The sequence below is a fragment of the Haemaphysalis longicornis genome, unplaced genomic scaffold (assembly GCF_048455015.1).
Source record: "Haemaphysalis longicornis isolate Haplotype H1 unplaced genomic scaffold, Haemaphysalis longicornis Haplotype H1 scaffold_6, whole genome shotgun sequence".
Taxonomy (NCBI): Eukaryota; Metazoa; Arthropoda; class Arachnida; order Ixodida; family Ixodidae; genus Haemaphysalis; species Haemaphysalis longicornis.
In genome coordinates this window covers 170,794,161-170,910,459 of record NW_027526407.1, presented here as the reverse complement: position 1 = coordinate 170,910,459, position 116,299 = coordinate 170,794,161, and the positions used below count along the sequence as shown (strand labels likewise).

Below are 116,299 nucleotides of genomic sequence, written 5' to 3'. Positions count from 1 at the left end.
TCAACATGGGTGGCAATCGTTCTCATCTTGGATTATCTAGATGATACCATGAGCGTTGATGCGGTAACCGAACGAACGCGGCCAAGGAACACGCCTAGGCCACGCACACTGCCGGACAGTGAAAGTGAGATTGCATTGTCAGCGAAGCTGACTGCGTGCATAAAATATACTAGTTTAGCGCACGCAAAACTTCCTGTAAATGCAGGACAGACCGCGCAGGCGCAGACAAACGATCAACGTGCCCAGCTTCTGAACCACACGTCAAAGCCGCATGCGAACGTATTTAAAACGCTTTTACAACCTTGAAGTGAAAGCTTGCACATGTTATTCACATCAGAAATTCAGATGTCTTCAGAACATAGTCACCTTTGGGAGGCAGTAAGAGAGGAATGGAAAACTATTCGAGAGTTGCCCGGATACGTTGATACTCTGTATGAGTCGTTGCCTCGGCGCATTGCAGAAGTGATCAATGTGTGTGGCAACTTCACCCGTTATTGAACTCTTGTGTAGGTCGAAGTCTGTTTTAACTATTTGTTTCATTGTCAGTAACTTTGAATAATTTTTTCGTGAGCGCAAGATATTGCCGCACAGCCCGCGCTAAGTTGACTATATTCCCATTTCTTGTAGTTTATTTAATTTCATGCAATAAAGCCGATTTGTTTTGAAGCAACTGGCCTCCACTCTCTCAATTCTCTTGAGCACTGATTGGAACCATCAAAGCAATGCAGCCAATACGCGCATGAATTTTTCTTGCTCGTTTTTTTTTTGCGTTAGCTTGAGCCAAGCATTGTCCTTGTCACGCGATTCAAAATCAAGCGGATCGCGAGGCACGGCAGGCACCCATAGTGTCATTGGTGTCATTCATGACGAAGCAGAAAGCGGACCCCGCTCAAGACGAAGCTTTCTTCGCTGGCTCTGCGTAAACAGGCCTTTGTGAAGCTCCGAAAGCGCCCCTGTCGAGCAGGGGTGGCAGCAGCGCGGCTTCGCTTGAGCCGGCGATAAGACGAGCGTAAGAACATCGAGAGGGGCCAGCCGGATGTGCCCACGCACTCTCGCTATCTGCGGCGCATCTACGCATAGATAGCGCTGGCATGCAGTTTTGCGCGCTCCGGCCACCGCTCCCGTGCTCCGTATTATTTTTGGGGCACCTGTACTTCTGCTGCCACGCGACAATGTCGTCCCGCTCGATCAGCAGCGAGTTCCGGCCCCTCTTCTCATACCTGAACCCGATGTCATTCAGCAGGCGGCGCACAGTCCATGGCTTGAGAGGAGTAACATCGCCGCTAGCGTTGAAATCCGCAGCAATTGCCTTCACTGTCGGAATCTCATTGCTGCGAAAAAAACGATGCACGGACGACCGCAATGCGCACTTCGTGAAGTCGTCGTACACTTATGTGCGTCGTCTCTTTCCGGCGCTTCGCGGGCGCTTTCGGGAGGGCGTCGCAACATTTCCGTCGTTATTTTTCATCTCCTTCTTCACGTCCATCACCAAGCTCACGCTGACTCCAAGAAGATCGCTCACGGTCGCGGCCGTTTCTTCAACGCTGCGCTCTGGGTGAAGATGCCGCAAACGAACGTACGCGTTCCGGATCATCTCCCGTCCGCAGCTGCAGATGACACGGCCGCTTTTGTTTTTCTTGTAACATCGGCGTGGCGTAGATGGCAACGCACCACAATTCTCAGTCGAGAACGATGAAGCACATTCAGATGCGACTTCTTCGGGATCCATGGCAGGAAATGGGGCCGGCAATGCATAAAACCAGAAGCTGCCAGAAGCAAGCGGCTGAGGGAAAACCCGGAAGAGCAGAAATTCACCATCAGGAATATAATTGAAACTCGCTACTGCAGCTGACGATAAATTCTTTCACGCATTGCATTAAAACGGGCAGATAAAGAATTTTAGCTAAGGTTTTTATCTCCGCTCAAAGTGAAGGCGCCCTTACGAACTACTTTTCGGCACGGACGCATTAAGGAAAGCGTGGCTCCGAGCGCTGCCTGCAGGTGCAATGCGGTCGGCCACGACGTCACCTTGATAGAGCGACACTATTGGCTGGAAGGGGGTGGTGGAAGTGGGGGATTAGGCGACGCCCCTTTTTTCTTGACTTGTATCGGAGTATACTTACAGCTGGACTTTTATTTCAAATATTTCCCAGGTTAAAACAGAAATTCATATGCCCCCTCCTGCAGCTTTAATCCTGAGCTCTCAATTTAATAAAACAATTCACAGGCTCCAGCGACACCTTTAATTAAATGGAGGTCCAACAATATCGTCTCAAAATTAAATGGGGGAGCAAATTACGCAGGCAATCTTGTTCCCACGAAGACATCTGAACCTTTTAAACTCAACTGCATGCCCCAGCGAATATTTGAATCGGCCAAATACTGAAGCAAATAGAAATACCACAGTTGATACAGTTGCAAATAGCACTGTTAAAGAAGTGAAAATACAGATACTTCTTTTCATGAACTGTCAAACAAGGAATTGGGCCTTCCTATAAAATGAAGAAGTGCCTTTCTAAAAACTCGTGCAAAGCATATCTTGTGCCACAGGTTAGGCGTCAGAGATGTAGCACTTTGAGCACTTGCAACAAGCGCACCAAACTGCGCCAGCTTTGTCTGGCAGGAGTGACCTGCCAAGATAAGGGATCCTTAGAAGCTCCTCTTATCTCCACTGCGTTCAGACATCAGTCTTTTTTTTTTTTTATTTCCACACCCTGATAATTCAGGACCTGCAAATAGGCCCAGTCGACACCCTCAACAAGATAGTCTATCTGCGCACTGCTCTAAGGTGCCCATGTTTCTGATCAAGTGAAGGACATCGTTGGTGACCCTGTTCTAATACCTGCCACGTTCCTTTTTATAATATCTAAGACACCAAGTTTTCTTCCTAGAACATTAAATAAACATTTATGAAACTGCCCATCTTGTCAGAATTGCCAGGATTACCAGTGTGCAAGAATGGATGTACCCTGATTTTCACTTGTACTAATAATGCACTTGCAGTCAGGTTTTGGCAAATGAGATTGAAGTTACCTCTGCTGAAAATATAATCATCGAAATACTATTTTTTTCACTGCAAAATGAGCCCCAAACAAAAAAAAATGCAGATAATTGCGCAGCTTCACAAGGCCTGGGGTTCAAGAAGCTTAAAAGCAGCACTTTTGTTGTGTCACTTCATTATTTCCAATCACCATGATGGTTAAATTTGCTCAGTGGCTAAGGCGTTGCGCTGCTGAGCACGAGGTCGCGGGTTCGATTCCCGGCCGCGGCGGCCGCTTTTCTGATGGAGGCGAAAAGCAAAAACGCCCGTGTGTGCGAGATTTCGGCGCACGTTAAAGATCCCCAGGTGGTCGAAATTAATCCGGAGCCCTCCACTACAGCGCGCCTCATCGCCTGCGTTGCGTCGGCGCGTTAAACCCTACAATCAATCAATCAATCAATGATGCTTAAATTTAATAGCAGCAAGAGGTGTTCTTCAAAAAAGGAAATGTTGTTGTGTGGCACTCAACGTTGTCATGTTATGTGCAGCCTCTAAATGTGCCCAGTGTCTTAATACATGTTCTCAGTATGTACTACACAAGACTGCAGCCAAGACCCAAGCAAGAAGGCAGCCACAAGACGCCGTGTCAGTCTCGAGAAAAAACTTTCATTCGTAGCAATATTTACTCCATAACAGTACAGCAGAAAACGCTTCTGTCGCTACAATCTTAACCTGCATAGTAGAACATCGCACATAGTAGTAGCGCCTACAACGTTCCTTCAACATAAATAACTGCATGCTGCGCTCTGACTACACAACCCTGCAATGACTTGTCTAGGACGTTACAATTACTCTCTCCCTTAAATATGTACAATAAGGTGTCGCCAACCCTAAGAGCAACATCAAAAGTCTAGCGACCGTGTACATCCTCAGCGATGCATGCTATCATCAGCCTGGCACCAACTCGTATCTTCTGCCACAAAAGTTGAGACAAACCATGCCTGGCAGCTGGTCGATGCGCTCTCCATCGTTACCGGTCCTGTTGAATAAACATGGTGGCTCATCCTCCTTCCGTCGACAAGACCGGCATCTAGTCGTCAGACACCACCCTCGTAACCCTTGATGGTCCTATGAGAACACTACTGAGCACTTGAAGACGGTCCCCAGAGATGAAACCTCAGCACGACAACCACCTTGAACAATGCAACAAAACTGGGACCCATGAAACAAACCCTGCGACTGTCTTCGAACAGCCTGTTTGAGAGTTCCCAACGCTTGACAGCTGAGGACAGCTCTGGTCCAATCTTGGCATTGTTGGGCGAGCCGCGAACACTACGAGATCAGTCCCAGCAGAGTTGGTGTGAAGATTGTGCGTTCCGTTATCACAGGACTTGTCACTTCCCCCGTCCCCTCATATCGGGTGATCCCTGGCTAGGAAGGGGTGGGCACGGACTCCAAGACGTCGAGCAGAGACAGTGCCAGCCGGTACTCCTGGTGGTCCTCGGGAAGCATGCCCTGGAGGTACTGGAGGAGATTCACCGTCTGTGCCGCTGGCGAGTTGCAGCACCGCAGGTTGCTCGGGTCCTGGACGGAAAGAATGGAACCATTATCATCATCATCATCCTCTGCAAGTACACCCTTTGTCAAAATTTTTCAGGCCAATAATTGTAACACTTCTCAAACACAAAGAACTCAAAGAATAAGCCTTACCTTTAAATGTGACAAAAATGTTTTAAACTTAATTTTTTGCGGCCTGCGCGTTTCCGGCTTGGCCTAGAAAATTTTGACAGAGACTGTACATTGTAGGACAAAGGCCTCCCCCATTGATACATTGACACCCAACTGCTCCTACCCATTATAGTCAATCCTGCTAAAATGAAACAGAACGTGCAAAAAAATTTTGTTGAAGCGAAAATTTGTAGTGAAGTCTATGAAAAATTGATTAAAAAGTGCTGTTCTCCTTTCAGCACCGTCCTTGTCAGTTTCCTAGGACGTTTCCTCTGACGCAAATTCTGTCTCGTCCTCTTGTGAGCTAAATAATACTGTTACGGTCGAAAGCGACGAGAGAGATTTATTTACCATGAGGAGTGCCGATAGGACCAATCTGGTCAGACTGGCGATGAGCAGGCCCAAACTGCTGTATTTATTCGAATATAAGGCAAGTTTTCCAAAATCCGTACTCCCAAAGTCATACCCCGCCTTTTATTCGAAACTCAGTACATGTATATGCGATTTTTTTTACTCTCCAAACTGCACCCTCGCTTTATAATCATGACCGCCTTATAATTGAATAAATACGGCAGCTAATCGCCACTGACTCAGCATGTTCGCCTCGTCTTCCTCCCGCCGCCAGTCACTTTGGATATTGCCCACGGAGATCCTGTCCGTGGAAATGCACCATGGAACTAGCACCGTATGGCAGCAAGCGCACCATTCAACATCGTCCTCGAAACAGTTCGCCAGTGTCACAGCCATAACTACCAACTATCCCACGCTGACAATCTGACAAGACATCAAAGGCTACTTCTTTCAAATCAAACACGGCGGTTGCGTTCAGTCTCTGTGGCCCTTTCAAAGCTGGCACAAGTGCTCAAGGGGAACGAACAGGTAAGCAGGGCCTCATCATCTGCCACAACAACAAACACTCCTGCTCCTCCTCTTCCTCCTCATTACCAGTGCCAGGAGCCAGGTGCTGATGTGTGGGGGCAGCAGGGCCATCTGGCTGGGCCGGTGGCCGTCGTTCATGAACAGCAGGTGGTGCACGCGCTGGCCCGCAATCACCAGCAGGCACGAGGCCAGCTGCGCCTTGTCCTTCACCGCCAGGCTCACCTGCGTTGCGTGGGGGGGCACAGTGTGAGCGCCGGTACCACGGTTCTAAAAAATGCCAACTTACGCGGTTTTTCTATACTTTCTTGCGTTGCCGCAAGTAACGCAGACGCATTTTTCGATAACTTCTGGTTAGAATTTCTGTTTGAATATTTGGACAGGCACACCTGAACATTCAACGATGATAATACAACCAGAAACACAAAAGTGAGAATTTTCAAGAAAAAGTAAATTTTTTGACCTGCTTCTTCCCTAAACATGTTTGTGACGCTGCCTATTCCCATCGATAGTATGTTATTGATGAATACAAATTAAAATTTTGGTGCTCGCCGAGCACTTTTAGACAGCTAGCACTAGCGAATGGGTAAAAGAGGAAGTATTCTATCAGTTTCACTTTCGAGCTCTAAAACTCCTTCGCAGTCGGGCGCATGTGATTTCAGTTATGGTGTTGATGCCATTTGCCAATGGTACACGGGAACAGCGAATTTTGATGGATTCCGATAAGTCTCAGGATGATGGCAGCAAAACAGACACACAAGATGACTTCGATTCACCAGACTTCAGTACGGATGGCGAAAGTGCGTCAGACTGCCCTGGAACATCAGCAGGTATCCGCATGTATGTTTCTATTTCTCCTCAGGCTCTTTTATCGGTCGATTGATTGTAGGGTTTAACGCACCGACGCAACGCAGGCGATGAGGCGTGCCGTAGTGGAGGGCTCCACATTAATTTTGACCACCTGGGGAACTTTCACGTGCGCCGAAATCTCGTACACACGGGCGTTTCTGCTTTTCGCCTCCATCAGAAAAGCAGCCGCTGCGGCTGGGAATTGAACCCGCGTCCTTGTGCTCAGCAGCGCAATGCCTTAGCCACTGAGCCACCGCGGCGGGTCAGGCCATTTTATTGCTGCCACACGTTGATGTAAACATACCCGGCCTGTTCTAAAGGTCACAACTCTTACTGGCAGGGTGTCGATTTTGTTCTAGCGGGACCACTTTGTGCCGGCTGCACAGAGTGGCGCCAACCTTTGTTTCACTGCGTCGAGAAACTGCTTCACACAGTGGCATGATAGGCACTAGTGCTTATATTTTTGTATGTATATAAATAAGTTCTGTACTTACAGAGTTCATATTTGCAGTATTATTCTATAAGGACCTTATACTCAAAGTGCATATTTCAGAAATCTTTTGTTTACCCTGTGCAAAACAGCATTGATGTTTTCATCAATTATTTCTCTTTTTGTTACTTTTTCTGTTTTGATAATTTCTTAAAAATATTTGCAATAACTCTGTTGTTTGAAATTAATACTGTAATAGATGAAAGACGTATCCTTCGTCTATCATCTCATACCTTTCACTTTAGCATAAATGATTTTCTGCGGCAGGGAAAAAATATTTCCTGGACTACCCGAAAACAACCAATTTTTCCATGGTCACTTAAGTTTTAAAAGGCATGTTTCCAGTGTTTTACACACTGTAAGTTCAACTTTATTTTACTTTGCAGATAAATAAGCGAAAACAGACACAAAAGGGGTCCCAAAGTAGAGAACTGTTGGCCGGACCTCGTTAGAGAACGTAATTTTAATTGAAAAGAAAAAAACAAACGCAGCAAGCAGTTGATCCGGTTTCCCGACATCTTAAAACATAATGAAAACAAGCAGTAACAAAACATAGAGCCAGAACCAAGCAATGGCACTTGATTGAGTAGAGACAAACAAAAAAGCTTTGTATGTACATGTGTTTGTCACCATTTCAAGCCTCTAGTTCTAGAATTCACACAAGCCCGACAAAACAATTTCCCCGAGGCTTTAGTTCACGCAATAGGCGGCTTTAGTATGCCGCTCAACAAGGCAGGCCATAATCCAAGAACACCACACCTCTCGGCCCAGGATGTCGTGGCCGGCCGAGTAGAGCTCGCAGACGCAGTGTCGCCGCACCAGGTCCCGATCCTCGCCCCAGCTGCAGGCCAGGTCCAGAAGCCGGTTCATCCAGCCGAAAGTCGAGCCAAGCACGCTGGAAGACGGGTTGTCCGGCAGCGACTGCATCACGGCCGACGCGGCACGCAGCAAGAAGTTCTGCTGCGGCGACGACCGCAGGGATGATGATGGGGCCGTGACCGGCGCTTGGAGGGGGGAGTGCAGGTCTTGGAAGAACGCCTTGCGTACCTGTTACCCAAAGTTACTGCCATTTTAGCACCCACCTGAAGCTGTCCTTCACTCCAAAACAAAACTAGTTGATCATTTTTTGTTAAGTGGTTGTGCCACTAAAGTATGAGGCAAGCAGCCCTTGCTTAATTTCTTGTTTTTTTAATGAGTTACGGTTTACGATTCAATAATATTATACTCATGCGCAAAAAATAGCACTCAGACAAGGGCGACATGACACTAAACTACCATTCTCTCTTGAGGGAGAGTGCAAAACAATTTTGAAAACAGGTTCTTCATTGCTTGGAAATTCAGTTGAACAATTCCTGGGCACAGAAGTCTTAATTTTTCCCCTGCATTGCCGCTAACTTTGAGTAGACAAAAAACCACAGATATAACCAAAACCGGATTAAATGCACTGACTCCCAATTCTCGATTTGTCTCCTTTCAAAAAAACACGTTGGGTGCTTTTCAATTCACGAATCCCATATATATCCCACAACATCAATGAGAACTGTTCTGTGACACTAGAAGCCATAACAACAAGCAGGAAAAAAAATAAACAGAAATAAGAGGACACAAAGCAATGCCACACTGTTCTGAGGGAGCTATTTCAAACACACACATCTCTTAGCCAAGCCATAAAAAATTGTAAGACGACCAGAAAAAAAAAAAAAAAAACACCTGTTAGTGGTTGGGTGGCAATGAAGAGCAACGTTGGCCACAAACCAACATTTCTCCATGACGATTGATGCCCCACCACAGACCGACATGACGGGACTCAAGGGGCGTTTCTAAAGCAAAGCTTTCGATCAACATAACGCACTGCGTGCGTTAATAACGTGCGATCAACATAACGCACTGCAGGGAAGCCAACCTTACGCAATGGGAGGGCACAAGCTGATGATGATGAAACAAGAAAAGAACGCCTCTCACGGTGGGAATCAGTTATGAAGCCGATGCCCATCCGATTGCACCATTTTAACAAGGTCGAAGCAGTTTGGATTTTGAGTGAAGCTTTCTTGGTGTCAATGATGGCGGCCACCCCGACACCAAAACCCTGTGCACCCCTACAACTCCACCGACACCAAACGAATCTCTCAGAAAAAACCTGATCGTTTCAGCCGTCGTTGTCGTTAGATGAAGTGGTGTTAGTTTTCAAGCGAAAGCTTTCATAGTGGGATTGATGACATGCTGTTAAAAGAACTAAAACATTTTTTCATACAGTGTTTGATTGACCGAAAATCCCCAATATGTGTGAAACCGGTCTTCCATTGTGTGAAACCATCTTAGGTGTGTGGTGGTGGTTTTGACATTGGGTAGTATCTTGGCAGCCGGGGCTCCAGTGTACCCTCTGCTGTAGTGGGTGATGGCTGAGCGAGAATCGCTGAGTATTGTGGTTACTTCCGGTCGGCATCTGAGAGCCAAGGCGATGGCGGCTTCCTCCGCCTGCTCCGCCGACGTGGCACGTATGGTGCACGCGTTGATCGTCTGGCCGCCACACGGGGACCGTCTCTGGACGCTTCGCCAACCGTAACGAGAAAGCGGACGCCGTCGCGCGTGAGCTCGCGTGCCGCACGACGCCCCCCCCGCCCCTCGGAAGCGGAAGAAACGACCACAGCTAACTTCGAACCACTCATGGAATTCGGAGAGATACTCGGCTGGTACCGGGAGACCCGCCGACAACTACGCACGCCTCATCCAGGTTTAAGCAGAAGAGAAGGTGTCCTTCTACGACAACTACAAACCAGGACTGTCCTCACACCGGCACTCGCTCGACATGTGAACCCCGGATTGTTTGCGAGTGTAATGTGCAGTGCGTGCGGGGACGGACCGGCTACCTTAGCCCACTTGATGTGGGGGTGTGGTGTTCCCGTGCAGGGGAATACCTGGGACTCATTTCCACCGGACATTGAACAGTGCGTCACGTCACCCCATCAGGCGATGCAACTCCAAGCTATCCAGCGGCTCGATGCTGCGCTGGCCCGGCAGAGGTGAATGGAGACTCCTCCTAGTAGCCAATGATGAGTCAGGCAACATAGAGGTCTAGCCAGACAGAGGGGTGGCGAAGCCCTGCGCGGCATGACCCACTCCCTCACACGCCGGATAGTGATAATAAAGTCTTGTTCCCTCTCTCCATTGTGTGAAAACGGTTACTTGAAAATTGCGAAAAAGGAATGGTAATCCAGATAAGACAGTACACGCATCTATCATGAAGGAGGAGTGAAAGAGTATACCTTTATCCCATAAATCACGTATCAGTGTGCATTTAGATTGTTCATAGAAGCACTTAGTGTGTGAAAAATTGTCGCATGGGTTTGTTCTTCGATTGTGATTCTCGTCTTGGAAGGTTTGATGATCAATTGGACGCATAGGCAGAGAGTTTTCATTTTGCCAGGGGGGCTCCGACTGGCAGCCCGTGATGATGATGATGATAAAATGTACCCATCATCATGTATATATACATACATGCATACATACATATCTAGTGCACTTTTAGTGTGCTTGTCCGCCTATAGTAAGGATTGAAAGACATAAATGGAAAGTATGAAAGTAAGCAGCCATCCACACCTGCACCAATTCACTGATGCAGTAAGCTTTTAGCCCCAATAAAATGTTAAGTGCAAAGGCAGAGGCAACTCTAAAGAAGTTTCAACTGGTAATGGCAGTGGTGATGGCACTTCGGGGAGTAGGATGGGCAGGGATCAGCACCACCTGGGGGGCTCTGACACCCGGGAGGGGAAGGGGGGAGGGGGCCTGCACCCCCTCCCCCATAGTCTCCGCCTATTACTGAACACACTGTCAGCGAAGGTTTTGACGCACTGTTGATGTAATTTTGATGCTAAAGAGCCTTCACACTTCTCTCAACTTTCTTTAGGAAGGGATAGCTGTCCCCCCGTGATTGTAGCTCGCAATCCCCCCTTGCCCCCTCGCCAATCCCGAACCTCACCGTAGGGGTGAAGAGGGAGAGCGGGCGGACGGAGCGCATGCCAAACAGCACGACCACGTGCACCACGGTGGCCAGCAGCTGGTGGTGGCGGACGGAGGCCAGGTTGGGCGGCCGCTGGCCCAGGGCGTGCCCCACCAGGGACTGGGGACGCAGGGGCGAGCAGGCGTGGCCCTCCTGGGGGACCACCCCGTCCTCCCACAGGGGCTCGTGGGGGAGCACGGGCAGGCTCTCCGCCTCGGGGCCCAGCGATGCCTGCATGGAAGGGGTAAAGGGGTGGGAGCACGTGCGTAGTTTAGGGGGGCACACGGGTCTTTGGGACCAAAACATTGCCCTAAAAAGCATTTTTTAACACGAAAGTGTTTTATTCCGGGATACATGAAGATTTCTATGACGTTATGTCTGTCACGGAAATGACGCCACTACAACGAAGCAAGTGGCCTGTAAAGGGTGCACCCCTGCAGACAGCGTCTTCTTCCGGGGAAGCATCCTTTACTACTAGAGAGTACATTATACCAAGGGTTGTTGGTTTTTGGGTTTTATATTTTAATACCCGTGCCACACGTACACAAAAAATGGCATTAAGTGCTGAAGGCCTTAAGATGCCAAATGACATTAACTGGTCGGGCCGTTCTACACGCGAAACCGCAAAGGCATTAAATGGGTTAGGCATGATGGTGATCATGACCAAAAAGAGAAATTCACTCATATTTTAGAAGTCTTTAACGTAGAGAAAAACATCTTACAAGGGTTACAAATGTTTAAAAAAAAAAAAAAAACGTTATGAGAAACAGTGTTTTCTTAAAAATGGTGTGAGCCATTTCTAAAAGTGGCTTCATGAGCTGCCATCGCCTGCCAGTGGTAGCCAAATCCGAAAAATTTAGCACGACGAGTGACGCGATGTTTTGCCTTTTGCTGCTGTTTTTGTGAACTTCGTCTTCTTCAAAACTTCGGCCCCAAGGGTGCACAAAAATCCGCCTTATTTCGAAGTTAAGCTACGTTTCCACGTCAACACTCTGGTGCTGAGAGTTTCGTTGGTTTCATTTGGTGCTCATCGCGTTCGGGGGTAGGCAGATTTAAGGTGTTTGTGAAGGTAAATGAGTTGTGCGGAACTCCTTAAACCAAAATGACATTAGAGCGAATGGCATTAGATTTTTGCGAGTAGCAGCGAATTAATGGCATTGAAAGTTGAGGCATTAAAGGGACACTGAAGTGAATTTGTCAAGCTCCCGTTTTTGCTTGCACTGTGTAGACTGGCTCAAATTAACACACTATTCATCGTTTATCCGGTTGACAAATCGGTAATTATTTTACAAAGCGCGAAAGAAGAAAAACTACTATGCGCGGTTTGCGGCGGCCGCACCAACTAAAGGCTGTGACGTCAGGAGGGGGGGGCACCGTGATTGGACAATGCCCAAGGTTAGCAATCAAAAGTTTCGGTTTCGGTTTCGGTTCTGTAAAACAACATGCTTGACATCTGATGGCATTGTTGGATGGGCATTCTCGATTTCTCAATTATCGCAGTACCGCGCTTCTGCCATGTTGTCGGCTGTCAAATGTCTAAGATAAACCTCCCAGGGCGGCTTGGAATCGTAGAAATCACTAGACGAGGCCTACGCAGTGGATGAACGCCCTCCGCGTCACCGCAGACTCTCAAATGCCATGCGCTTTTCCCGCATATTCGGAGCTTGCCTCACTCATGTCTGTTCGTAAAAAGCTAGTTCACACCAGGCCAAGGGTGTGCTGATTCAGGCTTGGGCCCACTGCCCGCAAGCAGTCGGTGCTTGTGGCAACAGCATGCCAGCGAGAACTCGCTAGCGCGTCATTGTCAGTATGCGCGCGTTCTGCGATCTCGCTCGTGGAGCAGTGAACGTTACGGCCCAAAAATGGTGAACTCAGTTCAGAAAACATCGGCCGCATACGAAAAAATCAACTTACAAAAAAGAATACATGTACCCTCGGGGATTCGAACTTGCGACTTTCAAAACAAATTCCAGCGCCTCAGACCGCTAGGCCACGAGCCGGCGCTGGCCGGGTAGGATATATAAGGTTTATAATGTATGACTAGTTTACACTTTTATTTATTTTAAGCATTTTAAGTACTTTATGTGACTATTTGTTGTATATCACTCCTGCAGTAAGTGTCCCCCAAACTTCCACAATATCTCACGTCTAGCAATTGCATTTCTTTGACGGAAAAGCGTTCGCAGATGTGCGGTCGTACTGCTGACCGCTGTTCTTGTTTACCCAGCGCAAAAAGTGCTTCCTGATCCCTAGTTTTGCGCTGTACGGTAAAAGTTTCAGGTGATTTTATTTTCTTAGTACCTATATTGACTTCGCTGACTCTTCTCCCGCCTTCAATTGGCCTTAGAGTTTCCTACTAGCGTAAAGTCAGCGAAGCGTCGCATGTGCACTTCTGCAGCGCTTGTGTGGAGCGACCCTGACTCTGAGTTTGACACAGTGTACAAACTAACAAAGTAAGGAAAGGCACATTCTTTCATTCACAAAGGTCTTGTGGATTAGTTTCAATTGATCGAGCTAATAGCGACGACCCGTCGGCGGCCGGCGGACAAACGCTGGGCCGACTGACTCGATCGGTAGGTCGGCTGGTCGGCGAACCGTGCAGTAGCGCAGCCATTTTCCAGCTCATCTCCTGCTGACGTCACACGAAAACGCCACAGAAAATGGGCGAGCGTAAAGAGAGGAGGACAGCATTTTCGAATTGATTTTTCTACTAAATAAATTCGCGTAAACGCGGCCAGAGTGGTCGGAACAATGCCTACGGACTCCGAACTACAATTTGCGCTAGTAATCCCGCAATGTTTACAAATCACTTCAGTGTCCCTTTAAGCACTTAATGTCATTTTTCGTGTACGTGTGGCACGGGTACAACATAGAAGTGTTTAATGCCATGATACCCCTTCACTGAGGTCATATCCGTCACAGAAATGACGCCAGTACACCTTTGCCGAAGAGACCCGCCAGCAAGACGCCGTTCGCCAAGCACATCCACAAGACAGCCGCCGACCCGCAGATCATGCGCAGCTGCAGACTTCGCTGCACATTTCACTTTCATGTTTTATACCGATTCCTGTGATAGAGGAATCAACCACAGTTTTTTAGGTATCTCTTTTCTCCTATTTTTCACAAATTTTCTTGCGAAAAGTTGGTACTTGAACAGTACCAGGTACTTAAAAAGCTGTACAGGCCTGATTTCGATGAAAAAAATAATTTTTCCACAGTTTTCTTTTTTTTCATTATGTGCACTATTGCAGCAATATGAAATTATCGAGAGGTAAATCCCAGCATGTGGAGCAGCTAGAAAGACAATTTCTTCTGCAGCGTAAAGCTCAATGTATAAAGTATTCCATAAGAGAAGCAGATTTTGCATTTTGTGTTTCAGTAGTAGTTTAATTAGCTATATTTTTAACTGGCTAGCAGGAGTACTTGAAACCTTGTAAACTTGTATGTGATAGCAAAACAAAAAAGATTGCTTCCCATATTTCATTCTCCACAACTTCCAGTATCTCTCATGCCTTCCTGGTAATTCTTTGTTGATTAGTTTTTTTTTCGTTGCTCTCAAGAACCAAAAAAGATTTTCTATTCACTCAGAAAGTAGTTACCTCATGTTAAAACTAATTGCATATTTAAAATCGGCTAAAAAAACTGAATAGCTAAGCCCATAAAGTTTCATCAAGATTGGTTGGAAAGAAAAAAAAAGTCTCTAAGACCAGTGTGCCCCGTTAGATGCTGACAAAGTTTGTCCTGCAGAGAGCCTTGCATGCTACGTCAGGTGAGAAATAAGACGTGTGAAGGAAAAAAAAAATGGAGGATTGAATAGAGTTCAGGTCTGGAGGGTTCTGCAGTTCGGCCTGAAGAAATGGTGCTTTCAAGTCTGCTTTCAAGTTGAGCAGAGTTCTGAATACAGCGGGACCATAGAGCTTCATATACTAAAGAGATCCCTGTCTCTGCAATCGCACACCATTCTGGGTGCCACCACAGCAGCTGGAACCGTTCCTCTCCTACTTGGCTTGGCTGGCCACATGATTCTTTACACTCTTGAAACCAAAATGAACACAAAAAGGTAGCATTGTTTTCTTCATCTTGCATAATTTAGCCACAGCTACTCAGTATACAGCAGCTGTGAAACTCCCTGAAGGCCTCATGCATCAAAAGCTGCTATGCAGTTGGCACCCCTGCGCTGGGCGCAAGTTGACTAGCCTGCCATCTGTCGGCAGAGAGTTGAAGTAGTACTCAAGTGCTTGCACCAGGCTGCTGCTACTAGCTATAAAGGAAAAACCACGAAACACTTTACTGAACCACTCATAAAATGTTTCCTAATTAAAAAAGCAAACTTCATTTTAGTAAGGTGTGTTAATAAAACTGAATGTCCATAGTTAAAAAACCCGTGGTCGGTGAACAGAGGTTTACTAAAAAAGGTAAAAAAGATATTTCGGCTTCATATGGAAGCCGAAACGTCCAACTTTGGATTGGACGTTTCTCCTTACGTTTTGTACTTCTCGACTTACTCGCCAGGCTCTCAGCATTCTCAATACAGTCGGAACCCGCAACAACGAAACAGCCGGAGAAAGCCAAAAAATTCGCTTTTGCGGGAATTTCGTGGCTGTGAGAACGAAACATAAACAGCAGAAAAATCGCCCACAAACCGAAAATTTATTTCCGAAAGTCGCTTATATTACTTTGCGAGCCTTACACCTTGCAGCAACTTCACAGCTCAGCTCTCACACCACAAGAAGGTATTAATTGCTAGTTGTGCGCACCTAAGAATGACCGAATCAAGTCTAGCACATCCAAAACATCCCGCAGATTCGCCTTCTCTGCACACTTTTCTCCTTGGTCCTCGGCACAGAGTATGTCCGAGCATGCAAGCGAAGTGCAGCTTCTTCTGTTGGCGTACTTTGCCAGACAGTGGCACCTCGTCGTTTCCAATTCTGTTCACAAAACTATGAGAGCACTGCTTTGTTGACGTCCGGTAAAAGGCCACAGCCACAGCCCGCAGCTGCAGGCGGTTCCAAAGTTTTCGGCGCTATTCTCCCTCCACTTGTGCCACTGACTTGGGCAATGATGGCTGCCATATCTTGTAGCGATAAAAACTTCCGCTTTTGGGCTGGTGAAGGCATATTATTAAGAGGAAACGTGCCGATCACCACACACAACATATGAACGCGGGCTCTTCAACAGCAGCCAGCTAGGGTAGCCCAAGCTAAAGCCACGCCATAGGTCACCATGTGTCGCCCCCTGGTGGTGTCGCTGTGAGGCTGCCTCCACAGCCACCTGCTGCATGGTCTTTTTTGTAAACAAATATGGTGGCGGCCTTGCAAGCGTGATGTGGCAGCGTAGGCACTTGAAGTGCGCAAAAAATGCACTTTAACACTTTTTGGACACTGTTAGCATCAAATGGGTAGATAAAATGCCGACCGGACTTGCAGAAAATTTCGGTAATGCGGGATCGCTTTTGCCACGAGATATGAAACACGGGCTTCTACGGATGCTCCCCAGGGATCTGAAAATATTTTGTTGCCGCAGGAATTTCGCACTCGTGGGATTTTGTTATCACAGGGTTTGACTGTAATCAGCAACTTGGACAACCACAATAAGACTAAAACTAATGTCATGTGCAAGTTTTTTTCGGCCCAGGTATGCCACAATGAAAGACTCACATTACGCGTAGCGTGGGATCTGGGATATTTTCGTGTGTGAATGCCCGGACTGGATGCACTTGCAGTAATCAAAATAAAAATTCACCATGGCGAACCACATCTACAATTGTGCTTGTATTCAAAGCAATGATCATAAACACTGTGCACGTAGTTCTACAGCTCATCTGCCAGCACAAGTGCCGGAGGCTCTTAAACGCTCTGCTAGACACAACTAAACTGACCGACAGCAAATGCCCTGTGCAAAGGCACAATGTCAGTTAAACAACCCAAAATATGACAAAATGGGCTTTCAGCATCAAGGCTGTAACAACCATGGCATTCCACACACTGTTCTGTCTTTCTATTTATTTCAGAAGAACATACTACTACAGTGCCACATCACTCCTTCAGTAACGCTTCACATTAGAAAATATTGAAGTGAACTTACATCGACAATGGACTCCAGCACCTCTGTGCAGAAACGCACAAATGGCTCCAGGTGGATGTCACTGATCTCGACGTCCTGTCAAGACATGAGAGGCCATCACGTCACTGTGTCACTATGAAAACCGTTTGTGGCACATCCAAGTCAAAACTCGCTTTACATAAAGAAATAGCAGCTTGGTACAACCCATTTGCTTTTCAAAGAAACATTTTCTTCTTGTTTTGGTCACATATATCTCCATAAAAGTTGTAATCTTATACTACATCCAGGATTCTACGCATGCTGCAATACGGTGCAGGTAAATATAGTATTGTACATATTGTATCACCCCCTCAAAACTGCTATTGTTCAAATTTGCCATCTTCAAGCAGTCTTTACGAGAAGTGTGCGTTTTTTATTTCAAGTCCATCTGCATGTTCACCCCAAAGGCAATACTTTCTTGCAAAAGCTTTACACTTCGAGTCAAACTAATTTTTCTATTCATTGAAAGTCTGTGAAAAGCGCACTGTGAGCTACGCACCGAAACTCTGACGTACCACAAGCCTGAGCAATAGCTGACTCATGAGGTCCACTACGGTAGAAACATCCAAGTGCATTTACAATTTACACCCTTTTAAGCTGCTGTGTGCAGCTGCTACTTACTAGGGGTGTGTGCAAATATTCAAGACATCCAAATATAAAAGTAAATTAACACTATATTCGACTGAACTTCAAATCAAGTGGAACTGTTTAAAAATTGTAATGCTTTCAAACTGTCTCCAATGCTAAAAAAACTTTTTTTTTTAATGCATAGACATGAAATAATTAAAAACAAAGATGTGCCTCACAAACAGGCAAAAAACGAATGTACGAAGTATACCCCTCACAAACAGTTAGACTAGTCAGGCACCAGTTACACATAATACACTTTGAGTGCTTACAATTGACTTCTTTACACATGCACCCGCTTCCTGCACTAGTGGCAACAGGCATTCCCGCAATGCGCCGGTGACATGCGGCTAAGCGGCAAGAGAAAGCTGCCCTTAGAGGGCAATTCTTATTTCCCAGGCAGTGGGCCAACTCCACCCTTGTGCTTCTTATTCTATTTTATTTTGCATTCTGATATCATGTTGAGGTCCCACTGGCCCTCATCAACGCCCTCTAGATAAAAAAAAGCCTTGCCATGTGCTGCCGTAGACCCCAGTTTGTCCCATCAAATGATGTTGATTCTTTCTCTAAACTTGTATGTTATTTTTTTTTTACACTACCCAGGAAGGAATAACAAACTTCTTTAATTTTGATCTATGACACCTCGATAAGCTTTCCAGATGAGAAAGTGTTGAAACTGCTTCAACTGGCATAGTTTATCTATGCTGGCAAAAAAAGCGGCATAGCTGCACCAAAAAGCACAAACTCAATGCTTTTTGTGTATTTATATTAGGTGTACAATGTTGATAATGGCACCACACTCAAGATTTATGAACCAGCAGGAACATTTGCCAGTGCAGGAGTCAAAAATCAAATCCTGGATTTGTTAACAGTACTGAGACAGAGAAGCATGAGCAGAGGGTTGCAACTAGAGACATGCAGCAGCGCAAAAACTAGACGAAGACTTGGAAGAGAAACAGGACAGAAAAAGCAACTGTCGTGTCTCGTTTCTCTTCCAAGTATTTGTCCAGCTTCCACACTGTCATGTCCGCTGTAGCTGACTTGTACCAACTAGCCCAATCACATATTCTTCTTTTAAGTAGTTTTTCAAGCCTTGTATTGCTTACTGTCTTTCACCAAATATTCATATGGCAACCATTGATGCATGTCCTTTATTTTTTAAAAGAGAGTGGTGACAAACATATTTCGTCAAGATAGTTGTACCCTGATTACACCAGTACTGATGTCAGTTCTGGTTGCAGGCGACCACAGAAGATGAAAACGAGATGAAATTTTCTCCACATAAAAACTCACACTATCAATAAGGCTAAAAGCAGCAGAATACTTTCTTTATGTTCGCCTCATCTCACAAGGAAGATCTACAAGGGCTAGTGAACACGCTTCATTTTTTTTCCTAGTACTAGCTAGTAACTGAAGTGTCAGCAAGAAATTGTAAGTTTCAGTTATCACATAGAAAATGACCAAGCAGTTGGTTTGATTTGAATATATTTGGTTCAATATGAAACTATTCAAATAAAGTCATTATCTGCTTAACTAATATTTGCTCAAGTAGCAAAAAAAAAAATGTCCACTTCCGTACAGGCACCACTAATACGTACCCTTCTGCAAATGCGGTCCTTGGGCGTTTTCCCCATCTGAAACAAGAGGGAAAATCGAGCAACCTTAGGCCACGTTCCTCCGCTGAAACCCTCACTGTTGTAGATCAAGTGAAAAAGAAAGTTAGAAGGGCCCAAAATACTGTCAGCCTAAGGCTACCTTGTTCCACGCACAATTGCACCTAGCACAGTTGGTGGGAAGTTGCTTTTGGTCACATAGCGTCACATTAATATTGGCATTTACTTTTTCCGCTGCCAATGTGTGGGACAACGTTTCAGCCTTTATGTGTGGCGTGCGAACGGCTATGACAGAAAGGAGCCTGTGACCGACATCCCTTCCCTTCTTTACAAAGGGGGTCCTCTGCACTTCTGAGATGAGCTTAGACATGCCTACTACGCAGGAACTCTGCCCAGTGAAACCATCGTACGATCCCGAAGCCTTGATGGCGAAGTAACTTGATTTTTTAGCAAAGCATGTCATCTTTTCTGTGAGTAATTCATACATTAGTACGTTATGCGCACCTCCTTGAATAACAACACTACTATTTGTTTTTTGATCATCGGATACTTTCTGCTATGTGCGATTACCTGAACCTTTTGCACAAACCCCCTGATCATGCCGTGTAGCGAAGATAGCACAATACTTCTCACTCTAACCTAACTGGTCCTGCTGTACTGTATGCAAGCCACCTGCTGTTGTTACTGGACTACTTTTTGTTTTGGCACTAAGTAAGCGAAATAGTAGTGGTAACACATTTGAGACACTGTGACTTCCACCCACATGCTCTTGCATCCATTACATTATAGTGGATTCAACTTACGCTCATTAGACGTTGCACCAAAGGGAAGCTCGAGCGGTTCTGATAATTCTGCATAAACACTGCACGGCTGTAGTGCAGTTAGTGCTCCTACGTTATTAAACATTTTATCCACCAAACCTAAGCCCACCACGTGTGAACCCAATGATCCACGTTTTTTTTTTTTTGAAAGCCAGAAGAAATGAAGACATTTAAATCCGTTTTTTAACTGTATTCAAGCAGCTAGCCATGAATAGCTTAACCACCAGCTAAAGGCATGAACACTGACAGAAATTACATTAAAACAGGTCACGTGGTACGCAGCAATGGAGCTAGCATTCCCGGGAAATTTGAGCAACTCCCAATGATTCCTGCCTAGTGCAAACTTCTCATGCAAACAGCTCAGCTCTTTTATCGCGGACTAAATCACGCAACAAAATATCAAAGGTGAGCACTTATGTGGTACAGTAGAATCTCGATGATACGATTCTGGGTGATACGAATTTCGGGATGATACGGATTTCTGAAAAGTCCCGGCAAAATTGCATTGTTTGCAATGGAAAAAATTTCGGCTGTTACGAACAGACCTACGCGGCCCGGCGGATGATAGGAACGAGCCGACGAGGCGCCCGACTGCCGAACAAGCAAGTGACTGCTCTCTCTCCCCATTTGTCACTCTTTTTTCTCCAGAAACGGCCGGGCTGTTGTTTTCTGCTCGCGAAAACGCGCCACGCACGCCCCACGCGCGCCGCGAAACCTCTCACACGCTGCGCGCGCCGCGGCCGGCGGCGGCAACATGGCGGCGGCTTCGCCCGCGAAGTGGCACGGCCGCTTGAGCGACTGCTTCAAGCCGCTCTTTATGCCGCTCAAGGCAGACACGAAGTTTCTTGTGCAGTAAAGGAGCTGATAACGTTGGCGAAAACGGTACTATAAAACACCATCCGCGCCGCTAGTGAAAGCGCCCATAAAATATCTGCCGGAGTGCTAAGCCTAAACATCTCGGGCGGAACCAGCGGTCTGTCTCGAGCGTTTCGCAAGTCGTCAGCGTCTTTTTCTGACCGAGGTAGGAGATACCGCGGGCGTGAAATCGTCAATGTGGCCGTGAAAATACAGCGCGCGCAAAGCCGAGGCGTGCGAATCGCGTGCAAATTCACGCTTGAGAGAGAGAGAGAGAAAAGACTTTATAGAAAACATCCGGCGTGCGGGAGGTCCCCGGCCACGCAGGGCGCGGATACACCCTATCTATAGACTATGGTAATGGTCCATCAGTCTTAGGCCTAGATCTCGAAGATTCGTGCCCCGGCTAGGCTGCTGATACTCGGATCCCTCCGCTCCCATCACTGCCTCTGGCATCTCTGCCGTTGGCGGTCGGGGCATCGGGTCCCTTTCTCCGCTGCTTCGCCAGGGCTTCTTCGAGCCGCTGGATGGCCTTCCGTTGATGTTTGAGTTCACTAGAATCACACACGCACTTCCTCGGGATACGTGTCTCTCGAGCACTGCACATCCCCAGCGCGCACCACACTTTCGCACCCCCCCCCCACATGATGTGCTGGAGGGTGGCCGGTTCTCGCTTGCACACACTACACGTAGTGTCCTCGTAAAGGTCCGGGCATATGTGCCGGGCCAGGGTCGCCGTCAGCACACACTCCACCTGCAGTTGTCGAAGCCTCACCGCCTCCGCTCGAGACAGTTCTTGGTGCGGAGGCGGGAAGGTTCTTCTGGCTTCGCGGTGCCAGGCCAGGATCTCACCGTAGTCGGTGAGGGGCTCCGCGAAGTCTTGATCTTCCCCACATGCCCCGAGGTGGCGATCGGCCGCGACCCGGAACGTGGTGAGACCACGGGCCGCAGCGTCTGCCTCCTCGTTGCGGTTCACGATGTTCGGTGTTAGCTCCCTGCCCGCGTGGGCCGGGAACCACTTGAGAGTGATGAGTCTGGGTACGGTCTCCCGAGCAGCCCGCGAGACCTCAGAGGATCTTACTAGCCGCTCGGTGCCCCGCCAGACTATTCCTCGGGCGAAGTTTCTGATCGCCGACTTGGAGTCGCTTAGCACCGTGCGCGTGCCCGGTAGGCTCATGGCCGAGGCGATCGCCATCTCCTCCGCCTGGCCGGCCGTTCGGGCACGCACGGTGACTGTTGCGGCGTGTAGCGAGCTTGGACACCGGGAGTGAGGAGACAAGCGCGAAGCTAGGCGAAGCGTTACGCGCGCCAGAAAGGACTGCTTTGTGACGTGGGGGTTTAAAAAAAGCAGAAAAAATCACGGATTTGTTCACGCGAAAGTAAGAAAAGAAATAAACTAAAACTTTTTTCAGCGCTCAATTTTTTGGTCTGTGTTGGTTCATACGAATTTTGGATGATACGAATATTTTTCGCGGTCCCGCGAAATTCGTATCATCGAGATTCTACTGTAGTACTAAAAAAATTACGGCGGCTTATACGCACCTTTTCCATGAGCAGAACGAGCGCCTCAAACCGTTTCTGCAAGAAGGTCTTCCAAATGATGAGCCCCACACCTGTGCCAATAGAATGAACAAAACAATGAAGCACTCTTCCCAGTGGCACACCCCACAAGCGCAGGCGATGCACCAGTGTCAACTACACAGCTCGAGGGCATCACTCTACAACGAGCCGAAACTATGGCAACGTGCCAGTACATAATGATTAGCTGGAACAATATCCCACCCATAACAGTGGATGACACCACAAAAGCCGACAGACACTGTCGCGAACACCGTAATTCCTGCCGCTTTATGACAACCAACATTAATATTCTCTGGTCCATAGCACTGAGATAAAAAAAAAATTACCTAAACATTTTCTTGCTATTTCAAACTATGCAATTCGATTACAGAGCACATTCAACTATTAGTGCAGCACCCCATTTTTCCTCACTAGAGGAACTTGAGGCTACGTAAAATCATGCATCTCTGCAAATGATGCCTGTGGCAGTACTAATCAGATTTCCATGAGGCAGTTGCAGCTTTCCCAATGCAAGCAAGTACTTGCACTCTGCAAAAAGAAAAAAGAAAGTGTACAAACACGTTGAAACTTTACTGCTTTACAGCCTGCTCCGTCACAGTCACAATTCAATGCATAAAAAAGAAGACGGTAGGCAAAGAGACAAGGCAAAGGTTTTATTCCAACACCACTACTCCCGGTGTTGAGCATTTGCGCCTGTTATAATACACATCCATGCTCTCTTTAATTTGTCCTTTTGGACTGTCCAGAGCTGCTTCAGAGAAGCTCCAGATTCGTTTCTCCCATGTAAATCCTATTGTTAGAAGTGTCCCCAAGTTCCCATGAATTGCTCCCCCAAAAAAGTCAGTGCCCTTCCCCTCGGTGAAGAAAGATGACCAGAAAGCTGTGGTGCCGAGCCTCAACGTGAGCGACGATATGCTTTCACCGCGTCATAGTCCGAAGGGTGCATGAAGCAAAACATGTTTGCTTGTAATCTGCGATTCAGCATACTTCCTTATTAGTTAATTGAATGAAACTCTGACGTACTAGACATTTATCCCAGCGGACAAACATGGAGGTGTCCGTTTCCCTTTCGTAAAAGCACATGCATTGACAGTAGACAAGAATTCCACAATATTTACAACTGCACTGTGACCCACGTAATAATGAAAAGTAAATGAAACTCGGCCTAATGTTTGAGTTGTCGCAGTGGCTAATTGTCATATAATTTGTTAATTAAGGGATACTTTTGATAACGCTAGTGTTAGAGCCGTTTTCTGTAACCATACTCCCTGCAAAGGTGGACGTGCTTCTCTGCGCAACACGCTATGTAAGAAAGCCGTCTTTCAAAAACGAAGCTTACAATGATCTCCTTATAGTTGGCTTCACCTCCAAGCGCAAGTGCATTGCTGGGATGACACCTTTCCAGGGGCAATATAAGCCAACACATGCCGTATTTTCGCGCGTATAACCCGCCCCTGCATATCATTTGGACGACCCCCACTTGCAGCCCGCCAGAAAAGAAAAAATAATCCTCGCGTATTGCCCGCACATGTGATACAGGAAAGGCTGCACAAAAGCTACTGCTCAAGCAACACATCACATTCTATGTAGACTGAAAAAGCGTGTGTTTCGCAACTATAATACACTGACTGCAAGACGAAGGTCACAATTCACCAATAAAATTCAGTTGTTAGACTGCGCTCGTCCTAGTTTTCTCTTCCTTGTCCTTGTACGTTTCTCGTGCAATCGCTGCCATGGAAGGCTCAGTCAGTGTTACCGCATAGGAGCTTCACGGCGCAACGTGCATTGCCGTGAAGATGCACTAAAGGAAAAACCCCACGTATTATCCGCACCCCTGCTTTGGCCCTGAAATTTTTGCATTTTTGGTGCGGGTTATATGTGCGGAAATATGGCAATAAAATATGAACGCTGTAGAACTTCTTAAAAAATCTGATTTCTTTTTTCCATGCGCTGAGGTGTGGCACGCAGTTTTACGATCTCAGAAATTTGAGGGGGTGGCGCTACAATCCCGACGGTCTGCTGGATCCTAGCCATAGACAGCTTTACTGTATTAAAAGAGGCCCTAAATTAACTCGACCCTTCCGACTTCTCTAGCTGACACTCCTTCTGCGCTAAAGTGCATGACTGCTACAAAGTGACCGACCATTCTTGAGTATGCTGCTGGAGACTGCGGCGAGGAAGCCGGAAGCCCGTGCCAGCCGGTCGATCTGGTCCCGGTCTCGGTCCCACCGCACCAGCTGCTCCGAGGCACAGTTCACCAGCAGGGAGTCCAGCTCCAGCGACCGTGCAAAGCGGCGCCGCACTCGCACAAAGTGCACTGCGCAGCACACACACACACACCACACAGAACAAATGGTATTACAAACTGCATAAAGCTACCACACGTGTCACGTGAGAAATTTAGCGCCACTTTAAAAGGGCGCACTAAGTCAAATACAACTTTGTTCAATTTGAAAGGGCTAGGATCCTGTATAACTCAGCTAGCTAAATATAATGTCTTTAAATAAAACGACACTTTTACTTAAACAAAAAAAAAATCGGGAAACATTGAAAAACTTACAGCACTAGCAAAAGTTGAAAAACACAAACATGACTGAGCCAAGTCCTTGTAGTTGGGTTGGACCTCCTCTATAAACCACAATATATGCTACTCAGGCTGAGCAGAAAAAAGCTGATGAAAACGTATTACGGTAAAGGCGACCAGACACACGTCATTTTATTTACTTTCCGTCCTTGTCTGTCGTCGGCAATCACGTCTGCTCAAGCCACTTATTGCAGCTGCCAAAACTTTCCTCAAAGGGCTAGATCCTTGTGCTTCATACAACGGTACACCCAAGACCTTCAGCTATATTGAACCTTTAACCCTTTGAGGGTCGAATTTTTTCGCCACATGCGACCTCCCAGGGTCGATTTATTTTATTGTTGATTTAAATTCTTCGGATGAATTAATTTCGAGAAAAAATTATCGTAATTGTTTTAGGGTGACCATAAAGTGACAAAAAAATGGTTTGTGTTGTTACATATATGTGGTTTATTCATGAGTAACACAAGAAAAATTCTAAATAAAAACGAGAGAGTAACAAGCCGGCACCCTTTGAGTGAATCGAAATTACATAGACATCAGTTTTGCGGACGCAAAAAGCGGGAACCGCCCGGAGGAGGAAACCAAAACCAGCCGCTGCGCGCGCGCTCGTGCGTGCGGCTGGATGCGGGAGCGATAGACGGCGCACCGCTCATAAAATACAAATAAAACGAGAAAAGAGCCTCATTAGTTTTGCAGGAGACCTTGGTCTGTAGCAGGGGCAAGAAGCGAGAGGCGCCCGGGCGCCCGGTGGGCGATACCCAGCGCGCCCCCTCGTTAGCGAATGCGCAAGCGATAGCCGGCGCGCCGCTGAAGTAAATCACAAAAAATGTCATCGGCACTAGAAAAAAATTTGACGTATTTCTGAAGTGTGGCAGCACATGCCAAGCAAGAGAAGTTGGCGAAAACAGCGCACTTTTTAAAGATACAAGCAATGCCGTACATGCACGTTATTGACCATTTTCAAAGCGTTTGCCAATGACATACTTGTACGGCAGTGACCCTCAAAGGGTTAAGACCCAGAGGCTTCACATTCTCTTCAGAGTCTGTGGTATGCAAGCTAAATTGCTTTGCTACGACAGTGCCCCGATGTAACCAGTAGCAAGAGTGCACGACATTTGAGAATGAAGTTTGCCACCTTGTTCTCTAACTCAGGGTGTCCCTTGAGCCATACACAAAATGATTGTTAATTAGTTTAATGATAATTCTGCCAATATTGAACACTTTTCTCAGACACGCCGCATTGTTGCTGGGGCTACTATACTTCCCTTCACTCTAGGGAACACTCATCGCTGACATCTTGAAGGTAGCAGGGCACTGCACCCTGTTCCAGCACTTGCAAGGTTGAAACAGTGCAAAACACACACAAAAAAAACAAGAACCAAATACAAAAACAAGAATTCAAGGGTAGTACTATATTTAACTAGTTATTTAGCCAGGGCTGGTTACTATAGCACATTCTCGCATAATTTCCTCAAGGTATTGTGTGAAGTACTTTGATGTATTTGATGTACCTCCTGCATTGTTTGTGACGATGCTAGACTTGTTTTGCTTAGTCATTTTTGTATTGTTACCACTGCTGCCTGGGCCTAAATATTGGCCTGCAGTACCAATAAATAAATAAATAAATAAATAAATAAATAAATAAAAATTTGCAAATTCCTAACTGAAATCCGAAGTTTCTGCGGGAAAAAAAAAAGAAATGCCTATTTTGTGCCTCCCTTCCCTCCCGTGGTGTCTGCGCTAGCCCGCCAGTTTTTTTTTCCATTGCACATCAAGCAGAGTCAAATGGGGGTTAAATAAAAGTCAGGACAAGGCAGCAAAAAAGGAGGGAAGAACGCCTGTTTATCTCCGCCAGTGTCCGTCGTGTACAGTGGACAAAGTGCAACGAAGCATTGTATAGCAGGGTTTTTAGTGCACTGTTTCCATAGGGAGACTGCCGGGACAGCGGGAATCTGTCATAACAAGTGGCTCGTTGTACAACTGGAGGACGCATAATCGGCGGTCCACCGTACTACAGTTAAACCTGGATATAACAAAGCTGACAAATTCTCGGAAAATTTCACTATAAGGAGGTTTTCGTTATATGCAGTTTCGGTATAAAATTTCGGGGGAAAATGCACAAATGAAACAAAAGTATAACTGGAGGTCGACATCACCTAGAACATTTATTTGGCGGAAAAAAACGGAGTTATGGTCGACAGGCTACTGGCCGGGATGCCAAATCTTGCGGCGACGTCCTTCTTTTTTTCACCTGCGGCAACGGCGTCCAAAACGGCTACCTTGTCTTCAAGAGTCAATGTCTTTCGTTTCTTTATCGAGGCACTCATCTTTACAACCGCACACTTCCTAGATGCGAGGACGCAAGAGCCGACTCGCACGCGCGAATAAAAAAATGCCGGAGGAGTACTGATGCGCAGAAGGGAGCAAAGAACGGAAAGCGCGGAAAGTGAGTGCGGCGTGTGTTTTCTCCAGTACGCAGCCACAGAACAGAGAGAGCGCGGGACGATCGTGAAGAATGGAGAAAGCGGTGCCAGAGGAGGTTCGCTTGCGAAAGCTGGCCGCCTGACGCCATGCTCCCCCCCCTCCTTTTTTTTTTTTTCTCCGTGGAGCTTTTCTTTTAGTGTCACGTGGTGCGGGGATAGCGGATTGAAGAGGACTCCGGTAGCCGGCGCGAAAGCCTTTGAAAACCCGCGAGCACGGGTAGCACCGGTCAGGGAGCAACGGAAGGCAGTTTGAAAAAAGAGGGGAGAGCGCGGCAGACGCGTTCTGCAGCCCTCTCCTCTTTCTCCGCAACCCACACCCTCTCTACTGAAAGGGTGTTGGTTGCGCCGGCGCCGGTGGCACTGCGGCACCCCGCGGGAGCTCAGCAGCGAGACCGTTGCCGCGGCTTGTGCGCGCCGTGCGCGATCACATCGTTTCGCGCTGTCGGCGCCGGGGCAGCCGCGCAGCAGATGAATGCGGCTGTCCATCACGCTAAAAAAAAAAACAATGGTGCAAAATGGCGAGGTATTTGGCGGAAAAAGTCGTTATTTCCAGGGTGCCCGCCGCTGCTAGTTTGTTACATAGAGGTCAGAAATACACATGCTTTTATGCAGTAGCGCCGGGGAATATCAAAACTTCGTAATAAAGAGGAATTCGTTGTATGGAGGTTCGTTATACGCAGGTTTAACTGTACTGATCTACCACAAGAAAGGCAACTTTTGTAGACGTTTTTTGGTTGGAAAAGCTCGACCATTACTACAGCTTACACAATAATTCTGTCTTACCAACTCATTCAAGTACGAGTGTGCTTTCTTTTTGCGCCAAGAATTCAAGAAGTGACCTTAATGCAGGGCTATTCCCATCATGCGCCCATCAACTGGGCCGAACTAGCACATCAGTGCACTGCAAACCATGACGCAAAAGAATGAAGGAAGAGCCAGGAACAGGAAATGAAGGAACAGGAAACATGCAGCCAGAGCATTGTTGGTGTTTCCCACCTCATTTGCTCATCTTCACATTTCAATTTACCGATGAACCCACATTTACTTGTCCAACCCGCAGTAGTAAGAAGGAAAGCAAAAATACTTTACCAACCCATTCTGAAGAAAGTTAAGAGAAGCGCGAAAGCTTTCTCAAGTAAAAACTGCGCAAAAAGTGCATCAAAACCTTCGCTGAAAGTGCGTCCAATCGATTCTCAAACGTTCAAAGACCCAAATCGCAAACGAAGGATGAACCCATGCGACGGTTTTTCACACACTAAGTGAATGCATCTATGTGCACGAGATTTCGGCGCACATTAAAGATCCGCTGGTGGTCAAAATTAATCCGGCGCCCTCCACTACGGCGCGCCTCATCGCCTGCGTTGCGTCGGCACGTTAAACCCTACAATCAATCAATCAAATGCATCTAGGAACAATCTAAATGTATGCGTACCGATTTGTGGTTTATGAGATAAGGTTATTTATTTATTTATTGTACTCAGGGTAAAAATACATTGTAGAGGGGAGGGGAAATAAAAATCAAGAAAGAAACTATACAAGCACAAAAGTACTTCGAAAAGAACATTAGTGAAGAACATCAAGTTTGTATGGGCTTTGTTGACTAGGTTACAACTCAGTGCAGAGTTAAAACATAAACAAAGCAAAACATAAAAGCCTTGGCAGTCAAATAGAATCAACGTAAACACTTCCAAATAACGAGAACACTGTACTCCTTCCTCCTACTGTCTCCTTCCTTCTCCATGATCGATGCTTGCATTGTCTTATCTAGAACTGATCCTTTTTCGTGATTTTTCCAGTAACCTTTTTGACACAGTGGAAGCCCGGATCCATGCACAAGCCATGTGTCCAGAGACCTTATCAAAGCTTTTCGATCGACCAGCCGGACTAAGGGAAATGCATTAGTTTTTTTACAGGATGGCATCGATCCTACCAGGAAAGCTCTTTCGTTTTAAAACTCACAATCGATGCCGTCTTCCTGCGATTCCAGGCCCTTGGGGAAAGTGAGCTTGGTGAGCCGCCGAAGGTCCTCAGGGGTCATCTGAAGGTCACACGCCCACGCTGACACCAGTTCCGTGATGATGCCTGCACAGAGTGGCACAACGCTGTCACCAACACCGAGACAAAGTCAAACAGGGACAGACTACGCTCATCGGATGTTGTTCCAGTTCCTCATGTACCGTATAAACCGGAATATAGGTCGAGTTTTTTCCCCAAAAAATCCGCACAAAAGTCACCCCTTGTCTTATATAGCGGTCATTGGCAAAATGTAAATCGTTGTCTGGCAACAATGTGCAAGTGTAGTCTGTCGCCAATCGCCATTCGTGTCGGACTGCTCTCTCGCTCTATCAGGCCTTTATTTGATTTCGCTTTTCTCTAGTTTTTCGTCTTTTACTCGTCTATTACGCGTGCGTGCGTACATTTCTGTACGTCTCTGTTCCAAGATGAGTGGCGGCAGTCGACGCCAGTTCGCCGCGGCATTTAAGCTGACGGCGCTTGAGTCACCGAGCAGAATGTGAATATGGCGGCGCAACGCCAGTTAAGGGGAGACGTGGGTCTTGAAATGAACTTTTTTATTAATTGGTCTGTGATAATGAAAATCACTGTGCATATGTGTTTTGTCTTCCTCATTTCAAATATGTAATTAGTTTTCAAGTGGTAGAATTATTTTTTGAGTTATAAAGAAAACACTGGAGCCTAATTAAGTAATTTCTTACGGGCCTTTAAGGAACTTTTTATTCATTTTTTTTTTAAATAAATGGTATGGATGTGTAGCTTAAGACCTGCCATGCATGCTGAAGCTATTTATATTCCTGTAAAGATAGTTGATTGGATAGAATTAATCTAATTATGCCAAGTACAGTTTTCTGAAGACTTAATGACCTCTAATTATTACTCATAACATTTATTTGAGGCAAAATGAGCCAATTAAAATAGCTTCAGCATGCAGTTCATTTTATCCCGAATTCAACGGTATAACACTTGTAGAAATCCTTTGAAAAAAACTACCTCAAAACCCCTGTAAGGCTAGGCACATATGCAAAAAAAGGGAAGCTGAGAAAATCGCAGTTGAAGTTTTACTACAAGTGACAGTTTTATCTATTGAGCATATGAAAAAAAGAAAGGTTCTAGAATGTAGCTCGCGTTTCGCTCAACACGAGCATACCAAGTTTGCTGGAATCAGTTGGTGGGAAAATTATGAAATCCTCTGTCTACAGATGGCACCTGGCAGAAAAACTGAATAAAAGCAAAGCCAGAACGTTGCTTCAATTTTTATGCTGTTGGCATCGCGCCGTCTCTCTTTGGCGACTAGGGCTGAGGTGCCGAGCGTGCACCACAGTTGTAAACGCTATTTTGTTATGTTACTGCTTCATTTGTAGCAATCAAATCGGATTTGCATCGCGTGAAGTGAGTTGCAGCGAAGGGGCTGGTAACGGAATGCCCGCCACTGTTCTGCAACGTGCATGCGCTTGGCTAGGTGGGATAACCACGTTTTCGGTTTAATCTACTCGTATATCACGTCACCAACGCACATTGTGCACAGTGCGAACATTTATAATTCTCAAATCGCTCATCTATATGGTAACCTGCCGACGATGAAGCGCGCGCCGGAGTGCGGGCCGAACCGCCGCAGCATCGTTGATAACAGAATGAACACACTTCCCTTGCGACGTCGGCATGCGGCATCCTCCACTTTATCATTTCTTTTCTTTCTATTTGCTGCTGATCGAAAGATAGACGCACCTTAGTGCCCCCGCAGGCGTAATCATATCGCTACGCTATCGTCTCGGCAGCCCGCGCGGGCGCTAAGCCTACCTCCGTCTCGGCGCCGTTCTCGCGATAAGTCGTCGTCACAGGAGCAGAAAATCGTATTTCAGGCACTTATAATAATGCCTGTTCTTCCTTTCGGTTATCGATAGACATCTTTACTTTATTTTTACGCCATGCGGGGCGTTTGCCGGCCCTCGCATAGACGAATACATGAGCCGTTGCCCCGTGATGAGAGTGCTGAGCAGACGACCCACGGCGCCCAGCCAATGAGGTTGCGCCCTGCGGTCACGTGCAGTCAGTAACCAATTAGGCGGCGCGATCCGTCTCTTTTCTACCCCGGTTTTACTCGCAACCAACGGACGAAACGGAGTGGTTCTGGCGGGGAATTGAAAACGAAAAGACGCGCTTTCGAATGAGACCAGGATGGACGCCGTGGCGCATGTAGAACCCGAGGGGCGAGTCGTCGAAAAAATGCTATTTTCGCGTCGAATCTTGGCCGATTTTAGCGGGCGTCGGTGCTATAAATTGATATTATGGCTCAAATACGTACTCCTGGGTCTGGATATTTTGCTAACCGGTAGAAAAATAGCTCTACTTTCCGAAAATGGCCATTTCTAAAAATCGATTTTTTGGCCAAATTTCGGGATTCCAAGACCCGCGTCTCCCCTTAAGCTTTTCGGAGAAAAGTGTGCGGTACTGGCGGAGCCAGAAAGTTAAGCTGTGCGCGTGCAACCCCCGAAACCGATCGTTCCGTGGACGTCAAGCGGTGCACCCCGAGTTGGAGAACAAAGTGGCGGACTTCGTCCGGGAACTTCGTCCGGGAACTTCGCTCACGACCGCTCCGGAGGCCATGCGCGGATGGGCTCCGTGAACTGTACAATGAGTAGATAGCCAGCGACAACAAAAAGACCTATACGGGCCGGTTGCGACCGTGTCAAGCTGGGTGTCCTTCTATGGGCAGTCGCTGCCCGACGACATGGTTACATGAGCGTTCAGGAAGTGCTCCATCAGCAACGCACCTGATGGCATGGAAGATGACAGTGCGAAACAGTCATCCTTGGACGACTCTGAGAGCTCGAACGAGTGACTTTGGCTGGCATAGTGAGTGGCAGTGACGGACTGGCGTCGAAAATAAATATAGACATTCTGAGTGCGCTTCTGTGCCGAATTATTTTTTTTTGTGAACTTTTCCTACCTCAAGGTAGGGGGTCGACCTATATACCGGGTTGACCTATAATCCGGTTTATACGGTAGTACACTTGTATTGGTGAAGACGCATGCAGCGTGCGATTCTGCATTTTGCAAGAAGAGCTCAAACGGGTTTGCAAGGGAAGTACCTAAAGACAGAAACAGAGCTGAAAGAAGTGCAACAACGTTACAAAACAGTGACACTTTGCCCCAGGGATCACTTGGCTTCACTGTGCACTGCACTACTTGTCACTCGTACGTGCTTCTCCCCTCTACTGCCACTAGTTGGCTCCTCAATCCTTATAGCAAAGGTCTCGGCAAAAGTAAGAGCTTGTCTCCGTTTTAAAGATTGCAGGGGTGGAAGCAGGATGGAGCCTTTTGGAGCATCTTATGCAGCAGAAATAATGCTGTTTTGGAGCAGTTTTGGAGCAATAAAAGAGAAGTTCTGGAAGAGTTTTGGAGCATTAAAAGGAGAGTTTTGGAGCAGTGAAAGTCTGTTTGGGAGCAGACTTTCAGGGTCAAACATCATTTATTTGCATTTTTAAATTTCTGGTAAACACACACACACACACGCACACACAAATTTATGTGGCTCTTACAGAACACTTAAACTGAACCAGCTACATTTTCGGCAAGCTAAATATATGGCCCCCATAATTAAAACATTACAGCTGACACGTGCATAAACTAAAATAAAAGTAGAAATAACTAAATGCTTTGGATAGCTACACCTGACCCAATTTCCGACGAATAAAAAACAACGTTCATGTCCCTGCCCCAGCTGTCCGCTTTTACTGGTACGTGCCGTGAAGTGGATGCCATCTTTCTGCAACTCGCCACTATCACGGGTTGAAATTTCACGCTCAGCGCTGCCTCCACACGCCAAATGCCAACAAAAGACAATACATAAAATCAAAAAAGGAGTTGCCCATTAATACGCCAGACGGCATTAGTTGTCCACAATGCGCGGTTTCTAGCTTTCACAGGACGTTTGTAATCATCGGAACTCCGTGTCCGACAACCTATGGCGCCCCTAAGGCCTCAAGCTAAGGCCTCAAGGTATATAAATAAATAAACAAACAAATAAATGAATAAATTAATAACCTTCAAACGTCCCGGTACTACACTCACCCTGCCCCCGAGCAAAGAGGGCGCTGAGGGAGACCTCCCGGGTCTCCGGTAGCAACCGGGTCTCGGCCGAGTGTGCCTCGGGCGAGCGCTTCTCGGAGGCTGAGGGTGGCAGGGGGCGCCTGAGGAGGGAAGCGAGCACGAGGACGTCCTTGAGCTTGCCCAGCAGGGCCTCCCAGTGGTCCAGCTCGATCACCACCGGCTCCCACGAGTCCTCCTCCACCTCGCCGTCGTCGTCGATCACCACTGGGTCGTCGCGATCGCCCCTCACGGGCGGTGGCTGTGATGAGGGCTTGTCTCCCTCTTCTGCCTTCTGCAGCGGAGGTTACACCATCGGTCGGTCGGTCCATTTTGTTTGAACAGTGTATGCTAGGGGTGCAAGCAGGAGGTGGGTGAAATTGCGAGTAACGAAGACAGAAACGGCTTTGGGAATCGAGAACTGAAAGTGGAACAAAAAAAGAACAATGCTGGCCACCAGGATCACACCGACAGTGGGTTTAATGCATTCAAAATACTCCCTTAATGATATGTTGGAAAAAATAAATTCTGAACAGGCAGTCAAAAGCAATGTATGACGTTACGGGGAAAAGGTGGGAATGATCAGTTTGGTGAGTAGAAAGATTTGTTGTCATGAACGAGCTTGAATATAACTACCACTTACAATGGCAAAGACATGGGGCAAATAATGAGCTGTGCAACTTTGCTCATGTTTTTGTTTGAAAACGTGTGTCACATACGGAACGGGCTAATGACAGCCTGCCTCTCCCAAATCTCCGAAGACTGAGGTGCGACTTGAGAATACGATCAGGCTCAATCCTTGCAACCAATAATGTAATGTACTGGATAATAATGGGAATTACAATAGTATTAAGCAGCTTACTATACCATTCAACACACACAAAGTACGCAAACTCAATGCTTCCGTGACTGTTCCCCTAGCAGGGCTGGAAGATATGAAAAAGAAAAATTGGGCCCATCTCCCCGCGAGGGGGACTCGAGTAAATGCGTCGCATAGGGGGTGGGTGTATTGCGTTAACGTTTAGTGTTTGCGGAGTTGGTGGTAGTGAATGCGTTGTATCAGCAGCTTCTTGACGTAGTTTGAATGAGTCACGGATATAAGGCGCGTTCGTAGCCTCCCATTCTGTATCAGCTTTGTGGCGCAGTGGGTAGAGTACCATGTACATTGCGTTCCGCCCGCAGGGTCGAGGGATAGAAACCAGGCGTTGGATAGTATTTTTTTTATATAGTGTAGGGGGAGGGGTGCAGACAACGACAGTGCGGACTACGACGGACGTCAACGCGGGTGACATCGTGAGTTACTGAAATGCTCTGCATTTAAAAGAAGTTCCAGTAGACACAGTGTATCCCGACAGGGTGGGTAAGGAAGCTGAATCCCGGTTTGTTAAAATGTCTACAAATGTGTAAATACTTGCATTACCAACTGTATTACTTTTCAGTAGGCTCAGCTGTTTAGACAAAAAGAAAAAAATGTGTTTTTCCCAGTAAGAAATTTTTATTTCCCTAATGACCTATCTATATTGCCATCCCTGCAAATTAATAAATAATTGCACTATCAGTGCAAGTTTTCACTTCTAGGCTTCTGAGGTCGAAAACACTGCAAAAATATGGGGTAAAAAAAATCTTGCTTGAAACAAAAATTCCAGGGCTGAAAGAGAAAAGCAGTGAAAAGCAGTAAGCAGTGACGCGCACCGATAAGCATCTGCAAAAACAAATGCCACGGCATTTCCTTGGCTTGCATTCATACACTGCTCTCGTTACTGGAAACATTGATTTTGATCGAGAACACTTTTGACGAAACAAGAACAGTCTGGGAAAGCAATCGCAACGCAACAATTTTTCCTTTTCAAATCAGATTGCCTGTGGAGCATACAAAACAAGGAGAAGGAACCGTTTCGCTTCAACCGCAGATAAGATGCCCAGCCATGGCCAGGCGCTAGTAACAAAGCATGCGGAGTAAAAATGACCAAGGCATGGTTAGGGCCCCTCAGTTTTTGCGGTGAAACATTTCAAATTCTGTGATTCTAGATAGGGAAATCTGCAAAATTCCACGACAACATTGAAACGGCATAAGGTACATGTAACAGTTCATTTATTAGGCACTTCAGACTCCTAACATGCTAGATTTTATTTACAACTGAAGGAAGCTGTTGTGGGTGAGCATCTGGTGATGCTTTGTGCTTTCTTCACCAAGAGAATGGTGCTTGTGAGGCACGATGTCACTATAGCGACTGAATGACTTTTCTGCGTCAACAGAGTTGATTGGCACCGACAGGTATTTAAGGGCAATGGAAGAAAGTGTTGGAGTCAGGTGTTCCATCCCAGCCCAGAAAGCCAGGACATCAAAATCTTCACCTGGCTTTTCTCGTTTAGAAATTGTGCCAAATCCCTGTCACTAGACTTGAGCTCTTGGGCAGACTTCAGGTACACTTGCCATTCAGCAGCTAGGGCTATAAATCCAGGTACAGCCCCAATCTCTGATCTCTTCTCTGAGAGACACCCAACTTGCTGGGGATCCAAGCACCTCACACTCTTGAAGAACTTCCAAGTGTCAGAGTTCTCCAAGTATACTAGCGCCTTGCTAGCCGCTTTACTCATTGCATCCTTCATTTGTTTGCAATCTGACCGGCCTTGTCGTGTGCAATGTTCTCTTTCTGTGGCTATGGCTATGCCCCTTGATTAAGGTGGAGGCTGCACCACCTAGCCACTTTTATTATTTGATAAGGTAGGAACACGCGGATACAAATTTAAATTTTCAACAGTAAAAACGTTGCAGACAATTATTAGAAACTATTTTGCTATTGCTAATAGAAAATACCACTTTACCGCCACATTTCACCAAATATATCGTTTTGGAGACGTAGCGCCACACTTTTAACAGTTTTTTTGGAATTCCGCAAAAACACTTCAATTCCGCGATTTTTTGCGGAATTGCGGAATCGCAGAAAGCTAGGGGCTCTAGGCATGGTCTATGGCAACACCCACACACTTCCAAAAGCCCACACCTCTCCACTTGTCCAAGATATCAAAATGCAACCTCATGGAGTGGTGCTTGCCAGAGGAACAGTGGTGCTCACCGCTCCGTCCTTCTCCTCCTCCCCCTCCTCCATCTTCTTGGGACTCGGGTACTGGAGGAAGTCCCTGGCCACGGAGCTGACCACGGCAGCGCCCAAGTAGGCAGCTGGGAGGTTGGGGGAGGCAGCCAGCACCGTGCGCACCCCCCTCCACCAGGGGGACATGGTCAGGGACGCCGTGAAGTGGGCCTCCGCTCCTGAAAGGAGGGCAATGACCCGGAAGCGTTTCTTGAAAGCAACACCAACAGCAGCAACCACAGAGTTTGATACCAATGAAACTACCAGAGGTAAATCTGCAAGCCGTGCTTCAGCAGGGAAGCTTTCCATCATTACTTGGCACGGCTTACCAGCAGGCTTAAAAGTTGCCTGTAGCTGCAAAAAGAAAGAACAATGTTATTGTGAAGGACTAGTTAAGGTTGTCTAATCGATAGAAAAGTGCAGCTCCAAAAGATTCATTTCTCAAAGATTGTATAAAAGCTCAATGCAAGACAGACAAGAAAAAAAAAAAAGTAACCCTCTTTTGTTGATTTTGGTTTCAGGGGTGGAAAGACATGTGGAAAGCTAAGCCAAGTCCGAGAGGAACAATTCTACTTGCTATGGCAGTGCCCATGACGGCTTGTGGTGGCAGTGCGAGGTTTCTCACTCTATGACAGTAGCAATAAAAATGGTGTTGATGGTGATGACAATGTCCTTACTACCACCAACAAAACTTTATCTTGTGCGGTGAAACTGCTAAGCACAGTGCTTTTACCAAAGGTCCACAGTTCTAAAGCACTCCCACAAACATAATTAATTTGCCGAAATCTCTTCACAAAACCTTTAACAAACAGCCAGACCCTCACAACTAATGGCGAATTCCATTGGGCGAACAGGAGCAAGTGGAGCGAGCAGCCAGAGCAGCACACGGGAGTAACGGGGACGTGTGCTTTCGTTGCGCGAATGAAACATTCGCGCTGCTCCGGGAGCAGTGAAAAGAGGGGGAGGGCGTGATGTCAAGAATCATGTGACCGAACTTTTCCTGCTCTCGCTTCCCGGAGCATTTCGCGCGCTCGTGTTTTCCGCACGCTGTTCCTCGCCAGTTTTGCCAGATACGTGCCGGTGGTTTTGTGTCTGCCTTCCGCATGACGACGAATGAAGAAGCCGAGCGTATGTCCATGTCCATGATAAAGGGGTCACCATCGTGTCTCCCAAAAATTAGCTGCGAACGATAACAGCATCCGCCGTCTTTTCCAGATACGACTCTACCTTCGGTCGCTGCTCCGGCGGGGTGAACAGGTGCTCGAACATAAACTCATGCAATGTCAAATCGTTGTCGTCGTCGCTGCTGCTGCTGCTCTCCGATGATGATTTTGCGCTTGAATCTGTGGTGCTTTCACCTACTAAAAGTAGCAGCATCGTCCAGACGGCCGCGCTTAGCTGCTGCCGTACTCACTGAGCGACTATCGCGGCTGCTGGATTCCGCCATTTTTCCTCCGCCACCCGGGGATAAAACCAGAAATGACGTAAAAGAGGTCATGTGACTTCCTCGGCGTTGCCTGTTACTCCGCTGCTGGCGACGGAGCACCGAGAACTGCTCTCGGCTGCTCTCGGCGACAAAAAAGTGCTCCTCCTCGACCAATGAAACACAACGCCCCTCTGCTCCTGCCCGACCACTGGAAGACGCCAGAACTCGCGAGAGCACTTTGGGTGCAGTTAGAAGTGCTCCTGTTCGCCCAATGGAAAGCGCTATAAGAAACTTACTTCTGCGCTCCTTAGAAAAATGAAATTTGTACTCCTTGTAGTTATTAAACTAGTGTAGCAGGAAATCAGTTATAATGGCAATACAATTTTCCACCCCAATCAAGGCAACACATAGGCCGGTAAGGCAGAAACTTGACATGAAAAAAAAAAAGCCACTTTGAAAAATCTTTAAAAATTGCATACTGACAAAGCTCCCAATTGTGTTGTACTTGTCTCCCTTCATAGATTTCTTCTCACCAAAAAAACCATAGCAGCCTCCCACACCCACACTTACCCGCCATTTCCACCAGCGACTTGAGCAGCGAGCCAAAGAGGCACCAGGCACGCTTGTTGCCCACGGCCCAAGTCGACGACAGCCACTCATGCAGCAGGCATTGCTGCGCAGGGCATCAGACACATTTCCTACTGACCGCGTCGTTCAAGGGGTGCTTTGACAGGTTCCCACAGAGCTACACTGCACAGGCTTTGGTGCTCGAATCAAATCGCTCGAAATTTGACAGCTTCCTATCACGTATGTAAATTTTTATACCTTTGCAAACAAAGAACACAAAAAGGGCACTATAATCTTTTATCAACTCGGAACAATTACAGTAGCTCAACACCTCATAGTTCCCTCATGTCACCAATGGTTTATACTTAGGATACAAGTAAATGCAGTGCCAGCTCTTAAACCTTTTCTTATTTAAGCATGTTTGGTCAAGACCTGCTTATAAGAAACCTGGCAAAACTATGGTTTATGACAGGTGCTCACTCATGAATTACAGTGTAGACCGCTTATAACGTATGTCGCGGAATCCACAAAAATCTACATTATAAACGATACCACACTACAAAAAAAACGAGCGAGACTCCAACCATATCACAAGCTACCTTTCAATCAATCTTTGTTTATTATCATTCAAACGAACGCCATTGGTACGGTATTAGATGCGATGCATCTCATTCACTCGCCTTGTCCCTGCATCCATCCGGCGTTGTCGGCGTCCACACCCCTCCCCCATTCTCCTCGCCGCGCCACCTGCGCTCTCCGCCGCTCACCCCCTCTCCTCTCCGATAGTGAACACTCTCTCGCGAGGGGCATTGGATTGGATTTGATTGGCTTGGCTTGACTTGGCATGAATTGGATTGGATTGGATTGGATTGGAACTCTGCGATGCTTCGCATTACCTCAGGGTTCCCCTCGGGAAGATGGTGTAATTTTTTTATTATAGATTTTCTTTTTTTTCTCGCATCTGATGCTACTGCCACATGGTCTTACAAACAGCGAGCGCGGCTTCAACTTGTACTTTGTGTTTATGTTTTCAAGGATCTGCGTTTCTTAGTGTCTAGAAGAACAAATGCCACAGGGAGGGAAGTGACCTGGCTTATGCCACCAAGACAACACGATCAAAACACCAGCCAGAATTTTTTTTTTCATCCGCCCTTGCGCTTGCAATGCCAAAGGTGATTGCTCATCAGCACGAGGTAAAGTATAGTGGAAACCTCCGCTGTCGTGGTTCAGCTCATTACCTCTAGACGTCCGAAAAGGAAAATCGTGGTTGCTTATCTGCGCAAGGTCCTAATCGCAACTTACCGTGGGGGGCTGCTCGCTATTTAAGAGGTGTGCCCAGATCAAGGGCGGCTGAAGTTTTCACGTGAGTGCAAAAGGAACACGCGAACTCAAAGGTGCCTAATTTATTTTTCTGTGTCTGAGTTAGAGGAGAGAAGGGAGTGCACGCTGCATCGTCAGGCCGAATCCATCTTTTTTTCTTGCTGTTATGCCACCCTAAAATGCTAAAACCATGCCCCAGCTGCAACGGTCAATCAGCGGACCCGCCAAAAAACTGCACAATAAACGGTATGGTACTTCGGGCAGCTGCATTATAAGCGGTACGCTTATGCATGAAGTCCTATGGGAGGCCTACCGGTGGCCAGGAGAACTTGCGTTATATCTGATCCCGCACTATAAGCGGTTGCGTTATAAATGGTCTACACTGTCCATAGTCTGGTGCAGTTGGAAAGTGAGTGTAATAGTGAAACAATTCACTCCCACTGAGCTCATTCTGCAAGTGGGCTTTACCAATGATCAATGACCTATGAAAACCCCGGTGCAAAACTTTCGCTAAGCCACATTTCTTGATGACGAGTTGAGAAAATTTAAGAAATGTGCATTCTCGTTTGAACTTTTGTTAGCTGAAACAGTGCAGTCACTCCCAGCAAGCCAGCCCTTCTCACCACGAGAGAGGACGGTGTGATGCCAGACTTCTTCAGGGCTGACAGCAGCGACGAGTGGTGACCGGTGGTTGCGAGCGCTCTTGAAAACAAAAAGTTCCCTGGAAGTCAAAGAAATCAGATTTTTAAAGAATTCGGAAAATGAGTGAGAACACAAGATGGGAAAAAAAGGGCATAAAAAAACCCACGTGTAATATACGCAGGGTACCCGGTTTGTGTCAAAAAAAGATTTTAAACAGCAAGGTCAGAATCAAGTGCCCGAATCCGACTAGAATAGGACATTTACAACCGAAGGTGCACTATGTACAATTTATCACTGCGAAAGCAAGAAAAAGTTTTACTGCACATGACCATTGGGCACTGCATTTCCAAACTTGCCAGGCGGTTTTGTTGGGTTGCACAATGTTAGAAGTGGGTTGTTTGGCTGAGAGACACTTAAGCAGCACTCCCAAGTGTTTTCACGATGCCTCGAAGAAAGAGGTGACCATGGCTCGTCAGAGTGTGAACTGCCATAACATACAACTCATCACTTTGGCCAGTAAAACAAAAAGGGCTAAGTTCTCGCTCTTCCGTACTACTTGGGAAGGACTTTTGAAGGGTTAAAATATACACACATACAGTCAGTCCAGGGCACATCAAACCCCGACATACTGAACCATTGCGTGTATCGTACAATCTATGCATCTTTTTTCAAATTTCATTCAAAAGTGCGCCACTGTTGCGTGAGTGTCCAAACTCCTCTTCCCTGACACATTATTGTTGAAATTTAAAAATTTCCGGTGTTTAAGGGCACAGGGTAAGGCGAAATTTTGAAAAAATTGCTTTTTGTTTTTCTTCGCAATTAGGTAAGTTCAGTTCCTTCTGCACATTTTCCATATTCACACTTGCCTTAAAAAGTCATATTTCTCGCTAAAAAACAGTTTTCCCGTAAGCAAGTAGTAAGTGCCCACATCCTCTTAAAGGCCAACTGCACTCAAATTTCACCTCGGCCAAATTTGTTTTTAATGCGTAGTAAGTACCCCCAAATAAGCTGAGACACAAGTGGTAGCCCCGTGAAACGCCTCGTTAATCAGTCAGAAGCGTTTAAAAAGGCTCCGCCGCAGACCACTCTGCACCTGCCGGCGGATCACGTAAACAGCCATGACGCGCCTGTGACGTTCCAGCCGACGGTGGCTTTTTCCTCTGGCCAGCCACGCAGCGGGAGAACCGGTCGAGCTCTGCTGCCCCGTGCGCGCATAGAGCTTGCGCGCAGACATTCTCCCGAACTGGTGACCGTCCGGCCGCTCGCTGGACGGCTGCAACGTCACTGCAATGGCCGCGCTCTCCTCGGTTTCGGTTTCAAAATCGCCGATTTTTGCTGGCCGCTTGCGGCGTCCACGTGCGTATTTTAGCTGTTGTATTTTGCATGTTGCTTTCTTTTTAAGCAGACTATACGGAAATAGGGTTTTCAAGAAGTCGAAATTTTGAGTGCAGTTGGCCTTTAAGAATGTTCTCAGTGTTTATTGTCATTTTTTTCATCAAATAACTTCCAGTACCAGATCAAAACGCTTTTCCAGAACCAGCTGTATTAATAAATTGCTTAGCAACCATTGCATAGCTGATTTTTCAGCGAGGGCAATCCAAAGACCCTGCTGCACGTTTTTTACACATTTGCCCTTCGAAGCCGCGCATGAAAAAACATCTTTTCTGGGATTCACACTCTCTTGATTGCAACATTGGATGCTGTTCTTTCATTAAATGATGATAGCAACGCATGAGCCAGCTTTTGAAATCATTCAGACCAAAACCAGGGCGCAACACCACCATCAAGTGGCTTAAAGAGGTTGACCACAAGCGAAATACTTTGTGAACAGATCTGTACGATGGTGCACAATAATAGTCAAGGGAGGACAGACGACCAGCTGAAAAGCAAAAAAAATGACTTCGACGGTGATTACGAAGCTGGCGCTTTCTAAATAACTTCCTATAGTGGTGTTTTTGGCAAAAAAAGTAGTGTTTTTCACCTCTTTTTTCACTTTAAACTCCATTATCTCAAAACAATGTTTTTTATTACATAGGTACCATTATTTTTTACATCTTCCACGGCAACGAGCTGATCCACGGCAACGAGCTGATTTTTTTCCCCTGTCATCTACATAACTTGGCCCACCTGCTGTACTAGAATTGAAAATATGCACGCAACAGTATTTTTGTTACACAACTTTTAGTACTAAAATAATGCCAAAATTTTGGTACTAACGGACAAAAAATTATACAAAACAGAATGTTTTAAGGATGTCCATATTTCTAGTACAGTTAAAAGAGCACAAAATTTGAAAGAAAATGATATATACGTTATGTAGATACCTTTATTAGATGCCGAGCAAAATGTACCTCAAAATGGTCAAAAATGCATGGTATATGGCCTACCCTGTGCCCTTAATAAGCTGACGCTACGCTGAGACTATGAGACGCGCCATAGTGGGAGGCTCCAGACTTAAATCAACCTCCTCTCGATATTTATTAACATGGGACGAAATATCAACATGCAGCCGTTTTTGTTTTTCGCTTCCATCTGAACTCGTGCCCTTCGGCTCAGCAGCAAAATGGCTTAGCCACTGAGCCACTGTGGTAGGTAAAGGACTTGTGACCTGTAAACAATTAACATACACCCCCGCACAGCCAATACCGGGCACATCAAACCCAGATATACCAAATTACTGCATGCATCAAACAGTCTACACATCTCCTTCAAAACTCCATGCAAAAGTATGGCACAGTTGCACGCGCGGACCGCACTTCTGTTCAATGGTGCTTTTAGTAAATTGATGAGAATAGAAGGCCAACACGCTGACTGCCAAGTCAATAAAGAGTTTGATAAATCGAATGCCATGCCACAGTGCAAGTTCACTTCTTCTAATGGGAAATTATGTCTGACGTGTGTAAATTTGGTACACTGCAGCGATCTGCGCGTGCAACTCAGAAGACCACAAGCAGAACAAAGAACGGAAAAATTTGGTGCCCAAGGAATGCATGAAACAAAGCACGTTTGTTTGCAATTTGCGATGGAGATTCTCACCTAGCCAATCAGCTGAATGAAACTTTAAAGGGCTACACTTCTGCACAAGGGGACAGACATGGAGATGTCCGCTTCCCTCCCGCATCATAGCCATCTTACTGCCTGTAACACACCGACCCAATCGGCTCAACCAGGGAAGACAGCAGACAGGTCACATCGCCCGCGGGACGTCCATGTTTAAGTCTCCCACGAGTGCAACATGGACATGTCATCAGTGAGCAAGCCTGGCTGTGCAAGCAAGCCCTCCCCCATGCACACATAACCAGCAACTGGTGATGCCCGTGTGCTTAGATGTGAAAAACACCGGCCAAAACGTCGCTCCAGGAGCCCTCCTAGACAGGAAAAAATTCACAGCATATCCACGGGGTGAATGATGATGAGTGGGCGAAGCTCCTGAGGGGAAATCATCGGTAAAACCGTGACTCTTCAGTGAAAGTTCGCCCACTACATCTGTGTCCGAACGTAACGTCTAGAAAGTCTCGCTTAAACCGCGCGTCGGCACCTTGGGGCTGAGCTCGCCTGATGCGTTTTGCAGACGCCTCACGAGCTCTCACATCATCGGGGTCTGCCTGCCGATACGCGCGCTTTCTCGCCGCTTCCCGTTCTCTGACGTTTTGGAGATCCTCTTCGCGCCGCAGCCGTGCCGCTTCGCGTACAGCAGGGTCCTCGCGCCGTTGCCGTGACGCTTGGGCCTCTCGTTCTCGAACGCTGGGATCTTGGCGGCGTCGTCGCACAGCCAGACGACACGCTTCGGCCTCCCGCTCTCGTACAGCAGGATCTTGGCGGCGGTGTCGCGCAGCTTCACGGAGCGCTTCTGCCTCGCGGGCTCGCACATCTGCAGCCTTATCCATCGGGCGACTCCGAGCGCGCGCCAACAGCGAACAGATTTTATTACAACGCTCCCCGCCATCTAGTAAACAATCCAAGAACTAAACTAGAGGTAGCCACGCCATCTAGTAAACAATCCAAGTGCATCTTTTCATCATATACAAGTACCGCCATCTAGTAAACAATCCAAGAACTAAACTTGAGGTAGCCACGCCATCTAGTAAACAATCCAAGAACTAAACTAGAGGTGGCTACATACATACGTCGAGGATGGACAGACCCACGCCTTAAGGAGCTTCGCCCCTAAAAACACCAGTCAGAATGTAGCACCCCGCGCGCTTGAAGAAGGCAACAGAATAAACGAATCCCTGGAGGCACGAAATTTCCATTCTACACGATTTTGCTGACAAAGACAGTATGTGGAAATAGAGACATTGACAGCGTCCCTGTGAGAAAGCGTACCGAGCTGCCTGCAGTCGGCGCTGGCCTTGAGGGTGACCGGCAGGGGACCGTCGTCGAAGGAGCGGTCCCTTGTGAGGTGACCCTCACCCACCACATCGAAGCAGCCAAGGAAGGCAGGCAGTGCCACAGGGTTCTCATCGCCAAAGGTCACCCGCTTGCTAGAGGCGGACGTCCAGAGGGGCAGGTAGCGGTCCACATTCGTCACCACCCGCGACACCTTCTTCAGGGGCATGGACAGCTCGTCTGACACCTCCTGCAGATATCACAACGATATACGTGTGTGTGTGTGTGTGTGTGCGTGTGTGTGTGTGTGTGTGTGTGTGTGTGTGGGTGAGTGTGCATTTGTATGTATAATCTAAGAAAAAAAGAAGTCACAAAGAGTGCACAGAGATGGACACACAAAAAGAACAATACCGTATTTGCACAAATATAACACGAATCCCCCCACCCCCTTTGTGCCTCCAAAACGCACCTTGTGTTATAGTATTCGGGCTCAAACAAAACGGGAGCTTTTTGCTTGCCTTTTTTTCTTCAAATATCTTTGTGCCTGGTGAGGATCACACAACACCAGACCTCTTGAAGGATGGCGGGCAAATTGTACTTGAAAAACTGGCAAACCTGTTTACGCATTGCATAATGACCGCAAGTGTACTGGAATCTTGGAAAAACGCGAACATCATTCTAATCCATAAGAAAGGGAACACGAAGGAATCAGCATGTGTTTCGTTTGCCCAAAAAAGGCAAGTTTCCTGGTGTGGAAAAAGAAGTTTTCGAGTGCCTTGACGGCACAAAAGATGATGCGCTTTGGGCCGCCAACGGCTGGGAAGCCACAAGCGACCTCACTGGGGAGGACAGCTCAATAGCTAGTAAGGGGACACTAGCATTATGATCCATACTACCATGTTGTGAATAAAAAAGAATTTTTTTTATATAATTATCCACGTTTTTACTAGAAAAGTAAGATTTGACAGCGCTTCACTGAGCATTTTTATTTTAAAAAATTTTAGCCTCTTAAAAAATTTGTTGCAACTTTTTCCCGTGTAATGAACCCCCCCCCCCCCCCCCCAAATTCACACCAAATTATTAGAATAAAAAAGTGGGTTTATTACGCAAGTAAATACGGTACATACACAGTGTCATGAAATAAATGAGCATCTTTTTGTCTTTGACAAATGATTTTGGCGAAACAATTGGTTTGGTTGCACCGAAACTTAGCACAAGTACATTTGTGGTCTATTTTTTATGCAAAAATACAGGCAACTGTAGTGTTAGTTCAAACTCTTCCAAACAGTTAGCTCCCTGCATGCTCTGCTCTTAGACAAAAAAAGCATAAAAATAAAACTGCTCACCTCAGGTGAGATGTCAATCGAAGACGGCTCGTAGATGTCGTCCACTTGCGACTTGTCCACGGCCTTGTGAAGCTGGCAGAGCTGCCTCAACCTCCGGCAGGTCTCGCTCAACAGCTCCGCGTCATAGTCGCAGCTCATTTCTTCGTCGCCTTCCGGGGCTAGCCAGAGTTCGAAAGCACCCCATCAGCTTAGCTTCAGCTATAAGCGTTGCATGCAGTGAACATAATCAGGCCTAACAACACTGGAATTGAAGCTACATGGCAAAACAAGTGCCTTCTGGTTGGCACAGAGCTTCAATGTGTTCCTAAACACAGCAGGTGTAAACAGAATTCATAAAAGATAGCCCTCCTCGAGGCTGGTGGAATGACACAAAGAGGTATTAGTTCAATCACATAAAGTTGAACAGCCATGAGCACCTGTTCATTTGCCTTGCACTATATCAGTCCATGTGGTGCAACCCTGACAAGAGATTGCCAGTGTGGTTCACAGTTCATTTCTAACATGGCAAGCTTGATAGAGTTACCCGTGCCAGCAGAGTACGTCTGATGCCAAACCATGATGCAATATGTTGGGGTGCGGGTTATGGCTACTGCATTATGTTATGGCTACTGCAATTGTGTGCACCAATACATTTATATATCACCTTGTGTGCATTAAAACATGGTGGTCTTTGAAACGGAATGTGTACTTTTAGGCAAGCACACCTCAGCTTACCTCTACTATGCACTAATGCTCTTGCTTTAAAGTGAAATACCTGTTTTTTGAAACCAATATTTTTGTTTGCGACGAATGTTTACTTAAAAAACGTCCTAGTTAACTCCCAATCAAACGTGACAATCCTCACCTGATGATCCATTCAAAACCCAGTGTTTGCGTGCTTCTAATACAAATTTGCGGAATATCGCCCCCATTTCTGACAACAGGTGGATAAAGAACAAGATGCTGTGTGGGAAACTAAACCTCAGGAGGTGTACAGAATGAGGGCTTTAAAAGGGAGAATCTCTCAACTAACTTGTACAAACACTTGGTTTGGTGCCAGTTAAAATACCTTTCAAAAATGTTACCATCCCTTCCTCAAGAAACTTGAGAGAAGTGCGAAAGCTTTCTCTCATCAAAACAGCGTCAAAAGCGTGTCAAAACCTTCGCTAACAGCGCGTCCATTTGATTGCCAGACGTTCAAAGACCCAAAGTGCAAAACGAAGCTGAACCCATGCATTTTCTTCACACACTAACTAAACGCATCCACGAGGGATCTGAATGTTTACTGATACATGGTTTATGAGATCAAGGTATACTATTGTGCCCTGCATTTGTTATCAATGCGTTTATTGTCTTATCTTGAACCGTTTTTTACAGCACTTTTCAAGTAACTGTTTGGACACAATGGAAGCCCGGATTCACACATGAGCCGCGTGTCCAGAGATCTTATCAGAGCTTTCCGGTTGACCAACTTATCTATGGGAAAATGCGTTAGTTTTCTGACAAAATGCCAGTGGTCCCACAAAGCAAGCTTTCTCTTCAAAATTATGAAGGGCAAGTCGGTAAATCATATTTGCAGTCCACATACCTGGCTGCGGTTCTTGAGACTTTGGCTCCAGCGCTCCCAGTACACTGGACACGACAAAGTGTGATGCCTTGCTGCTGTACACAATTTTCTCCAGGGCCTGAGAGGGGGAGAGTGAAAAGGACGGATCTTGTGCAGAGCTGCTTGCTTCAACGAAGTTCAGATGTCAAACATCTGTTTGTGACCAAAGCTAACAATGTCGAACTAGTAAGAAACTGTGACGTGTGTGGGATTCGAGCAGAAACTGAAAACACCATAATTACTACTAAAAGGAAATATAAAAGTTAACCCTGTTTAAACTGAGCGAGATATCTGTGTTTCTTTCCCCCAGCACAGTGAATGTCTAGTGACTTCCCTGTTTTCCATGCTTCAGGCCTGGTTAGCTGGCCTGTAAAATTTGTGCTCCTTTTCCTCGGGTGTGTATCAAGCACCTTTTTTAAATGAACTGTGCAATATTTCCGTTAAACGCTTTCACTCTTTTCTTCATGTCTGGAAGCACTGCATTCGTTGCTGCAACAGAAAGGAACCATCAATAGCCGCTACATTGCTGTAATGACCAAATTCGAGCCGTAAAGGAATGCCAAGACTCGAGGAAGAGAGAAAAATCTTTTGGGCAGATTTCCAAGTTATCTGATGGGCATAGCACAGTAATGTTTGGCAGAGGTACTTCGAGACCCCCTACTCTAAATACTGGATGTGTTCATTGAAAACGTTGTGAAAGCATTTAGGGTTTAGAAAAAAGTTGAGAAAGTGTTGCAGGGTCCCTTTAAAGTAGCCCGTGCCCATGCAGGTGTCACACTTGAACACTGCAGCCAACCAACTGCAATCATTAAAGCTTCTTTGCAGAACTTCCTACTGACCCCTAAGGTGCTGAACAATGCTGTGCAGGCCATTGCTCTGTACCATAGTAAAGCTTCTAGCCAACCAGCAAAGAGGCACCATCCGCCAACTGGAGATTTCTGGAATTACACCGCCTTCGCTCGTGATGACAATAGAAGGTAGAAGGCAGATAGATAGCATGCACTTGACTGGAATAAGGCTTTCACTAAAGGCAGTTCATTTTTACAAGGGCCCCACAGCCAATCTCGGAATGCGTTAGAAGACAAAACCAGCTTTTCTGGTTCCCACCTTCACGCCCAAACTTTAAACGGCCGTAACTTCTTCTGCGGACCAGATAAAGTGATGACAATAGTCTTTTTGCGCTCCTTGATTTGTGCACCGTTCAATGGTACCTTGTCCAGCTGCATCACTCCAGCAGTTCTTTTACAAAAGCTGTCACAAAATCAAATGTAAAATTCTGAATAAATTTGCATGTGGTCATTTTACACAAAAACAAATTTTATATCAAAAATCAGAATGAAAAACTACATGTGTCCCCCAATTTTCATCCTCACAACTGTAAAAATAAAGTTTTTTGGTTCAAGACCAGTGTGTCCACAGGACTTTCATCCAAGAGTGTTCATAAGAATCAAGAACAGGCTTTGCACACAGAATGTTTCACAGACAGGGTCAAAGCAGCTGCAGAGCATTTTTCACCTATAGGACTGAGAATGCTCCAAACGTCCCACACTACAAACCCACCTGCTGCTGCACGCTGGGCGCCTTCATGTCACGCAACAGTCGTCCCAGCCGGGCAACCAGCTGGGCTGGAAGGAAGAGACGGAGACAGCGACAGAAAGAGGGCGTCAGTGGCGAGCCGACATTTGTGCCATCTTTTAAAGTGAGCTGTAAACATAATGTAATTAGCTTACAAGATGAACCTCTAGGATGTGCAGGCCATGTTCTGTCTTTCCTGGCTAACCAACGTGCACTTTTTTTTCAACACACAAAAAACATGTTCACAACTGCCACTCTGCTCACACCACTGTACTAACCAAAGTGGCACTTTCATTAAAGGGACCCTGAAACAATTTTTTTCAACTCTTTTTGTCAAATCCTAAGCACTTTCAGACCGTAGTCAAGAAACACACCAGCACTCAGGTAGATTAGGGGGTTGCAAAGTGCCTCAGCAAGAAATTACTGCTCTTATGCCCATCAGATAACTTGGAAACTTGCTCAAAAGATTCTTTGGCTCTTTCCTGGTCTTGGTGTTCTTTGATTGCGGGAATTATGTCATTACAGCGGTGTAGCGATTATTGGCTGACTTTCCTTCAGTTGCCGCAATGAAGGCATTCAATACCCACTTTAAAAAGAAAGCCACAAAAGCAAAACTTAAACGGAGGAGGGTGTATTTGCTGGATGTGGGTTTGATTTGCAGCCGCAGCGGCCACTTTTCTGATGGAGGCGAAAAGCAAAAATACCCCTGTGTTCGAGATTTCGGCGCACGTTAAAGATCGCCAGGTGGTCGAAATTAATCTGGAGCCCTCCACTACGGTGCGCCTCAACGCCTGCATTGCGTCCGCGCATTAAACCCTACAATCAATCAATCAATCAAGACGTATTTGCTGCAACGAGCAAATCATGCAGTGCCGCTTCAGCGCCGTTTCGTGCTGGCAATAACTATAGCTTTTGCAGTGCTTCCGAATGCGGAGAAAAGAGTGAAAGCGTTTATCAGGAGTGTTTCAGAGACCCTTTAACCTTAATGTAAGTTCCAGGTAGGCAAGTTGGTGTATGGAGCAATGCACATTGCACGCCTAACATACAAATGTAGGCATCGAGACGGCGCAATTGACACAGGTCTGCAACAAGCAATGAGCACGGCCAATAGACTAGCTTCTCCAGTCTGGCAATGTTATGGCCTTCTTGCCAAATCAAGCTTTATCTGGGTGCCTGGGAGTACAAAGCTAGGCAAGTTCATCCTTCTTTCTGATGTCCTGCCCATATTTAAAGCGAAAATACTACAGGTTTAAGGAAGTATCAACCATTTTCAACAACACATAATTTCATGCATCAGGGTTCAATGAAACATCTATCTAATCACGTTCGTGAACTTCTAAACAGTACTCCAAAAGTATTCAAAACTTTCAAAAAGAACTTTTAAATAGTACACTAAAATCATTCAAAAATTTGCAAAAGTGCAATTTAATCCAAAGCCAGATCAAACATTCCATTGTTCCCTCCTCTATTTAAATATCTACCTTCACCTTCAAATATCTTTACACACCTCTACTATTTAACTAGCATGCTCAAGTTTCGACAAAGTCCTTGGAGTGCTCATTTGCACCCCCATGGTCTGACGCAGGAGACAAAGCATGCCACGGACAAACAAATGCACACACACAAAACAAACAAATTAACAAATAAGCGAAGCCGCATTCCAAAGAATGAAAAATGCAAAAGCAAAAGTCCTTTTAGGTTTAGAGGCCTGTATTTGAAGTGTCTCAATATTATAAGGTCTAAGAATATAATAAAAAGTCAGAGACAAGCTAGATGGCCTTAGATAATTCTTGCACGCCCTGGCTAAAACATTGCCACAATCTCTCACATCGGGTAAATTTACTCTGAGACTTTGTGGTAAATTCACTCCAAATCTTCACGGTAATTTTGCTCTTAAATTTTATGGTAAATTTACTCAAGAACTTCATGTTAAATTTACTCCAACACTTCATAATAAATTTACTCCAAGACTTTACGGTAAATTTCCTCCAAAACTTCAGGGTAAACTTTTTCCTAAATTTTATGGTGAAGTTACTCAACAACTTCATGTTAAATTTACTCCAGCACTTCATAATAAATTTACTCTGAGACTTTGTGGTCAATTTACTCCAATACTATAAGAAATTCCCTCTGACTGTGGTAAATTTGCTCCAGAACTTTATGTTAAATTTACACCAAGACTTAGTAATAAGTTTAGTCTAAGACTTGTTTACCCGCAGACTTGTTTACCCGCAGACTTCATGGTAAATTTAGTCCAAAACCCTCATGCTTGTATTCACTGAAAAAATAACTGAAGGGAGAAAAATTTAAGCGCAGGACCAGGTGAGTGACTATTGCTTTCACAAATTTGGCTACACTCTTGCTGGAAAGCAACCACGCCTGCAAATAACTGGCAGCCACCCCTAAGACTAGCTAGCCAATGTCGCCACATCAAACAGCCACATAATCACTCACTAACCCCGCATCGTTAACAGCCTTGCAAATCATCGAGCAACCATCGATAAATTATCAACTAAGCCAAGTTTCAGCTGAAAACTTGCAACAGGTGAAGGTGAAAAGAGAGACAAAAAGCAAACACAAACAGCATTCCATAAAAAGTACGGTCGACTCCCGTTAATACGAAGCCCATGGGGACTGCAAATAACTTTGAATTAACTGAACTTCAGACTAAACAAAGAGCACAATGACAGCGTTGTCATTATTCTGCAACACACCTTCCCTTCTTGATTTGGTTCAGAATATCGACTTCCGTCACCCAAGTCAAGCGTACGACACCAGGTTGCCACGATGGTTGAGACTTATCCCTAAAATGGAAGCCTGAAGCGTCCACAACACAGACTGCTCACACAACCATGTGCGCAATAACAAAAAAACGGCTGAGGACCTCAAAAGAGACGGATGCACATGCTGGCGCAAGGCTCAACTGGCCTGCCCATTTTATCAAGTACGTGTTGCTTCGGTTGCGATGGCGCTGATGTCAGTACAGAACAGGGCGCTATTCTTGCGCTTGAAAATTTTGAATCTTATCGAGAAAGGACGGCCACCTCGATGCTTCTTATTCGAAATAACTTCTAATTACCTGATGTAATGGGTGTTAGCTTCGAATTATCGAGCGATGTCTTCCATTGGATTGCGTGTAAAATTGCCGGGACAAGCACATAACTTCTAATTAACTGAAAATTCCGATTAAGCGACTTCGAGTTATCGAGAGCCGACTGTAAAACACCAAAGAAAGGGTGCGTGGTGGACGGGTGCAGGTTCACAACAACGTGGTGTCCACTGTTAGTGTGCGTCCGGTGCAGACGGAAGAGGAGGGAGAGGGGGGAGCGGCAGAGAGGGTGTTAGCAGCAGTACTGACCTTGGAGGGACCAGCACTCACCCTCGTCACCACCAGGGGGCGCATCGCCGTCCCCTTTCAACAGGACCTGCACTTCGTTCAACAGCTGCCAGTCACGCGCCCGGCTGCGCTCACTGCGAGGGAAACAAGGGGGAGGAGGAATGGGCGGTGGAAAACCAAACAAAGCGCCAAATCTGAAAGCGGGAACACAAGCACACATATTTTCTGGTTCCCACATACAGTCCATGCTCGATACAGCCGATCCGGCAGCAACGAACTTCCACTTACAACAAACCATTTCAGTTGGTTGGTTTGTTTGCTCCCCATACATTTTAATGAAATCCAGTCCGCTCATAACAGACCCGGCTAGAGCAGACTATCGGCTACAACAGACTAAATTTCGGGTGGAAATTGTTGTGACTGAATGTTAATAGCTGACTTCTCTGGCGCCGGCACTCAATATATCCTTTTCTTTGTTTATTTTGACAAGAAAACTACTACAGTTGAACCTCAATATAACGATCCTCGATTTAACGAAATTCGCAATATAGCAAATTTTCTCAAGTTTTCTATCAAAATTTTGTAAATATATGTACTTTTATCTCGATTTTACGAAGTAATTTCATGCGGCGCTTCCGATTTAACGAAGTCACGGCAAGAAAGCAAGAACGAAATTCCGGTCGAGGCACATTTTATTTTGCCTCTCAGAGCCTACATTGAAAACATTCAGTACTTGCATTAACTCTAACAGGCTAAAATGAAACAAAAGCGGCGAAATATGCGGTTGACAACAATTAAAACAGATGAAAGAAGCAGCTCAAACCACTAGCGGTCATAGACGGTTTAATAGTGCGGCCGCCATTTTGACGTCTTCATCGTTGCCTACGCCAGTGCCCTCTATGCTTAGGCTACCAAAGACTATTGAAGCTTTTTTTTTACGCGTCCTTGCTCACAGTGCTGCTGCTCTAGGTTGTGCGTGCTGATAACCAAATTAATATTTTGTTCGTGCATCGTTAGGTGAGTCTTGTAGTAGCATGAGCACTCCAAGGGAAAGAAAAGTGTTCCGAACAAGAGCCTGAGGAAGTGTCGGTGAAACCGACGGCCACTGAAGTGATGGATGCCATTGATGTTCTGCGGAGGCACGCAGGCGCATGCGAATGTTTAAGAACAAGCTTTGTTAGCGCTGTCAGCATACGAGCGTCACGTAAAGCCCACCCTGGTCAAGCAACGCCAAGCACATCTTACACTTCTTCACATGTACTTTCGCGTGTACGTCCCGCTACCAGTCCATAATAGCATCAAGGAGACCAGCCTGAGCGGGAAACAGCTGCGGGAGCAAATGGTAGCTGCGGAAACGAAAAGATGGGTGGACAGTGCCATGGCGAAACCATCTCTCCGTCTGTACGCGTCACACAAACACACCATTTCCCAGGAGCACTTTTACGACAACTTGCCAGGAAGTGCGATGCTGTTCGAAGCGCAGGCTGGGGTGCTAAGGACGCAGATGTGGAGGCGGAAATGGGATGATGCGGAGGAGGTGATGTGTGCGGTGTGTGGTGAGGAAGAGGAGACTGCAGAACACATTGTGTTGCGGTGCGAACAATTGACTCCCCACCACCCTAGTGATACCACCATGGCGGAGGCGCTTGGCTTCGTTGCGCATCCCCCGCCAGGGGACACACTGGGCACGGGCGACACCACGGATGCGAGTGCAGCGCCACCGGGGCGGGTGACTGGTGACGTGGTGCCGAATCCGGTCGGCACTACGAGGCGCCGACTGGAGGAATGGCGAAGACGAGCCCGTTAGCATGAGGAAAGGAGGCGACGTACAAAGCTCTTGAGGCTAGGGCGCCGGGGGATTATATGCCCTCAGGAGTGTCCCCCCGATACAAAAAGGCAGCCACCAAGCCATCATCATCATCATTCACTACGGCTTGAACATCGAGTGCTGGTGGCAATAAATTGCTCTCTTCGAATGCGGTCGTCTTCGTTTCACCTGTGTTCATTAGACAGCTGCGATGCGCAGAAATCAGTTTCTTTAGGGCTCAGTGAGCGTAAAAGTGATTGCTTAATCGAATTCGGCCGAAAGATATTTAATGTAAGCTTTTCGCTTTAGCGGGAGCATGCAAGCGCTGCTCCACACAGTGAAGCGGTTTGCGTGTACTCCGCCCAACTCACAATCATGGCTTTATCTCGAGCGTTGTGGTTGCCTCACGCACTCATACTGCAGAGCCTTTGTACATGAAAAAAGTATTGCGTAATTTCGAACCAGCACCTCACTGGGGTGAAGTTGACGGGGCATGGACGCGGGTTCAATTGACTAACAGCGGTGTTTAGTAGTGACTGAAACAAAAAAAAGAAAAAGTGGAAACCTAGTTTGCTATTATATTTAACGAGGTGTTGCGGAAAAAGCACCAGTTTTACAACGACACATGAACTTCCATCGGCTATCCGAATTCCATTGCCTAAGTGTTGAAACTCTTAATTCACACAATTTTCGCTGCCAGTTGTAGTACAAATTTCGCTCTAAGTGGAGAGGTAACTACATAGCAGCTGTTTCTGGGCGATGGGCAAGGTTTTGAAACCTCGATAACTGGTTAAAAGCACTGTAAAATCGAAACCTCGATTTTATGAAATTCGCGATATAACAAAATTTGCGTCCCCAAGTATGACTCTGTTATATCGAGGTTTAACTGTATGTCTGGCAACATTGTTGGCGTAGAACGGGTCATTGGCACAGCCAAGCCAAGCCAGTGCTAGTAGCCATTGTTGTTTTTCTTTGGCGACCAGTGGCAGGGTAGCTGGTCTCACTGGCTGCGTTCCAATTCGCGGACAGCTTCGTAGACAGCCTACGAAGCAGTCTAACTAGACGTCTAAAGGAATAAAATTGGAACAGCGCCGCGGTCGCAAGCGCAACACCAGCGCAGACGACAGCGTCATAGCAGACATGTTGAGTTGCGCAAGCCGCAGGTTTCGTAATTATTATTATTGTTGTTATTACAAATGTTACGTAATTAAAAAACTAAACAAAGTTATAGTCGTCACTAATAACTTATACTAAATATTTAAATAAAGGAACAAGTGCTTTTGTTTTAACATTAATATGCAAAAAGGTGGCGCTGGCGTCACTTATTAGTTTAGACAGGAAGGTAGCCTGCATCGTTGCTGACTTCGATGCTGTCTCCTTGAAGCAGTCTTCGTTGACTGCTTCGCTCGAATTGGAACGGGGCTTAACATGGCGTACTGTCCGCGAAGACGGCGACGAAGCTGTCTAAACGGTAAATTGGAAGGCACCCACTGTGTAATAAGCATGATTACTGCGGTCGAACATGGTCGCCATTGATAGAAGTATGGCCCTATCTAAGCAGACAGTCTCCTTGGCCATGAAAAACAATGACACCATCAAAAAACCCGACTCCAGTGAGATTTAAGAACAGCACTTTCGAATGCGCTAAGTTATGGTGCACCCAGAGGTTGAGTCTGCTCTCGCAACTGTTTTTTTGTGTGTGTAACAAAGCACTCAGGTTCAGTGAATTTTGGCATTTATCATTTCCACACATGCACCGTTCCCAATCCGTTCGGTGAAAAAGGTAAGAAATGCCTCGAGCAGGGAGACGGTTCCTATCCATTGTGTGCAATCTGCCGGTGGCTGTGTGGAGTCCAACTGGTCTAACTTTCCATTTCAGAGCTGTCCTTCATCAAATTATTTCGCATCGACCGCTTTACTGACCAGACTAATATCATTAAAAATGCAGAAGGTGCCTTGAGGGGAACTTCAGGTAGTGATACGAATTGTTTGATAAATGGTTTCACGTAAGCCTGCTTCATCCTGAAGGGTTTGAAAAGTGTGTGGCGAATTCTGCTGGCCATGAATGATTTTTATAGCTGGTTAGTAATTCCTCCTAGTTACATGATTGGTTTATTTGCTCAGCTTAGTGTGCGCCTCCACGCACTCGACTGCATGTGCAAATCTTCGAAAACTGCGTTTGGCAATCCTTTTCCCCCCGCGTGAACGCTATGCAGAGATGCTCCAGGTGTGTAAAAAGAACAAATTGTTTGTAGCATGTAATGCAATGCTGGCCACAGTTGCCACCTAACGCTCCTATACGCCCCTCCCCTCCCCCGTTCACCTTCCCAATCGGATACTGCATAATTTGGATACAGAGGGCTCTCTTAGACTTTCTTTGGAGCGCAGAACTGGACAGAGTTCTGTGACTGAAAATTTTGGGCGCATCAAATGGCATCTTTTCATTTTCACACTTTTTTCTCTTTTTTTTTTCTTTTTGTTTTTCTTCTCTCATCTAGCATAGCAAGCCAGGCCGACGGCTTGGCTAAAATCGCTGGTCTTCATTAAAGTTATGCACTCTCTCTCTCTCTGGATACAGAGGGCATTTTTTTTCCTGATCCAGAGCGTCCGTTGTAACAGGCGTAGACTGTAATACGGCCTATTTATGCTGCTTAAGAAAAAAATGCTGCTTTCTGATCGTGGCAATCATTTCACATAAAAATGGCCACTACTGTAAGGATGACTCACCACTACTCCAGAACTGAATCTAGCATCTTCTTCTATCCCCCCCATCCTTTTTGCAGCCACCAAGCCTCAAACTGGTTCCGCCATGCTGACTCATAGGCCGACAGTTTGGCTGATTAACTCGTCTCTAAAAAATATAAACAAGCCAAGCACCTATCCCTATGCCTGAAAGAACAGAAATGGCCCCACCAAGAGTTTGGGAAAACGGGGTGGGGGACAGCCTGCTCACCTGAGCACCCTGTGGAAAGGGACGGCCACGGCGTACAGCTTTCCCTCGGCAGTCAGGTAGCAGCAGGGGTACGTGTGGGGGCGCACAGTCTTCACCAGCACGTTGTTCAGCCCCATCAGGGTGTAGTTGGTGTACAGAAGCCTGCACAAAGAGAGGGGGGCACACACACGGAGAGAGACATCCAACAGCCCCTCAACAACTAAGCTGAAAATGGCACCGTCAACCCCACAACCACCAAACCAAAACTCTGTTATCCCAAAATGAACTACAGTGGTGGCAAGGGGAAGCCATACCTCGGTTCTTCGCAACTTATGGTGTAGCTAGTCTACCCAATGGAATAGATCTACCGTATTTATTCGATTATAAGGCGGTCACAATTGCGTGTTTACCCAATTCCAATGTGCCCCGATTCCAATGCGCACCCAATTTACGTAACCGAAAGAATAAAAAAGACGTTCGGCTTGTACCCGAATCCAACGCGCATGCGATTTTCAGGCCCATTTTTCCCGTAAAGAAGGTCCGCGTTAGAATTGGGTAATTACAGTATAAGGCAAGGATGCAGTTTGGAAGCCAAAAAAAATTGCCATATATATTTACTGAGCTCCGAATATAAGGTGGCGTATTACTTTGAGACTGCGCACCTTGGGAAAAAAACCTCGCCTTATACTCAAATAAATACGGTACATGTAGTTCACTTGTTTCTGCAATGTTGCTAGTGGTCCAGCTCAGTCTCGCCCGCACAGTCCTTGCAATTACCAGTGACAAAAATGGGACCAACTTGCACAGAAAACGACTTCGATTTACATACACAAACATCTGTCAAATTTAGTCCCACAAGCACATTTGCAATTACTAGTACGCCTTCGAAAGCCGCTCCGTAGATGCCAATTCCCAGAGGTTCTAAGACCTGCCAACCCCAGATAGACGTGGAGTACTGCCCCTACCTGCCCCCTTTTCCAACTTGGAATGCAGCCACCCTGGACGACTGATGGGGACACCACACCTGCAAGAGAATTCAGGAACTGAGGACTGCAAGAAACGAAGGGAGAGACATGATTCTTCGGGAACTGTTGGCTCTACCAACCTCCACAAGACCCCAGCGCGGTGCGTAGACGATGAGGAACTGCGTTCTCCTCGGCACCCCGTTCACCGCCGTCTCCGGGGAGCTGTCTTCCACCTCGACCCAGCCACACTCAGCATCGCGGTAGCCTGAATTACGGTCCCACAAAAGAGAACAGCACCCTTGTGAAAGACATTATTAGCATCAATAGCTTAGGCAGTAATAGCTCAATAACCCATTTGAAACACAAAATGTTTGCTTAGAGTAGTCCTCCAGCAAGTTATTGGGCACGGAGAGAAAAAATTAAGAGAAACCAAATGCAATTCGCAAAATTTGTCATTGTGCACACAAGCCAAAGTCAGCCCCTGTTAGGCACATCAGTGGTAAACACATGCGAGAGAGGTCGATGTCATCCTGTTTTGGCTGGTCCTGCTCACACCATGCAGCCGATTTGGAATTGGCCTGGTTTTGCAAGTACTTTGTGACAGCTGTTCGTTGATTATTATTATTATTATTCTTATTATTATTGTTGTTGTTGTTGTTAGTATTACTATACACCGGAACCCCGCTGATATGTCCCCCAGTCTTAGAACAACCCGCCTCTTATGACAAACCACTGCAGTTCTGGCAAATTCCCCACCGAAACAACGGATTAAAAACCCCGACGATATGGCGCTCAGGTGCATGCGGTCCTCTTTGTCCAACGGACCCTGGCGGGGATAAACTGCAATTTATCTCATCTTTTACACCGCTTCACTCCTCATCCTGATCTTTCTTCATCCTTAACCTCCATGTGACGCTGCTTGATGTGCAAAGGTCCCTAGGTGGGCCAGATCACTTGCTGGAGAGATGCAAGCAAGCAAGGGGGGGAGGGGGGACTTGCAGGGAGGAGTTAACCTTTGACAGCCCCAGAACACACAAACACAAAGCCAACATGCCGATCGCGAAAAGTCGAAGTCCAGGTGGCTGGCGGACCGCGAATTTGAAGCCCCCATCGAGCTGACAAACATGAAGACAGATACGACGCAAACCCAAGGTGGTGATTGGACACCCGCTTTCCTCACCCCCCCGATTAAAGTTTCTTCCTTTCACGACGCTCTCTCGCCCCCCTCTCTGCTTATCAATTTCTTTCAACACCACGAGATCACTCTGTTCCTTTCACTCTCGCCTCTCTCTCATCGCCGCCTCATGGTATCATTCGTTTCACTTGGCCTTGGCAGTTTCACACTCTCGCCTTTTCCTCTCTCAATTTGCTTGGCCACGTGGCTACGTCGGCCTTCTCAGCTTTTCTCTCGCACCCAAGGCACAGGGCTGGTGGGCTGGTGCAGACGGCGTGCACGGAAAGAGCAACAAAATAGGCGTTATTTTCATAAGCTTGGTATTTTAGCTAAAGGTTCACTAATTACGTAAGAACTTCTTAGCCCAGCTTTCACGTGAGACCGTCTACTTGGCCGGCATTTACCCATTCCCTGATCATATGACATCCGGTCATACGGTGCTTTTGCACGGTCCCTTGAAAGTCATATTAGCAGGGTTCCACTGTAATTATTACTACTATTGTTACAGTGACCCAGGCTGCCTTACACACAGGGTTACTTTACACTTTTCTTTACAACGTTCGTAAAATTTCTGGAACAATGACAATGCAGCCGCTATAACAGCTGCATTCTATGTAAGCCTGAACTTTGAGCGATGTGTGAGCGCACCTTTCCATATGCGCAGGGCGTTGTTGTGGGAGACGTTGAAGAGGACGATCCGGCCCACGGAGTCGGTGACGGCCGCCAGCTGCTTGCTGGGCGACAGGAACATGCGCTGGCCCTTGCGGTGCTTGTCGAAGATGCCGCACCTGCCACACACACACCACACTCAGCTCACGCAGCAGCACCAAAACCTGGCCACCCATTTCTTTCTCCCATTAAAAACCACGGTATAAAAACAGGCGCGTAATAATTAAAAATGCGCCCATGCACTCCACACGGATGGTGAACCAGCGAAGCAGTGATGACGTGCAGCCGGTGTTTACTTGTGTGTTACTTACTCCTTCGAGGGACCCTGCAGACAAAATATGTTTGTTTTATTCGAAAGATTTGGTATTTTATAGTGCTCCCAGCGCTTTTCTGGCAGCAAACGATGCTTTATTCACCAACAAATTTATCAATATAGGTTCAAATTTTGATTATCCCGCCAAATCGTGTGTTTTCCTGGCGTGCAATGACATCATATGTGCTGGGGGGCCTCGTTCACCGTTAGGCAACCTAGATGGCGCCACCATACGGCGAAGGGCCTTTTCCTGCCTTTGCTTTGTTTTTGACCATATTTGTGCCTCGCTTGTTTCTGTTAAGGCAGAAAATAATCATTTCGTAAAACATGTGGTATGCTCGACAAATATGGTCATGCAAGACAATGTCGCTTACACCAATCGGCCAGTGTCGTGTGAGACACCCACAAAGCGGCGGACTGCTGTGCAGCTAAACCAAGCATAGTGCTCCCAGTACCAACATCAGTATGCATGGGTACTTCTATGTTTACGTGTGCTTTCGTAACTTCCACCGTTCACCCCACCACCCTTACTGCTGTAAAAATAATATGCCCCAAATGTAAGCGCAAATAGCTCGTTCGGCAAGCTGATAAGCCCTGCTAACTTGCGTTTGCTTTTGCCGGCCACACCCAATCGCAGAGCTCGCCAGTATGACATCATAGGTTCTGTTGCAGGAAATGAGCTAGTGCATCTTGCATGGCCATTACCTTTTTTCCTAGTTGTACAGCTTATTTGAGCGAAGTTTACGTTAAAAGTGGGGTCAGTGTTCTTCTAACGAGGCGATCGTTACAAAATGAACCAAACTTGTGTTGTGTCTGCATGGCCCCATATGAACAGCTTATTAAAGTTCTTTTGGTTATATGTTTCCCGTTTGTGGTATTTTCCTGCTCGTGGCGTCACTGATTGTGAGCTGCCTGTTCCTCGTAAATACGTATGCCACGTGGCCTTCCCATTTTGAAGCAACTAGCCTTTAGTGCTTGCAACTGCTACGCTGACCCCACCACTGCCCTTGACTGCCACTCGATTTGTGCTTCGCCCAATAGCTTGCTGCGCGCCCCCTCTGCTACGAGTAAGATAAACCAAGCCACACTCTCTCCCATTACTTCCAACTCCTCTACAACCTTTTTATCCCATATGCTTATCGGGTTGCTCCGGAAGACTTTTTTGCGTACACAGGACCACTGGATTTTTCTGCCACCTAGCCATACAAGCTTTGCTCAAAAAATTGACAGAATTTTCGAGAACATTTGTAAGGGAGCAGCTGCAAAATTGGTAAAATTGCTATAGCAGCTAATGCAGAACTACTTGAGACGTCTGTCTACATCTTCCTAGGGAGGTAGCAAGAAATAAGATTTTGCTTTCATAGAGAAGAAGCGTGAAAGTTTGTTGAATTTCCTCTCAACAGATGGTGCTGCAAGTTAGAATTTCTAAAGGCAAACAAACCCAAAAACATCTGGGGGGGGGCCCACAATTTTGCGAATCAAAGGTGTAAAACATCAACAGCAGACCAATGGATCAGAATTGTTGTTGATATCGGCATGTACGAATCACATAAGAATGCGAAAACGCACCTCATTGGAACACTTGCGGCAGGCTCGACAGGAGGGGCCTTGGGTTCCTCTGGCTGCGTCTTTGTCAGCTTCCCCAGCAGTGAGCTGCAACGAGGCAGCAACGAAGGGGAAATGGCAGACATTTTGTGAAACACGGAGAAATTGCCATTTCTCGCAACACCAGGAAATCTACCGCACAAAAGAGCCTCGTTTACAAAATCAAGTTTGGCCTTTCTTTTCCTGTGTTTTACCCACAGCTTACTTGTAGTATTTGACATTACGTAAGCTCTTTCACGAGCTCGCTTTCCTTTTTTAGAAACAAAAAGAAATGCCGACCAGTTCAAAAAATAGATTTTGATGTCAAGAACAATTTTTTGAACTGGTCGCCGCCTTGTCTTATCTTAGCTATCTTACGCAAAATGAGATAGCCACTGTGCCTACCACTGAATGCAAAGGAAAGGTTTTATTTTTACGACATACCAGCAGCTCCCAAGCACAAATTCCATGCACTACCGCTTCTGCCAGATTTTTGTGAATGAAAATTAGGGGGAAGAGGGCGGGAGTGGGTGGCAGGTTAAATTTCAATTACTAATGTAGGGTAGACATTTACCATGCAAGTGAATGCGTTGGTGTTTATATCTCATTCACTGCAAGGGTTTGGTATCTGTACTCCTTTAGTTCGCTACACTTCGTTAAATTGTTTCCGAAATGTACTACAGTGGAACCCCGATAATACAACTTTCAAGGGACCTTGAGAAAGCGTCGTATGACGGGGGTGTCGTACGATCAGGGTGTGGGTAAATGCCAGCCTAGTAGATCGTCTCGCGCGACAGGTGGGCAAAGAACATATGTAGACTACTATATTTAGCGCATTCTCGTGTGATTTGTGAACTTTTAGCTGAAAGCCGAAGTTTAAAAAACGAAACACCCATGTTGTGCCCCCTCCCCACCATGGCATCCGAGCTAGCCCGCCAGCCAATCGCCGCGCGCTACGCGACACCCGTGCCATCCACCGCTATTTAGAGCCCGCCAGCCACGAGCCTTGCATTTTTTCTAGGAGGCATAGGCCTTGCGTGAGCGAGATAAGGCCGACGTGGTCGAGCAAATTGAGAGAGTAAAAGGCGAGTGTGAAACTGCCAAGGCTAAGCGAAACGAATGATAGTACAAGGCAGAGCTGAATAAAAAAAGCGGCAATGCCGTACATGGTGGAGACACCCTTTGAATGGTCCCGTACCGTCGCTATTGGGTCAAAATGCTCAACACATAGCAGATGTTTTCGTTTCCCACAGGACCCAGAAACGCAAAATAGATAAAACGATTCACTCTTCGCAAGCAAACCGTGTTGCGGCTAAAATAACAGCGCGGTCTTCCTACAGTGACTTGCTGCGATGGCGGAAACGTGCGAATCAAGGCACTCTAGCAAAGAAGGCAGCGGAGCGACAGTGCGGCTTTGAAAGACACTAATAAGCACAAAGCTATGGAGGAAAGAAAACACAGAGAGCAGAGATATAGGAAGAGAGAGAGTGTCGTGAAAGAAACAGATCGAGCGGGCAGGGAAAGCAATGTTTGGTCATCGGCGTGGGGTTGCGCCGTATGTGTTTTCACATTCGTCGGCCGCTCGATGGAAGCTTAAAATTCATGGTCCACCTGCCACCTAAACTTTGACTTCTCGCGGTTGGCGCATTGGCGTACTGCTGCTGCGTGGAACCGTCGAAGGAGTACCTGGCTGCTTGCCTGCGCCTGTTCAGCAAGTGGCCTGGCTTGCATGCGGACCTTTGCACATCAGGCACCGTCAAATTTACGGGTGTTCAGGATAAAGAAAGGTCGGAACGAGGCGGCGAGGTGGTGTAAAATATTGGAAAAAGCCGGTTTATTCCCACCGGGGTCCATTGTATGAAGCCGACCGCGGGCACCCGAGTGTCATATGATCGAGGTTTTTAATGAATTGTTTCTATGGGGAGTTTGCCGGGACCGCGGTGGTCTGTCGTAAGAGGCAAATCATCGTAAGTCAGGGGAACGTATCAGCGGGGTTCCACTGTACATGACAGTACTGGTGACCGTTTGATGGCAGCCTCTAGCCATGTCACAAATACTATCTTTAACCAGATGAACGCTCAATAGAATTTCTTGTTTTTAAGGGGGGACGCGGCTTTCAACTTCGGAAAAATGACCAAAACATCGTTTTTTTGAAACCCACATATTCGGCTTCTATGTTTCCTATTCTATGCGTCTGCAAAGTTTTTAGGCTGAAAAGCGTCGCAAAGTGGCATAAAAAAATACTTTTGTCAGGCGCGGTGACAAACTATCAGCGCAAAAGGGCGAAAAAACGGCAATTTTCGGAGCGCTCTATCTCCGCAACGGTGCCACCGGGCGCGGCCATTTTGATATGGTTAGATCGGCCGAGCGATCGCCTTTCCGCTTCTGCTCGTCTCTTTTATCTTCGTTCATTCACAAACGCACAAACGGCAGAAAAGAAACGACGCACAAACGAAGCTAGAAATAGATGCTGAAGCGCTATTGGTCCTCGGTCGGGGCACAGAACAACGACCCTCCTGATTGGATGTCACGGGCGCAATGCAAGATGGCGGCCGCCTGAGCTGCGTAGCGAGCGGTTTGAGTTCATTTTCGCCGCTTCGCTCGGCCGAGTTTCTGTTCAATCTATGGCATTCAACACGGACGTTATCGCGGTGGGAATGCCGGAGATAACGAGCCAGATTACGGGAAGTTGTGTGGCTCGAAAGGAGGAGGTCATCGAACGCTTCGTGGTGCGCGTGACTCTACCGTCGCCAGACCCCGGAGGGTGACGCGGTGTGCGCGCTTGCGGTAGCGGTTCGTGAAGTGAACTTTTGGTCGGGTTTGCGATGTTTACACGCTTAGTTATTGCTGTGTTTTGACTGTGGGCTCGCTAGCCTTGAGAAAGAAACGGTCGACGCGTCAAACGCTGCGGCGCGCACGGCATAGCCGACGCGCATTGGAGCAGCACATGACTGGGCAACCGGTTACGATTGAACGCCAGTAGTTGTAATTAATGCCTGCGACGTTAGATTTAATCTTAAAAGCGACCTGACCAGCCATATCAGCTATAATCAAAGTTCGATATGTCGCGGTAAGCGTGCGCTGCGATGCGCGCGAGCCATATCGCCTTTCTTGCGCAACGTTTCCCGTGCACTTGTAATTTTCATGCAAACAAGTTTGAGTTAGTAATATAGGAATAAAAATATGTTCTCTGCATTAAAAATGTACGTTTGTCGCAGCATTTAACAGTGATTTTTTAGTGAAATTATTGATTCCATTGCTTAGGGCATACTGGCTTTGCTGCGAGAAATATTGGATGCCTTGAATGTCAAAAGTAGTAAAAAAATATGCTCTTGCATTGAAGTTGGGAGTTATGCAGAATACTCTACCAAGCTTCAAAGTAGCTCATTTTCATCCTTGTGGTATGCAAACTTTTGGCAATGAACACCTGCACGTATGAGTACTAAGTTGCTGTGCCAGGCAAGATGATAAAACATAAAAAAAAGCCAAAAATGTTCAAATTTAAGTAAAAAAAATGCTTAACTTGTTGTCATGGTGACAACACTGCTAAAGGAGGCTGTTCAGTGTGATACAGCCAACCAGCTAACCTACTTTGCATTGAAAGCCCATTGAAACCCATCTCCCCCTTCATTTGGTCTGCAAAGTGGGTATGTACTCTTCACAGAGGAGCTGAAAATGATGTTTTCTGGAAAGAGAAAGGCTCTAAAAGGCACTCCAATTTCAAGGCAAGGCATTCCAGAAGCCCCATGTTCAAAAGGACATGAAAGGCTACAACCGTGACGACTTTTGATAAGTGAAACCTATGTTGCAACTTTGGAAGCCGTTTTCTCAAAACAGTTTTTTTTGCCAACTGTGTCGCTTGTACCAAGGATTTCTTTGTGACCGCTGGGTCTATTTTGATTCCGTTTCTTGCATTACATTCCTTGATGAACAGTTCAGGTCGTGACACTCTTAGTTTTCCAGATTTGTTTTTTGTGATTTTTTTATTCAAATAATCGTTCACAGTCAACATGCCTATTGCACATTAACCTCTAGAAAAATGAAAACTAAAAAACATTGTGTTGTAAAAAAAAAATTCTAAAACTGTCACGACCTCGTCCATTCATTTGGGAATGCAAAGCACTTCGAACAAATTTTCTATCATGTTTTATAAGCCGCTCAAGCTCGGTACAAGCGGAATAGAAAGAAAATTTAATACATAAAAAAGTTTTCAAAATATTAGTTTGAAATTTTTATGGTGTTATCACGGAAGCATTTCCAGTTGCTGTGCCAATTTTCATCAAAATCCACAAAGAAATAAAAAAGTTGATTTTGAAAGCCACGTCCCCCCTTAAGCCCACTGGATGCACCTAAGGCAACCTTTCGTCACGTCGCAATGGAAGAAAGGACTTGTCTGCAAGCCCAAAATCGTGGCGGCGAATTTAACACACATGCACAGAAGAGAACTTTGAAGGTTACTCACTCAGCGAGAAAATTCTTGACTCGTGATGCAACAGCAACAGCTACGTCTGACAAAAGGGGTTGGACAAAGCCCTGCACGGGAAAGAAATCAATGCTCCTTTTTAGAAAACATAACACATACAGCACACATCTGGCACTTTTTGTGTAAAACCATAAAGGCGTGTAGAGACTTAAACATGCTGCTTAAATTTGCCCACAAGAGAAAACAGTACGAGCGAATGAATCGGTCTCCTCGATTTGGCGACACTTTCTGCACCAGTTGAGGCGGTGAGCACTCTCGCACTCCATTTGCCAGTGCAGCTAGCGCCACCTGCACTTCGGCCCTCGATTTGACGCTGTGCTGCGCCAGTTCTTCGACACCTCTGCACTAGCCCCTGTGCGAGTTCTCGCCTCGTGCGAGGTGCAGCGTGCTTTGGCGCGTTTTTTGGTGCGCATCGTAGCAGACCTAGCAGACGGCTGGCTCCAGTATGATACTTGTGTCAGTAAACGGAGTAGAAACGACAGTGTTTCCCATTTTAGACGAGAATGGTCGTCACGTGCAACAAGATAGTGTATTTGTGTAAGAAACACAAGGTGAGTGCCAGGTGACGCCCTTTTGAAAAAACAACAAAAAACAACAACGTGAGTGCGTAAAGACGGACAGCAGCAGACGACGTTTGTGCACTTTTGCCCTCGATTCGGCCGCTGCACGGAAAGCGCTAGTGTACGGCTGCACTCGCACTGAAAAAACTGGCACTGAACTTGCACGTCACTTTTGTGAACTAGTGCAGAACGTGTAGCCAAATCGAGGAGACCAAATGTTTCTTAGACAAAGAAGTTTAAAATTCTCGGGAATTAATGAAACAAAGCTACACCTGGCCTATGGGGTGCACTCTAGTGGAGAGCTCCAGATTAATTTCTGCCACCCGGGAATTTTTTACATGCACCGAAATTTTGTCACACGGTTGTTTTGACTCTTTACCTCTATTTGAAAAGTGACTGCCATGGCCGCGATTGAACCTGCATCTTTTCACTCAGCAGCACAACATAGTATTAGACAAAGAGGTCCTTCAATTGCATGGTGGCATGTGGAGTGAACCCTTCATTAATAGAGGCCGTGCTCACTGTTGGCTGAGTTGAAAGCATTTCACTGCACCAAAGCAATATAGTGGCTACAAAATGTGCTCCATTAATGAAGAGCCCGGGATTAATCTGGACAGCCTGGTGCGAAAACTTAAACATTTAAATTAAAAATTAAAAAAAAAACTTGGTGCAGAAACGTGCGGAAACTTCAAAATTTCTTGCCTGTTTCCTGCCCTCTTTTTTTAAAGGGACACTAAAGGCTGAATGAAATTTTAACTGCTTTAACTAGTGATCATATGTTTTGTAGCCCTCTTGGCTCTCGTTCGGTGAGCAACGATGCGTTGTTTGCTGAAAAGCTGGCATTCCCCTCTCCCATTTCCCTCTCATTTTTCTTGACGTAGCCACTGCATCACAAAGTAGGACTGAAACACTTGTGCGGCCTAGAGTGTAAATGGTTGGCGCTAAACGCTCTCAGGCTGGCAACGGTAGCTTTTACGTCTCCAAACCGCGGTCAACCCTCAAGAACATTTCTCTGGCTGAGGAGGCTGGCTTGGCGTTTTATTATTTGTCACCGACGGAATGAGAAATGCTTTTACACGCTTGAGCAGCCAGTGTGCCCGTGTACACCAGACACCCAGGCCCCATAAAGCCAGCCATGAACGAAGCCCCTTCTGAAGCAACAAACGGCATTTCGAATATCGTGAAGCGCGGCTGCCTGGCATGACTTTCAGGCGGGTGCCTTCACCTCACCTTGTCTGGCAATCATGGCCATCTCACATTCCCTTCTCTCGTGTGAACCTAGCGTGAAATAAACACTCTCTTCCCAGCAGCCGTGTCGATTGGTCTTCGTAGACTGGGTCTTTTGGGCCTAAAGATAACATAGCAACAAGGGTAGAGCTAAGCAATGCACATGTTTACAAATTGGTTATCAACATAATAGAATGCTTTGTTGGACGAGTTGGTTCATGGCTCCAAAAATTTAAAACGAGCGCAAAGGACGAAGACAGAAAAACACAGTAGACTGGACGAGCACCCATCCAGTCTACTGTGTTTTAAATGCGGAGCATTTCTTAGGCTCGCGATGTCACTCGTCGATGTTGTCGGCACTGTCCACACGCTCACTGCGCATGCGCGTCGCGTCGAGGCGCAGGTGCGAGTCTCTCCCCCGTACCCTCCTCGCTTTCAACAACAGCTGCGGCGGTGCGGGAGGAGCACGTGTACCCCGTGCGCTCCGTCTCTCTCAACAACAGCTGCAGCGGTGCGGGGGGAGTGCGTCTGTGCGCGCATGCGTCGTAGCTACCCGTGCGCTGCGTCGCCCTCAACAGTAACGGCGGCAGGGCGTGTACACGTGATAACGGCGTGGTGGGTGCGTGGAAAGTTCGCGCGCTTGTGTACGGAAGTGTGCGCATGCGCGTCTCTCCCCCGTACTCTTCTCCCTCGAACGCGGGCGGTGTGTACCGTATTTACTCGCATAATCCTCGCACTTTTTTTCGGAAAAGTCAATGCGAAGTTAGGGGTGCGAGAATTATGCGGGAAAAAAAATACCGTGCACAGTGTTGCCAATTTGCCTTTTGCCAATCCCGCTAAATGTAGCGGTCGTTTTTTGTATATGTAAGCTCAGTGTTGCCAACAGCAGCTATTTCTTTTTATTTTATAATTTACAACGTAAACAGTATCCCGTCGATCAGCGATCATGAAATTGCCGCCTTTGCTTTCTGGCGCGCACCCTATCTCGACGTCGTCATGTGCGTGCCCTACTTGTGAAGCTCGACAGTAACGCACGTTGATGTCGGTGACGCCGAAGTGCCTGCCGGCGGTGCGGTTTCCGTGTTCGATCGCGTACTCTATCGCTTTCAATTTGAAAGCGGCAGTGTAGCTGGCGTTCTTCCCCATGGCGAAGAGGCACCAAGCACAAAACAAAGAGATCAAAAAGATCTCAAAATGGCAGCGAGCTATCCACCACTGACGCGAGTGACTCACTGACTGCTGCTGCTCAACGACGGGACCACGCCGGCGACACGACGACACGACAGTGGGCTGCGCGAACGCAGTCTAGTTGGGCGCACGCGAAACCGGCTCAAGCATAGTGCGACTAGCGTGTTAGGGCGCCTGTTAGGGAGTTGCCATGCAGGTTGTTAGGGCGCCTGGATGGCCTTGGATACACAGCTCTCGCCGGCGAACGAAGAGGCGGCGGGGGAGGGCGCGCGTTCGAGCGCGCGCACCATGTGGGTTTCGTGAGCAGGCAACTTTCGCCGCTGCAAAGTTGGGGGTGCGAGGATTATGCGAGGAACCAAAAAATCCAAGTTTTGGTGGCTCACATTAGGGGTGCAAGGATTACGCGAGTAAATACGGTATATAAGCGGCGGAGCGCGCGTTCGGAATTCAGTCAAGGGCGTCTTTGCTTGGCTTTCGCTTGACTTGACGCTTTGCTTGACGGCACCAAGCAATAAAGACAGACTTTAACTTTACACTCCTTGCCTTCGCTTCTCCTTCATTCAAAAAATAAGAATAATAAAGACGAAATAACAATTAAGCATTCCCAAACCATACCCAATTACACAACATTCACGCGATACCCCCACCACTCTGCGACGCATTTACTCGAGTTCCCCCCGTGGGAAGATGCGGGCGGGTTTTTTTTTCTGACCTCGTCCTTTGCTCTCGTTTTAATTTTTTGGATATCAACAGCGGCTTGTGGCGACCGGCAGAGCACAAGGTCGGACTGGTCGGCTAACCACCGGCAGTATATACCCTGTACTTTTTACATGAGATAAGGTTTTAACCGGATGCAGGCATCCTTTACCAATAGCAGCGTCCGCGCGTGGAGAACGGCAAATTAGAAGCTTAGACAGATCGCTCAACCACATCCTGATGCTTTTGCCGCTTCCTGCTGGTGTTATTTCTTGCAAAAGTTCGGGTGTTCATCGCTGTAGGTTAATGACTTGCTAATTGCACACTAATTCTTTCCCAAAATGAAACTGAAAGCTTGATGGTTGACGCAAGCGCGAAGGAAGCAGTCTGTCTTGCAATGTATAAAAGCTGCTGTCTGTGTTTTTATATCACCGTATAACTCAGAATACAGGTCGCGATATTTTACCAAATATTTGCCAAAAAGTCCCCTCTTGACCCCTATACCACTCACTAGCACAATGTTGTCATCTGGAAACAAAACAAAGCCCATCTGGCCCATCCCAAAAGACGAAACGAACATCGCACCTGTTTTTAAGAGGTCTTTGTTTTGAGTGATGATAAACAAAGAGGGATTGAAAGGTAGATCACGATGTGGTTGGATTCGCACATGTTTTGTTTATAGCGCGCTACCACTTATATTGTGGATTTTGGGCACTCCCGTGACTTAAGTTACAAGCAGTCTACACAGTATGCCCAAGCCAATGGTAAGATGTCCGACTAGCGCCAGTTGGGTGTCACCAAAAGAAGTGCGCACTACTGGTGTAAGCCGAAGGGGCAGCTCTCAATATGCAACGCTCGGAAGACTTTCTTTCGTGGATGCCGCACTGTGCACCTGGAGGTGAAGGATAAGGTGGCGACTTTTGTCTGTGAGCATTGTGCGAGGCCTCTACAAGTGGATGGCCGGCGACAACCCTAAGACGCCTGCTGGCCACCTGCGCAAACCGGCATTCATGATGGTCTGCACATGGGCGTTTCATGCTTGGCGCTCGCTTACTGATGACATGGTCTTGTGGGTGCTTAACTGCTCCATAAGCAATTTCCCAGACTGCACCGAGGACGACTTGCTGTGTGGGAGTCAGACAAAGGCAGTTGTCCGACACGATTTCAGACAGCACCAATGAGTAACCATAGACAAAAAAGGGTGCTCATAGCCTCAATAAAATGATAAGGGGCCTCCTCGATTTAACCGTCCTGGACGGTCTGCGGGCACTACTGCATTTGGACCGGGAGTCCCATAGAAATACATGAGAAAATCTAAAGCCGGATTGCGTGTCGGGCAGTCCGCAGACGATACGGGACTGATTATTGAAGAGGCCCAATGTGTTTTTTTTTTTTTCAATTTCTTAGCTCCAAGGTTAGGGGGCGAACCTATATTCCAGCTCGACCTATATTCAAACTTATTCAGTAAACCAGCTTACACAAACTTTTGATTCCCATTTATTTTACCTGCTCAAACATTTAGGAACTGTTTATTTCAGGGAAACATTTATAGGTGCTTCTGCGATGAGCTCTCGCCTTTCACAACTTTTGTGGCGTCACAAACCATAGCCCCCGAAAGTACACGAGACGTGGACACATTTTCAGGTTTCTGGCATTTTCTCCCCTATTAAACAACTGGTAGCTGTGAGAATGGCATATTCAGATTCTCAGAACCATAATCTGTCGATACGGGCCAACTTCTGTTAAGGAAGTGCTTTAGCAAAGGCCGCAAAGTCTGTGCAGAAATGCAACCAATACAAGCACTCCAAGGACCGTTCATTTTTTTGGAGAGTGTGGGGACGGGCAGAAGATAAAAATGAGCGGGCCCAGTTCACCTCCTTGGCGTAGTAGAAGCCGACGTAGGGGTCCGTGCCCGTGGCGCACATGAGGCTGGAAGCCGTGGGAGAGAATCGCGCCGTTCCGCCATGTGCCTTGCGGAGCGACTCCGTCACCATCTGGTCGAAGAATCGCGGTGCCACCATCCCTGCAGAGGAGAGCAGATTGTAGTCGAGGTGGACTGGAAATCGCCACGTTGAAAATCAAAGTTTACAATTTTCTCAGGTGTCATTCTCTGCTAGTAAAAGGAGAAAAAGAACTGCCTGATAGCGCTCACAAAAAGTTTTTCATGACATAAAATGTCAGATGACTAGGCTTGTTAGCTTGTTCTTTCCTTAAACTTTAATGGCTGTTTTATAAACGGGCACCATCCATCTAATTTTGTTAACTCAGCTGGAAGTGAACGAGTATTAGGAGAACCAAGGAATATATACCCCCGCCAAACTGATGCATGCTCCCTCTAGTAAGCGAGCCCTTCGGAGAACCTGTTGAAAAGTTGCACTCCCATACGCTAAGAAGTGCTGAAAAGCTCTTTTCAGAGGTCAAGGGTCATGCGACACCCTCTTCCCATTCCCCTTGGAGAGTGAACATACTGAATTTCACTCGACCGTGGCTGGGAGTGGCTTCGCAGCCACAGCAAGCCAATCCACAATAAGTTTAATCAGGACAGGCTAAATTGGGGCCAAATCTGCTCGCGTGGCAAAGCAGGGTACCACTGTTGCTCAGATTGAAGACAAACAAGACTTACCGATGACCTCGCAGTCCTGAACCCGACGCATTTCCTGGGGCCCCCATTTTTTGTAGCTCAGCGGCGGTGGCGTCACTGCTGAGGAACCCAGGCTGCCAGCCTGCCCTGTTTGATCAGAGACAGAAACGCATTAGCAGTCGAAACTCGAGGCATTGAATCTCCTAAACGAGGCCAAAAACTGAAATGAGAACTACCATCACTAGGCCTGTGCGAATATTCAAAACTTCCGAATGTGAAAGCAAAATACAAAATATTTGATTCAGCTTTTAAATTGAATGGCATTATTTGAAAACTCCAGAATATTTTTGAAGCTCCCTCCCGAGAACTGACATGAACATTCATGAAACTGCAATTTACATTTTTTTTTTTTGGAAAGAAGTTTGTTAATTGCAGCTTGTCAGAATATATACCCTCATTTACACTATGTACTGGTTGAAGTCAGCACATGAGATAAAAGCTGCCCCGTATAAAAGCTAGAAGCTGGGTAAAGCTAGAAGCCGCAGGGTAGCTGTTGGATGTTTGTTTTACGCCCCACTAAAATTTTGCGAGAGCTTTCAGACAGGCCTCACATTTTCCTGCAGCCCAGTTACTGCTGCCTGCTCGAAAAATTGTGAATACCAGGTTTCTTGGGAGAAATTGTTAAATCTTTGCTCCTATTTGTAACCATTACTATTTGCTCCATACTCACTTAAGACTAGTTGCTTTGATTCTTAACGATCATTATTTTCTTCACATTTGCTTCAAACCTGAAGCCACTATTTATACACCCCCAAAGATTCACTTCGTGAACTGTCTCACGAGGAAGACAGCACGTAGGAAATGTGGTTTATTTACTGTAGATATGCTCTGGCCAACGTCTGTACTACGATCTCCTAAGTGCAGTTTACTTGATAGACGGCAATGGAAGGGGTCGTACCTCTTGCCAGCTGATTCCGGCATGCGCGTAGGGTTTGGAACAGGCCAAAGCCCTCGATGCACACGACAGCGTGCGGGTAGGTAACCCGCACTTCATCGGGCTGCGGCACAAGTCAAAGTGGGGGAAAGGGAAAAAAAGGACAAAGAAGAAATGTGTTGGCAACAAAGGCTCTTCAGGGCATTTAATGATCTGTGACGGATTGACGCTCTGTTTTCATTTGCAGTAACTGATGGTGGCCATAGCATCAACATCTTTTTCTTGCTTCAATTCTTCCTTCAGGGCCTTTTGTCAACACAGCAATTGTCCTCTCATTTTATCTGTCTTTGTCCCCTTTCGTGCCGTAAGTACTGATTATTTTCGAAAATTACAAAATGTCTCAAACCTTGCAGCACTAACCATGTAACACAAGTGATTTGTTAACCGCAGAGCTATCAAGTTACGTTAAACTTGCGTTAAAGAACTGAACTTGAAGTGCGCGAAACTCATTACATATTTTAAAAGAGTGTGCTGAAATTAAATTTAGGTGGCTTTACATGCTCCAAACGAGAAAAATTACAAGTGACCTGATACTCGTTACCATGCATGAAATAAAGTGTCAAGGTTTGGGGTCTTTTTACACTTCTTGGTGAACAGGAAAAATATCTATAACAGACTAACTTTAGAATTAAACCCAGCCATGTGCACAGATCGCGCTTTCCCTTTAAATGTGACAAATTTTTGCCCCATCAGCTGAGTGATTCCCAAGACTTTGCGGTTTAGCATTTCACTCCAACATCCACTATAGTGCAGAAGAAATGTCCGGTAAATTTCTCTGCTGCATAATGGGACAAAATGTCCCCTCAGCTAGATGAATTCACTGGAAATGTGATTTTAAGGCAAGATGCTAAACGCACAGCACTGCTGAGTATCCTGCAAGCCTTCTTGCAATAGAGCTGTCCACCCATCACGATGCAATTTAAATGAAAATGAACCTCCTTCGAACCAAAACACATTCAGACATTCGCTGAGGCCAACAGAGCCCTGCTACTTTCCCAGCCTTTCTGGATCTACCAGTGACTGGGAGCAACCAGCACTTTCAGCGCAGAACACAAGAAGGAAGACAACTCCGAAGCCAAGACAAGCCGGCCCACCTGCTCCCCGAAGCCGCTGAACCGACGAGGCACGTACGTCTGGCACTTGAGCGAAAGCACCGGTTCTTCGTGCAGGAGCTGGTTCAACAGAAGACGGCCATCCTGCAGTTGGGACAGGCAGGCACATTTAATGATAGCACACCCTCTTCTTTGCCGCAGTCGATTTGAGGAAGAGATTGAGGGGGCACGTGGGTCTTTTCGGCCAAAAAATTGCTCAAAAAAGCTTTTTAGGTATCACTTTTCTCTTAATTTCCAGTTTTTCCTGTGAAAATTTCATACTTGGAACAGTACCAGGTACTATCGGCGTCAAATGAAACGTGAACACGAAAATATGAACCAGAACGTGCAAAATTGAAAAATACTGTTCATAGAGTTCATATAATGGCACGCTGTTGGTATGTTTGGAAATCCACTTTTCCCAACTTTGTTTTTGTAACTAAGCCACGCGTCATTTTGGCTGGAACGAAAAGCAATCGCGCTATTTGTGTGTTAAGGTTCATATTTTCGTGTTTGCGTTTCATTTGACACCGATAGTACAGTCAAACCTGGATATATCGAACTCGCAAAAAACGGTCATTAGTTCGATATATCGTATAATTCGATATATTATGTTTAAAGAATTTTACAATGCACAGAACGTACCTCATCACTAACTGTTGTTTACTTGCAAGATACATGATCCGCGGGTACACTAGCGCGAGAAATAGTCTCCGATCTTCTTTTGCTTCATCATTTTCGGATGCTGTACTCCGCCGCGACATCAGACTTCTTTTCCCCGCATTCAACTTTCTTGATAATTTCGAGCTTTGTGGAAATTGGCAGGTTCTGCCGCTTCACAGCAGCCATCGCAAATGGGGCAGATGAACAAGGCGTACCGATGCGTCGTCAACCGCGAAAACACGAAAAGGGAAGCATGCGTAGAAGCGAGGGGAGAGAGAGCCCGCCGCGCGAGACTGGCGAGACAGCGGGAGAGTGTGGTCCAACCACTATTTCCAGGGGGTGGCTGTCAGAGCGAGCGAGAGCGCGAGCGCTTGGGCTAAGTGACTTTTCAAACTGGGGGAGGAGGCGTAGGCAGCTCGCCCAGCTGCCGCGCGGGAAAGCCAACTTCGGGGGCAATCTTGCGCTGCCGAAGTTCGATATATAGGTTGCGGCTGCCTTTTTTGTTCGATGTAGCCGTACTTTTTGCTATATATTCTCCCGGTAACATTATAGTGCACAATAATTGTTCGATCTATGGGATAATTCGATGTAAACGGGTTCGATATAGTCGGGTTTGACTGTACTTATAAAAGCCATAGAGGCCCAATTTCAACAACAAAAAAACAAACAATTTTTCCATGATTCCCCACTCCTCCGCCACAAGTGGTATTGCACAGACAGTAAATCCTCAAAAGGTACACCTCAGCATGTAGTGTAGCTATAAAGATCATTTCTTTTGCACCGTGAAGCTGAATGTTTAAACCATCCAATAGGGAAAGCAGATTTCCCATTTTCTGATGGAGTAGTTGCTTAATTAGCGTTTCTCAATTGGTTCGCAGGGGTACTTCGAACATGGAAGTTAGAATTAATGTAAACTTGTATGTGATTGCAAAACACAAAAACAGCTTCCCACATCTCATTCTCCACAACTTCTGGTAGTATCTATTGATGGCTGGTAATCTTTCGTTAATAAGCAGTTTTTTTTCCTATTGTTCTCAAGAACAATGAAGGAAGATTTTTAACTCAAAACTAATCACCTTGCATAAAAACCAATTGAATATTTGAAACCAGCCAGAAAAACTGAACAAAACCATGAAGTTTCATCAAAATTGGTAGGAAAGCAAAAAAAGGGGTTACTAAGACCAGTACGCCCCCTTAAATTAAAGAAATCTGCATAATGTGTGTGACTGGCATGAAGCATTGCGATAGTTATTCAGATTGTGGGGTTTAATTCGCTGAAGCTACGTCTGTGGGGTTTAATTCGCTGTGCGGTTTAATTCAATTTAATTCAATTGTGGGGTTTAATTTGCTGAAGCTACGTCTGAGTTATGAGGCATGCTCTACTGGAAGACTCCAGATGTATTTCAACCACCTTCAACCATTTCAACCATTTATACCGGTGGGTGCATTGTGTTGGTGGGTGGTCTACAACGACATAGCAGGGTAGAAGTCGGTAACGCAACTTTGCAGGGGATTTCGCAACGGTAAAATCGGAAGGGATAGCTTCAAACAAAGCCTCATCTGCATTTACAAACACACAGACAAGCTGTGAGCTACAGTGGGAATGCAATTACGTGCGGACTAGAAACAACATACGGTGTGCAACGCTCATTAACAGAAAAAAAAAAAATTCACAAATCCACCTCCTTCCCTCCAAAAAAGGGAAAGCAGTACGCCACATCGCAACACTTTATAAGCAACACTTTATAATAAACAATGTGCGGCTTACGTCAGTGTACATTTGGATGTAGCCGGACTTGAGGCCAACTATGATGCACGTCCAGTCTGGGCCTCCCTGGTAGCTTCTGGATAAGGTCAGTCACAGAGGCAGGACAGGAAAGAAATGGCAGGGGTGAAGATTGCAATTGCACATTTCCCTTCACAACAAACGAACGGTTCTAGAAAATGCTCTACAAGAACCCTAGAGTAACTAAGGAAGCTGCTTAGAGGGACTCTGCAAAACTTCCGAAAAACACTTTCTCTCTTTCCTTCGCGACTGGAAGCACTGTGAAAGCTATAGTTATCGCCAGCACAGAGCGGCACTGTGTGAGTTGCTTGTCGCAGAAGATCTGCCTCCTGTTTCTGCTTTGCTTTTGTGGCTTTCTGTTTGAAGTGGCCATGAGACGCGTTTATTACTGTGACTCAAAGAAAGCCGGCCAACAGCCCTTACATTGCTGTATAATGACGTAATTCGAGCACTCAAAGAACGCGAAGACTCAGGAAACAGAAAATTTTCTCGAGCAAGTTTCTATCTGGTGGGCAGAGAGCAGTAATTTTTGGCTGAGGTACTTTGTGATCCCCCATTCTAAGTACTGGGTGTGTTGGTTGACTAGGTTCTGAAAGCATCCAAGATTAAGAGCAAAAGTTGACAAATGTGTAGCAAGTCAATTCGCTCATTCTTTTTCTTGTTACATGAGTAAACAAACAGCACCGCATGAGACTGTCCCAAAACAAATTTGCCGGGAAGATGTCTATACACAATCAATGGGTCGCAAAGAATGTGCGTCCAGCCGGATCTTTCACTTTATTCAATTCGGATGATTTGTGCCACCCCATGTCAACTGTTGCATTTCAGTTGCCCTTGGAAATCTTAATAATGCATAACAAGGCAATCGTAACGGCTGCAAACCGTACTTCCTACTGCTGTGATCTACCTCTAGAAAACACTTTCAGCCAATTCATAATAGCCATCAGTACATAACAAGGAAAGCTTAAAACACAGCTTCGAGTGCTGCCAAGCATTTATGTCGATGCGACCCCCCATAACTGAGTAACTTCATCTAACCCAGCTTGCTCTGATAAGTCAGAGGGTGTGACTGTAACACACAAGATGCAACATGTTGGGTATTACACTAGCATGCATTTGCCAAACAGTGCAAACCATTTTCTTTTTTCTGTGTGTATGTGTGCGTTAGCGAGCCCCCATTCTCCTTCCGTAAAACTCTCATGGCAAATATGCTCAACTCATTTCCCTACATTTGACAAAATAAGCTTAGGTACGCACCGTATAACTCGGAATATCGGTAGAGATTTTTTACTAAGATATTCGCCAAAAAAATCGCCCCTCGGCCTACATACTGGTCCTTGGCTTACTATTACAGTCTAGTCCATTTATAACAATATCCAAGTGCCAAGGAAATCCCATCATTATAACCGATAATTGTTATAAGCGGGTTGCCAAATAAAAAGACGGAACAGAGCTCAGAACATTTTATTCGCATGCCAGCATGGTCCTACTACTACTAATTTGCGGAAAAGAAGCCACAGTCGGTCACTTTTGTTTGCCGCACGTGAAGCTAGCGCAAATCTTTTCCAAGAGCATCTACAGGTGCTTCACCTAGCTGAGGTAAATGTCCTTGGCGGAAACAAAGTCCCTGAGGGACTGTGTTATATATTGTTATAAATATATTGTTATATATTGTTGTCACTGTTGTCAACAACCGATATATTGTTATAAATGGTACCGTTATAAGTGGACTCGACCGTAGTTATCCGGCAACCAGGCAGCCAATCAGGCCCATCCAAACCACAAAGGCATCATCGCCACAGGCAGCAATCAAATGCGCCATGTTTCTTTTTTGTCACTTCGCTCCCCTTGCTCAAGATAAGTTCAGGCGCTTACCACCACCACAACATTCAAAAGAAACGTTGTATAGTATGCCCAAGCCAACAGCCATGCCTCCGACTAGCACCACTTCAGTGTCACTGAAATGAGTGCACGCTACTGGCGTAAGCTCAAGGGGCAGCTCTCAGAATGCAACGCTCAGAAAACCTCATTTCGTGGGCGTCACGCTATGTATTTCGAACTCAAAAACAAGGTGGTGAAGTTTGTCCGCAAGCATCGTGTGACGCCTCTATGAATGTATGAAAACGACCCCAAGACACCTGTTGGCCACCGGGGGTACCCAATGCTTGGCACTCGCTTCCTGATGACATGGTCTTGTAAGTGTTTAAAATGAGCTCCATAAGCGATTCTCCAGACTGCACCAAGGACAACTTGAGTAAACTTAGACAAACCAAGTGCTTATAGCCTCAATAAAACAAGGTTGTGCATCAATTTTTTTTTTCCCTGATTTCTCAGCCACAAGGTAAGTGGGTCGACTCACATCCCGGCACGACCTATATTTTGACTTATATGGTAACACATCAAGAAAAAGAAAAATGGCTAGTGATCTGCCCCTGTGCCCCGTTACAAGCACTCACCTCTTCTGAGAGCTCATTGGCAGGCACAACATGGCAGTGATGGAGTCCCTGCAAGTACGCAACAGGTGGAATCAACAACAGCCCCCAGGGGGGTTGGTAACCGTGAACGGAAAGCCACAAAGAAGAAAGCGTGTGCACATACTGGTGGAAAGATGGCCCCTGTAAAATACTAAACAAGTTGCACAGATCTCCAGAACGTACGAGAAAAAAAGCACTCACGCGAAACACTCTGGCCAAAACTCCGACCCTCGGGACACTCAATATTCATTCCTTTTCATCTTTCAAGCGGGAGCTTAAAAGCATGAAAACTGATGTCCCGGCTCCATCACAACATACTATAATGTCTCCAGCCACATTTTATAACACACAAGATATTATGCAAGCAGAAAACAGGTTCATTTGCCTAATTGCATGCTTCAGTGCTTCATATTATACAAAAAATAAGCTAACATAAAAATAGGTTCCATGAAAGGCAACCCTTGGCATTATTAAGTAGACCTTCTAAGTAGGCTAACATGAGAATGACAAAGAAATAATTAGATTTAGAGTGCACGTGATTTCTGAAAGATGCTGAACCAAAACACCTCAGCAACTTTACTACAGAGACCACTGCCTCAATGTTTTCGTATATGCAAGGGAAAAATTGGTGTTACTGTAGGGGCAGTACATCAAGTAAACTGTGCACATCTATTGAGCAAAGGTGTCTACGTACCCATTTGTTGCACTCAGCTGGTCGCTGTGGAATGACACTTCAAACTTCCAGTCATTCCTTTCTGCTACTTCATGTTTCGCTGGAAAAAAAAAAAGAAAAGGAAAGCCAACAAAAACATGGTTCCCATTTGATTTTTTTCCTTCTTATCGTCCTATCTGCAGCAGAACCCTAGCTACTGGCAAAGCTAAAATAGCAAGTAGCACCACCAGAAGGTGAGATATTTTTTAGCTTATTAGAATGAATGCAGTACAAAACCATCAGGTATATTTTTCTAAACATTCTTTCTTCACTTTCAGAAATTGTTGTCCCTCACCAGAAATACCGAGGGGAAGATGCAACATTCCTAAAAAAAGTCTGACTTGTTGATTTCAAATTTTGCCCCCAATTTCTAAGAGAGAGTACGATTGGTCAGCAGCCCAGAAAAAGTTAAAGGGGCACTTAAGTGCAAAAGCAAGTTGGCCTATATGGGCAGATTAGAGTGCCGTGAAAACAAATCACTCACAACCGCAGCAGCTGCTTATTCACACAGAAAATGGCAAATGCGAAAAAACAGAGACAGCCGGCTTGCACACTTTCTCGCACTAAAATTTTTGACATCCCGAATGCATGGTGAAATGGGATTGGTGGAGTTTGCCTAAGCATTCTACAGACACAAACACCTAGGCTGGGGCATCAGGTCTAAAATATATGCAGTAACTTTTTGGGCGCACGTTCTTTCTAAAAAGACACATACCTCAGCCAGCAAATGTTTTAGAACAGGACGCTCCTTTGCAGGCCAGCTGGCTTTGTTTCAGCTTTGGTTTTGTTGAAATGTTTCACTTTGCATACACGCGCAGTCCAAAGAAGCATATGGGTGATTGGAACAGCTTGGTGTACCTAGTTACTGCTAACACATATACTTCGTACAAAAGTCGGAGGTTTTTAGTGCGATTGATTGCGCTTTCAGGAATGCCTTTAATTTTATTGAGGGCCCATTGCACCGGTGGCATACGGTGCAGACCTTCATAGCTATTTTTCCGGGACGCCACGATATCAAGATTGCCTGAAAAGAAATCCTTTATGGTTTGTTTATAATGTTAGCAACAAAAGTGAAGGCCAATCTGAATAGGCTTTCACAAAAATGGCGAAGATTGAGTGAAGTTGAGAATAGGGCACCAGTTTTCCAAGGTGCTTTGTGGCACACTCTTCGAAGTGAAAAAAAAAAAAAGAATCAGAATGTAGAATCAGAAGGCACCATTGAAGAAAAGCTGAGACAGCTGCAAAGCGTGTGATCTTACCGTTACAATGAAAAAAAAAAAAAAAAAACAGTCAGCCTCTGGTGTCTTCCAAGAACAATCAAAAAATAAATACGAAGCCCTCAAGCATTACAACAACCAATCTGAAAGTGCCAAAAGCCCAGCACGTTGCAGAACTCGGCCTAGAAAAGTCAGAACTGAGTCCAAAGTGAAATTGCGTCACTTCTGTGACTCACCGGTGAGAAACGCGACTGCATTCCCTCTTCCCAGCGCCATCACGTCCGCGGTCGGCGACAGCGCGACAACGCACTCTTGCGGCCACCTGTCAATGTCTTTAGTCGACCTCGGCTCGGCTCCCGGCTCAGTGTTATCCACGGGCCAATCCCACGCATCGCTGAACGCCTTCGACGAGGCATCTTGTTCTGCGGATTTTGAGAAGTGTGCAAGAACAACAGTGTTTTAATAAGGGTTGTCAACGCACTGTTTCCTCGATGGAAAGCTCAAAAAGGACCGGATTGTACAAATCCAGAAGACTAGGTTGAACTGAAATGCGAACAACGCTGACCAAACCAGTCATACACACACACACACACAAAAAGAAAAGAGCAAATCGCCTCATATGTTCCGGTCTTTAGCACGCGTTAAATTTTTCACCCTCAGGAACGACCCCGGCTCATGTCAGAGAAGTTCTTCCATCTGCAAGTGTTTTCAAAAAGTTGTGGTTGTTTAAACTGCAGGGTTGTTATAAAAAAAACGCCGTCGTAGCCGCACCACTGATTCAACGAGGCCAGATACATCGTCACTGTAAGACTATCGTTTCAAACAAAAAGTGTTCTGCAGACGAGATTACAGTTTTTGGTGAAAGGAAAAGGGTTGGACAGATGTCACACGTCATTTCGTTTTGTAATATGGCGAAATTTTGTAAAATTTTTGAGCACCAGCCCTCCTGGTAAAAAAAAAAAAGCGTTGTGACATGGACTGTTCGCCTAAAATCAAATCAAAGTGACCATTTACTCACAAGAGAAAACATATTCAAAGCAATCCCATGAGAGATGTCACAAATCTATGCCTCCGATAACAAAACGACAACGGCACAGACAGCCCGATTGCAGTGTCAGCTTTCAGCGAAGTATTTGACAAACACTTGCACTGACAATGGTCTTACTTGTTGTTATCCAAATTTTTTGCAGCTAAAAAGTACAGTTCGCAGGGCAGCTTATCATCAGCATTGCCTGGAAACAAACCCCGATTGAAATGGAGCTCGTGGTGTTAGTTATTTTTCATGAAGAACAAAGAAGGAAAATTTTTCCAGGGTACCACAAATCGCTAAAACAAAAGCCAAGGACAGCTGTAAGTGCCATTTTTAATTATTACTAAACCACTTGTCAGTAAAGTAGCTTTCGCGATTCCGTAATAGTAAACAAAAAAAGATTTGTACGTGTTCTTTTAATTAACTGTCCTCAAACCTTGCGTTTTATTCTACCACTGTCCTTGCAAGCATACGTAATCTGACATAAATTGGCAAAACCGAAACTTCCCAGCGAGCCTTCAAATGAACCATTTCTGGTTCCTCTGCGTGACGCCAAGCACAATAATGAAAATCAGCGACAATACGGATGTTTCCAGTGTTGTTTCTATCATATATTTTTCTAAACGCACAAAGTTGTGGGGCGTTACGTAATCGTACGAAGAAGGATACTTAGCGCAGGAATAAGGCGGGGCTAGCCCGGCAACTTTCACGTTCGTGTGGGACACAAAGTAAACTTTAATCTCAAACCTCAAAAATGAATAGTCTTAACACTTAATAGTTAACGTTACGCCGTTAATTGCGTGCGGGGTGAAAAGGAGCCACTGAATGTTTCAAGAATCGAACATTTCTGGATGTCATGTGTCGTGTTAAAGCAGTGTACGTAGACATGTAAACAAACATGTTATGTAAAAGACAAAAAACAAAAAATCCAGCGAAGTAAATAGAAGCACAGAGCAAGTTAGCGCCCCAAACAAGGGAACGACTTGAGATCTGCCAGTCGCAACTGTTCGTAGAAAATAGCCAGACATCATGAGAGATGAGCAGCTTGTCAGGCGTATTCTGCTGTCATTACGACAGTACAGCAGCTCGAAAGGTCAGAGTACAACGCGTGAACAGAAACGACGCGACAAAAGACGTGGCAATAGCAGAAGGGTTACCCAAAACAAAAACTTTGAAGCGAGCACAAGTGCGAGCGTGCGATGATGACCAGCTGACGACAACACATGCGCGAGCGATGCTTGCGTAACTTCGGGGGAAAAAAGACAAAGTGCTCACCGTTGGCGTCTTGGCCGCTTGGAAAAAGGTACGACTTTAATCTGGTAACGTTGCTGATTGTCGCTAGCTTCACCAGCTGGCACGACATCGCGATATTTTACAGCTGGTACTGCATGATTCGCAGCGAACTGTCCAAACGCCACCAACTTTGCTCGAGTTGACTTGGATTCGAATGTTCGAAAAAAGTGCCACTAAAAGTTTCGGTTTCGCCGACGACAAGTTGGGAATAAACGGTGCAGTTGTAATGTCTATCACAATAGCTAAATCAATATATTTAAAAATAATTGAAAATATTTTGTATCAGGTGTTAAAGTTGGAGCATTAGATAAAAGTTTTTAGTTTTGCTAAAAGTTTAGAAATGCATTTCGGGCAACAACCATGGGCGTCACTCGAAAAATTTTGCTCATGCACGGAGTAGTTTTGCGCGAATTGTTTACGACGTTGTTTTGTCCTATTCACAGCCGAGATTGTGCGCGCGTATGTGCACCTGTTACTAATACAATGCGAGAATTCACCGCAAAAGTGAAAACAATGTCGACGACTCCACGGAAGAGCCCAATAACCTAGGAACCGGGTCGAAGTTCTGCTATTCGTCCTCAGTGCGGATTGTTTTGATCGCTATCTTTGGTTACCACCAGTGAAAAACGTCGCGATGAACGCCCCGGTCGAGATCAAGAAAACCAAAGAAGAGGCCCCGGCCGAACTTGAGAGCCAGATAATCCTTCGTCTCCCGGGACAGGTATCGGCAGCCCTGCGGGCTGCCGTTCGCTCCGGCGTTATGAACCTCAAGGACCGGCTCACGATCCAGCTCGAACCGGACAACCGGCACGGCATCGTTCGCTTCGACCGGTGGACTCTGTCGGCGCGGGTCCTCGACCTGCCGTCCATCATCGAGTCGCACAAAACGCTGGACCGCAAGACGTTCTACAAGACGGCCGACGTGGCGCAGATCATGGTGTGCAAGGAAGACGACGGCGGGGAAGACGAGGAGGCGCGGAAGGCGGCGGCCGCGGCGCTGGACGACGAGGAGTCTCCGCGCAAGAAGGAGCGCCGGGACGCCAAGGACAAGAAGTACCAGCACCCGCACGGCATCACGCCCTCGCTGAAGAACGTGCGCAAGCGGAGGTTCCGCAAGGTGCTCAAGAAGAAGTACGTCGACTTCCCGGAGATCGAGAAGGAGGTGAGGGCGTCGGAGGGATCTCGTGAATGCGCGGGTGTGCGCTTTCCAAAAAACGCAGCTCGTTTTGAATGCACATGGGCTCCTTGCAGGAGCAGCTAGTCTTTGTAACAGCGCTTCGTTTTGCAGAAATCTGTGTTGTGGTAGCTGAAGAACACTGCTAGTCTGATAGGTTCTATGGTACTGTAGTTCATGCACGAAAAGTTTGAGGTATGGCAGGATACACAAGGCGCTTCATTGTGGGCAAAATTGTAGGCAAAACGTGCTACCCGCACGGCAGAGTGCAACCGCACATATGACGTCGGCGCCGCCGTGCAGGTAGTGCCACTGTGCAGTCGAAAGCCCGGTGCACACACCATACCGAATTTGTGCCAACTGTAACAAAAAGAACAAAAGCCATACAGGCCAATGACCTACATACACAGTGCATAGCGCTAACTGTGGTACGAAAATTCAGGCACACCGTTTTCGCAGTTAGTCACAGTTGTTCCTAATAAATCTTACTTTGCGCATAAAGGTTGAAATATCTTTCTTGTTCCTACATCTCTTTCATACATCCGTTTGGTAGCCATCTTGCTATTCTGTACTTTTTAATACATCTTTTGCACTGAAACTCGACTTTTCAGAGCAATCAATGAGAGGGAATGGGGCAGGGGTGATGCTGAATGATGCAGCACTCCATTCATGTTAATTTCAATGCCTCCCCACCCCAGGTGAAACGTCTCTTCCGCATGGACAACGAGGCCATCGGGATCCGCTACGAGGTCGTCAACGCTGACGACGACAAGGGCGGCGATGGGAAAGGCGACGGCAGTGGTGCGGCCGGTGGTGGCTCGGGCGAGCCGCACGTGAGCGGCAGCTTTGGCTCTCCCTCCGTCAGTGCCTTCTTAAACAGCAACTCGCAGAGCATGGATGTGGGCGAGCACGATTTGTTCGGTGAGGCGCTGAGCAGCTCTGACGAGGACGACGTCAACATCGTCGACTCCGGCGGAGAGGAAGATCTCCCGTCCCGTCTCCCCAAGCAGGGCCACCACGCATCGTCCGGAAAGCGGGACATCAGCAGCTCTTCGCCGGACATGGTCACCGACTTCCGCCGAGGCATGCTGGCGACCGCGTCGGACAAGATGGCCGCCGGCGCAAGCACGAGTGCGGCGGCAACTGCGGCAGCCACCAGCTCTCTTGTAGATGAATACGTCGATGACCCGGACTACGGAGAGGAGAAGGAGGAAGTGATGGACTTCACGACGGCCAAGAAGGATGACGAGGATGACCTCGATGAGCCGGAGCAGGACAACTCAGCGCTGCTGAACCGGCTGGCGGAATTGGAGCGCGAGATCGCCCAGTTGCAGGACAGGAGGCAGGCGCAGGAGTTGGAGATTGCATCGATTGAGAACCAGGCCTTGAAGCAGCGCTTCCAGAACATTGTGAATGCGCTGAAGTCGGAAGAGAGCAACAAGCAGCGGGAGTACGACGAAATTGTGTCGCTCTTGCACCAGTGATGGAAGTAGTCGCAACGAAACACTCGAATCGTGTGGAAGGGGTTGTTTAGATCTCCACCGCAAGTTTGCAACCACTCTCAAGAGCACCGTCATGGCTAATCAGCGTGTGTGCTGTAGTGAAAGTGGTAGTGTTTTTATGGTGGTTGACCTTTGTGCAGTGAAGTGCAAAGCTTTGGGCAGTTTTGGCCCCTCCGTGACACAACTTTTTCAGTGACAAGTTTATGTTGAGTGAACCGCAACGATGGCAAGCAGGTTGTGTGTTTTGTGGAGGGGAGATGAAAGTGAAAGAAAGTTGCAAGCGATTTGCACTTTTAAACTGGTTATCAAATGTGCATGAGGTTTTTCTTGGTGTGCTTTAGTTTCTTTCAAGCACTATAAAAGGTGAGGAAACGTCAGACCTTGCTACAACAGTTTCGACCAGAATAATTTGTCAGCGCTGCTTTTGAATAAAATCCTTGTGCTATAGTTGCTTGGAATTCTTGTTGCATAACAGGGCTGCACAACATTACAAGATGTTTGGAAATGGGCCGGACGAAATGATCTTATTTAAATATAAGTACTGCCTCCGTCATATCCTTGTGGCACAGTGAAAGCTCATTTATTTGGATCTATGACTTGTATTCACTGGCGGGGCATGCATGCAGGCAACCATGTGAGTGCGGCGTCACTGGTTACGTCGGGCTCCGCGGGATGGTGGAACTTGTCCATGCTAAGCACATGATGTGTGTTGGTCGTTCCAAACTCCACCCCAGCGAACACCAAATAATGCCTCAACTCCAATGTGAGTGCGATTAATAACAACTCTGTTGACACCACCGTTGAGAATCGGGTTGAAACGAAGCAGACGACACACGCCGGTGTTTTTTTTTTTTTTTTTTTTTTAATGTGTGAGCCCAGTGGCACAAGTCGCGCCATGTCCGTGGCACAGCAGCCGTGTCTGTAGACATTTCTAGTGTTGCCAAGCGAAGAAATTGACAGCTAAACTTTTCAATGAATACCACCTGTATGGAGTAAAGAAACTAATTATCCGAATGTAGAATTAATGACAAAAACGGCACAAACTGGTTCTCCCCTTTTCTTTGTTCATTCTTCATCTCCCGGTACATTTAAAAAACTATACATAGTTGCGTCTTGGATTAGAGAACATTTGATTCATCTCTGCTCTTCTTTACAACATATTTGCATGAGGTTTTGTAGACCTCCTTGTCATAAAACGCTGTTTACGGCTCCATCAGGAAAGGGCAACGTCCCTCCGTTGAACGTCCGATTGGTTGCAGTCGAAGCGTTCACGCCGGGTTCCCTTTGGCCAATGGGAGCTCAGCACGGTACACTACTGTGTCTCGCGTTGATCACTCGTCGCCCGCACACTGTGCCCCTTCTCTCCAAAACATGAAGTTCTCGGTGTCAACTGCTGTCGGCCGATGAATCAACCTTCATGTCATACACTGGCATTGTTGGCGACTCTGGTTTGCGTCTTTCACTCGGAGTCTTCACTGAGAAAGGCCATGGCGTACTCGCATGGGTCGTGCGCAGTGTGGCAGCAAATTGTCAACACAGTGTAAACAGTCATTGTGCCGCTGGCCAATGAGTCAACCGGCCACAACGCTCCTGCGTTGGTTTTTTGTAACCTGGCAACTTGTACACAAATGTGTGACAAAAAAAACTGCTGTTGTTGGACTGGGAATTGAACCCTTACAGACAAACACTGGAAGGAGATACTGATTCCCCTACTCCATAAAAACGGCGATTGTCTGATTTTAAGCCTTTACAAACGAGCAGTGTTAGAGGCATCAATACGGTAGGAATTACAGCCAAACAAGTAGTGCTATCCATTCATCCGTCCGTCTGTCCATCCGTCCATCCATCCATGCATCCATCCATCCCCAGCCTATCTACGCCCACTGCAGGGCAAAGGCCTCTCCCATTATTCTCCAATTACCCCGGTCATGTGCTAACTAGTGCTATAGCTATTCTCAAATAGCAGGAGTAAGATCTGCGTACTGAAGGTACCAAGAAAGCGTCCGTTTTTTTTTTTCGTAGAATACGCCCGAAAATTACAGATTTTTGGTTAAGAGCGGTTGGTTAAGGTCCTCAGTGCGTTGGCCCTCATTGGTTAAGTGCGCTGAGTAAAATAACAGACAGACAAGGAACCATCATGGAAATGTGGAAGGGGTGGTCTTAGTACTAAGTAACTAAAAGAACGGGTGCGATATATAGCCCCAGGTAGACACCTGAAGTAACAAATTGACTGAAGGACAAACTTTCAGCGTTATACTTGATGACATTGGAGTGGGGGCATCTCTTGGCTTTTACATAGAAAATTCACATATATTATTTTTATAATCACGAATTTATTCGGGTATGTATAAAAGTGTCTACCGTAAAATACCGATCAAGCGCCCCAACCCATGCAAGCGCCCCCCAAGCATTTTCCCGGAATTTAGAATTTCTGTACACGACCAAGCAAGCGCCCCCTCCCACTTCCTGCCATTCCGAAAGCGTTTTTTTTTTTCAGGCTTTTGGATGCCACAGTGTTCAAAGCCGATGCCGAATCCAATACAATCCAAGTCGTTGCTGCTACGAGAACGGGTTACCAGTCATCGCCGCCATTTTTTCGGGAGCGGTTGTCTTTGTTCACTATGCATTCGTACACGGTAAAAAGAACGCTCGAAGTAGTGGACTGGCATCGCAAAAATGGCAGAAACGTGTACCTCACTTCTCGCGTGTTCAAATAGGACGGTAAAAGGATACGTGAGTGGGATAAGAACTACGAAGTTTTGCTGCAACAAAACTTCGTTGTCCCCGAGGACCCTGACGAGCTGCAGACCGAGGGCCTGAACCTTATTTTGGGATCGAATTCTGAAGAATCGTTTTGCGGATTTAACAGTGATTGAAGTCAATGTGAAAATTTACGTTTTTAGCATTGCCTAGAAGTGTCATGACGCATAAACATTTTTCATAATGAAGGCTGCAGTGCCATTCTCGCGATCGCCGCCATTTTGTGCCGCCATCTTGAATTTGGGGCCCGATCCGAATAAGGGCCCCCTCCCTATCTCTAAGCCAATTATCTACCAAGGCTTGGGGGAGGGATGCTTGTTCGGTATTTTACGGTAGGCTGTTGGCGCACCGCTTTTCCTCACACACATGGGCAAAAGTCAGGGCCAAATGATTTTGGTCAATATGAGGGTAAGCTCCTCAAGTAATGTTGTCTCCGTGCGAGGTTAATTTGTCAGAATAGATAAGGTTAGTTAGCCTAATACGAAAACTAAGCTCTCTTTTATTTTTATAAAAAGCATTCTTCCATTTATTCTGTTTGTCCTTAGTATGTTTAACACGTACACACCAGTAATTGAAGCATTTCCGCTTAACAAACAGCCCTCTTTAGAAATGTGCGTAAGAGCAGACAGCTGTAGCCACGATTTGCATAATAAAGTTATCTTGGGTTTGTTTCCAACACGGGAGGGAGGAGATTTCATTCGAAGACAAAGAATCCCGCGTTTTCCTTCCACGGAGCGAAGCCTATATCAGCCTCTGCTCGATAAATGAAGATTTATTCTCTTGGGCCTTGAAATCGCGAAAAATGACATAAAAGGTCAATTTTTGAAAATCTAAATTGCAATGACCCTATAGTCTGAAGTGTCATCTGACAAAATTTCATCATCTAATTCCGCCTCTAAGTATTAAAAAAATAAGAATTAGTATGCATCGGAGCATCCAACAGCCAAAACGCGAAAATTTGACCCAAATTCAAGTTGCGATAGCGCCTCCCGACAACGAGCGATCGGCGCCATCTTGGACTCGTAGAAAAGCTGCATCTTCCCGCTTCAATTTTGCGCGTTTCAGAAGGAAGTCCAGATAACAGCGGTGCGGCAAACTGCGTTATTTCGATGGTCACAAACGTCGCACGTGCTGATTGGATAAAGCGCTCGCTTCTCCGTTCCGATTGGCTGCGGCGCGCGCCTCCCGACATGGCCGCGGACGTGTCCGCGGTGTCTGCTACTGCTCGGCCCGCCATTCTGCCTCCGCGCTGGAATTTTGTAGCGCAAGCTGCAGTACGTACGCTACCTCGGGCAGTCTTCGCGGGGTGACCAGTTTTGCCCTTGAGCGCTAGAGGTCAAACCACGCCCCCTTCCGCAAGCGCCGGGCTCGGAGTAGCGGCGCGATAACGGGGAGAGACAGGCGAAGAGGGAAAGGACACGTGCGCGAGACCCGTACCCGGGACGTGGCGGAGGAAAGCGAGGAAGCCGCAGCGATAAGCGCGTGCGGGATCGGACGCCTTACGACGGGAGGTCTTCCAACACCTCCACAACTTCCTGGTTGTTACAGGACTAGTGCAGCGTTTTAGCCGTCGAGCCTCGGACGAGACGAACGCGGCATAGACTGTGCCCCACTCTCTTTCGTCTTTCTCTCTTCCTATCCTTTGAACCCCCCCCCCCCCTTCCCCAACCCTTCCCTTCCCTGGACTGGGCTGTATGAGGGTGAACTCCCACACTGAGTTCAAAAATATCCCCAGTTCTTTTCTCTTCCCTGCTTTCTTAATAAATCCCCAATACCACCCCACCCCACGAAGGAAGGCCACGAGTGGATCAGGCTCTCGTACAGCGGCGAGGCTAAAACAACGGCATGAGGCGAAAAGGGGTAAAAACGCTACTGTTGCGTGCAGCTTCGCTTCCTTCAAGCCTTACGCACTATGTGAGCTTCCTTTCCTTTTTTTTTCTCTTCGTACTTCTAGTGTTCCTCATTATTCTTATATATCGCACTGTTCTTGTATATAATTCTACTTTTTACTCACTTCAGTGTATTTTAGCTTTAATTTGATAGTGAGAATGCGTAAAGCGAGTGGAAATCGAAGATGCGCGTGGGACAAGGGAGCTGCATCATCGAAAACGTCAAATGTGTCGACACAGGACATCCTTCAAATAGCTATAAAAGGGGAAAGCTACAAGGCTCATATAGTCAGGGTCAGACTCGTCAACGGGGACCGATTTAGGGAAGCTCAAGCCGTGAAAGAAATTAATCCGGAGACACCCTATGACACCTGGGTCGCAGAAACAATGGAAAACCTCAAAAGGCATACTCAAACAATCGCAACCACATACTCCACTCCCTACGCAGACTCTCGCCTACTACACCTTTGAGATGCCAGGCGTATAGCCTCACAAAACGCTGGAAAAAACAACGACATAACCGAAAGCTACGCAAACGGGTAGCTGAGATCAAGCAAGCAGCTGAATACGCTATGTAATTGTGTAAGAACGGCAGGATTCAGCTATGCGATGGCCTACAGGGAATACTGTCTACCTGGAAGGCTTGGACGCTCCTTCGTCATCTCATCGACCCCTTCACTAGCAAGAGTGAGACCTATCGCAACATGGCCCGCACTATCAACAACTACAGAGGAAGCACCGATCAGCTTCTGCAAGACCTACAGACCAGATATCTCAAAACGGACCTGCACCCGACGCTGGTACGCCTAACCCAACCCTATACCAACGTATTGAACTTCATGATATACGATCAGCAATAGCCGAAAGCAAGAAAAACAGTGTACCGGGGCAGGATGGCATCACCTATCAGCTACTTAATAACAAAGATGACCAAGCTTTCGAAAGTCTGCTTCAGCGCTTCAACGGATTTTGGGCCACAGTGAAACTCCCCGTCCAGTGGAAGGCAGCAGAAGTGATGCATCCCGAAACCCGACAAGTCACCTCATATCGGGAACCTGGTCCCATCTCTCTCACATATCCTGCGTGAAGGAAATAATGGAACGAATATAGTTCTCAAACGCCTGCAAAAGTACCTAGATGAATCCAAACAAATTCCCAGCACAATGTTTGGCTTCCGCAAACATCTCGGCACTCAAGACATTCTTCTACAACTCAAAGAGGAGGTTCTCAACCCAGCCACGCAATCTCCCCTAGAGCGGCACTAGCTCTGAACTTGAAAAGAGCATAAGACAACGTCATTGGCGGATCCACAGGGGGGGTTCGGATGTACTGACCCCCCCTCAATTTGGCAATTTGTACCCCCTAGAAGATGACCCTTCAAGTCATAGAAAAAGTCTAGTTGAATATTTTTTTCTATTTCTTGTATTTTTGGTTTGAAATATTTCAGTGAATAAAAAAAGACTACTATCCTGATCCTCCTTTTTATCATCATCATCATCACTGGTAGAAGCTGACTCCCCCCTCAGAAAAAAACCTGGATCCGCCCCTGGACAACGTTTCCCACGAGACCATCCTCAAGAACCTAAACGACACAAGGTGTGGTCAGAAGACCTACTACTGTATAACCGACTTCCTCTCAGGCCACACTAAAACACTCAAAATAGCTGACGTCACCTCCATTCCTATCATCCTAGGGAGTTACGGCACGTCTCAGGGATCTGTCTTATCCTCTCTCTTATTTATTATCCCCCTAATTGGTCTTCCTCAGCAACTGGCCAGTATATCTAACCTAAACAATGCCCCATATGCCGATCATATAACCCTCTGGACGGGAACGGACTCGATAGGGGGGATACAGGACAAACTACAACAAGCAACGGATGCCGTCAGTCAATATGCGAGAATGGGCGGCCTCACCTGCTCACCCAAAATGTCTGAGCTATTGATTGTGCGGCCTCGAAGGAACAAGAAGGAGCCAGAAGACACCTACGTCGTCTTGGAGGGACACACAATAAAGCCCTGCCAATCCCTTCGAGTACAGTCGAACACGGATATATCGAACTCCAAGGGGATCGCGAATTAGTTCGATATATGAAAAATTCGATATAAAAAATATGGGCTCTGAGACCTCACCTATGGCGGACGAGCATTTACCGATCGTCGCATTCAAGAATGACAACTAATTCCGCACTCACGACGCAACATGACGCTTTATTTCCGTGAAAAAAAATCACTGATCTTGGCCTGCTCCTTCGCCCAGGAAATGAAATAAAGACTCTGGTCTCGATCTTCTCGAGGCTGCACAACTAGAAAATTCCAGCAGTACGCTGCGCTTTCGCACACCATGCACAACACGCACGCAAAAGAAGAACAACGCGCACGTACCACAATAACTTTGAAGGTAACAATTCAAAGGCTCTCTGAACGGACTCCAACAAAGCGCTCGCGATGGTCATCTCCAAGAGAAACAGTGATCTTCGAAAGGTGCGGGACAACTCGCCAAACAGCAGCAACAGCAGCAAAATGCAAAAGAAGGAGGATTCCGCCAGCGCCTTCGTTCCCTCTTCCCTTTCCCGAGACGACATCGGGGGAAGACAGATCCAGAGAGAGAGAAAAAAAAAAACTCTTTTTCGGCAAGCCGAGGAACGTACGCAGCCGCAAAAAAAAAAAAAAAAAAAGACGTGCGCAGTCGGGGCATCCCTGCCTCACACTGTAACATTTTCCGAGCGTTCGGGCTTTTGTGCCTAGAGAGATTTAGCATACCGGGCTCCGTCCGCTAACGCTACGGCGGCCGGTAGCGGGGCCCGACTGGTCAAGCGCAAATTCGTTCCAGTAGGGGGGATTAGTTACGCGAGCCAGTCTTCGCCATGCCCGCGCATTCATCCACATCCTCCTCAACCTCAATCGGTGGTGCAGCGACCGCCGAAGAGCACCTTCCAGCTCGCGCGGCGTTCGATATACCCAATGTCGGGAAAAATACGGTTCGATATAAACCTACGAATTCCTATACTTTTACACAGAATTTTCAAGGGGATAATTTATGAGTTCGATATAGGCAATAATTCGATATACCCGTGTTCGATATATCCGTGTTCGACTGTACTCGGCCCCCACATTCAAGCCGATGGTAAAAGTAACGTCGCGATCCAAAGCTTGGTGAAAGGCCAGCTGGACAGGTCATTCACATGATACGCAGAGTGGGAAATAGACAAGGGGGACTTAAGGAAACCGACAGCCTTCGCCTTGTTTAGGCATTTGTGCTCTTGAGAATCACCTACATCATCCCGTATCTGATTTTAAACAGACGGCGACAAATTTAACACCCTCATACCGAAAGCAACAAACCACGCCCTAAGCATTCCCATGAGCACGTCCACCGACAGACTGCTGAGAATTGGCCTGTACAACATGCTAGTCGAGTTAGTGGAAGGCCATCTCTCAAGCTAAAAGTCAAGACTAGCCAAGACTCAGGCGGGAAGAAAAGTCCTCGAGAAAATCAAGTGGGCTTCCGACGCTGGAAACAATTAGGATTTCCTGACCATTGGAGAGCGCAAGTAACCCTTCATCCCCTACCCAGGAATATGCAGCCTGTCCACCACAAAGGGCGGCAGGAAACGAGACCTCAAGCCTTGAACAAGGTATATGGAGCAGACCAAAACACGGTCTATACTGACGCAGCAGCTCTCCCTGGACGTAAGGCCAAGATAGCAATAGTGACGACCAAGCACGACCTGGTCACTAGTGCAACTGTAAAAACAAGTTCAACTAAAGGATCGGAAGAATTAGCCATCGCTCAGGCGCTGACGCAGACCACAGTCCTTACAATCATCACGGACTCTAAAGAAGCGTACTTGGGATTGGTGGCCCCTCTAGCACATAGAATATTATCAAGTCGATCCCCCAACCGAATGGTGCAAATCGTGTGGACGCCTCCCCACACCTCCATGGAAGGCAACGAATTTGCTCACCAACAGGCCCGCGTACTGACCAAACAGGTCCTGTAGGGTACGGTAGAGCTTATCCTAGGGCCACTAAACCTCATCTAGTGGCTCTAGTTTATACCACTCACTACATTTCAAGAAATTAATCTGCACTAAAGTCTTAGTAGGAGAAAATTCCCAGTACCACATTCAAGCCTTAGAAAGGATCAGGAAATAACTCTACGACTTCTTAAATCTTCAATCAAATACATCCCCTCATCCCATGATGATGATGATGGTTGGTGTTTAATGGTGCAATGCCAATGAGGGCAAAGAGCGCCAAAACGGTGGTTAGGTATGAAGAGAGAGAGAGAGATGGAACTTTATTCAGGCATCCGGCGTGCAAAGAACACGATTCCCGGCCACGCAGGGCTCGGTCGCGTCCCCTCTCTAATCACCCTAAGTCGCAAAAGTCCTAGGGCGTCGGGCTTAGACCCCGAGGCGGTTGGTCTCGGCGCCCGCTCGAGTTACTCGGAGCGCTCCCGGCCGCCACCGTCGGCCCCCGACCCCCACCTCCCGCATGGGAGGGCGGAGTGCCGGGAGGGACGGGCGGGCGCGGGGCCCCCTTTCGCCTTTGCAGAGCCAGAGCCGCCTCGAGCCGCTGGATGAAGGATGTAACCATAAACGCTAAAATCGTTCAACAAAACAAAAGTGAATTCAATAAAAGACAATGAGGATGGCTGGTGTAAAAGGCCAGGTTGTGATGGTGCGTGGCATGAAATCGGGTTTAAAAGCAACTACGCGTGATAGAAAACGAGGTGTAAAAACTTGATGTCACTAAGAAACTTAAAGGTGCGTTGTACAGGAATCATGGGATCATCCGCTAAAAGCAATGCTGGGTGTAGTGGAATGTGTTGTCTGTAGAGGTCGGCGAAGTGTTTCTGTCGTGTTGTGTGGAGCTCTTTGCATTGAAGTAGCACATTGATCACAGATAGGCCGTCTCCACACCTGCTACACAAGGGTCTTGGAGATCCCGTGAGCAGGTATGAGTGTGTTGCATGCGTGTGGCCTATTCGTAATCGAGCCAGGGTAACTTCATTGTGCCTGTTGTGTGTGTCAGTGGTGTATGCTCCCAAGAGTGTCTTTATAACATGTAGTTTGTTGTCTGCCTGTTCATTCCAGTGTGCTTGCCATGTATTGCGAAGGTGTTGTCTGATGTGTGACTTAAGGTCAGTGTACGGTATTGTTGTTAGGTCCACCGTGTTTGCAAGTGCAGCAGCAGTGGCCGTTTGATCTGCTGTCTCGTTTCCGGCGATCCCCGAGTGACCTGGCACCCAACATACGGTCACTTCAAGACTTAATGCATATGCTGACATAATGGTTTTGTAAACTAGATGAATAACATGGTTTTTACAGAACTGCTTAGATGACAATGCACGTACTACACTCAAGGAATCTGTGAAGATGATGGACTTGGGAATTTTATGATGAACTATGTGCTTTACAACCAGAAATATCCCATAGGCTTCAGCCGCAAAAATGCTGCTTTTCGAGTTTAAAGTGTTAGAAACCCTAAAATCAGGTCCGTGCGCAGCACACGACACGATACGGGCTGTTTTTACGCGTCGCTAAAGAATTCTGCACACTTGTATTTATCTTGAAGGAACAAGAAGTGCTGAAGAATTGCAGCTGTGGGTACTCGTTTTTTATCAATCGCTACAAAGGACAAATCGCACGACACGGGGTGCAGCTGCCATGGTGGTAAAAAGTCGGAAAGGGTTGATTTGTAGGTGTCTGAAAAGGTGATAGATAATTCTGACACTTCCTGTCTCACCCTATGTGAGAACGGAGCAGAGATAAATGGACGATTAAGAAGAAGTTGGGGCATGGGTGTATCACAAATAAATGGTTTGAAAGGATGGTGGGTTATTGACGAAACTTTAAAAGCGTACAGAAGATCTATGTATGTTCGCTGATGATCTAGGGACCATTTATCGCACTCGACGTATAGGCTTTGTACGGGGCTTGTACGGAAAGCGCCCTACGCGAGGCGAAGCCCAAAGTGAAGCACTGGGTCTAGCATTTTCAGCGCTGTTTTTGTTGCCGACCCATAAACCGCGCTCCCATAGTCCAAGCGGGACCCCACCAAGCTTGTGAAGACACGTAAGAGGAGTTGCTTGTCCGCACCGTAAGAGTGGTGTGAAAGGACCTTCAGTATGTTTATTGCTTTGAGGCATTTATGTTTTAGTTGTCTAATGTGAGGGATGAATGTTAGTTTCTCGTCTACTACGACACTTAAAAATTTGTGTTCCTTTTTTACAGGAATGAAGTCACAATTCAATTTAATTTCATGGTCGGGTTGGATACCGTGCCTCTATGAGAAGACGATGCAGGTACTCTTTCCAGGATTAATCCTAAAACCGTTTTGATCAGCCCAGCGAGCAAGCTTGTTTGCCCCAAGCTGGATCTGTCGTTTACATATGGACATATTACATGATTTAAATGATATTCGTACATCGTCCACATACGTCGAACAAGAGATTGTTGGTGGCAATGCCTCCCGAACTGAATTCATTTTGACTATAAACAAAGTGCAGCTCAAAACGCCACCTTGAGGCACGCCATTCTCCTGCACGTGAACGCTTGAAAGTGCCGAACCAACTCTGACACGAAATGTTCGTAAAGATAGGTAACTGGACAGAGCGTTCAGCATGTTACCAGATATTCCAAAGGATTTGAGGTCTCTAAGGATGCCATAGCGCCATGTAGTGTCATATGCCTTTTCAATATCAAAGAACACAGTCATGCAATATTGCTTATGTAGGTAGGCATCTTAAACGTAAGATTCTAGGGCTACTAGTTGGTCATTTGTAGACCGCCCCACACTGAAGCCCGCCTGGCAGCTCTCGAGAAGACCGTTGTACTCAAGAAAGTACACGAGTCTCCTGTTGATCATCTTCTCGAGAAGCTTTCCCAGGCAGCTTGTGAGGGCGATAGGTCTATAACTGGCGGGAGAAGAAGGGTCCTTACCTTCCTTCAGGAACCCCACTACAATAGCCTCCCTCCATGATTTTGGGATGTGCCCCGAAAGCCATATGTTATTGTATAGGTGTAGGAGTGTTTCAAGAGTGTCTGGGTGTAGGTGTTGTATCATGGTGTATGTAATCTTATGTGCACCTGGAGCTGAAGGTTTACATGTGCTCAGGGCAGCCCTCAACTCATAAAGTGTAAATTCAGAATTGTAACCAGATTTTGACCTGTTATTGTCATGTAGGGACTTCTTTTCACAAGTATTTTTATGTTTTAGGAAAGTGTTTGTGTAGTGTGCAGAGCTGGAAACGTGTTGGAAGTGTTGTGCAAGTGTGTTAGCCTGGTCTTCGAGTGTGTCCCCTGTTGTACTGACCATCCTTTAAATTTGCGTATTCTTGTCCATACCTTGTGTGCGTCTGTGTATGAGTTAATGGATGTAAGGAATGTGCGCCAACTCTCTCGTTTTGCCTCACGGCGCACACGTTTTCCTAACGCCTTGGCCCGTTTTAACAACAAAAGATTACCCGACGTGGGGTACCGACGGAGGATACCCCACGCCTTGTTCTGGGCCTCTCGCGCCCGCCTACAGTCCTCATTCCACCACGGCCTCCTCTGGTTGCGCGGTGCACCAGAGGCGTGGGGAATGGACTTCTCGGAGGCGTCGAGGATGTGCGCCGTAAGGAGTTGGGTAGCTTCTTCAACGTGTAGGTGTTCAATGGATGTGTGGTGTAGTTTAGATGTTTCTGTAAATGTACTCCAGTTCGCTCTATCTTCATTGAACCTGTTATGGGAAGATGAACTGTTCGGGCCTTTACCTATGTATGTTAATGTGGTTGGGAAGTGGTCACTACCATATGGGTTAGTGCCAACGTCCCATTCAAGAGATGGAAAGAGTACTGCCGAGCCAATCGTTAAATCGAGGTGTGAATAAGTGTGTGTCCTATATTATGGTATGTAGGCTTGTTTTTATTGAATAGGCATGCTCCCGAAGATGTTAGATATTTTTCATCTGTGCGAACCGAGCCCCAAAGAGAGTTATGTGCGTTGAGGTCGCCTAAAAGCATGAAAGGTGTGGGTAGCTGATCTACAAGGCCCTCGAAATCCGAGCTCGGGAGCTGGAAATCAGGAGGGATGTAAACTGAGCATAGAGTTACCAGCCTATTGAAAATTATGGTACGAATGGCAACAGCCTCAAGGACGGTTTGTAACTGGATAGAATGGCACGCCAAGGACTTTCGGGCAATGATGACCACACCCCCGGAAGATGTTCCACCACCATCCCTGTCCTTCCTAAATACCCGGTAACTATTCAAAAAGTTAGTATGTTTGGAATTTAAGCTTGCCTGATTGGAATGCAGTAACTCATGAAGATCATCAAGAATTTTAAGAAGGCCTGTGCAGTTTCATTGCATGATATTTTCTCTTCCCATTATTAAAGTTTAGATCTACTGGGGTATGTGTGTGTTTATGTGTCGGCTTTCGGAGCTTGTACTCTTGGAAGGAGCTTTTTGATTTTGTCTACTGACCTGGACGCCGGAGCCCGTTCCTTCCGCTGTGGTGCATGCCGGAACGGCTCAACGTCTAGGTCATCATCTGAGGGCAAGGGGGTGCCCAGCAGACTGGGCCCCCTAGACTTGGACTGGGCACCCTTTGTGGTGCCCTTCGTTTTGGCCGCGACCGCTGAGGGCGTCAGGAGCATCCCGGGTGGCACAGGCGGTGCGGCAGAGGTGGGAACTGCTGCGGTTTTCTCCAGCTCCATCTCCTCCGGGCCCTCGCATGTGCTTCGGGCCGGTGGAGAGGAGGAAACAGTGGGGGCAGCAGCATCCCCACCGGACGTGGATGCCACCACAGCCGCTGCTGGGCGCGGAGGAGGGTTGGGCCGCCGGAGGCAACCCAGGGGGGGGGGGGGGGGTCGGAGGCGGGACCAGGTCCGACTCGCGGTACTGGGTCCCCGCCGAAACAAGACGCCGCTCCGCCCCCCGGCGAGCTGCGTCGGCGTACCTGCCCAGAGGGAAGGAGGTGAACCTCTTTCGCGCCTCGGGGAAGGAGATGTTCTCGGTTACTTTCACGTGGATTATCTTCTTTTCCTGGTTGAACTTCTCACATTTTCGAGAGTAGGCGGCATGGGGTCCCTGGCAGTTGGCGCAGGTGAGGGTTGAAGATGGACAATTGTCAGATGAGTGATCATGCTAGGCGCACTTTGCGCAGGTCAGACGGCCACGGCAAGAGTTGGTGCTGTGCCCTAACCGCTGGCACTTAAAGCAGCGGCGGGGGTTAGGGATGTATGGCCGAACCGAACATCGAATGTAACCTGCGTTAATGAATTCTGGTAGTGTTGATCGATCAAAAGTTAAGATGAGATGTTTAGTAGGAATTTCTTTGTCTTCTCTGCGTATAATTATGCGCCTCACTGCTGTTACACCCCGACTTTTCAGGCCCTCCAGCAGATCGGCTTCAGTTTCAGCCATGGGGTCAGGATCTGAGATCACACCCTGTGAGCTGTTAAGGCTTCCGTGGGGCGTGACCGTGATGTCAAGATCTGCAATGCGTGTCTGGCTCAGGAGATTTGTTGCCTGCTGCTGGTTATTGACTTCGACCAACAGTTCTCCCGTTCTCTGTTTCTTTGCTTTGTAGGATTTTCCTATTATACCATCTATGAACTTTGTGGCCAAGAAAACGGACAGAGAGGCAACAGGCTTTTCTTTTTCAACGGATTGAATGATCAGGAAGAGGGGATAGTTGGCTGGCTTTGGGATTGAGATCGTTGGTAAGGACGGAAATGATACTTCGGTGCGGCCCCTTTTCCAAGGACCGATCACGTTTGGAGGGGGGGTTTGAGAATACCATACAGCATGTATAGAAGCAGGGGACGGGGGTACTTTCCTCCACAGCCTTACCCTGATAGCTGAGGAGGTCCCGGAGCTCCCTGCCTGGTAAACAGACAGAGAACCCATCCGCCGGAGTTTGACCTGGGCTCCGACGGCCACCGATTCAGGTTTCTACCCTTCACCTTTAAACACATCACCACGGTAGGTTACAGCTTATGTTGGGGGCTCGGGGTCCGCGGTGTCGCCAACACCGTCACCAAGATTGCTTAAGGTACCCCGTGCGGGGCATATCCTCATCCCACCCGACCTAATCTAATGTACCCAAGCCAATATTCAGCCGGATGCAAAGTTCTGCCAGTAGGTAGGGACACTCAGGCACAATATTGTAGACGGTAATGTCACGCCAGGATTGCCACCTCTAAATTTTCCTTCCCCCCAACCCCAAGAGCAGTTGGAGACACTGCTGTCTAACCCCTCCCTCCCAGACCAGCTCATCCTCGTCGAGAGGGCAGCCGTGGTCACGGCGGCCAATAGATTCCCGTGAATAGGTAAGCACTTCCACATGATCTTCTGATCAATGCTCATAATAAAAGTTGTTCTCCCTCACTCTCTCTCTTGCCGATAACGTGGATGCTTCCTTGGCGTAGAAGTCTGCTACTTCGCGAAAGTGATTTGCTCAACGTCAGTCTTGCAAGAGACGACGGCGATCGTGGTACCGAGCTTGTCATTGTGAACATGGAAGTTATCCGCAAGCTTTTCACGTCTACAAGGTGCAGCAAGTGCGGGACGGCCTTTTGCAACACTTTCAATGTGCGAAGAGAATCAGTATGGTCTTGTGCTGAAGGTTATTCTGTGAACGTCGGAAGTGATGCATCGTCGTAGAGTGACTTTGTCAGATTTTCACGTGCGACTGGTGTACAATAGTTTTCGTCATGTTCGGATAAGCCGATTTCAGTGAACTTGGTGTCAATGTATTAAGGGAAAAATGAGCTTCATGCTAAAGCTTTTAGTTACCTGTAGGCACTGAAAATAAAAGTGGGAATTGCTGTTTACACTTCAATTTTCATTTTCTCAGTTTTGTGTTTTTCGTGCAGTTCCATAGCCTTACAGATGTTTTGAAGATCTTCTTGTGAAGAGATTTTGACACACTTGGTGGGGTTATTTCCCCCCAAAAAAACTGAATAACAGGCTAAATGTCTTCTTTTTTTGATAAACATGATATTTCAATAATTATGCGAGATATCGCGTAATTTCTCTTAGTTGTTCTGTATCTTCCCAAATTTCACAATTATTTCGGATGAATCAAATATGTATACAAGAATTTGCTAAGCTTTAGCCTGTACAGAGGACCTTTAGAAAGCATGACACACCTGAAAAATGAACTCTTGTAATAAAACATTTCCATATACCCCCGTACAAATACGCATATTGACATTTTTTATTATAGGATATCTTTTTTTCTGGACAAGGTATCTGACGTTTGTTTGCAGATTTGCTGTCACAAGAGTATAATTTACCTGCACACCAATTTTCATCAGATAGCTGTGAATAGGACTACTGCGAATGATGGGAGCGATGTATCATCATGGAGTGACTGTCTTCACATTTTTTTCCACGTGTCGCTGGTGTACGAAGGTTTTTGTGATGTTTGGATACGCCAATTTCAGTGAACGTGGTGTCAATGTATTGTAGAAAAGGTGAGCTTTATGCTAAAGATTTTTGTTTTCCTGTAGGCTTTATAAATAAAAGTGGCACTGTAGCTCAAAAGCGATTGTCTCAGCTTTGTGTTTGTCGTGCAGTCCCATAGCCTTACGGAAGTTTTGAGGATGTTCTCGTAAATGGAAATTTGACAAACTTGGTGTGGTTCGTTTCACAAGGAACTGAATTACAGGGTAAAGCTCGTACCTTTTTTTGTAAACATATTTGATTAAGTATGCGAGATGCTGTCTAATTGCTGTTAGTTGTTTTGCCTCTTCCCAAATTTGATAATTATTTCTGATCAGTAAAATTTATGTAAGGATTTGCTGAGCTTTATCCTGTGCAATGGAGCATGGCAGATTTTAAAAAATGAACTTTGTTACTGAAAAATTTTCGTAAACCCCCCTAAAACATGGCATATTTAAACATTTTTAGTAGGTCGTGTTTTTTTTCGAGAGAAGATATCTGAAATCTGTTTGCAGATTTCTGATCACATTATAATACACCTGCACACCAATCTTCATCAAAACTGGCCCGTAAATAAACAGCCTAATTTTAAGACCCACATCACCCTAATAATACCAAACCGGGCATTCAAATAATGTTAGACGCCAGCAATGCAACCACTCTTTCCGAAGTAGCCAGACCACCGTACCAATATTTTTTCTATATACATGCACAAAGTAACAACAGTGGCGCAAAAAAAGCCTGTCTTTACTCAAAATATTATCAATTCAATTTTATGCGTCACTTTTTTCTGCCTTAAGTATAGCTTAGTTTTCGGGCCGATAACTTCGCGATAAGGCACCCTTTCACGACAAGTATTGTTCTTGTTTCGGCATTTTGTTTAAGCACAAGTGAGGGAAGACAAAAATGACACTTGAGTTAGTTTTGTGAAAACGGAATCCCGAAGCCTTATCACGCGGTTTCTCAGAAGGTCAATTGCATCTTCGCACCCTCATTTTTAGCGTGATATTTTGGGTGCATGTTTTTCGGTATAAGCTTGGCAATTTGGGAATATTTGGACACAGGTGTTTTCTCCTTCACTTCAAAGTGCATCGCCGCAGTCTTTTTTTTTGATGGGTGGAAGACGAAGCCGGGTGAACCGAAGAGGGAGGGCAGGGGGAGGCTTTCAGTGCAGGCCGGAGCCCCCTTCTCGCCGGTGCCCTGGGCAACTGTCCAGGTCGCCCTAAGACCGACTCTGCACCTGCACGCACAATTTTCCGGGCTTCTATTGTTTCCCCCCTGAGCGGGTCACTACTCCCGGCGACCACCTCTGTTTTATTTAAAAATGGAAAACAATTACAACCACGGTGATGAATGCTTAAGATGCCCGTTGATCGAGTTACTAACGCTATACTCTTGTTCTCACGAAGCCTATCGTTTATACACCTGCCAGTTTGGCCGTTGTATACGTTTTTGCTGGATAGCGTAGTCCTGTAAACCACTCCCTCCGTGCAGGCAAGGAACTTGTTATGGTGTTTCGTGCGGAGCCCTCTCTCTTCTTTTCATGCGCAGTTGACCTCGCGGCACAAGTATGGAAGCTTGTCGGGTGCAGATAATTAGACCCTGCATGCCTAGCGATGCGGTTTAGGTTGTGGCTGAGCTGGTGGATGTATGGAGTCAACGCGATTCTTTGTTTATTCTCATCTTGCTTCACCCCACCTGCTACAGGCTCATCATGCCTCGCTCTGCCAGCTCAGCCTCTTTAAAGCACCGGCCCTTTTCGCTACTGAGACAACGAGGTGTGTGGGGTAATCTGACTTCGATAATCACTCAGCCTGATGACCATGCTAGCCGTCATTATGTGCGGGCATCAATTTGACGAGGCATTCATTACGCACAGGGAGCGACGGATGTCTTGACCAGCTTCGAGTGGGCAGACCTAAACGGAAGGGGTGGTTTGTTCGCGTAAGGCCAGCACACATGGTTGCTGGTGAAATGTTGGTCCAGTTCTGAAAACATAATGCTCGGCTTTGTGGGGTAACTCGCTAGTAAGAAGCCAGGGCTTCAGGTGCTCGTTAAAAAGCGCAATGACATGCTTACGGAGACGTCAAAGTTATGGGGAACGCAGTCTATTACAACAAGGTAATTATCAATGTAGCAGAAAGCTTTGAACCCTTTCGAAGCGTCCAGGCTTTCCTGGACAGCTTTGAGGGGTACAAGTCGCTAAGTACTGGCGCTATGCCTGACCCGATGCATATGCTGTTCCTCTGAATGAATGTCTTGTCGTTAAAACACACGTAAGTGAACCTTAGGTGTACTGCTGAGCCCAAGGGCGCGGGTTCGATTCCCTGCCGCGGCGGCCGCTTGTCTGATGTAGGCGAAACGCGAAAACGGCCTTGTGTTCGAGATTTCGGAGCACGTTATATAGCTCCAGGTGGCCAAAATTAATCCGGAGCCCTCCACTATGGCGCGCCTCATCGCCTGTGTAGCGTAGGCCCTTTTAACCTGATAATCAATCAATCAACCAACCTGAGGTATACAGATAGGAGCTCTAAAAACCCACCGGCAGGCGTTCCTGTGTTGTTTAATAAGAAAGCAGCACCAAGTTTGTGAATATTTTTTGCACGTAGATAAGCAGTTCGTCATGGGGTAGAGAGTAGAAAAGGTCCCTTATGTCTATTCAGCAAGCGGGAAAGCACCGGGGCGAATTTTGTTTAAGATAGTCAGTAATAGCGTTATAGTTTACAATCCGAAACGGTTCGTCAATAGTTAAAACTGGCAGTTACATTGGCCACTCCGGCACATGTATAAACGATAGCATTCGTGAACACAAGATAACGTTATTAAATAGATCAACAGGCATTTTTTTTGCATTCATTGCCGTGATCGCAATTGTTTTCCGTTTTTTAAAAGAAAACTGAGGTTCTCGGCAGGAGCTGTTAGTCGCTTACGCGGGAAATAACATAGACCGGGAAATTGTGGCTGCGTGTGAGGTACTGGCATCTGGACTACGGCTTTGCGCTGTGGCATTTTAAAGCCAGATTTCAGTACAGCTTTTAACGGCAAATGAAATAGTACATGGGAAGCTCTGGGAAAGATTACAACACATACACCATCCCGATCAAAAATTTGATCTTTCTGTTGGCTCTACTATACACATCATTGAAGCTGTTGTACGCACCCTTCGGCTTACTATTATAAAGTCAGTATTCAAATCTTTTTGGTACGAGTGTCTCGGAAATGGGTAGAAAGTCAGTGTGAGCAACACTTCCCATGGAGGGTGTTAAATGAAATCGACAAATGTAGGTTTCGCATACATTTCACTGTCAGAAAGATAAAGGAAACGTGCTGGAATTCAATCAACATGCATAATTTGTTAAGGTGAGCCATAATAGGCAGGACCCTTCTGCTTGTGCTTAGCGTATTCGTCGCCGTCGGTAACCCAGCCGATCTGCGAACCGAAGCGCTTGAATTTCTGAGCATTCCCCGCCTTGGCTAGGGCTCCCGGAACCGAGTATGAACCACGCAGTGGGGAGAGATCTTCGGGCAACGATGCGTCGTTCACAAAATGTCCCTCGGAGTAGTGGGGCCCACGCTCAAATTTCTGGTGCCCCACACTGTGGCGACCGGGATGCTTGTGGAGTGACTTCGGAGGGGCGCAAGCGGGGCTCCGATGTCGGCCGCGCACGTCCCGGGGAGGGCTCGCCAAAGATGCGCGCTCAGGGCTCGAGTAATGGTAGAATTCGTGAATTTCGCCTGAATACATCGATGCCTCAGAGGGACCGCTGCGGCTTCCGTCGTGGCCGTACAACCCTCTTTCCCTCCTATCGCCACGTCTTGACCAGCCACCGTCGAACGGTGGCAGGGGGCGCTTCTGAGGCGGTGAGGTTACGACCTGCGGGTAGAAATATTGCGACGGGTCGACGGGATTCGTGCCCTTCTTCCAATTCCCTCTTGGTGGCGTCGACAGTGGCGGCAGATGCTGCGGGGCTTTTCGTGGCGTTTGCTGCGGTGATTGACTTAGGAATCGTTGAACCGTGAGCTTCGGTTGTGGCGAATATTTTGCAGCGAGCGGAGACCTATTTAGGTGACGACGACTTGGAGCTGGCGGCTTGTACGCTCGGCTGCCTGCGATCGAGAAAGTACAAGCAAAAAGATTAGCAGTGGCTTAGCTCGGCTATGCCAGGATATACGTAGCGTGAGTGAAGGTTCAGCTGGTTATTCTTAGCTTTCCCGGTTGTCTAGGATTAGCTTGATTATCGTGCTTACTGCTGCTTCAATGACACACACACACGGTATACGCATCATGTGACATGTATATTTATCAAGTGGCTACGGCGCGGTGTTACCGATCGCCCCTGAGCTAAGCTGGTTCCACAGGCGCACGCCGGTGTTGCTGCGACGCATGAGCCATCGGCTCCACACCCGGCCACCTCTCGCATGATCATCAAGTGGACCGGGCCGCCACGGGCGGAACAGAGGTCGGCGAAGACGCTAGGCGCGTGGGGTGTGTGAGAGACGCCGGGCAGCGAGCAACGTTCTGTGCGCCCTGTGACGTCACTGCTCCTCTCGCATGCGCAGCACGGCTCTCTACGAGCCGAGCGAGGCTGCTCAACCTCGGGCAGTGTAGCTCACGCTACAAAACAACCTCGCGCATGTGGGCGAAAGTTGCCTCAGGTTTGCAAAGTGTTGTTGATCGCCTTTTAGCCAACATCTGGTTGATGCAGCGGGATGATAGATCCAATGATATTCTAAATTCTCAAACGAGATTCTGCGTGGGGCGTACGTAACGAGTCGTGGAGCAATATCCAATACATATCTTCCACAGCGGTTGCCACTTTCATCATTGACGTGGTGCGGAATCTAGCATCTATCCAATAATTTAATTAGAGGTGCACGGCGAGAACCCTTGAATTTTTTCTGCTAAAATATTCTCAGGGCCGAGTCATGTGACGTAACGTACAAAAAGTCGTCATAATGCGCATCACTAAAATGTGGGAATGCTGAAAAAATTGACTCCAATCCACGCGTGAAGGTGGTTGGAAAACAAAGCTTTAAACGACACCCACAACAATTGCCCATGCGACGTCAATTGAATTCATACACGTGAACTAAAGAGGGAAATTAGAGAATCTGCCAGCTGTTACCTGGAATTCGTGGGGGCGGTGTCCCGAACGCAGCAGCAGCGTCAGCCACGGTTGGGATAAAGCGGCGGACGCCTCCACTGTAGCCTGGCCGTGAGACGGGAGATAGAAAACGCAGAGGAGCGTCTTTCGAAGGGTGAGACAGCGGACCCTAGCCATCCTGATGTGCTAGCTTGGGGCTACAATGCCGTGCGACACAAGCGCAGACACCGAAACAATTCGGCATGTGGGCCTAGTGATTCCAATTTATACCGATTTAAACTAGTTAGTTTAGTAAGTTTGAGAATTGCGAGAAAGTTGAGGAAACTTTATAATCGCTATTTATCCCAACCAGTTGCTTCTTTCACCTTTTGTAATACCTCTTAAAACACAACTGAACTGGTATTCACCAATTTAGAAAACGGAGTCCCATTCCTGGCAAGCAGCGCGCGAAAGCTAGCGTTTCTCTAGCGACCAGATGTCTGTATGTGGTTTGTACGTTTTGTTTTCCGGCCCTGCAAACCAATCCTTAACGTATGTTTGTGTACAACCACTTGACTCCGTCGGGTGCGGGTTACCCTGGAGGTGCTGTCGAACAAGTTAATCAAGCCGTGCGAAAGCACCACGCAATGGAGGCGAAGCTGCACCAAAACAGGCCCAAAACAACCGTCGCTAAAGCAGACGACAAAGCCGTACCGCCGACGCCACCGCAGACGAGCAGGCACTTCCGCGCGGGGAACGCTGGGTAAATTCGCCGCCGCGCCATCTCTAGTGTGCTCTGTGAGTGAAACCCTCGGCACCCCTCTCCCCCCCGCCGCCGCCTCCACCGCGTTGGGAGTTTGTTGCCCCGCACGCCACGACAGAACCGTTGGCTGATAGAGCTAGAAAACTTTGCTTTAAAATGTGGCCTTGTGTTTCAATGCTTGTCTGCCAAGTGCCTTGTACTTACGGCAGTGTGGAGACTGGGGTGTATTCTCTCGCTTATCCAGTCGCTTGGCATTTTCCCGGGTCTTGAAGAGGAGTTCTTCCAAAACCGGTGCGGTAGGACCCACCGGTGCCGGATCCTCCGACTTCTTTGGCGTAGAGATGGCGTTCGCTCCAGTTTGCCAGGAACAGTCTGCACAGCATGGTGTGCAATTAGTTTGTAGAAAGGGTGTAGGGATATTTGTTATTTATGTTCCGGGGTGGAGCGGTGGATAATACATTGCCCTTCAAGGCAACATATTCTCTTCCCCTTCAACCAAGCGTCCGGGGTAATTCCGGTACTAGCGCCACATCCTACCCTGGTGAGCCAGGTGAAACATTAGTGCGTAACAGCTGCCATAGCAACGCAGCCGCCAAGTTTGCCTTGGAAGCGTTGGAAATGCCATGGCAACAACGCGAGGAGGAGCCGGAGTGGTGACGTTCTCTCCTCTCAAAACCTTCGACTACTACTACTACTAGGCGGTTAGAGTGAAAAGGACAGGAAGTGCACAGGGGAACGGAACCTTCGACTCTTCTTATATAATGTGATTCGTCGTGTGTTCTTTACGTCTCTTTTTCTGCGCTGTACTGTCTGAGAAAGCCCACACGAGAAATCTCCCACTACGTGAAACGCGCGAGTTATCCTTGCCTTGTAGCAGCCGTGACCGAGGTGAGCATTATTGCCTTCTTATCGCACATGCGTGATGTGAATCCCGCAGGAGACAGGCGTTTTGCAGCACAGAAGAGGCCGCAGGAGAGAGGCGTGACGGAAGACGTTTTGGAATGAATAGGTTACAATTGTAAATCCAGACAGGGTCACAATCATGGAGACCAAACATGTGGTTCTTTTGTCTAGCCAGACTGACTAAACAAAAAATGCCACCCTTAAAACCACATAACCTCACAGAGCGCGAAAAAGAGTGACAAGTCAATCTACCATACAAATTTGTTTGTTTTCTGGCCACCAATGCAAAGATCATTCAATGGCGCCAGCTGCTATGATAATTTTAAAACAACGTGTATCAATGGATGCACGCGTCGGCATAAAAAGCACGCGTCGGCATAAAAAACCAAAACAGGCACAAAACAACCGTCGCTGAAGCAGACGACAAAGCCGTCCGTACCGCCGACGCCACCGAAGACGAGCAGGCACTTCCGCGCGAAGAACGCTGGGTAAATTCGCCGCCGCGTCATCTCTAGTGTGCTCTGTGAGTGAAACCCTTGGCCCCCCTCTCCCCCCCCGCCCCCGCCTCCACCGCTGTCCGAGAAAGCTGTCCGAGAAAGCCCTGTCCGAGAAAGCCCATACGAGAAATCTCCCACTAAGTGAAACGCGCGAGTTATCCTTGCCTTGCAGCAGCCGTGGCAGAGGTGACCATTAATTATTGCCATGAAGTGCTGTTATCGCGCATGCGCGCCGCGAGTCCCGCAGGACACAGGAGTTTGTTTTCTCGCCACAACTGCCAAGATCATTCAATGCGGAAGCTGCTATGATAATTTTAAAACAAAGTGTATCAATGGATGCACGCGCCGGCGTAAGAAGCTATAAGAAAAGTCCCCAAAACGGCCACACAATGTCATAGCGGCTACCTGAAATGGAGCAGCGTGCCTGCAAACGCAAACCACTGAAACTGGAGAGAAAACATGCATAGTTTTAACTCTCCATACGCTGATGCTAATGCTGTCCCTATAAACTCTGAAAATATAAACACCACAAAATATTTACCCGTTTATATGTTTTGTATTTATGATTTCCTCACCCTAAGTTGCCCACCGTCTTCAAAATAAGCGCTCCTTTAAAGTCGTTCAATCCATTTCACTATGCGTCAGTGATCCTCTCGACAGCGGTAGCCGTTTCAGCTCTTATGGTTATCAAGCGCAATATTACGTTAAAAAAAGAAACAATGACCAGGTTTTCAGGCTCACAGACACTTACTAAGTTACTTTGACGAAGTTTAGATATTTAAGAAATTATTTACGTATCATACATTTCAGAAATTATCTACACCGGTTACCGCCTCCTTCGTCACAAGAGATGAATGGTCATGCAGGGATAAATAAGTAATGAAAATTGAATTACAATTCTAGCTTCGTTTTCGTACGGGAACTTCAAGCAATATTCCCCCTTATCCAAGGGCGCTCCTGTCCATTATGGCCCCTCCATACACACAGCCCCCATCGGCCGCCGCCAAAGAAAAGAGCGGCTGCGGGCGCAATGGATGTGTTGAAATTAGTGACCCTTGCCGAAGATGGCCAAGATATCTTTACTATTACTGTCGCGACCTCTGTCTGCTTATAGCAGGGTTGGGTACCTTCGTGCTTTTATATTTAGAGTCAGGTCGGGGCCTTTTTGTCCACCCACTTCTAGGGTAGGGATAAAAAATTCTGGGAAGACTGCACTTACTCGCAAGACTTGAATGGCGAAACTGTTCTAGGTGCGCATCGCCGGGAACATAGTTACGCTCAGTATCATTGTTTATTTGCATAATGGCGGTGCTAGTCGTCGTCAAGAGCAGGTCGTCTTCTTTGCGGTGAGTGTTTGATTTAAAGCCATCCTCAGCTTTGTAGACCTCCTTCAGCTCTTCATCGTCGACTCGAGGCAGCGGTGACGGTTTCTAAAATTCGCCTCGAGAAGGAGTGGCACAGTCGTAGCCAGGTCTCCAATTATCACTAATGGCTTTTAGAAAATGCGGCGGCCACGGTAACCTCTCCCAAGCATAGAGCCTTTGTAGCTTTAGCATTAGCACTGGAGTTTTTGCTTACATGCGCAGTATTCCCTGACGACCGCGCTGTTTTTTTTTTTTTTGCTAAAAGCACTGCGGGAGCCGGGACTCGATGGTCGCCTCAAGGCACACCTTACGAGCGCTGGGCATTTTCTCTCTGCTCGGGGTTTTTGCCAATTTGTTTGCTAAAGCTGCCGCCTGCACGCGCTCACGAATGCTCAGCAGTTTTTTGGTATTTTTTTCTGCAATGGCGAACTTACGGCCAGCAATTAAAGACAGCGCAAAAATCTACCCAATCGCGGAGCCGGAAGTGACTGTTTGCAACAGCGCCTTCAGGAGGGGACACACCATGCGCGCGCACTTGGGACCATACAATTACAGCGTACAAGCAACACCTTTCCGATCTCAACAGAGAAAGAGAGACGATGAAGGGGTTACACGCGTGACCGCGACATTCTTTGTTGTGGGCCTCACTCACAGAGGCACGAACCTCGTCCATCAACACCCCACATTTTGGCTGCATTCTTGAACGTGCGCCGCCAGCGCTGTTCTGTGTAGGCAGACTTAGGTCGTCGGTTGCCTTTGTGTCTTTGGCGTAACTATCGCAGCACTCTTCACTCACCGTTTGCTCGAGTACTCTGTTTCCCCCACAAATTACTGCAGACAGTGCATCTCCCGCCATACTGTGACGAGTCAACCTGCTATGCTGAGCTGAAGCCGCGCGCAGTTTTCCTCGTCAGCTATTCGGGCGGATTGTCCCCCAACCGACGAATTGTTCCGCGTGTGGCAACATGTCGCCAGGCATATTAGTGTCACGTAAGGCATAGTATTTGGAAGAATGAGAAGGAGGGAGAGAAATAGAGAGCAGACTTCATTTGGATCCCTTTGAAAGACGAATGCACCGTGGGGAAGTGTCTGGTGTTATCATCCCATCAGACGGTGGTCAGGAAACCGTGGTCCCTGGCGCCGTAATTAATCTGCCAGTGGGATGAGAGCAGCTTGCATCTCGGGAACTGAGTTGAGCAATGGGGCCTCCCGCTGCTTGATACTCCTTATCTCCATGCCCTGTTCGAAGGCCTGTCGTTTATAGGGCATTGCCGGAGCATGTGTTGTATATTATGCGTGGTGCACATGCAATGTTGCACCAATTGCATATCCCATGTAACTATGGGATTAGCTGAGAAGTCCCAGACGGGGTGATTGAAAGTATTTGACTGCATCCTGCGCCACGCAACTGCTTGCCGTTTGTTTAGTGCATTGTGGGCAGAAAAAAAAATTTAGGCCAGTTTAGCCTATAGTGCTAAGTAGTATCTTGTAAGCTCCCAGTCTATCCCTCCACTCACCCTTCCCGTTACGCGCGGCTTGTCTGAATCGAAGCCATCCTGGTTCGTGGATCCTCGAGATGCTTCATGTGCCATATCGTTCCCCGAAGGAAATGAGGGAGATTGCGTCCATACGACGCGGATGTTACTTGAAACGGGGGTTGCGCTGTTCGTAGGGATTGCGGCGGCTGCGGTGAATATCCTACCGCACGCATAGCTGCTCAGGGCGGCATTGAAGTCCAGGATGATGGCAATAGCCTGCGTGCCCGTTTTTGCCAGAGATATGGCCACCTCTTTTCCTGTTTCTTGTTGGACGGTCGGATTGAGCAGGATGAGGTTGCATTTCCTTACAGATCTACGGTCACGACAACAACGAATCGTTGGCCGGGGGCCGGCCAACGATTCGGCGTGTTGACGTAGCATGCCGCGGGGTTTGAGCTGTACGGCTTGTGGGGCGCCGAAGCGCTGGAAAGCACACGTTCTCGATGGTACTCCGATCCATGTTTCTATGGAGCTTGGCCACACTGACTTTGGCTCGTAGGTACTCTTGAGTGGTGTCTTTGGTTCCATTGCGGTCCACGTAGAGTATGCGGAGCCTTTTCCAAAATGGCCAGCCCAGTTGGAGTCCAAGCCAGCTAGTTGTATTGGGCAATGTGCTGCGCTTCCAAAAGTACATCCAACGTGTTGTGAGCGCCTATCTCCAGTTCTTTCTAAGTGGAGGTTGCCATTCGTGTTCCTATAGTCGCCTTAGTGGCTTTGCGTAAAGCTCGTTCTATTTTGTCTTTTACCTGCTTTCTTAGGTTTCTGTTGCCGAATAACAAAAGTTACTCCGCACCACAACCCCATTTGATGTCGAGCGCCTCTCCTGCGTGAGTGTTCTTTATTGTGTCCACTTTTTAAACAGTGAACGTGTTGTGCATATCGTTTCTGTATGATGTCCGCCGGTTAAGACAAAGAAAATGCCGAGCGCTCGTGCATTGGTGCCTCGAGCGCAGGCTTATCAAGCTAGTCATGCACACTGACGGAGATCGGCCAATATTGGCCAAAAAACTACAGCGTTAACCGCATCCCGGCCGCACTCGCTTGGAACGAGCAAGACACGTCCCAGCGATCGCCGCCTCGCCTATTTGTCTTTGTGTTCTCATGCACATGCGCTCTGTACCGTAGAAGAGCCACGACTTCAATGTCGAAGATGCTGTAGAATATCATTGACTCCACATAGCCCGGACGTAAATAGTTTGCACGGCCTAGGAAGAGGTCGCACTTCGAGAGGGTCGGCTTGCTAAGCATACGGTAGAAACAATAAATAGCGTATGCATAGTGGCGTACGAAATCGTCGACAAAAACTACGAGCTCCCTCTGGCCTTGCTCAACGTAAGGTCATTGAAGTGTCATGCCGCCGACGTCAACCACGACAGCACAATGATACTTAACTGGACTCTGTGTCCGTCAATGGTCACCTACAACAGATTCGCCATTCAAATGCTGCGAGTGAGTGCAAGCTTTTTTGAATTCGGTTCCCGCGTTTTACAATGGTGACGGTGTATCATCAACTGAGGCGAAATTTCTGCTTTGAAAACAATGCTTACTTACAGCTGATTGGCGTCCCTACCTTCTCGTTTTGGTTGGTTTGCATCTGTCTGGACAGCACAGTCAGCACGGTCAGCATGGTGTGCGCCTGTCTGGACCGCATTGCAGGAAGAGTCCTGCAATGAACACACGGTGTTGAAGGATAAAATTCTCACCGCAGGGCGTCAGACAGACAAGTAAGCATGTATAACGGCCACTCAATTTATAAGCCTGAATAATCACAATAAATATGGTATATCGGTTCCTGAATACCATAAAACGTGCATAGAAAAAAATACGGAGTAAGTGTTTGCACTGACTGGCCTGCGGGTGAGTACACCGGATTTCTTGGTAGTATTATCCATGCATATTTTCAGCTCCCTGTTGGTGAGGAACTTCTTTGCTGTGGGTAACCTTTAGGCATTAGGTCAAGTAAGGATTTTCAACAAACTAATCACAAATACTGCCTTCACCACAGAAACAATTCGTAAATGGTACACGCCTCACCTTCCTCCGCGAAACCCTTAATGTCACCCAGGCCTCCCAGCCGACATTAGCCGCTTGGTCTAGGCACATACAATCTTTATTCGCCATTGTACATTCGCCTCTCCGCACTCTAGGCACGACCCAACTCTGGTAGATACTTCCCAGTCGCGCACAGAGCGATGTATTCGCTTAAGAGTGGCGTAGCCCGACGTTGTATGACATGCACATCTGTGACTATGCTCGTATGAATACATAGCAAAGGACGCGATTGAGAATGCGACCTGTAAATACGTATAGTAATGAACGCGTTAAGACCTAAATGCTTGATTGACCACTTCTGTTTTCCCTCTTTCTTCGATCTTCTACCCACTTTCGGAGCTCGAGACCTAAATGTAAAGAAGCGCTTTGAAGGATGGTTTTATTTTCCACACTGTCCTCGACCTTCCCCCCCACTTTCGGAGCTCTAGTATTAATGCCGCAAAAAAGTTCTTTAATCAATCAGGCCAAGCTAGCAGAAATGAAGATAATAATAGTGCATGAAGGAACAACTACTAACAGATCTTCAGTGAGAGGTTTTGCTGGAAATTTTAAGCACGTTTTGCTGGTGCATCAGCAAAATAACGAGGATGTAGAACCCAGTTGTCTTGGAACATTACGAAACATTGCCTGGTTCTTATGATTTATCCAGTGGAATAGCTTTCTTTGAAAACCTTTACTGTTCTCTTCCTGGGGACTAAAAGTACGTGGCCACTGATGTATCTGTGACGTCACGCCAGCCGAAGCCGCCGTTATCACCACTGCTCCTTCTCCTTCCCTCCCTCTTAACCCCTCTCGCACAACGCTACATTAACCCGCGCTATCGCAATAAACGCTTCGTCTTGGCCCAGCCACTGCCCCGGCGTGTTCGTTTCAGCCACGAGACAGGGGTCGTAACGGGTGGAGGATTTAAAAGCTAGATGCAGCAAACATAATTTGGAGATGACTACGTCCGCGGGTATTAGGAGCCGAGATTCTCAGCAGCAA

The 116,299-nt window shown here is 46.9% G+C and overlaps 2 protein-coding genes across 3 annotated transcripts; one reads left to right on the top strand and one right to left on the bottom strand.

The window, feature by feature from the left end:
- Nucleotides 1-3,626: 3,626 nt before the first annotated feature.
- Rab3-gap (Rab3 GTPase activating protein) lies at nt 3,627-84,497 on the bottom strand. 2 transcript variants are annotated; one of them, XM_077672824.1, is made up of 33 exons: nt 84,329-84,497; nt 82,260-82,445; nt 80,789-80,867; nt 80,077-80,124; nt 77,603-77,678; nt 75,175-75,276; nt 74,045-74,144; nt 73,129-73,233; nt 72,380-72,528; nt 66,814-66,884; nt 62,337-62,420; nt 60,434-60,573; nt 58,752-58,876; nt 58,612-58,670; nt 57,668-57,808; nt 52,929-53,041; nt 49,556-49,620; nt 47,978-48,074; nt 46,411-46,568; nt 45,062-45,314; nt 40,717-40,814; nt 38,777-38,879; nt 36,766-36,959; nt 33,674-33,983; nt 29,546-29,668; nt 24,663-24,836; nt 22,481-22,551; nt 19,248-19,283; nt 17,005-17,079; nt 10,900-11,151; nt 7,683-7,970; nt 5,654-5,809; nt 3,627-4,564 (listed from the first exon to the last, which is right to left on the bottom strand). In XM_077672824.1, the coding sequence occupies exons 1-33, from the start codon at nt 84,414-84,416 to the stop codon at nt 4,412-4,414; spliced, it is 4,272 nt and encodes a 1,423-aa protein (XP_077528950.1). In that variant the 5' UTR covers nt 84,417-84,497; the 3' UTR covers nt 3,627-4,411. The 2 variants fall into 2 exon arrangements, with proteins under 2 accessions (XP_077528950.1, XP_077528951.1); XM_077672825.1 differs by having other exon boundaries at nt 52,950-53,041.
- Nucleotides 84,498-84,700: 203 nt separating this feature from the next.
- Taf7 (TATA-box binding protein associated factor 7) lies at nt 84,701-87,469 on the top strand. Its single transcript, XM_077672826.1, has 2 exons — nt 84,701-85,508; nt 86,219-87,469. Exons 1-2 carry the CDS (start codon nt 84,981-84,983, stop codon nt 87,002-87,004), a joined length of 1,314 nt encoding a protein of 437 aa, XP_077528952.1. The 5' UTR covers nt 84,701-84,980; the 3' UTR covers nt 87,005-87,469.
- The last annotated feature ends 28,830 nt before the right edge of the window (nt 87,470-116,299 follow it).

Coding starts and splice junctions, on each gene's coding strand:
- Rab3-gap (XM_077672824.1), bottom strand. CDS start 84,416: ATGTCGTGCCAGCTGGTGAAGCTAGCGACAATCAGCAACGTTACCAGA. Junction 48,075..49,555: donor CGCCCAGCGTGCAGCAGCAG/GTGGGTTTGTAG, acceptor TCCCCCTCTCAG/GCCCTGGAGAAAATTGTGTA. Junction 11,152..17,004: donor TGCTGGAGTCCATTGTCGAT/GTAAGTTCACTT, acceptor CCTTCCATGCAG/GCATCGCTGGGCCCCGAGGC.
- Taf7 (XM_077672826.1), top strand. CDS start 84,981: ATGAACGCCCCGGTCGAGATCAAGAAAACCAAAGAAGAGGCCCCGGCC. Junction 85,509..86,218: donor TCCCGGAGATCGAGAAGGAG/GTGAGGGCGTCG, acceptor TCCCCACCCCAG/GTGAAACGTCTCTTCCGCAT.